The sequence below is a fragment of the Pristiophorus japonicus genome, chromosome 21 (genome assembly GCF_044704955.1).
Source record: "Pristiophorus japonicus isolate sPriJap1 chromosome 21, sPriJap1.hap1, whole genome shotgun sequence".
Lineage (NCBI taxonomy): Eukaryota > Metazoa > Chordata > Chondrichthyes > Pristiophoridae > Pristiophorus > Pristiophorus japonicus.
Window position 1 is genome coordinate 34,567,057 of NC_091997.1, and position 121,896 is coordinate 34,688,952.

Here is a 121,896-nt window from a genome sequence, read left to right on the forward strand (position 1 = left end):
GGGCACATGAGGGAGGGAATGGTGCAGGTAGTTGAGACACTGTCAGGGCACATGAAGGAGGGAATGTCGGAGTTAGCTGCTGCAATAAGGGAACGCGCCCAGACCCCGCACCCATTGACAGAATCAACTGCCACTCCCACTCCAATCCCCAGACCAACCTCTGAAGAGGCCCAAGCCGGGCTTTCCATATTACTGGCTGCCGCCCCCCCCCCCCCATTTAAGAAGTGTGCATTACCCGAGATGTTCGGAAGAATAAGCTTGGTACCAATCCGAGAAACGCTGCACCACCGCCTGCGGGCAGGGGTGGAGTCAACAAGACCAAGCGCAGCGGGCGGTCTTGGAATAAAGTGAAAGAGAGATAGGTGCAGCCTTTCTTTGCTGCTGCTGTTATTATTATTATTATTATTATTGTTGTTACTATTGTAACTGTTCTCAAATTCAATATTTTTGTAACTTATGTAAATTAACAAGTTTAAATGTTTGTAAGTGACCTTAACTGAAAATTTTAAAGTTTGACACAAGAATATTTTTATTAAAGTTAAGTAAAGTACAAACAAATGTTTGTTAAACTTTTGAATAAAACATATTTTAAATTATAACTGAATTATTTCCTTTATTTGTTCCATTATTAACACAACCTTTTGAAGTAAAGAAGAATCATTTCCATTATTTGTTCCATTAACACAACACAACATTACGGAACAAGTCCAAACAGTAAACATGGTCCATGTGGAATAGTTGCCGCTGAGCCTTCAGGCAGCAAAGCGTTCACGGATGAGCTGCTGGAGCAATCGTTAAAGGGGCACATCGGCCCTCCTTCCTCCGTGCTCTGGGTTCAGGTAGTTGCATGGCTTCCTCGTCCTCATCCTCCTCCTCCTCCTCGTCATCTGCACCTTCCTCCTCATGATCAGCCACTCTCACCTCAGTTGGGTCTTCTACTACCAGCTGCTGCTGCCTCATGATGGCTAAGTTATGCAGCATGCAGCAGACAACAGTGAACTGATCGACAATCTCCGGGGAGTACAGCAAGTAGCCTCCGGAATGGTCCAGGTATTCAAGATGCCAATGGCCCTCTCTATGATGCTGCGCGTTGCAATGTGCGACATGTTGTATTCCCGGTCAGCTTCCGTCCGGGTTACGCATAGGGGCATCATGAGCCAGGTGGTGAGGCCGTACCCTTTGTCTCCCAGTAGCCAGCTCTGCCCTTCTGGCTGCTGCTGAAATATGGCAGATATAACGCTCTCACATAGGATGAACAAATCATGGGTGCTGCCAGGGTATCTCGCATCAACCAACATGATCACACACGAGTTGCACATTAACGGAGTGGAAGCCTTTTCTGTTCCTGTACATCTCGGAATCCTTCAAAGGTGCTTGCAAGACGATGTGGGTACAATCAATGCAGCCCTGTACCTTTGGGAAACCAGCAATCCTGGAGAAGCCCACAGCCCTTTCACGCATTGCCTGGGCGGTCATGGGGAACTTTATGTAGTCATTCCTCCAGGCATATAGTGCAGCAGTCACCTACCGAATGCAGATATGTGTTGCATGTTGAGAAATGAACCACACTTCTCCAGTTGTGGCCTGGAACGATCCAGATGCATAGAATGAAAGTGCAGCTGTAACCTTCACTTCAACTGACAAAGCAGTCCTCCTGGCGCTCATAGGTTGCAGGTCTGCTTTTACTAACACACAGCTCTCAGTTACAACTGCTTTGTGGAAACGCAGTCTTCTGACACAGTCTGCATCACTCAGGTGCAGGTAACAACGCCTGACTCGATATATCCGACTTGAGTAAGTCCTCCTGCCCCTCATCCTACATGGTCTGAGGTTCCTCATGCCATGCCTCCTCCGCAGCACCATCATGCAGAAGGCTTGCACGAGGTATGGCATTGTCAGTATTACCCCCATGATTAAATTGTACCTTTGCAAGAAGCTCAAAACGGCAGGCAGGACAAGCTTCTTTGTTGTCTCTGTCCCCAAGGTCGACGCCCTAGTATGGACCACACCCAGGTCTGAGCATGCACAATAGGCACAACGGGAACTCCCTGCCTAAACCTCTCTGACTCTCCGCCTCTCTTTCCTCTTTCAAGGCGCTCCTTAAAACCTACCTCTTTGACCAAGCTTTTGGTCACCTGCGCTAATTTCTACTTATGTGGTTCGGTGTCAAATTTCATATCTCGTAATACTCCTGTGCAGCACCTTGTGACGTTTCACTGTGTTAAAGGCGCTATATAAATACAAGTTGTTGTTGTTGTAACCTAGAAGACTACGGACCAAGAACTGGAAAGTGGGATTAGGCTCGATAGCTCTTTGTCGGTCGGCACAGACAGAATGGGCCGAATGGTCTCCTTCCATGCTGTAAATTCCTACAATTCTATGAGAAGAAGCCATATTGGCTCTGAATCCATAGCCCGCTGTGACCCTTGTGCTTGAAAGCAGGATTACATCTCCCCTCTCAGGTGGACGTACAAGATCCCACGGCAATATTCCAAAGAAGAGCAGGGGAGTTCTCCCCTTGGTGTCCTGGCCAATATTTAGTCTTCAAGCAACATCACTAAAAAACAGATTACCGAATCATTTCTCTCATTGCTATTTGTGTATATTGGCTGCCGCATTTCCCACATTACAACAGTGATTCCACTTCAAAAAGTACTTCATTGGCTGTGAAGCGCTTCGGATAGCCTGAGGTTGTGAAAGGCACTTTAGAAATGCAAGTCTTTGTTTTTATCGCACCTATAGCAGGGAGTTGTGCAGATGTTGCCTCCTGTCCTCTATTGTGGAGTAGGAAAAAAACCTCAAAAATATTATTTAAACAATAGAAACATAGAAACATAGAAAATAGGTGCAGGAGTAGGCCAGTCGGCCCTTTGAGCCTGCACCACCATTCAATAAGATCATGGCTGATCATTCCCTCAGTATCCCTTTCCTGCTTTCTCTCCATACCTCTTGATCCCCTTAGCCATAAGGGCCATATCTAACTCTCTCTTGAATATATCCAATGAACTGGCATCAACAACTCTCTGCGGTAGAGAATTCCATAGGTTAACAACTCTCTGAGTGAAGAAGTTTCTCCTCATCTCAGTCCTAAATGGCCAACCCCTTATCCTAAGACTATGTCCCCTGGTTCTGGACTTCCCCAACATTGGGAGCATTCTTCCCGCATCTAACCTGTCCAGTCCCGTCAGAATCTTATACGTTTCTATGAGATCCCATCCTTCTAAACTCCAGTGAATAAAGGCCCAGTTGATCCAGTCTCTCCTCATATGTCAGTCCTGCCATCCTGGGAATCAGTCTGGTGAACCTTCGCTGCACTCCCTCAATAGCAAGAACGTCCTTCCTCAGATTAGGAGACCAAAACTGTACACAATATTCCAGGTGAGGCCTCACTAAGGCCCTGAACAACTGCAGTAAGACCTCCCTGCTCCTATACTCAAATCCCCTATAATAATAATATACTTATTTTAGCGATGAGGAAAGATTGGATAGGCTGAGGTTGTTTTCTTTGGAACAGAGGAGTCTGAGGAAAGATATAATTGAGGTGTATAAAATTATGAGGATAGGAAGGACCTATTTCCCTTTAGCAGAGAGGTCAATAAGCAGGGACCATAGATTGAAAGTAATTGGTAGAAGGTTTAGAGGGGAGTAGAGGAGAAGTTTCTTCACCCAGAGGGTGGTGGAACTCACTGCCTGAAAGGGTGGTAGAGGCAGAAACCCTCACTACATTTAAAAAGTACTTGAATGTGCACTTGAAGTGCCGTAATCTACAGGGCTACGGACCGAGAGCTGGAAAGTGGGATTAGGCTGGGTAGCTCTTTGTCGGCCGGCGTGGACACGATGGGCCAAATGGCCTCCTTCCGTGCCGTAAATTTCTATGATTCATCTATGATTCCATAACAGTCCTGGGTAGCTGGAGTACACAGTGCTCTACTGTCCTGTCCTGATTCATACAGGTGATTGTGGAATATGATGTCGGCTCATTTCAATGGTTATTCTATTGTAAGCGGTTCATTATAGAGGAATGAGATAGCTACTGCTGCCTTTGAAAGCAGAGTTTCGCTTCATTGTATCTCATTATATGTGGGTTTCTTTTGGTACTGTAGCTTTCCAAATCTGAAGGGACCAGTCTAACCTGTCCCGTTCAGCTGTGTTCCACCTGTAAGTGCTGGCATTGGTCCAGGACCGAGCCAGACTCAGGCACACCCGTGTCCTTCAGGCACACGTTGGGCTTTTTTTTTCTTCCTCTTATAAAAGGTTTGGCGGAGCACCAGGCCAGTATTTATACCTCAACCCACATCAATAAAACCGATTATCTGCTCCTTTATCTCATTGCTGTTTGTGGGATCTTGCTCTGCGCAAAATTGGCTGCCACATTTGCCTACGTTACAAGGGTGACAGGAAACTTTATCTTTTAATCATATTTGTGGCTACCTGCTCCCCAATGACAGCGTCCCATCCGCCCGCCCCTCACACCCACCTCGTTGCCCCATCTCCCCATCCCCACTCCCCATCTCCCCAAACCCCCTCTCCCACACCCCAACACCTCCCCCCTCCTCCCCAAACCACCTCTCCCCCACCCCACTCACACCTCCCCACTCCCCAAACCCCCTCTCCCCCCCCCACTCACACCTCCCCCCCTCCCCAAATCCCCACTCCCTATCTTCCCAAATCCCGTCTCCCCCATCTCACCCCCACTCCCCATCTCCGCAAACCCCCTCTCCCCACCCCACCCACACCTCCCCACTCCCTAAACCTCCACTCCCTCACCCCACCAATCCCTCACCCCACCCACACCTCCCCCTCCCCAAACCCCCTCTTCCCCACCCATACCTCCCCCCACTCCCCATCTCCTCAAACCCCCTCTACCCCACCCACACCTCCCCATTCCCCAAAACCTTTCTCTCCCACCCACACCTCCCCCACCCCACCGCCCGCTCCCCTCCCCCCAACAGATGGCAGGCCCAGCAGGAACCCATCGCAAATAACTAAATGAAGCTGTGGCCCGACATTCCGGGGGGGGACGGGGTCAGTGTATGGCTGGACATTCTCGGGAGGGGGGGAGGTGGTCAGTGTATGGACAGACATTCCCTGGGGGGCAGTGCCGGGTCAGTGAGTGGACGGAATGCTTGCCCTGTTGATGCCCGCCTGTGGGCAGGGATTGGCTAGAGCTGGGGGCACGGGCACTCGTGCTGAACGAGCGAGACCTATTCAACCAGTCACGAGTCCGAGGCTGGTGGAGAGAAGGGTAGGAACTCGGTGCGGGGTGGGGGATCTGAGTCGAGTGTCGCACCAATCTTTGGAACAATCAACCCTTTCTCGTACCTGCCTGGTTTCAATGGCCTGGAGCGGGGAAATGGGAACAAAGGAGCTAAAATCTGAAAGCTCCACCTCATCACAAGTTCCTGGTGCTTATTATAACCTTTTATTTTACTAAGACTGACAGGTGAAGACTGGAGTAAAAGAATGGAGTGAAGCCTGACACTGATACTGGCGGTGAAACTGGTTGACTGGTTTCTGGTTGCACACAGTCCCGCAGTCAGTGACAGGCAGAGAAAAGTTGCAAAAAAGCACAGGCTTTTAGTTAACCCCTGCTGCTCCAACTGTGGCCAAATGCTTTTTTTATTCATTCCTGGGATGCGGGCATCACTGGCGAGGCCAGCATTTATAAGAACATAAGGAATAGGAGCAGGAGCCGGCCATTCGGACCCTCGAGCCTGCTCCGCCATTCAGTAAGATCACGGCTGATCTGACCTTCGCCTCAACTCCACTTTCCTGCCCGCTCCCCATAACCCTTGACTCCCCTGTACTTCAAAAATCTGCCTGTCTCTGCCTTGACTATATTCAATGACCCAGCCTCCACAGCTCTCTGGCGTAGAGAATTCCAAAGATTCACGACCCTCTGGGAGAAGAAATTCCTCCTCATCACCGTTTTAAATGGGTGACCCCTTAGTCTGAAACTCTGCCCCCTAGTTCTAGATTCCCCAACGAGGGAAAACATCCTCTCTGCATCTACCCTGTCAAGCCTATTGCCTATCCCTAATTGCCCCTTGAGAAGGTGGTGGTGAGCCACCTTCTTGAACCGCTGCAGTCCGTGTGGTGAAGGTGCTCCCACAGTGCTGTTAGGGAGGGAGTTTCAGGATTGTGACCCAGCGACGATGAAGGAACAGCCGATATATTTCCAAGTCAGGATGGTGTGTGACTCGGAGATGATGGTGGCGATGACACCAAATATCCAGCGGCAATCCCGTCTTGGCAAGCTCCCTATCTCGGCCCAGCTGAGCAGAGTCCAGGGGCTGTCCGGGGTCGGGGGGGGGGGGGGGGGGTAGGGCAGTGAAAGGCGGGGTGACTCGGTTCCAGTATGAGACAGGCAGAGGCCTAGGTATCAGGTTACACTGGAAACCAGACTCTGTGGGCTGGTGATGCTCACAGGATGACAAGGCAAAGGTAACCAGGCAACTGTCACAAACAAACACAGCAGAGACAGGACGATCCGAATATTACCCAGCAACAGGTGAACCAAAGAATATTTATTCATTGCTGTACAAAAAGGTCAATGTGCGCAGATTAACCCTTAATTATATCAGCCGATCTGCTGCTCATTATTTCTGGGGAGAGTTAATTCACCGACATATTTAGTGTATATCAAGGACAAAGATATCGCAGAATCATAGAAAGTTACAGGACGGAAGGAGGCCATTTCAGCCCCTCGTGTCCACGCCGGCCGACCAAGAGCTATCCAGCCTAATCCTACTTTCCAACTCTTGGTCTGTAGCCCTGTAGGTTACAGCACTTCAAGTGCACATCCCAATATCCGTGTTTGGAAAATGGAATACGTTTTCTGCTTCCTTCTTTCATTCTCAGGTACAGCACGGGTTAGATACAGAGTAAAGCTCCCTCTACACTGTCCCATCAAACACTCCCAGGGCAGGTACAGCACGGGGTTAGATACAGAGTAAAGCTCCCTCTACACTGTCCCATCAAACACTCCCAGGGCAGGTATAGTACGGGTTACATACAGAGTAAAGCTCCCTCTACACTGTCCCATCAAACACTCCCAGGGCAGGTACAGCACGGGGTTAGATACAGAGTAAAGCTCTCTCTACACTGTCCCATCAAACACTCCCAGGGCAGGTACAGCATGGGGTTAGATACAGAGTAAAGCTCCCTCTACACTGTACCATCAAACACTCCCAGGGCCGATACCGCATGGGTTAGATACAGAGTAAAGCTCCCTCTACAAAGTCCCAATAAACACTCTCAGGGTCGGTACAAGTCAATAGGACAACAAATAGCGAACTTAGGTATTAGTTGTACACCTGTGGGATGCCAATGGGCTTTCATCTGCTGTGCATGATAAATTTCTCAGGAGTCAGGTTTCCAGGTGTGCTAAGGTTCGGTGCCAATCAATAACCATCAACAAAGAACACAGCCTCCGTTAACATGACTAATCCAAGCAATCCTAATTTTATTGAGAACGGGTGGCATGTTTAGCAAAATACCTTCTTGCTGACTCACCTGACAAATGTTTGTATTGTTGTGAAGGTCAATACACGCTCGCACTGATCTGGGTGGCACCCGGCACAGCTTCACTATCCAAATACAATGCTTGCCCACAATCAGAGTACAAGTACCATGTGGATATCAAACTAATGCCCCATCTCCAACCTCCCTTTCCTCTTCAAAGTCCTTGAATTTGTTGTCGCCTCCCAAAACTGCCCATCTTTCCTGCAACTCCATTTATGAATCCCTCCAATTACGTTTCTGCCCCTGCCACAGCACCGAAACAGCCCATATCAAAGTCACAAATTATATTCTATGTGATTGTGCCCGGGGTAAACTATCCCTCCTCGTCCTTCTCGATGCACCTGCAGCCTTTAACACGGTTGACTCCTCCAACACCTCTCCACCATTGTCCAGCTAGGTGGGACTGCACTCGCCTGGTTCCATTCCTCTCTATCTTCTCTTCCTGTCCCCGCATCATTACCTCTGGTGTCCCCCAAGGATCTATCCTTGGTCCTATTTCTCATCTACATGCTGCCCCTCAACGACATCATCCAGAAACAGCGTCAGTTTCCACATGTATGCTGACAATACCCAGCTCTACCTCACCACCACTTCTTTCGACCCCTCCACTGTCTCTAAATTGTCAGACTGCTTGTCCGACATCCAGTTCAGGATGAGCAGAAATTTCCTCCAACTAAATATTGGGAAGACACAAGCCTCTGTCTTTGGATGCTGTCACAAACTCCGTTCCACAGCCACCAGACCGTGCGCAATCTTGGCGTCCAATTTGACCCTGAGTTAAGCTGCTGACCACATATCCGCTCCATCACTAAGACCGCTTACTTCCACCTCCATAACATCGCTCGTTTTCTCTCTTGTCTCAGCTCATCTGCTGCTGAAAAACTCATCCATACCTTTGTTACCACTAGACCTGACTGTTCCAACGCTCTCCTGGCCGGCCTCCCATCTTCCATCCTCCAAAACTCTGTTGTCCCATGACCTAACTTGCACCAAGTCCTGCTCACCCATCACCCCTGTACTCGCTGACCTACATTGGCTCCCAGTCCGGCAACACCTCGATTTTAAAATTCTCATCCTTGTTTTCAAATCCCTCCATGGCCTCGCCCCTCCCTATCTCTATAATCTCCTGCAGCCCTACATCCTTCGGAGATCTCTGCGCTCCTCTAATTCTCTTGAGCATCCCTGATTTTAATCACTCCACCATTGGTGGCCGTGCCTTCAGCTGCCTGGGCCCCAAGCTCTGGAATTCCCTTCCTAAACCTCTCTGCCTCTCTGCCTCTCTTTCCTCCTTTAAGGCTCCTTGAAACCTACCTGTCACATTTCCTAATATCTCCTTATGTGGTTCATTGTCAAATATTGTTTGATAATGCTCTTGTGAAACACCTTGGGACTTTTTACTACATTAAAGGCGCTATATAAATACAAGTTGTTGTATTGCATATTTTATAATAATACTGTATACATTTTATAATCGTAGGGTACAGCACTGTCTATCAGGCACAATGTAGGGCATAAATTGCATATACATGCAATGTAGCAGGTATAGTACATCTGGCTCTGTACAAGTTAAGGACGAAGTTTGGGAATTCATTCAAACTTGGGTGTTCTGAATCCAAATTTTCTCAGGAAAATGACTGAAAAAATGACCCCAGAACATCCAGGTCCCATGCCCCAGGTGTCCATCGCAGCACAGGTTACAACCTTGACTGGAATCCCTCCTCTCAGTTAATTAGAACCCCATTATAACTACTGACAGAGAAAGTTAGTTCTCCTGAGTGTGTAAACTTTCCCAGTGTTGCTAAGCAACAGGTGATAGGACACCTTTCCCTCAGCCTCTGCTCTACCAGCTCAGGACATTGCAGTCTGTACAGGTGCTTCCTGCTTCATCGTAGTCTCATGGACATTCCTCACTCAGCCGGAATCTGGCACTTGCTCCTTTACACACTGCTCCTGTGGGTCCCTCTGACCTGTGCGCAGACAACAACATCAACTAGCATTTATATCGCGCCTTTAACATAGTAAAACATCCCAATGCTCTTCACAGGAGCGTTATCAGACAATAATTTGACACCGAGCCGCATAATTGCAGCAGATGACCAAAAGCATAGTCAAAGAGATAGGTTTTAAGGAGCGTTTTAAAGAAGGAAAGAGAGGCGGAGAGGTTTAGAGAGGGAGTTTCAGAGTTTAGGTCCTAGTCAGGTGAAGGCATGGCCGCTGATGGTTCAGCAATTATAATCTGGAATGCCCAAGGGTGCGGAATTTGAGGAGCGCAGACATCTCGGGGCAATTGTGAAGGGAGAACTCCCCTGCTCTTCTTCAAAATAGTGCAATGGGATCTTTTATGTCCAGAGAGAGCAGATGGGACCTCGGTTTAACGTCTCATGCGAAAGACGGCACCTCCGACAGTGCAGCGCTCCCTCAGTACTGCCGCTCCGACAGTACAGCGCTCCCTCAGTACCGCCGCTCTGACAATGCAGCGCTCCCTCAGTACCGCCACTCCGACAGTGCAGCACTCCCTCAGTACCGTGCCTCCGACAGTGCAGCGCGCCCTCAGTACTGCCCCTCCAACAGTGCTACACTCCCTCAGTACCGCGCCTCCTACAGTGCAGCGCTCCCTCAGTACTGCCCCTCCGACAGTGCAGCGCTCCCTCAGTACCGCCGCTCCGACAGTGCAGCGCTCCCTCAGTACTGCTCCTCCAACAGTGCAGCGCTCCCTCAGTACTGCCCCTCCGACAGTGCAGCGCTCCCTCAGTACTGCCCCTCCGACAGTGCAGCGCTCCCTCAGTACTGCCACTCCGATAGTGCAGCGCTCCCTCAGTACTGCCCCTCCGACAGTGCAGCGCTCCCTCAGTACTGCCCCTCCGACAGTGCGGTGCTCCCTCAGTACTGCCCCTCAGACAGTGCAGCGCTCCCTCAGTACTGCCGCTCTGACAGTGCGGCATTCCCTCAGTACTGCCCCTCCGATAGTGCAGTGCTCCATCAGTCTTACCCCTCCGACAGTGCAGCAATCCCTCAGTACTGCCCCTCCGACAGTGCAGCACTCCCTCAGTACTACTCCTCCGACTGCAGCACTCCCTCAGTACGACCTCTCCGTCAGTGCTACACTCCCTCAGTACTGCCCCTCTGACAGTGCAGCACTCCCTCAGTACTGCCCCTCCGACAGTGCAGCGCTCCCTCAGTGCTGCACTGGAGTGTCAGCCTGGATTTTTGTGCTCAAATATAGCGCCTTTAATGTAGGAAAATGTCCCAGAGTGCTTCACTGGGGCAAAATCAGACAACATAATTGACACCAAGCCAAAGAGGGAGACATTAGGACAGGTGCCTACAGTCGTCTATCTGGACATTTGTTCCACCTGTTCACCACTCTTGGTATGAAGAAGGATTTCCTGATATCTGTCCTGAAATTACCCTTTCTTAGTTTTGACCTGTGTCTCCTGATTCTACTCCCGCAGTTTAATTTAAAGTAATATTCTGAGTTAACTTTCTCCGTACCCTTCACAGTCTGATATCCCTCTATCAGATCGTCTGCTTTTCAGGCTGAAAATCCCCAGTCTCGCCCCATACTTCTGACCCCTGACCCTGGTGATGCGCCTCGAGGCTCCTCTCCGCTCTGCCTCCAGTGCTCGAATATCTTGGCGACCACAACTGGACACAGTGCTCAAGGTGAGTCTGACCAGAATGGGACACAGTGCTCAAGGTGGGTCCGACCAGAACTGGAGACAGTGCTCAAGGAGGGTCTGACCAGAGCTTTGCAGAGTTTAATCACTGCCTCCTCTGACGTACTCTGTTGGCCATGTTATTGGCTTTGTCGATTGCTGCTAGTTGGACAAGTTGAGCGTTGAGTCCATTAAGATTCCTGGATCACGCTCGGCTTCATTCTGAACTGTATCACCACCATTCATAGAGTACATGTGTCCTCTAACTTTCCTTCTGCGAACTACGCCTGTCTGTATTAAACTTTATCTGCCATTATTCTGCCTACTTGCATGTTTGTTCCAATTCATTCTGTAATTTCTGAGCGGACTTCACTGCTGCTCCTAGCTTGGGAACATCCAAAACTTTGCCGTGAGTTTCTGAATCCAGGTCATTGATGTAACTTAGCAATGGCCATGGTCCCAGCACCAAGCCTGGGACCCCCCCCACCCACCCACTCCGACATAACTCCACTAACCAGGGCTCCATCATTCCTACCCTTCAGACACTTTCTTATCCATTCCCAGGGTTTACCCTGAAACCCACAGCTTTGAGTTTAATTAATAGTCTTTCATGTGGAACTTTATCAAAAACCTTTTGGAAGTCGAGTTACCATTTTATTGGGCTTCCCTCTGGGGTTATCATTTCCTCAAAGTTGTCGAGGAGATTGGTCAGACAGGATCCTCCCCGTCTCACTCTGTGCCGACTGCTGTTACCCAGGGTATTGTTGTACCGGCAAACCTCCCGGTTACTCCTGATAATCCGCTCCTTGATTGTCCATGGAATGGAGGGAAGACGAATGAGTCTATCGTTGCCGCTGTCTGTTTTGTCCCCTTTTTAATTCTGGGCAATGCATCAGCCTTTTTCCAATCTACTGGCACCTCCCCAGTTCCCAATGGTTCCCTCATGGAGACTGTCAGTGCCTCACAAATCTCCCCGCTCTCTCCCCGCTCTCTGCGATAAATACCATTTAATCTCATTCAGAGATTCTATACCAATCCGGAAAGAAACTTCCCACTGGTGAGCTCTTCGGAGGCTGAAGCCAAGGTGGGACCTCAGGGCATCCTAAAGGACTTTACATCCAATGAAAGTGTTTCAGATGTTGTCAATTAAGTGTAGAACTGAAGCCAGCCAGAGTCAGCACCATCAGGGGAGGAGAGGGATGGGAACCATTGTGTGTATTTCTGAACCCAGCCAGAAGAGATGATGAAAACTGGGAGTGGAGGAGAAACAGTCTAGAGACGTGCGATGGGTTTGGATTTCAGCACAGCAGGAGGGACAATGTGTGGGACAGGGATTTACAGCTTTGGATGAATAAGAGAGGAAATAATGTTCCATGGAAACTAGATTTGTCCATTCTGAATTTCTGTCTTGTACTGACAGTGTTGAGTTTTGTTATTTCCTTTTACCAAATATCGTGGCGGAGGTGCGGCGGATAAGGGTACAGGGCGCAGAAGAGCAGAGGGCCCAGGGGCAGCACGGGCCAGCCCACACTGCGATATGTGTGTGCACTAGGTCCGTGCAGCAGAACAGGTCTCCAGTCATCCTGGTTAACCCTTGCCACTGGATAAAGGCCGAGCTCTGTCGAGCCCGTGTGGTGGCTGATGTGCAACGGTCACCACTTGTTAAAAAAATCCACGCACAGGCATCTTCCACTCCCTCAACTGGAGTTCAGGACTGGAACATCGGGTCCTTCATTGAAACATTTGTGAACTCTCGTGGAAGCAAGTCATCCTCATTCGAGGGAGCACCTATGATTCAGATTTTGTCATTTAGGAAATGCGGCAGCCAAATTGTACCCTGTGAGATAATGACCAGATCATCTGTTTTAGTGATATTGGTTTAAGGAATAAATATTGACCCCTGCTCTTCTTAGAAATAGTGGGATCTTTTACATCCACCTGAGAGAGCAGACGGGGGTCCAGGTTTAACGTCGCATCTGAAAGACGGCACCTCCGACAGTGCAGCACTCCCTCAGCACTGCTGTGAGCTGTCAGACTGAAATATGGGCTCAAGTCTTATAGAATGGGACTTGAACCCACAACCTTCTGACTCAGAGGAGCATGTGCTACACACTGAGCCAGAGCGGACATCTAAAAACTTTGCTCTTTTAGCCCGTGCTGTCAGTCACTGGCATGGAAGTGGTTGACCCGGGCATTGGAGGCAGTGCCAGACAGGCACAAAAGTCCATCAAGTATGTAGAACTGAGTCATTTTCCCTGCTGGAGTCAACCCAGGACAGTCAGGCAACTTGAATCCCACTGACATTCGATAAGCAGTTCGTGGGTAATCAAGTCGCCTACTCAAGCATATGGCCAACCAGCTCTGCCTTTGTTCCCGGAAACATTCTGATCTCATTAAGTTGCACGAGATACTTTGCAGCACAGATGAGTGAAGATCATCATCACAGGTAGTCCCTCGAAATCGAGGAAGACTTGCTTCCACTCTAAAAGTGAGTTCTCAGGTGACTGAACAGTTCAATACGGAAATTACAGTCTCTGGCACAGGTGGGACAGACAGTGGTTGAAGGAAAGGGTGGGTGGGGAGTCTGGTTTGCCGCACGCGCCTTCCGCCTGCTTTCTGCATGCTCTGGGTGCCGAGACTCGAGGTGCTCAGCGCCCTCCCGGATGCTCTTCCTCCACTTAGGGTGGTCTTTGGCCAGAAACTCCCAGGTGTCGGTGGGGATGTTGCACTTTATCAAGGAGGCTTTGAGGGTGGCCTTGAAATGTTTCCTCTGCCTACTTGGGGCTCGCTTGTCGTGTAGGAGTTCTGAGTAAAGTGCCTGCTCTGGGAGTCTTGTGTCGGGCATGCAGACAATGTGGTCCGCCCAATGGAGCTGGTCGAGTGTGGTCAGTGCTTCGATGCTGTGGATGCGAGAACACTGACGTTGGTGCATCTATCCTCCTCGGGGATTTGCAGGTCCACGGCGCGGCCTTGGACAACGTGGACCACTTTCCATACCTTGGGAGCCTACTATCAGCAAGGGCAGACATCGACGACGAGATCCAACACTGTCTCCAGTGCGCCAGCACAGCCTTCAGTCACCTGAGGAAGAGAGCGTTTGAATATCAGGCCCTCAAATCTGGCACCAAGCTCATGGTCTACAGGGCTGTATGATACCCACCCTCCTGTATGAGTGAAGAAGGTTTGCATCGGCAGCCTGATATGCTGCCTTCTTGCACTGCGTACCTCTACAGTTTATTATTTCAGTGTTGGCGGCACAGTGCTCCACGGCGGGTGCTAAGCTTTGTTGGAATGTTGGTTCAACCTGCCAACTGGTTTCTGCTAGAATCATTGAAGTTTACAGCACAGAAGGAGGCCATTCAGCCCATCGTGTCCATGCCAGACGACAAAGAGCTACCCAGCCTAATCCCACTTTCCAGCCCTTGGTCCATAGCCCTGTAGGTTACGGCTTGTCAAGTGCATATCCAAATACTTTTTAAATGTGGTGAGGGTTTCTGCTTCTACCACCCTTTCAGGCACACTGGTTGCAGTTTAACACGGCAAACAAATTTGTGTTAAATAATAATGATACCAATTAGGCCTGACAGGGCACGAGAAGGAAATCACAGTATCTTGATTAGAAAGAGATCTGCGGAACAATGCTGATAGGGACGTGAGAATATCAAGAGAGGTTAAGGGCCCTGCTGAAGATTAAAGAAATGGGCACTGATCTTTAACCTGCCACTGAGGTAATTACAACATGTGGAAGGTTATTTGTATAGAACATAAATACGTCAATGGTTTCTGAAGTGCTACATTCCCATCGGATTGTCTCACTGTCAGCAATGCAGAGCATTAGAGAATGCTGTGGTCATGAAGCTAAGGTTGTGCTGGAGAGAGGAACACTTTCCATTTCTGGTACCCAGTGTCAACATCAAACGCTCCTGGGGCAGGTACAGCATGGGTTCGATACAGTGTAAAGCTCCATTTACACTGTCCCATCAAACACTTCCAGGGCAGGTACAACATGGGGTTAGATACAGAGTAAAGCTCCCTCTATACTGTCCCATCATAAATCCCAGGGCAAGTACAGCATGGGGTTAGATACAGAGTAAAGCTCCCTCTACACTGTCCCATCACACACTCCCAGGGCAGGTACAGCACGAGTTAGATACAGAGTAAAGCTCCCTCTACACTGTCCCATCAAACACTCCCAGGGCAGGTACAGCACGAGTTAGATACAGAGTAAAGCTCCCTCTACAGTGTCCCATCAAACATTCTCAAACTGTCAGTTTGACTCAGTTTGTAAGTCTCTCTCCTCTGTCTGTGGGCTCAAGCCCTAATGCAGGAATTAAACCCATAATTTAGACTAACACTTAAGTGAAGTATTGAGGGAGTGCTGCACTGTCACACATTCTGTGTTTCAAGTGAATGTTAAAAATCCCATGGCACTATTTGATAAAGAGCAGGGATTGTCCTGGTATCTTGGCCAAACTTCCTCCCTTTATCAAGAGATTATTCATTTGATTTGCTGTTTGTGTACAAACTGTGCATTTACTTAAATAACAATGACTGGACTTCACAAATAACTCCTTGGACATAGTATGCTACAGCACTGAAGGAGGCCATTCGGCCCATCGTGCCTGTGCCGGCAGTCCCACTCCCCCTGCTTTCCCCCGAGCCCTCATGTCGGCTGTGACTCAATTGGCAACATTTTTGCCTCAGAAGGTTGTGGGTTCAAGTCCCATTCCAGAGACAAAAATCCAGGCTGACAATCTCGTGCAGTGCTGAGGGATTGCCGCAATTTTAAAGTAATTGGTGGTAGGGTTTAGAGGGGATTTGAGGGGACATTTTTTCACCCAGAGGGTGGTGGGGGCTGGAACTCACGGCCTGAAAGGGTGGTAGAGGCAGAAACCCTCACCACATTTAAAAAGTACTTAGCTATGCACTTGAAGTGCCTTAACCTACAGGGCTACAGACCTAGAGCTGGAAAGTGGGATTAGGCTGGGTAGCTTTTTGTCGGCCGGCGCGGACACGATGGGTTGAATGGCCTCCTTCTGTGCTGTAAATTTCTATGATTCTATGGCGGAGGTGCCATGTTTCGGATGAGATGTAAAACCAAGGCCCTGTCTGCTCTCTCAGGTGGACGCAAAAGATCCCATGGCGTTATTTCGAAGAAGAGCAGGGAAGTTATCCCCTTGTCCTGGTCAATATTTATCCCTCAATCAACATCACTAAAACAGATTATCTGGTTATCGCATTGCTGTTTCTGGGAGCTTGCTATGCACCTGGCTGCTGCGATTCCCACATTACAACAGGGACTACAATTCATAAGTACTTTATTGGCTGTAAAGTGCTTTGGGACGTCCGGTGGCCGTGAAAGTGCTATAGAAATGCAAGTCTTTTTAGCCCGTTGGGACACAGGGGCCGAAATGGCCCTCCCAGCGCTTGGCCCTGGGGTATTCTGCACCCACAGCACCCAGAGGGTCCCCCTCTTTCATTTCACATCGACTCTCAGGGTTACAGCGGAGTTTTGCAAAATTACTGACGGAGTTTGGCACTCCCAAATATGTAAAGTGCTCCAGACTCGCCCAATCATTGGAGCCCGGCCCTCAGCCACGTGACAAGGAGAGATTCATTGAAACATTGACAGGTGAGGGAGTTACCTACACCTGCTGGCGAGAGAGAGAGAGACTGGGACACAGACTGAGAGCAGAGAGAGAGAGACTGGGACACAGACTGAGAGCAGAGAGAGAGAGAGAGACTGGGACAGGGACAGGGACAGAGCCACAGCCACAGGCAACCAGCAGAGGAGCCCTGGGCCAGGAGAACCTGGAATCGGAGAGCGAGAACTGGGAAAGGCTGCAATAGGAGCCTTGGGGAGCAGTTGGTGGACCGAGCGATCTCCGAGAGGCAGCTCTCTATCACACCCCCCATACCTGGGCTTTGTGTCCTGCAGCAACTCTTGCCCACACCCCGGAGACATAACCTGAGCCAGCAGCTCCGGGAGCCGGTGCTTGGAGCCCCCGTGTGATCCCCATCCTCTCCCTCCCCGGGGATCAGCTGCTCCAGGCTCTCTCTGTTTAACGGGGCTGGCCCGGGGGTGCTGGAGCCATGGGCGAAGGGGTCACCCAGAGCTGGTGGAAGTTCACCTTCCTGCGCAAGAAGAAGAACAGCCCCAAGGTGCTGTACGAGCTCCCGGTAGACCGGAGCAATACCGACAGCAAGGAGTGCGGGGACAGGGAGAGGGAGAGCAGGGCGGACTCGGAGCTGGAAGCCAAGCTGGAGAAGATCGTGGACAAAAGCACCAAAGGCCGGCACGTCAGAGTCTCCAACTCGGGCCGCTTCAAGGAAAAGAAGAAGGTGAGGTCGAGTCTGTCGGAAAATCCCGACTTCTTTAACGATTCCGAGAACGGGGGCGGCCCGGAGCCCTGAACATGCCCCAGGACCTCGCTTCGACCAAAGGACTGCCCCAGACCACTGTGCAGGAGACTGAGCGCCAGCGGTTCCCGAAAGGGTTAACCAGAACCTCCATTCATGGGTCAACAAGAAACCTACTTGGTTAACTCCAGCAATCCGGTTAAAGGGTTAATTTCCCCAATCCAATATAAAGACGAACATTTGGAATCCGTTTAAATTCAGACGACAGTTTTCCGCTGTGATATTTCATCTTCCAACAGTCGTTTTTTTAAGAGACATGATCGTCTATTTTCATTTTTTTAAAGTTTGGCTTACACTTAATTGAAGCCAGAAAGCCAGAAAGTGACTGGTCTCTGAATGCGAAATGAATATTCCTTGGATGATTTCTGGAGGGACTAAAAGTGAAGACTTGTTAAGGAGGAATGGGAGCGTGTGAAAGAGCGGAGGGGAGGGCTTTCTGCCCGACTTACGTGGCCCTGTTATCCCCATCGTGACTGAACATTGTGTGTGTGTGTGAGTGGGTGAGTGTGCGAATCACAGGGATAGTGAGCGAGTGAATCACAGGGTTAGTGAGTGAGTGTGCGAATCACAGGGATAGTGAGTGAGTGTGCGAATCACAGGGTTAGTGAGTGAGTGAGCGAATCACAGAGATAGTGAGTGAGTGAATCACAGGGATAGTGAGTGAGTGTGCGAATCGCGCAAATTAAGGCAACGGTATAATTCACTGTAAAGATGATGCTTTAGGTAAAAAAAAACGACATTGAATTGTGTTGAGTGCATTTTATGTTTAGCCAACAATATGGTTTTGGGTCACAGAGAACTGGGTTTTGGGTGTGCACCACCTGAGTGTACAGTGTAATCAAGGGCACTGGTTTTAATGGGAAACACAAGGATTATCGCAGTGTGATTGGCAAAGGGTGCTAAAGGTTCCTTAATTAAGATAATTTAATTCAAATCAAAATTTGACTAAGTGGTTCGATGTCAGATTTTTTGGTAACGCAATATAAATGCAAGTTGTTATTCAGTCGTAAACTGTTGGCCCTGACGATAGGGAGCCAGGTTTGGGTGCTGTGAGAGAGAGAGAGAGACATGGTGTAACTGCAACTGTGTGACGCTAACTTTTAATAAAGTTTAAAAAGGTTCCCGGATCGTTTACTGCACTAGCTTTACAAACTGCAAAACATCTTCTCCGACATCGGTTAACAACACTGGGAGTGTCTTAAATATTCATCTTTAAGTATATGTGTGCAGGGCATCAGGAGTTTTTTTTCTGCTGGTATCTGTTTATTATGAGTCCTGTGTCGGGCAGTAGCTGCTGTAGAAACGCTGAATAACCAGTGTATTCTGCAATTTGGAGATAGTTATTACTGGCCTCCATTCAGTTTGTACCGACTTCATACTTTGAGTAATTGAGGCCACCAGTGTCTTATTCGTGATGAGGTCTGGTTTTGTACTGAGAAGCTGGGATGGCGTTGGAGGGACGAGGCAGTACCGCAGTTTTACCCCCTGTCACCAAGGTGCTGCATGGCAGACAAGTTTTTAAAAATTAATTCCTGGGATGTGAGCATTGCTGGCAGGGCTGGCATTTACTGCCCATCCCTAATTTTTCTTGAGAAGGTGGTGGTGAGCCGCCTTGAACCGCTGCAGTCTGTGGGGTGAAGGTGCTCCCACAGTGCTGTTAGGGAGGGAGTTCCAGGATTGTGACCCAGCTACGATGAAGGAACAGCCGATATATTTCCAAGTCAAGATGGTATGTGACTTGATGGTGGTGGTCCCATGCACCTGCTGCCCTTGTCCTTCGAGGTGGTAGAGGTTGCGGGTTTGGGAGTTGCTGCCGAAGTGTTGTTTGATGTGTTAGCCACATGTGGCTAATTAGGAATCCAGATGCAGCTAATTGTATTTCTTAGCAAATTAAAAAGTGAGTAATAGACAGAGTTGTTGGTTACGTGATGTCAATACTTCTATTTGGACCGCGGTCTGCATGTGAACTTTAACCCTTCCGTGGGTTTGTTAGTAAAATGGTAAGACAAAAATCTGAGTGTGCGAGTGTTTTCTGTTCGTTGTGTGTTTTATTTCCTTGGTTACTGGATGCTGAAGGAAGGTAGGAAGACTGGCACTTGTGTAAAGCCTTTCATCACCGTGCTGCTTTGCAGCCAATTAAGTCCTTTTGGAGTGTAGTCACCGTTGTAATGTAGGAAACGCGGCAGCCAATTTGTGCACAGCAAGCTCCCACAAACTGCAATGTGATAATGACCAGATAATCAATTTTTGTTATGTTGATTGACGGATAAATATTTGCCCAGGATACCGAGATGAGCTCCCCTGCTCTTCTGCGAAATAGTGCTATGGGATCTTTTACATCCACCAGAGAGGGTACACGGGCCGTTGTTTAACGCCTCATTCGAAAGGCGGCATCTCTAACAGTGCAGTGTTCCCTCAGTACTGACCCTCCAATGGAGCAAGGCTCCCTCTGTACTGACCCTCCAACGGAGCAAGGCTCCCTCGGTACTGACCCTCCAACAGAGCAAGGCTCCCTCGGTGCTGCCCCTCCGACAGTGCGGCGCTCCCTCGGTACTGCCCTTCCAAAAGTGCAAGGCTCCCTCAGTGCTGCCCCTCCAACAGTGCAGCTCTCCCTCAGTACTGCACCTCCGACAGTGCGGTACTCCCTCAGTACTGCCCCTCCGACAGTGCGGCGCTTCCTCGGTACTGCCCCTCCGACAGTGCAGCATTCCCTTAATACTGCACTGGAGCATCAGCCTAGACCACAGGACATCCCAACATGCTTTTCAGTCAATGACTGTTTCAGTGGAGCATTGTGAGGTTCCTCTCAATTATTAATATTTTTAGAGGTAATTATTACAGCGATGTAAAGGGTTAAAGAACCGAATCTTCAGTAAGTGGAGTAACCTAACCCGTGCACACTACATTACAAAAGAACATACAAAATAGGATGAGGAGGCTGCCATACGGCCCCTCGAGCCTGCTCCGCCATTTAATAAGATCATGGCTGATCATCGACCTCAACTCCACTTTCCCGCCCGATCCCCATATCCAAAGAGTCCAAAAATCTATCGATCTCAGCCTTGAATAGACTCATCGATTGAGCATCCTCAGCTCTCTGGGGCAGAGAATTCCAAAAATTCACCACCCCCTGAGTGAAGAAATTCCTCCTCATCTCAGTCTTGAATGGTCGACCCCTTATCCTGAGACTGACCCCTGGTGCTCGACTCCTATGCCAGGGGGAACAAATTCTCAGCATTCCACATCTCCTGTCTTTAAAATGGGTTAATGACTGCTGATAAACGGTGTATATGGAAATGTACTGTGAGCACACTGAGGTTTGTAGGAACTCCCTGGTTGGAGATTATACCCTTCAATATCTGAGGTTGTCTGGGTTAGGGGAAGGTAATAGTGGTGAGTCGCAGTGTGGGAGGGAGTGACCTTGCAAGGGTAGTAGGTTGGAGACAGGTGTCCAACACTGTAGCCTTGATATTCCAAACCAAGTTCACAGAAAGTATAGATCCACACTTGGAGCATAAGGTAAAGGAGCCACGCCTAGTATCTTATAAATATTATACACTTATTTTATCATGCTTGCCTGCAATTCTTTATTGGAGAATGTGCGGCAGGGCCTGAGTGTTGTCTGGTGGATGCTGAATTAACCGATGGCAATTGTGGTGCCCAGCAGACAGAGTTCCTGCCCCTGTCAGTGTGCCTTCTTGGGTACGGCCAATGCCAGGCTCGATTTTGTAAAGTTGACTACAGCCAAATGACTAACCGCTACTCTACCCACGCTGTTTCCACTGCCTCATCACTCTTCCTCAAATTATTTCTTTCCACTCCTGTAATTGTGTCTTTCGTCAATTTTAAGAACATAAGAATTAGGAGCAGGAGTCGGCCATTCGGCCCCTCGAACCTGCTCCGCCATTCAGTGAGATCATGGCTGATCTTCGACCTCAACTCCACTTTCCCGCCTGATTCCCATATACCTCGATTTCTCCTCGACTCCAAAAATCTATCGATCTCAGCCTTCAATATACTCATCGACTGAACATCCACAGCCCCCTGGGGTTCCCCCTCTCTCTAAACTCCAATTCCCTCCCATGCTCTCTCTCTCTCTTTCTCTCTCCGTGACCCCATTACCCTCTACTTGACTTCCATTTTCCCTCTTTCTCTGACCCCCAGTCACCCCTCCAATCCCATTCTCTAGTCTTCCTCTATTGCTATTGCAAATAATATTATAAATAATGATAATAAATATTGCTACTTCACGCGCCCTCTGCCCCGACCAATCTTTCCCAATTTCCCTGTCCTTTCTAAAGATCCTATAGCCTGGATAAGTTATCTCCCTGTCCAGTCATGCTCAGGTTATAGCCAGGTCTCTGTCATCAAATCCTTTGAGCTGAATGTGGGTGCCTAACTCACTGGTTTTGATTATCTTACACTATGTCCATCTGGGTGCAGAAGCCTTATCTGGGTAGTTGCCAACACCTTGCCCATATGCCCTGATAATCCTTCTCTTGCACTGTTTAATGTGCAGTATGGATTTAGCCCTCCCAACGCCCCTAATTAGTTTAAACCTCCCCACATTACCCGACCTGCCCTATCCACGAGGATAAGGCCACCCTCACTGTCCCTTGCCTCATTTGTTGCCTGTGGTCGAGGGGAGATCTGATCCCGGCCTGTAAATAATAAAAGGTTCCGATGAGGTATTGTTTATCCTGTAAATTAAGCACAGGTTTGGAGGATGTGGATGCAACATTTCCGTCTCGCTGACCTACACTGGTTCCCGGTTAAGCAACGCCTCGATTTCAAAATTCCCATTCTTGTTTACAAATCCCTCCATGGCCCTCACCCCTCCCTATCTCTGTAATCTCCTCCAGCCCCACAACCCCGCCCCCCCCCACCGAGATCTCTGCGCTCCTCTAATTCTGCCCTCCTGAGCATCCCTGATTATAATCGTTCAACCATTGGCAGCCGCGCCTTCTGTTGCCTAGGCATTTTTTGAGGATGTAACTAGTAGAGTGGACAAGGGAGAACCAGTGGATGTGGTGTATTTGGACTTTCAAAAGTCTTTTGACAAGGTCCCACACAAGAGTTTGGTGTGCAAAATCAAAGTACATGATATTGGGGGTAATATACTGACGTGGATAGAAAACTGGTTGGCAGGCAGGAAGCAGAGAGTCGGGATAAACGGGTCTTTTTCAGAATGGCAGGCAGTGATTAGTGGAGTGCCGCAGGGCACAGTGCTGGGACCCCAGCTCTTTACAATATACATCAATGATTTGGATGAAGGAATTGAGTGTAATATCTCCAAGTTTGCAGATGACACTAAACTGGGTGGCGGTGTGAGCTGTGAGGGGGACGCTAGGAGGCTGCAGGGTGATTTGGACAGGTTAGGTGAGTGGGCAAATGCATGGCAGATGCAGTATAATGTGGATAAATGTAAGGTTATCCACTTTGGGGGCAAAAACCGAAGACAGAATATTATCTGAATGGCGGCAGATTAGGAAAAGAGGAGGTGCAACGAGACCTGGGTATCATGGTTCATCAGTCATTGAAAGTTGGCATGCAGGTACAGCAGGCGGTAAAGAAGGCAAATGGTATGTTGGCCTTCATAGCTAGGCGATTTGAGTATAGAAGCAGGGAGGTCTTACTGCAGTTGTACAGGGCCTTGGTGAGGCCTCATCTGGAATATTGTGTTCAGTTTTGGTCTCCTAATCTAAGGAAGGACATTCTTGCTATTGAGGGAGTGCAGCGAAGGTTCACCAGACTGATTCCTGGGATGGCAGGACTGACATATGAGGAGAGACTGGATCAATGGGCCTTTATATATTGGAGTTTAGAAGGATGAGAGGGGATCTCATAGAAACATATAAGATTCTGACAGGACGGGACAGGTTAGATGCGGGTAGAATGTTCCCGATGTTGGGGAAGTCCAGAACCAGGGGACACAGTCTTAGGATAAGGGGTTGGCCATTTAGGACCGAGATGAGGAGAAACTTCTTCACTCTGAGAGTTGTTAACCTGTGGAATTCCCTGTCGCAGAGAGTTGTTGATGCCAGTTCATTGGATATATTCAAGAAGGAGTTAGATATGGCCCTTATGGCTAAGGGGATCAAGGGGTATGGAGAGAAAGCAGGAAAGGGGTACTGAGGGAATGATCAGCCATGATCTTATTGAATGGCGGTGGAGGCTCAAAGGGCCGAATGGCCTACTCCTGCATCTATTTTCTATGTTTCTATGTTTCAAGCTCTGGAACTCCCTGCCTAAACCTCTCCGCCTCTCTCCCTCTCTTTCCTCCTTTTAAGACACTCCTTAAAACTTACCTCTTTGACCAAGCTTTTGGTCACCTGCCGTAATTTCTTCTTATGTGGCTCGGTGTTAGATTTATTTGTTTTGTATTATAACTCCTGTGAAGCGCCTTGAGATGTTTTACTACGTTGTCATCATAGGCAGGCAGTCCCTCGAAATCGAGGAAGACTTGCCTCCACTCTAAAAGTGAGTTCTTAGGTGACTGAACAGTCCAATACGGGAATTACAGTCTCTGTCTCACCTGTGACAGACAGTGGTTGAGGGAAAGGGACTGATTTGCTGCACGTTCCTTCTGCTGCCTGCACTTGCTTTCTGCATGCTCTCGGCGACAAGACTCAAGGTGCTCAGCGCCCTCCCGGACGCACTTCCTCCACTTAGGGTGGTCTTTGACCAGGGACTCCCAGGTGTCAGTGGGGATGTTGCATTTTATCAAGGAGGCTTTGAGGGTGTCCTTGAAACATTTCCTCTGTCCACCTTGGGCCCGCTTGCCGTGAAGGAGTGCCGAGTAGAGCGCTTGCTTTGGGAGTCTTGTTACTACGTTAAAGGCACTATATAAGTACAAGTTGTTGTTGTTGTCTAACTTTGCCTCAAGCAAGTTTGTAGTGATTAAGAAAACCTGTTCTCCCCACAGGATAGTGAAGATCTGGAACTAGACGCCCAGAGACGGGAGATGATGAGAATCAATAGGTATTTTTAATGGGACCCAGGACAATTATCTGTTGAGATACGGGTTTGCAGATTAGATACGGATTAACAGTCATGCTGATTATGATTCAGGAGATTTGGGGAAAGTACATAAATGTTCGAAGTAGAGGATCAACGGGCAGGGCCTGTGGGAGTGTTCATTATCTGATTATTCGAGCATGGTCTCTTTCTTACTTTGATAGCCATCAACAGTCAGATCATTTGAATTTAAAGCAGATTAAAAATAGGATTTACTTATATATGTAAATTTTAATTGCTCCACCATTGGCGAACGCGTCTTCAGCTGCCTGGGCCCCAAGCTCTGGAATTCTCTCCCTAAACCTCTCCGTCTCTCTCGCTCCTTCTTTAAAACGCTCCATTAAACCAAGCTCTTTGACCAAGCTTTTGGTCACCTGTCCTGGTATCTCCTTATGTGGCTCGTTATCAAATGTTGTTCGATAACCTTCCTGACAAGCAGCTTGGGATGTTTTACTCCATTAAAGTACCAGTTGTTGTTCAGTTAACTCTTTGCTAAAAAAACTTTTACAATAAATCATTCACAATATTAATTATTGCGTTCACTCTTACTTTGATGGACATTGAGGGTCACCGCCCAATATTCTGTGAAAATATTTTATCGCAGGGGCAATCATCGCGAGAGACAGTGAGAGATACAGACATAGAGAAAGTGTGTGAGACAGAGAGAGAAAGTGTATGGAACATCGGAACAGGAATAGGCCGTTTAGCCCCTCGAGCCTGTTCTGCCATTCAATGAGATGATGGCTGATCTGTGACCTAACTCCATATACCCGCCTTTGCCCCATATCCCTTAATACCTTTGGTTAACAAAAATCTGTTAATCTCAGATTTAAAATTAACAACTGATCTAACATTGATTGCTGTTTGCGGAAGAGAGTTCCAAACTTCTACCACCCTTTGTGGGTAGAAGTGTTTCCTAATTTCACTCCTGAAAGGTCTGGCTCTAATTTTTAGACTTTGACCTCTAGCCCTAGACTTCCCAACCAGCGGGAATAGTTTCTCTCTATCAACCCTATCTGTTCCTCTTAATATCTTAAACTTCGATTAGATCACCCCTTAACCTGTTAAATTCTGGGGAATACAATCTCACCTTGTAATTTAACCCCTGGAGTCCAGGCATAATGCTAGTAAACCCACACTGCACTCCCTCCAAGGCCAATATATCCTGCCTTAGGTGTGGTGCCTAGAACTGCTCACAGTGCTCCAGGTGTGGTCTAACCAGGGCTTTGTACAGCTGCAGCATAACTTCTCCCCCCTTGTATTCTAGTCCTCTGGATATAAAGGCCAGTATTCCATTTGTCGTTTTGATTATCTGTACCTGTTCATGACATTTTAATGATCAATGTACCTGGACCAAGTCTCTTTGGCCATCCAGTGTGTTTAGCCTTTCACCATTTAGAAAGTGCCCTGTTCTATCCTGTTTAGGTCCAACGTTGATAACCTCACATTTGCTGATATTGAAATCCATTTGCCATAATTTTGACCATTCACTGAATCTATCAATAGCTCTTTGTAATTTTATGCTTTAATCTGCACTGCCTACAGTGTCTTCGTGTCATCAGCAAATTTGAATATGTGACTTTCTATCCCATCATCTAAGTCATTAATAAATACAGTGAATAGTTGAGGCCACAACACCGATCTCTGAGGGACACCACTAGTCACATCTGGCCAATTAGAGTAGAATCATAGAATGGTCACAGCACAGAAGGAGGCCATTCGGCCCGTCGAGCCCCTGCCAGCTTTCTGTAAGAGCACTTTCCCGTCAACAGATGTTAGGCTAACTGGTCTATATTCCCTAATTTTCCCCCTCACCTTTCTTAAAAAGTGCAATGACATACAGAGAAAGTGTGAGAGATGAGAGAGAGAGAGAGAGAGAAAGGGATACAAAAAGAATTAAAGAAGACAAGTAGAGATTACAGAAAGAGAATATACTTAAAAAAATGTGTCTGAGCAATGCAACAGGAATTTGTTTGAGCTGTTTTATTGCTGTAATATTAGTGTTTGTTTCAGTGTCACAGTGCATGGGCAGCAAACAGACAAATGGGGTCAGCCCGATTGGTGAGGACAAGGGGAGCGGGTTGAGGCGCTTTCCCCACACTAGCTGGCAGTTTAAAGGTTATGAGTTTAGTCATATTAATCCTTGACCCCCATTTCTTGCACCAGAAGTGAAGGTGGCATCAAATACTTCGTCATGTCCCGGCCAGTGTGTGAATAAAGGAAGCAATGTTCCAGATTCTGTCTTTAATCTCGACTCGAGCACAAAAGTCGAGGCTGAGGGAGCGCTGCACTGTCAGAGGTGCCATCTTTCAGATGAGACGTTAAACCGAGGCCCTATCTGCTCTCTCAGTTGGATGTAAAAGATCCCATGGCACTATTTCGAATAAGAGCAGGGGAGTTATCCCCGGTGTCCTGGGGCCAATATTTATCCCTCAATCAACATAACAAAAACAGATTATCTGGTCATTATCACATTACTGTTTGTGGGAGCTTGCTGTGCGCAAAAAAGCTGGCGTGTTTCCCACATTACAACAGTGACTACACTTCATTGGCTGTAAAGCACTTTGGGACGCCCGGTGGTCGTGAAAGGCGCGATATAAATGAAAATCTTTCTCTCTCTTATTACTTTCCTTCCCCTTCACCATGTGTCAGCTCCCAACCGAGTAACTCGGTACCAAATCTCTGGCATTGCTGCACTTGAACTTGTCATTGTGGAGACCCCATTAGCCTCCTCCCCCACCCCAAATCTGCTTGATAACCTTTTTCAAATAAGGCGATTGCAAGATTAATGTTTCAGCAACAACGTTGTGCTATAAAGGTTCAACCCTTGTTACCTGAGATTCTTCATGCTCTCAGTAACCCTAGACTGTTGGGTAAGAGGGTAAAATGATACAAGCCATTTACATCATGGAGCGGGTTGCAGATATATGAATAGAGCTTAATACCTCCATCTCTCATCGGGAATAGGTAATCAGAGACTTCTGTGATACAGGCACACGCTCTAACTCACTGAGCCATGGTAGTGGGTTCCTCAAAAATTTCATCTCTAACACTGCGGAAAGAATTGTTTAGCTGCTCATGAAACTCGTGTGGGCTGTAAACGGTTCCATTCTCCAACTGCAGCCTTTGCCTGATGGCATGCATCAGCTCCTTACTTGGACATCATCGAATCGTAGAAATTTACATTACAGAAGGAGGTCATTCGTCCCATCATGTCCGCGCCGGCTGACAAAGAGCTACCCAGCCTAATCCCACTTTCCAGCTCTTGGTCCGTAGCCTTGTAGGTTACGAGACTTCAAGTGCACATCTAAGTTCTTTTAAAATGTGGTGAAGGTTTCTGCCTCTACCACCCTTACAGGCAGTGGGTTCCAGACCCTCACCGGCCTCTGGGTGAAAATATTTCCCCTCAAATCCCCTCTAAACTCCAATCTCCAATGCAATCACATCCTTCCTGTAATGCGGTGACCAGAATTGCACACAGTACTCCTGCTGTGGCCTAACCAGTGTTTTATACAGTTCAAGCATAACCTCCCTGCTCTTGTATTCTATGCCTTGGCTAATAAAGGCAAGTATTCTATATGCCTTCTTAACCACCTTATCAACCTGTCCTGCTACCTTCAGGGTATGTGGACATGTTCTCCAAGGTCCCTCTATTCTTCGACACTTCTCAGTGTCCTACTATTTAATGTATATTTCCTTGCCTTGTTAGCCCTCTCCAAATGCATTACCTCACACTTCTCCGGAATGAATTCCATTTGCCACTGTTCTGCCCACCTGACCAGTTGATTGATATCTTCCTGCAGTCCGCAGCTTTCTTCTTCATTATCCACCACACGGCTAATCTTTGCATCATCTGCAAACTTCTTAATCACACCTCCTACATTCAAGTCTAAATCATTGATATATACCACATAAAGCAAGGGACCTAGTACTGAGCCATGCAGAACTCCACTGGAAACAGTCTTCCAGTCATAAAAATACCCATCAACCATTACCCTTTGCTTCCTGTCTCTGAGCCAATTTTGGATCCAACTTGCCACTTTGCCCTGGATCCCATGGGCTTTTACTTTTGTGACCAGTCTGCCTTATGTGGGATCTTAGCAAAAGCCTTGCTAAAATCCATACACACTACCCTCATCAACCCTCCTTGTTTCCTCCTCAAAAAATTCAATCAAGTTAGTCAGGCACAACCTTCCCTTAACAAATCCATGCTGAATTCCCTTGATTAATCCGTATCTTTCTAGATGAAGATTTATCCTGTCCCTCAGGATTTTTTCCAATAATTTTCCCACCAGTAAGGTTAGGCTGACTGGCCTGTAATTACTTGGTCTATCCCTTTCTCCCTTTTTAAACAATGGTACAACATTAGCAGTCTTCCAATCCTCCGACACCACACCTGTAGCCAGAGAGGATTGGAAAATGATGGTCAGAGCCTCTACTATTTCCTCTCGTGCTTCTTTTGACATGTATCAATCTTTCCTTCATTGTCGCTGGGTCAAAATCCTAGAACACCCTTCCTAACAGCACTGTGGGAGTACCTTCACCACACCATGTTGTCACGGTTTGATACCACTGAGTGGCCTTCTGGACAGTTAAGAGTCAACCACATTGCTGTGGGTCTGGAGTCACATGAAAGGATGGTATATTTCCTTCCCTAAAGGACATTAGTGAGGCAGATGCGTTTTTACGACAATCCGGTAGTTTCATGGTCACCATTACTGATACTAGAATTAACTGAATTTAAATTCCCCAGCTGCCGTGGTGCGATTTGAACTCATGTCCTCAGATAATTAGTCCAGGCCTTTGGATTACTAGTAATATAACCACTATGCTACCATTCCCGCTAAGTGTCCATGGCACCTTATATTCCATGGACCAGCGCCTCCCAAACCCATGACCACTACCCCCTAGAAGGACAAGGGCAGTAGGCGCATGGGAACACCACCACCTCCACGTTCCCCTCCACACACCAACCTGACTTGGAAATATATCGGCTGTTCCTTCATCGTCGCTGGGTCACAATCCTGGAACTTCCTCCCTAACAGCACTGTGGGAGCACCTTCACCACACGGACTGCAGCGGTTCAAGAAGGCAGCTCACCACCACCTTCTCAAGGGCAATTAGGGATGGGTAATAAATGCCGGTCTTGCCAGTGACACCCACGTCCCACAAATGAATAAAAAATAAACCGGCAATGTTTTCCCTCTGACTCTGATGTTACGACACAGAATCACCTGAACAGTGAGATACTGGTCGGTAAGTCACTGGCTGATAGGGGTGCTCAGGTATCTATGATCAGGAATCTACTCAAACTCACTTTCACAGCCACATCTCTTTCCTCAGCAACTGTCACTGGCTCCGATTTACTCCACGTGGATTGCAACTGAAATTCCACCCTTCATGTTTCGGATCCACCCAGGATTACAGATATCTCCAAGATATTCAGCGTTCCTCCAACCACTGCTCTTGCCGCATCCTGGGATCCACACTTAACGCTATGCACCACCACATGCACGCTCTCGACCTCTCTCTTCAGCAGGACCGACTCACTCTGTCTCAGAGCTGTCCTGGCCCGCAGTTCCATTTCATCCTTCGCCTCGTCCAGCGCTTCAATATACAATTTTTATTCTTCCTTTCAAGTATCAAGGATCGCAAGCTCCAACAACGTTTGGACACCAACGTCCCTCCGGAACTTTCTTCCCCCACACTCCCCTCTGATCTCATTCCTTCTTCCAATCTCACCCCCTGCCGTGTTTTCACGATCCCCTCTGACCTTCCCCTCTCTGACCCCGAACGATCAGTCCTCAGCAAAGGTCTGAGCTTCATCCCCTTACGCCCCCACCTCAATGAATTTCGAGCTCGGCACGATGCTCAGCTCTTTTTCTGCCGCCTTCGCCTCTGTGCCCACGTCTTCGGCCAGGAGTCTTCCCCCCACACAGCTGACCCTTTCTCCCGTTTTCAGAATTCTCGTTCTACCTGGACCCCTCCCTCTGGCCCCCTACGCTCTCTAGATCTTTTCATTGCAAACTGCCGACGGGACATCGGCCGTCTCAATTTCTCTGCTCCCCTCACTCACTCCAACCTCCCTCCCTCTGAACTTGCAGCACTCCGCTCGCTCACATCCAACCCCAACCTTGTCATCAAACCTGCTGACCAGGGTGGCGCTGTTGTTATTTGGCAAACCGACCTCTACCTTGCAAAGACTCATCACCAACTCTCTGACACCTCCTCCTACCTCCCCCTGGACCATGACCCCACCACCAAACATCAAGCCATCCTTTCCCAGACCGTCACTGACCTCATCTCCTCTGGAGATCTTCCCTCCACAGCCACCAACCTCATAATTCCCCAACCCCACACAGCCCACTTGTTCTCAAGATCCACAAACAGGACTGTCCCGATCGACCCATCGTTTCAGCCTGTTCTTGCCCCACAGAACTTATTGCTTCATAACTTGACTATTTTTTCTCCCCTTGTCCACTCTCTTCCCACCTACATCCGTGACCCCTCCGTCACTTTAACAGTTTCCAGTTTCCTGGCCCCAACCATCTCCTTTTCACCATGGACGTCCAATCTCTCTACACTTCCATCCCCCTCCAGGATGGCTTGAGGGCGCTCCACTTCTTCCTCGAGCAGAGGCCCAACCTGTCCCCATCCCCCACCCTCCTCCGCCTGGCTGAACTTGTTCTCACATTGAACAACTTCTCCTTTAACTCCACTCACTTCCTCCAAATTAAAGGTGTTGCTATGGGAACCCGCATGGATCCGAGCTATGCCTGCCTTTTTGTGGGATATGTGGAACGTTCTTTGTTCCAGTCCGACTTGGGTTCCCTCCCTCACCTCTTTTTCCGGTACGTTGATGACTGTATCGGTGCCGTTTCCTGCTCTCACCTGAACTAGAAAATTTCATTCACTTTGCTTCCAATTTCCACCCTTCCCTCACCTTCACACAGTCGATCTCTGACTCTTCCCTTCCCTTCCTTGACTTCTCCGTCTCCATCTCTGGGGATAGACTTTCGACCAGTATCCACTATAAGCCCACTGACTCCCACAGCTACCTGGACTACACTTCCTCCCACCCCACATCCTGTAAGGACTCCATTCCATTCTCCCAGTTTCTCCATCTCCGTCGCATCTGCTCTGACGTCGCCACCTTTCACACTCGTGCCTCTGGCTAGTCTTCCTTTTTCCTTAACCGAAAATTCGCCTCCGCCATGGTTAACATGGCCCTCGATCGTGTTCGTTTCATATCCCGCACCTCTGCTCTCATCCCATCCCCTCCCTCCCAGAACCACGACAGGGTTCCCCTTGTCCTCACCGTTCACCCCACCAACCTGCATGTTCAACAGATCATCCTCCTCCATTTCCACCACCTCCAGCGTGATCCCACCACCAATCACATCTTCTCCTCCCCTCCCCTCTCAGCATTCCGAAGGGACCGCTCCCTCCGCGACACCCTGGTCCATTCCGCAGTCACCCCCAGCACCCCTTCCCCTTCCCACAGCACCTTCCTGTGCAAGTGCAGGAGATGCAACCCCTGCCCTTTTACCCCCTCCCTTCCCACTGTCCAGGGCCCCAAACACTCCTTCCAGGTGAAACAGCGATTTACTTGTACTTCTTGCAATTTAGTATACTGTGTTCGCTGCTCACGATGTGTTCTCCTCTACATTGGGGAGATCAAGCGTAGTTTGGGTGACCACTTTGCAGAACACCTCCGTTCAGTCCGTAAGCGTGACCCCGAGCTTCCGGTCGCCTGTCACTTTAATTCTCCGCTCCACTCACTCTTTGACCTCTCCGTCCTCGGCCCCCTACACTGTTCCAATGAAGCTCAACGTAAGCTCGAGGAACAGCACCTCATCTTTCGCTTAGGCACTTTACAGCCTTCTGGACTCAACATCGAGTTCAACAAATTCAGACCAGAACCTCAGCCCCTATTTTTTCATATGGCAGCTGCTGATGATTCTGCCATTCCCATTCACACCTCCTCTAGACCCATCTTTTGTTTCTTAACTTGCCCCATTGCCATCTCCTTTTGCTTTGTACAATCATCCATTTTGTCTTTTAATCACTCCTGCATTAAACCGAGGCCCCGTCTGCTCTCTCAGGTGGATGTAAAAGATCCCACAGCACTATTTCAAAGAAGAGCAGGGGAGTTATCCCCAAGTATTTTGCTTTTGTGTTTGAGTTATCCCCGGTGTCCTTGGGCCAATATTTATCCCTCAATCAACATTACAAAAAAAAAGATGATCTGGTCATTATCACATTGCTGTGTGGGAGCTTGCTGTGCGCAAATTGGCTGCTGTGTTTCCCACATTACAACAGTGACTACACTCCAAAAAAGTACTTCATTGGCTGTAAGGCGCTTCGAGATGTCCAGTGGTCGTGAAAGGCGCTATATAAATGCAAGTCTTTCTTTCCTCCCCCTCCCCTTTTCCCTGCCCCTACACTTGATTAAAACCTGTTACATCTCTAACCTTTTCCGTTTCTGACGAAGGGTCATCAACCTGAAACGTGAACTCTGTTTCTCTCTCCACAGATGCTGCCTGACCCGCTGAGTATTTCCAGCGTTTTCTGGTTTTATTTCCGATTTCCAGCATCCGCATTGTTTAGCTTTTGTGTTTATTGTGCTAGGGATGCTCATTCTGTAATAGAATGTCACAGTGAGCCGGGGCTCTGGGCACAGCAGCAGCTCTCTGGGTAAAGTCCACACCTGGCTCGACAGATTTGAATACCATGCAAACTGGGTATCGTGGCAGCACCGTCAGTTTTGCTGCATACGGGCAAGGCATCTATAAACATGCATCTCAGATCACTTACAGACTGGCATCTGTATTTCCCACATTACAACAGTGACTTCACTCCAAAAGTACTTCATTGGCTGTAAAGCGCTTTGAGACATCCGGTGGTCGTGAAAGGCGCTATATAAATGCAAGTCTTTATTTAGGATAACACGTGGGCTGCGGTATATATATGTATATATATAGGGTAATGTAGACTGGGATCTGTAGATATATATCATACATGGACTGGAATCTATATTCTTTACCCAGAGAGCGGTGAGAACGTGGAACTCGCTAAAACATGGAATAGTTGAAGGATGTCATGTATGTAACCACAATGTAACACCACTGTATTACTGTATACACTCAACCTAGATGCACACCTTGAACACAAGGGGGGAAACTTGTGGGAGACACTCCTTACCTGATCACACAGGTATAAAAAGGGAGGTCCCACGCAGGGTCATTGTCTTTGGAGTCCTGTGAATAAAGAGTTAAGGTCACAGAGTGACCTTGTCCCCAGAATGTGCCTCGTGTGGTTTCATACTGTAGAGTAAGGACTTTATATTGGCGACGAGAAACGGGAACTCACGACCCACGAGAATGGTCACTGGTAGCACAGAGGAACGGTACTGTGTTGGGGAGGACTGGGATGATTTTGTCGAGAGGCTTCAGCAAAGCTTTGTTATGAAAGAATGGCTGGGGGATGCAGCGGCCGACAGGCAAAGGGCTCATCTCTTGACCAGCTGCGGACCAAAGACTTACGCGCTCATGAAGGACTTACTAGCTCCCGAAAAGCCGGCGGACAAAATCTTGGAAGAACTTCGCAAATTGATCGGGGAGCACCTCAAACCGGCGAGTAGCATACATATGGCCCGACACAGATTCTACACCCACCAACGTCGTGAAGGACAGAGCATACCGGACTTCGTAGTGGACCTCCTGCATTTGGCCAGCCTCTGTAAGTTCACAGACGCCTGCAAGGGGGAGATGCTAAGGGACTTTTTTGTCAAGGGCATCGGTCATGCGAGAATTTTCCGCAAATTAATTGAAACCAAGGATTTGACCTTGGAAGCGGCGGCGTTGATAGCTCAAACATTCATGGCGGGGGAGGAGGAGACGAAAATAATATACGTGCGCAATTCTGCCTTTAACGCGGCGATGGATCAGGGAGTCAACAAGATCTATGCGACTCAGAACCCCGCAGGCAGGCAGGGGCAGTCCGACACTCCACAGGCAGCAATAGACCCCAGAGTAGGACTTCAACAGAGACAATGACAGGCTGAACGGACATTCACACCATCACAGTGGACAATGCTGGGATGGGGCCATTGACACCCACTAATAGGGTATTTAAGACCAGTCAAAGGAACAGTCAGCGCGGAATGCCTGGCCATAGTCCCTTTGTTCCCAACAATGGAAACTTTAACTCATGCTGGAGGTGTGGGGGAAAACACTCAGCTAGATCTTGCAGATTTCAACAGTTTGTCTGCAGGAACTGCAATCTCAGTGGCCACTTAGCTCGAATGTGCATGACGTCTGCAACCAGACTAATATATGAGGCAGATGGACCAGAAGAGAGTTCTTTGAGGCAGGATGACTTTTGGGGCAAATCGATGGACACCGAGGTTCAGCGGGTCCATGTGGCGAATATTTACAGTTCATACACCAAAACGCCACCAATGATGATGGTTTTATTAAACGGTATCCCAGTACGCATGGAGCTGGACATTGGGGCCAGCCAGTCACTCATGGGTGTTCAGCAATTTGAGAAGCTATGGCCACTTAAAGCCAGTAGACCCAAATTAGCACGTATTGAGACACAATTACGGACTTACACAAAATAAATCATTCCGGTGCTAGGCAGTGCAATGTTGGCAGTCACACACAATGGGTTAGTGAATCGGCTGCCGCTCTGGATTGTCCCGGACAATGGTCCCGCACTGTTGGGGAGGAGCTGGTTAGCCGAGATGAACTGGAAATGTGGGGATGTTCACGCAATGTCATCTGTGGAGCGAAGTTCGTGCTGACAAGTCCTACAACAATTCGATTCACTATTCCAACCTGGCATCGGGACTTTCAAAGGCACTAAAGTAGTGATACACATCACCCCGGACGCCAGGCCAGTGCACCACAAAGCCAGAGCGGTGCCATATGTGATGCGGGAAAAGATCGAGAGCGAATTGGATCGACGGCTGAGAGAGGGCATCATCTCGCCTGTTGAATTCAGTGACTGGGCGAGCCCCATCGTTCCCATCCTAAAAGCGGATGGCTCTGTCAGGATCTGTGGCGACCTCAATTGGGTGTCCCCACAAGATCAATACTTGCTCCTGAGAGCGTAGGACCTCTTCGCCACGCTGGCAGGCGGCAAGCTGTTCACCAAGTTGGACCTCACTTCAGCCTATATGACCCAGGAACTGGCCGACGAATCTAAACTACTGACCACCATCACCACGCACAAGGGACTGTTCGTTTATAACAGGTGCCCGTTTGGCATTCAATCAGCGGCCGCGATTTTTCAACGAAACATGGAAAGCCTGCTTAAATCCATTCCTGGAACGATTGTATTCCAAGACGACATCCTTATCACGGGTCGAGACACCGAGGAACACCTCCACAACCTGGAGGAGGTGCTACGCCGACTGGACCGGGTAGGCCTGCGACTCAAGAAGTCTAAATGTGTGTTCTTAGCTCCTGAGGTTGAGTTTCTGGGCAGGAAGGTTACTGCAGATAGGATTCTGCTCACCGAATCCAAAACGGAGGCAATTCGATGTGCACCCAGGCCCTGCAACACATTGGAGTTGTGTTCATTCCTGAGACTGTTGAATGATTTCGGGAACTTTCTGCTGAACTTGAGCACGTTGTTGGAGCCGCTACACATGCTCCTGCGTAAGGGTTGCGATTGGTTTTGGGGGGACTGTCAGGAACGGGTTTTTGATCGGGCGTGAAACCTACTTTGTTCAAACAAGTTGTTGACCCTGTACGACCCCTGTAAAAAATTGGTTCTGACATGTGATGCATCGTCCTATGGGGTTGGGTGCGTGTTGCAGCAGGGCAATGCTGAGGGTCAACTACAAACTGTGGCTTATGCCTCCAGGTCACTTTTTCAAGCAAAATGGGGATATGGGATCGTCGAGAAGGAACGCTTGCATGTGTCTATGGTGTAAAAAAAAATGCATCAGTACCTCTTTGGTAGGAAGTTTGAATTAGAGATGGACCACAAGCCATTAACATCCCTGTTGTCAGACAGCAAGGCTATCAATGCCAACACATCAACTTGCATACAGCGATGGGCTCTCACGCTGGCTGCTTATGACTACTCCATCTGGCACCGGCCCGGCACTGAAAATTGCGCTGACGCGCTCATCAGGCTTCCACTGGCCACCACTGAGGGGGCAGTGGAGCAAAGCGCCAAGCTGGTCATGGCTGTTGATGCCTTTGACAGCGCAGGCTCCCCCATCACAGCCCGCCAGATCAAAATCTGGACAAGCAGAGGTCCCCTCCTATCCCTGATTAAGAAATGTGTCCTGACTGGGGATTGGGTGCCCGCACACGGAGCATGCCCTGAGCAGGTCAAACCGTTCCACAGACGGGATGGATGAGCTCTCCATGCAAGCCGACTATCTAAATGGGGCAGCCATATAGTTATGCTCCAGAAGGGCAGGGAGGCATTCATCAGGGAACTCCACAGCGAGCACCCAGGCATTGTGCTGATGAAAGCCATTGCCCGGTCACATGTTTGATGGCCTGGAATTGATTCAGACCTGGAACACTGTGTTCGCAGGTGCACGACGTGTGCCCAGCTGGGTAATGCCCCCAGGGAGGTCCCGCTCAGCCCGTGGCCCTGGCCCACCAGGCCATGGTCACGCATTCATGTTGACTACACGGGCCCGTTCATGGGTAAGATGTTCCTTATTGTGGTAGACACGTACTCAAAATGGATCGAGTGCATAATTCTGAATTCATGCACGTCATCCACCACCGTGGAAAGCCTACGTGCGATCTTTGCAACCCATGGCTTGCCGGACATCCTGGTTAGTGATAATGGCTCATGATTCACAAGCTACGAGAGTTTATGTCGGGCAATGGCATCAACCATGTCAGGACTGCGCCGTTCAAGCGGAACGTGCAGTCCAAATCATTTAGCAAGGTATGCTCAGGATTCAAGGACCCTCCCTACAATGCCGCCTATCGCGTCTCCTGCTGGCCTATAGATCCCGACCGCACTCGCTCACGGGGGTCCCACTCACAGAGCTACTAATGAAAAAGACACTCAAAACTCGGTTGTCCCTCATTCACCCAGTCCTGACCGACATAGTTGAGGGCAAGCGCAAGTCACAAAACGAGTACCATGACCGTAATTCGAGGGGGAGATGTATAGAAATAAATGAACCTGTATTCGTCCTCAATCACGCCATGGGGCCCAAATGGCTTGAGGGCACTGTAATTGACAAAGAGGGGAATAGGGTCATCGTGGTAAAACTCAACAATGGTCAGATATGCCATAAGCATCTGGACCAAGTAAAAAAAAGGTTCAGCATGGACACGGAGGAACCTGAAGATGACCATGAGATGGAGCTCACACCACCGCCAGTGAACGAGCAACAAGAGCAATCAGAAGAATGCACAGTCCCTGCGGTCAACCCGGACAGGCCGGAATCACCACAGGTGACAGACACTCACGTCAGTGTCCAACAACCAGAACCCCAACTGCAGCGCTCCACGAGGGAGCGTAGACCACTAAACCTATGATCCCAATAAGACTTTGGGGGGGGGGGGAGGTGATGTCATGTATATAACCACAATGTAACACCACTGTATTACTGTATACACTCAACCTAGATGCACACCTTGACCACAAGGGGTGAACTTGTCGGAGACACTCCTTACCTGATCACACAGGTATAAAAAGGGAGGTCCCACGCAGGGTGATCGTCTTTGGAGTCCTGTGAATAAAGAGTTAAGGTCACAGAGTGACCTTGTCTCCAGAATGTGCCTTGTGTGGTTTCATACTGTAGAGTAAGGACTTTACAAAGGGGAATAGCTCAGATATATTTAAGATACATTTCTCATTCTTGTTTACAAATCCCTCCATGGCCCACGCCCCTCCCTATCTCTGTAACCTCCTCCAGCCCCACAACCCCCCCCCCCCCCCAAGATGTCTGCGCTCCTCTAATTCTGTCCTCCTGAGCATCCCTGATTATAATCACTCCACCATTGGTGGCCATGCCTTCTGTTGCCTGGGCCCCAAGCTCTGGAACTGCCTCCCTAAACCTCTCCGCCTCTCTTTCCTCCTTCAAGACGCTTCTTAAAACCTACCTCTTTGACCAAGCTTTTGGTCACCTGCCCTAATTTCTCCTTATGTGGCTTGGTGTCAAATTTTTTGTCTCATAATACTCCTGTGAAGCGCCTTGGGATGTTTCACTACGTTAAAGGCGCTATATAAATACAGGTTGTTGTTGTTGAAGCGAGATAAATATATAAGACAGAAAGGAAGAGGATATGTCGATACAGTGAGATGAAGAGGGGTGGGAGGAGGCTCGTGTAGAGCAGAAAACCGGCATGGATCTAACGGGCCAAATGGCCTGATGCTGTGCCCTGCATTCTGTGTAATTCCATGTTACGAATAGCAGCCATGGCCATTTCAACCCCAAAAGTCTCGCTAACATTATTTGACTGGGAAAGGATGAGAATTGTCCATTTGCCACAAGACAGTGTGAGTTTAGGAGGCGGGGCAAGGGGTTGGAATGTTGCTCATGCTGGTGTGCGTGTTTGGTTTACGGGGCGCCGCCCAGAATCAGTGTCTAAGGAGCGGTAAACCAACCAGTCAATCAAGAAGGGCTCGTCGTACAGGAAGCAGCTCAGACACAGGCCCCTTTCGTTCCTTCAACAATAAAGAAACTGGGCCCCAGTTTCTCACCTAGCTTCTACATTGGTTTCTGTGTGACGATTGCAAAATCGGGCTGCATTGGAGAGCGTCAACATACAGCTGCGGCGAAGCTTCCGCTCACAAAATGGCCCCAGAAATGGAGCAGATGGGTGCATCAACATGGGTCGCACTCTCACCTCGGGGTCATGAAGGTTGTGAAGTGCAACATCCCCATCGCCACCTGGGAAATCCTGGCCAAAGACCGCCCTCAGTGGAGGAAGAGCATTCGGGAGGGCGCTGAGCACTTTGTGTCTCGTCGCCAACAGCATGCAGAAATCAAGCACCGACAGCAGATAGAGCGTGCAGCAAACCAGTCACACCCACCCTTTCCCTCAACGACTACTTGTCCCACCTGTGACAGAGGCTGTGGTTCTCGTATTGGACTGTACAGCCACCTAAGAACTCATGTTAAGAGTGGAAGCAAGTCTTCCTCGATTCCGAGGGACTGCCTATGATGATGGGGTTCAAGACCCACTCCGGAGAACTGAGCACAAAAGGCTAGGCTCCCAGCGCAGTATTGAGGGAGTGCCGCATTGTCGGAGGGGCAGTACTGAGGGAGCGCCGCACTGTCGGAGGGGCAGTACTGAGGGAGTGCCGCACTGTCGGAGGGGCAGTACTGAGGGAGTGCCGCACTGTCGGAGGGGCAGTACTGAGGGACGCCGCACTGTCGGAGGGGCATTACTGAGGGACGCTGCACTGTCGGAGGGACATTACTGAGGGACGCTGCACTGTTGGAGGGGCAGTACTGAGGGACGCCGCACTGTCAGAGTGGCAGTACTGAGGGACGCCGCACTGTCGGAGGGGCATTACTGAGGGACGCTGCACTGTCGGAGGGACATTACTGAGGGACGCTGCACTGTTGGAGGGGCAGTACTGAGGGAGTGCCGCACTGTCAGAGTGGCAGTACTGAGGGACGCCGCACTGTCGGAGGAGCAGTACTGAGGGACGGCGCACTGTCGGAGGGGCAGTACTGAGGGAGTGCCGCACTGTCGGAGGGGCAGTACTGAGGGAGTGTGGCACTGTCGAAGGGGCAGTACTGAGGGAGCACCGCACTGTCGGAGGGGCAGTACTGAGGGAGTGTGGCACTGTCGAAGGGGCAGTACTGAGGGACGCCGCACTGTCGGAGGGGCAGTACTGAGGGACGGCGCACTGTCAGAGGGGCAGTACTGAAGGACGCCGCACTGTTGGAGGGGCAGTACTGAGGGAGTGCCGCACTGTCAGAGTGGCAGTACTGAGGGACGCCGCACTGTCGGAGGAGCAGTACTGAAGGACGCCGCACTGTCGGAGGGGCAGTACTGAGGGACGCCGCACTGTTGGAGGGGCAGTACTGAGGGAGTGCCGCACTGTCGAAGGGGCAGTACTGAAGGACGCCGCACTGTCGGAGGGGCAGTACTGAGGGACGGCGCACTGTCGGAGGTGCCTACTTTCGGATGAGACGTTAAATCAAACCCTACCTGCCCTCTCAGAGTAGATGTAAAAGATCCCACGGCCACTATTTCAAGGAAGAGCGGAGGGGGTTGGCGGGGGGGGGTGGGGAGCGTTGGTGGTCCAGGGTATTTACTGGGAGAATCACACCGTCCTGGGGTCCAGCAATGATCGGAGTTCCCCATCCATGGTCTGTGTTTATTGTCCCTTGCTGCAGTGGGACAGAGAGTAAATTCCCGGAGAATCTGCGATCCTGCATCGGGTTGAAGTAGAAGGCAGGAAGAACCTCTGATGAGATCACAGTCTTTTATTATCAGTGGTTACAAGGTACAACAGTAATTACACAATATAAATCATTGGATGTGAAACACTTGGCACTGTTTCTGAATGGCAGGGTTTAATATGAGCATAAAGGTACAATTTTACAGTATCACAGTGGTCACCACAAAATTTCAGTGGAAGGTCACATCACGGTATCCAGCCAACAAATAAAAGCAAAATACTGCGGAAATCTGACATAAAAACAGAAAATGCTGAAAACATTCAGGCAGCATCTGGGGCGAGAGAAACAGAGTTAACGTTTCGGGTCGATGACCTTTCGTCAGAGTGTGTCTCCAGCAGTTTCTGTTTTTATTTCACAACAGGAACAGCCTCTCCTTTCACATGTTTGAATTTTTCTTTTCTCAGGAGTGGGATTTGAACTGATGTTCTCACTGGGATTAATTAGACCAGGCCGCTGGATTACTAGTCCAGCAAAATAAACACCACACAACACTCCCTGTACCCCTGTTTAACTCGAATCGTCCTGAGATGGGCAATCTCAATGGGGCAACAAAAACCCAAACAAAGAAAGTAAGATGGGAGATTAAGAAAGGCAGATTGACCAGGGGACCTGGATAGGGAACTCACGGGCAGGAATGGAAAACCCCTGCATCCTACAACACGGGTGGCCGGACCACTCACTCACAATGATTCTCACAAACCTTTTACAATTTCCCAAATTAAACTATTTTTTGAACATTTTGTGAATAGAAAAAAAAAATTCAATCTTCATAATAAAATGAATAGGGCAGATACACGGAGGGCATGTCGTGCTAGATAACGGGAACAGACCCTCACAGGGGGCAGTTATTGTATGTGGGACATAGTTAGTGAGGTGACGCAGGGCAGGTGGGGTAACCAATAGAACCCGCCCCCAATCGCAACCCCCACCTCCCGACACCCAGGGGGAGACTGTTCCACACGGGGCAGGCAGTAGGTTGTCCCCGAGGCCGAATGGTCTTTTTTCCACGTTAGACAGCGAGTGGGGCAGGTGGTCCGATATCGGGAGGCCTGGAACTCGAATCTGACCAGTTCCATATCCGCGCAGTTCCCAGAGAGGGGAAGGCGCCGACTGGACAAGGAGCCAGGAACCCCGCCCAGTACCCCCCCCCCGCCAACCTCGGGTTCCCAACTCTGGCTGGACACATTCCTCATCATCATAGGCAGTTCCTCGGAATCGAGGAAGACTTTCTTCCACTCCCAAAGTGAGTTCTTTTGGTGGCTGAACAGTCTAATATGAAAGCCACAGACCCTGTTACAGGTGGGACAGACATTCGTCGGGAGAAGGGGTGGGTGGGGCTGGCTTGCCGCGCGCTCCTTCCGCTGTCTACACTTGACCTCGTCACGCTCTTTACGTTGGGACCCGAAGAGCTCAACGCCCTCCAGGATGCACTTTCTCCATCTCGGTCTTCGGCCAGGGTCTCCCAGGTTCCATCAGTTAGAGGTGGGCGGTCATGTAATGAAACCTCCACATTCCTGGAGATTTCATCACATGACCGCCCACCTCTAACTGCCCTGCCCCCACCTCTCCCACCATTGGTCGCCTGACATGCCCTTTCTCGCGGTGCCCTGCTTCCCCACAGCCAATCAGAACGGGAATAGACTCTTCGTTACCTGATTTGATGATTCCTGGCTGTCAGTCAAACAATCTTTATCCCCCAATCTCAAATATTTTATTATAACTAATAAACAAAACCGTTCAAAGAAAACACTATTTTTTTGAAAGGCCCTCTCTATGATGTTTCTCCCGGGTTTGCTGCCAGCAGTGTGCGCTGGAGATTGATCGTCAATTCCTCGGGACTCCAGGTCAATCCTGCAGGGTTGGTGACCCCCACTCTGAACCAAAAGGCAGTGAGGCTCCTTTTCAGAATGGCAGGCAGTGACAAGTGGGGGTACCACAGGGCTCAGTGCTGGGACCCCAGCTATTTACAATATATGTCAATGATTTAGATGAAGGAATTGAGTGTAATATCTCCAAATTTGGAGATGGCACTAAGCTGGGTGGCAGTGTGAGCTGTGAGGAGGAAGCTAAGAGGCTGCAGGGTGACTTGGACAGGTTAGGTGAGTGGGCAAATGCATGGCAGATGCAGTATAATGAAGATAAATATGAAGTTATCCACTTTGGTGGCAAAAACAGGAAAGCAGAATATTATCTGAATGGTGACAGATTAGGAAAAGGGGAGGTGCAATGAGACCTGGGTGTCATGGTACTTCCGTCATTGAAGGTTGGCATGCAGGTACAGCAGGTGGTGAAGAAGGCAAATGGCATGTTGGCATTTATAGCGAGAGGATTTGAGTATAAGAGCAGGGAGGTCTTACTGCAGTTGTACAGGGCCTTGGTGAGGCCACACCTTGAATATTGTGTACAGTTTTGGTCTCCTAATCTGAGGAAGGACATTCTTGCTATTGAGGGAGTGCAGCGAAGATTCACCAGACTGAATCCCGGGATGGCAGGACTGACATATGAAGAAAGACTGGATCGACTAGGCTTATATTCACTGGAATTTAGAAGAATAAGAGGGGATTTCATAGAAACATAAAATTCTGATGGGATTGGACAGATTAGATGAATGTTCCCGATGTTGGGGAAGTCCAGAACCAGGGGTTACAGTCTAAGGATAAGGGGTAAGCCATTTAGGACCAAGATGAGGAGAAACTTCTACACTCAGAGAATTGTGAACCTGTGGAATTCTCTACCACAGAAAGTTGTTGAGGCCAGTTCGTTACATATATTCAAAAGGGAGTTAGATGTGGTCCTTACAACTAAAGGGATCAAGGGGTATGGAGAGAAAGCAGGAATGGGATATTGAAGTTGCATGATCAGCCATGATCATATTGAATGGTGGTGCAAGCTCGAAGGGCCGAATGGCCTACTCCTGCACCTATTTTCTATGTTTCTATGTTTCTAATTTGGAACCTCCTGTCGCCCGGATGTGATCCACAAACCGGGGCGAGGGAACCAGGAGGCTTCCTAATCTCTACGACTCACCGCCCAAACCAGCCATCAGTCGAGCTCTCTCTTGTAAGAAAATCTAACTTCCTCCCCCTCCCCCTTAATCACTAAACAGACCCTCCATCCCAAACAAAAAGGTTGTGGGGGTTGAAGATTTGGCCAAGTGCCGAAGAGGAGGGGTGAAGCCAAACGTGCTGGGGATTCATGGCCGAGGTCCGACTCCTCGAACGCCTGGTCCTTGAGCATCCCCCGATTTGAACCGCTCCACCATTGGCGGCCGTGCCTTCAGCTGCCTGGGCCCCAAGCTCTGGAATTCCCTCCTGTAATGTAAGCACCTGTGAGGATGCTCACAGGTTTGAAGAGCTGTTGCCATCATTTGAAGGGGCTGCTCCTCAAATTCTGGTTGGACTTCAGTCCCACGCTCCTGATCTTTGGGCATCCTGTGCGAAGGGGAGCGGGCAGGTCGGAAGGCCTCTTCGTGGGCCTGCTCCTGGGCATGGCCAAGGTGGCTATTAACTGGTCCAGGCAGTGGGCGGTCAAGGTGGTCGATCAGCCTGACTGCCTGCCTCTCTTCCGCGGTTACATCCAAGCCATGGTGGCCCTGGAGATGGAGCATGCAGTGTCCACCGGTACGCTCATGGCCTTCCGCGAGAGGTGGGCGCCGGAGGGACTGGAGTGCATCATCACCCCCGGCAACCGAATTTTAATTTGATCTGTTAGTGTCTAAAGTTTAATTTGTTCATTTGTTGGTTTTGGTGCCCCTTTAATAAGGGGGAATTTGATTTACAGGTTCAACTAAAATAATTGTAGAGCTGTTGCATTGTGAGTGGCTTAGCCAGTCACGTGATGTTCTCAAGACTCAATAAAACCCCAGTCAGTTGGGTCTAGGTCATCCACGATGAGGTATGCAGTTGTGAGCCTGTTGGATGTAGTGTGATTGTTAAACCTTTCTTAACAAACCAACTAGTTCTTAATAGCAATGTGTTGCTATGAATTTTTAAGCAAAGAACCCATGAAGCAAACACATTACACCTCCCTAAACCTCTTCGCATTTAAGTCGTTCCTTAAAATGTAAATATTTTCTTTATGAGGCTCGGTGTTAAATTTCTGTCTGATAATCTCTTCCTGTGAAGCGCCTTGGGACCATTTTAACTATGTTAAAGGCGCTATATAAATGCATGTTGTAGTTGGACCACCATAGAGCCCTCATTGATTGTATCGGATAAGAACATAAGAACATGAGTAGGCCATCTAGCCCCTCGAGCCTGCTCCGCCATTCAAAAAGATCATGGCTGATCTGGCCGTGGACTCAGCTCCACTTACCCGCCCGCTCCCCATAACCCTTAATTCCCTTATTGGTTAAAAATCTATCGATCTGTGATTTGAATACATTCAATGAGCTAGCCTCAACTGCTTCCTTGGACAGAGAATTCCACAGATTCACAACCCTCTGGGAGAAGAAATTCCTTCTCAACTCGGTTTTAATTTGGCTCCCCCGTATTTTGAGGCTGTGCCCCCTAGTTCTAGTCTCCCCTACCAGTGGAAACAACCTCTCTGCCTCTATCTTGTCTATCCCTTTCATTATTTTTAATGTTTCTATAAGATCACCCCTCATCCTTCTGAACTCCAACGAGTAAAGATCCAGTCTACTCAATCTATCATCATAAGGTAACCCCCTCATCTCCGGAATCAGCCTAGTGAATCGTCTCTGTACCCCCTCCAAGGCTAGTATACCCTTCCTTAAGTAAGGTGACCAAAACTGCACGCAGTACTCCAGGTGCGGCCTCACCAATACCCTGTACAGTTGCAGCAGGACCTCCCTGCTTTTGTACTCCATCCCTCTCGCAATGAAGGCCAACATTCCATTCGCCTTCCTGATTACCTGCTGCACCTGCAAACTAACTTTTTGGGATTCATGCACAAGGACCCTAAAAGAGTTTCATGCACAAGGACCCCCAGGTCCCTCTGCACCGCAGCATGTTGTAATTTCTCCCCATTCAAATAATATTCCCTTTTACTGTTTTTTTTCCCAAGGTGAATGACCTCACATTTTCCGACATTGTATTCCATCTGCCAAACCTTAGCCCATTCGCTTAACCTATCTAAATCTCTTTGCAGCCTCTCGGTGTCCTCTACACAACCCGCTTTCCCACTAATCTTTGTGTCATCTGCAAATTTTGTAACACTACACTCTGTCCCCTCTTCCAGGTCATCTATGTATATTGTAAACAGTTGTGGTATCAGCACCGATCCCTGTGGCACACCACTAACCACCGATTTCCAACCCGAAAAGGACCCATTTATCCCCACTCTCTGCTTTCTGTTAGCCAGCCAATTCTCGATAAATGCTAATACATTTCCTCTGACTCCGCGTACCTTTATCTTCTGCAGTAACCTTTTGTGTGGCACCTTATCGAATGCCTTTTGGAAATCTAAATACACCACATCCATCGGTACACCTCTATCCACCATGCTCGTTATATCCTCAAAGAATTCCAGTAAATTAGTTAAACATGATTTCCCCTTCATGAATCCATGTGAATAAGAAGATAGTTGCCCGGGATAGCCTGCATTATCCGCCATAACGGAGGGCCCTCCCCCGCACTCGAATAATCGAGTATCGAAATGGTCCAGCAACAGATGAAGTGATGTCATCTTTCTCGGAGCAAGGCTGGTGTTGGTCAGTCAGGCGGTGGTTGCTGGATTGTGTAACTGGGCTGCGTCTACCAAAATTCCCCGGGCCCCTCGGGAAGGTGGATAACTATTGTGCGGGTCCAAGGACCGAAGATTAAAAATGCAAGCGATTGTCCAGGGATGGGGTGGGCTGGAAGGTCTGTTCCTATCGCGTCACCTTATTCCAACAGACAATTTAATGTGAAACGTGTCAGTGCTTGAAGAATTTGAAAGAGAAATCCATTATTCTCTGACTGGAATGAGTAGTTTGAAGACTGAGTTTCGATGGCAGTGACAGTTGTCACGGTGATAGTCTCTTATACACCCAATCACCTTCAGCCTTGTGAATCATGGAAGGTTCTCGATCTTGCCCCTCCTGCAAACGCTGGAACAGGATTCGGTCGTGCAGACGGTTGGTCTGTCCTTGCCAGAACTCAATAGTGTTGGGCTCCAGGAGGTAACCGCCCCTTCAAAACAACAGCATACGTAGAATTACATCGCGTGTACAGCCCAGAAACAGGCCATTCGGCCCCCACGGGTCCGTGCCGGGGTTTATGCTCCACACCAGCCCCCTTCCACCCCTCTCCATCTCACCCTATCACCATATCCCTCTATTCCTTTCTCCCTCGTGTGTTTATCTAGCCTCCCCTTAAATACATCTCTGTTATTCATCTCAACCCCTCCCTGAGGCAGCAAGTTCCACATTCATAGAAGAATAGAATCATAGAAATTTACAGCACGGAAGGAGGCCATTCGGCCCATCGTGTCCGCGCCGGCCGACAAAGAGCCATCCAGCCTAATCCTACTTTCCAGTTCTTGGTCCGTAGCCCTGCAGGTTACAGCACTTCAAGTGCACATCCAAATACTTTTTAAATGTGGTGAGGGTTTCTGCCTCTACCACCCTTTCAGGCAGTGAGTTCCAGACCCCCACCACCCTCTGTGTGAAAAAAACTCCTCTCTGACCACTCTCTAGGTAAAGACGTTTCTCCTGAATTCTTGATTGGATTTATTAGTGACGTCCATGTCTAAATGCACTGGCGTATGCGAAAAAATTCTGCTCGAACGTTAGAGGTCAAAGTTCAGGCTCATGACCCCTCCCTATCTCTGTAACATGGGACCAGACTGGGTAAGGACGGCAGATTTCCTTCCCTAGAGGGACATTGGTCAACCAGTTGGGCTTTTATGACACCCCAACAGCTTCATGGTCACTTTTACTGGCTTATAGTTCCAGATTTATATTAGCTGAATTCTCAGACTGCCGTGGTCATGTTCTCTAGGTTTACCAGTCCAGTAATATAATCACTACACTGACCGTGCCCCCAGAAGGGAAGGGCTTGCTCGGTCAGCTCTCAGTCATCACTCACCAGTACTCAGGCATCGGTACCTCCCTCTCTTTGTACAGCTCCTCTAGTTGGGCGTTCTTCTTCCTTAGAAACTGGGAAGAGGACAGCAATAAGTGGATGTCACACTGGGGGAACCGTAAAGCTTGGGCCAGACGCCGTCCGGAGTAACCGTGTCCAGTTCTGAGCCCCACCCCTCAGGGAGGATATATTCACCAGAATGGTACTGGGGCTGAAAGGGTTAAATTCTGAAAGCAGATTACACAGAGTAGTTCCTCGAGTGTAGAAGATTAAGAGGGCGATCTAATTGAAGTGTTTAAAATGATTAAAGAATTCGATAGGGTAGAGAGAGAAACTATTCCCTCTGATGGGGAGAGTCCAGAACAAGGGGGCATCACCTTAAAATTAGAGCCAGGCCATTCAGGGTGATGTCAGGAAGCGTTTCTTCACACAAAGGGCAGTGGGAATCTGAAACTCTCCCCCCAAAAAAGTTGTTGAGGCTCGGGGGGTCAATTGAAAATTGCAAATCTGAGATTGATAGATTTTTGTTGGGCGAGGGTATTAAGGGTCACGGAACCAAGGCGGGTAGATGGAGTTAAGGTACAGATCAGCCGTGATCTGATTGAATGGCGGAACAGGCTCGAAGAGCCGAATGGCCTCCTCCTGTTCCGATCTTCACTTGCTGCCTTGTTGTGGTGAGAGGATGGGGGAACGCTCCGCAGATTTAGTTTGAAAGATTCCCCTGTGTCTTGGACATGGTGTGCCCAGCAATGTCGAACCACGCGAGGCATCACGACTGCCCCTGAGCCCGTTCTTACCCCATGTCACTCATGCACTTTCCCGGGGGAGGGCTGGGGTTGAACTCAACCAGGAATACTGGCTAACTTTTCCTGCTCCACACTCAGGTGCTGAGGCCAATTGTAGCGCCCCCTGCTGCTGCTCAGCTAACACTACAGACCGGGGACCTTCCTCGTCAAGGCTCGTTATGACACTGGGTGGGGCATTTACCAACCGAGTCATCATGGTTGGGGGGGGGAGGGGGGAGGTGAATAAGGTGGGGACACACTAATATAATTGGCCTATACACAGTAAATCACATGAAAATCAAACAGCCCCATCAAAACCACAAATCACTGCCCAACCCTCCCTCAGGGAAATTATTTAATAACTAGTTAAGCTATCATCAGCTACACGACAAGAACACGATACAGAGACACGCAAGGGGTGGGGGAATTGATCAGGGTTGCTGCTTCTGATTGCTGTCCAGTGACTCTTGATGCAGAGCACATGTGTGCGTGCATGACTGTGTGTGTGTGTGTGTGAGAGCTGGCGAGCGTGTTACAGCGTGAGTCCGTGTGCACGTGAGTGGAAGAGCATAATTACGTGCAAGTGTGTGTGAGTGTGTGCATGTGTGATGGCAGGAGAGGCCAGGTCAGCTTTGGTTGTGATGCACCCTGCAGTGGGATAGCCCGATGACAATCACTGTCTTGGCTTCTACAGGAAAGCCGGTCCGAGGGGGAGGGTCTGCGGGGGGTGGGGGGTGGCATCTGTCAGCTCCAGGGGAAGAGAGGGAAAAACAGAGACTTTTTTGGGGAAATGACAATAAGTGACTGAATTTATAGAATACTCAGCTCGGTTATTCATTAAGCTCACATTCTTCCTGCACAGGGCCCTAGGCTGGTAAAATATAAGCCGTCTCCTTGGCAACGGCACATTCCCACTCTTGCAAAAAGTGCAAGATGCGAGGGAGATGACGGGAAAGGTTTCTGCACAGTGACTGTGGCCACTGAGCTGGGAGCTCGGCACGGGCTGGAGTGAAGAAATGATCCACAGGCCATGATCGGGCGGGTGGTGCGAGGGGCCGATGAGATGGGTGGGGGGGGGGACTCGATGGGTGACTGTGGAGCAACAGACCCGGGGTGAATGGTTGAGCTGTGAGGGTGCTGAAAATTCTGAGGTTTTGCTCCATTCCCTTTGGCAATCAGGAACCGTTTATACAAAACTTCAACCCAGGAGATGCAATGGGATTTGGGCTGTGGGAGGAGATTCAATGGGTGGGTGGGTGGAGTCAGTGATAGGGGAGTGTGTCCATGGGCTGTGGGAGGAGATTCAATGAGTGGGTGGGTGGAGTCAGTGATAGGGGAGAGTGTCCATGGGCTGTGGGAGGGATTGGTTGTATGGCCTTTACTAGCTCCATGCTTTCCTCTGTTACACCCACCGTAACCGAGGCCCATGCGGTTCTGTGCACACACCTCTCTGTCCGGGATCACCGTGCTCTGACGGCTAATCGCGGCACCAATCTGGCTGCTCTTGGGCCGGGAATGGAAGTACTCCTCGGAATCCTTGTCTGGTAATCTTGCCACACGCCCTTCTATACGCACCTAAGGAGAGTGAGTATTCGTGGTCAGTCTCTCTGCCCAATTGACGTACCGGCAAGTGGAACAGGACCACAGAGGCAGCAACATGCTCAACATATTATAAACAGGATACAGAGGCACTGGAGAGGGTGCAGAGAAGATTTACAAAGATGATACCAGGAATGCGAGGGTATACATATTAGGAAAGGGTGAACAGGCTAGGTCTCTTTCCCTTCAAAAGAGAAGGCTGAGGGATGACCTAATAGAGGTCTTTAAAATGCTGAAAGGTTTTGATAGAGTGGATACAGAGAGAATGTTTCCACTTGTGGGGAAGAGCAAAACTAGAGGCCATCAATATAAGATAGTCACCAAGCAATCCAATGGGGAATTCAGGAGAAACCTCTTTACCCAGAGAGTGGTGAGAATGTGGAACTTACTGCCACAGGGAGTGGTTGAGGCGAATAGTATCGATGGATTTAAGGAGAGGCTGGACAAGCATATGGGGGAGAAGGGAATAGAGGGTTATGCTGATAGAGTTAGATGAGGAAAGACGGGAGGAGGCTCGAGTGGAGCATAAATGTCGGCATGGACTGGTTGGGCCGAATGGCCTGTTTCTGTTCCGTATCCTGTGTAAATTAAAAAGAAAACATCACACTGAGCATGCTCCGTGGGGTCCAGGATCCAGCTCGGGTGGGGGGAGCAGCGGATGGTTGACTGGATAGACATCAGGACCAGGATCCTTGGCTGATTTTGTTCCCTGCTCTAACACAGTGGGGCGGTTGTAGCGCCTCCTACTGGTGTGAGCAGCTAGGGTGTCAGCATTGACTCGGTGGGCAGCACTCTCGCCTTTGTGTCAGAAGGTCGTGGGTTCAAGCCCCACTCCAGTACTTAGGTATATAATTGGTTCCGATGTGTTTTGGGGCGCCTTGAGGAAATGAAAGGCATTATATCAATGCACGTTCATTCTGTCAGACACAATTAGTGAGAATTAAATGCGGGAGTGAAAGAAAGGTACATTTAAAAAATGAATAAATATGTAAATGAGAACGTACTTGCCTATTAAGGGCCTCCCAGTAAAAGACGATTGCTGCAACTGGATTGGTTTCCTGGAGAAAGACAGCAATATTAGCATGTTGTGCAGTCCTGGCCTAAATTAACTGTGATTGATGATGAATAAATGATGGTGAGGTGTGACTGAGTGTTATACTGAGGGCGAGGTTTAAGAAAGAAAGACTTGCAAAGCTTTTCACGACCACCAGATGTCCCAAAGCGCTTCACAGCCAATGAAATGCCCCAGCAGGCCACTCAGTCACCACACGGACTGCAGCGGTTCAAGAAGGCGGCTCACCACCACCTTCTCAAGAGGCAATTAGGGATGGGCAATAAATACCAGCCTTGCCAGCAACGCCCACATCCCAGGATGAATTTTAAAAAATGACTTTTTGAATTGTAGAACCTGTTGTAATATGGGAAATGCGTCAGCCAATCTGCGCACAGCAAGCTCCCACAAACAACAATGAGATAAATGTGTTATAACGAGGTGAGGTTTAGAGAGTTGAGAATGAGGCTTGCGATTTGCAATTGGTACACAGCTGACCAATTGAGCACCTACTCACCAGCTCCTTGCCCTTCCTGCTCTCATAGTTTGTGTAGAATCTGAAGCCATCGGGCCCAAACCCTTTCAGAAGCAGCATTCGAGCAGACGGCCTTCCGTCCCTAGAAAAGACACAGAAACAGAGAACCTGAAATAACTAAAACCCGCTTTGAAATCCCATCGTGAATTCTATCCCTTCTCCAACTAATTACAACGTCGGTTTCTCAGTCAATCGAACAACACGTGGCTGAGGATTCACACCATCGTGCTATAATTGTGTTTGGCTTTGCCCTATCATCAAACTCCCACTGATCAAACGGTAAACCCATCACGGCTCATTAGCGGTTAATATGGTACGGTAGCAGAGTGGTTACATTACTGGGCCAGTAATCCTGAGGCCTGCACTAGTGATCTGAGACAAGAGTTCAAATTCCACCATGGCAGCTGGGGAATTTAAATTCAGTTAATTAAATAAATCTGGAATAAAAAGCTGGAGTCAGTAATGGTGACTAATGTCCTTCAGGGAAGGAAATCTGCCGGCCTTATCTGGTCTGGGCCTATATGTGACTCCAGACCCACAATGTGGTTGACTCTTAACTGCCCTCAGAAATGGCGGCTCACCACCACCTTCTTGAGGGCAATTAAAGACAGGCAATAAATAACTGAGTTGTTACAGAGTATTCACAGGCCATTCGGCCCCCACAGGTCCGTGCCGGGGTTTATGCTCCACACCAGCCCCCCTCCCACCCCTCTCCATCTCACCCCATCACCATACCCTTCTATTCCTTTCTCCCCCATGTGTTTATCCAGCCTCCCCTTAAATCGATACTATTCGCCTCAACCCCTCCCTGTGGCAGCGAGTTCCACATTCTCACCACTCTCTGGGGAAAGAAGTTTCTCCTGAATTCCCCTTTGGATTTATCAGTGACTATCTTATATTGATGACCCCGAGTTCTGGTCTCCCCCACAACTGGAAACATCGTCTCTACGTCCACCCTATCGAACCTCTTCATAATTTTAAAGACCTGGATCAGGTCGCCCCTCAGCCTTCTCTGATCTAGAGAAAAGAGCCCCAGCCGGTTCAGCCTTTCCTGGAATCATCCTTGTAAATCTTTTTCCCGCTCTCCTCTATATCCTTTTTTATAATATGGAGACCAGAGCTGTGCACAGTACTCCAAGTGTGGTCTAACTAAGGTTCACATAACCTCTATAGCACAGAAATAGGGCATTCGGGCCAGCTGGTCTATGCCTGTGTTTATGCTCCATACAACCTCCTCCCACCTTGCCCCACTGCCGTATCCCCCTACTTCCCCTGAGAGAATCAAAGGATATGGGGATCACACGGGAAAGTGGGGTTGAGGTAAAGATCGGCCATGGTCTTATTGAATGGCGGAGCAGGCTCAAAGGGCCGAATGGCCCATTCCTGCTCCTAATTCATGTTCTAATGTCCTCTGTTAGTAATGGACCCCATTATTGCACAGGTTTGACATTTCTCTTTGACCCATATTTTAATGTTAACCTCAATGAATTTAACTAGCGGACAAGGAGCTTTCTCATCAACACTGTAACACCGTGCCACTATACCGTCTTTCGGTAGGGTGGGGGACCCATGCACTTTCCAACGTTAATTCTACTTCAGGCCTTTTGGTGAATGTTTGTCGACACTGCCTTAGTTCCAGCGAGGAGATTGGCGCAAGAGGTTACCTGGCACGGGTGATTACCTGCCGCTCATGGTTACTTGGCGCTCGTGGTTACCTGTCGCGGGTGGTTACCTGCCGCTCATGGTTACCTGGCGCGGGAGGTTACCTGGCGCGGGAGGTTACCTGGCGTGGGAGGTTACCTGGCACGGGAGGTTACCTGGCGTGGGAGATTACCTGGCGTGGGAGGTTACCTGGTTCGGGAGATTACCTGGCTCAGGAGGTTACCTGACTCGGGAGGTTACCTGGTGCGGGAGGTTACCTGGCGTGGGAGGTTACCTGGTGCGGGAGGTTACCTGGTGTGGGAGATTACCTGGTGCGGGTGGTTACCTGGCTCAGAAGGTTACCTGAATCGGGAGGTTACCTGGTGCGGGAGGTTACCTGGCGTGGGAGGTTACCTGGTGCTGGAGGTTACCTGGTGCGGGAGGTTACCTGGTGCAAGAGGTTACCTGGTGTGGGAGGTTACCTGGTGTGGGAGGTTACCTGGTGCAAGAGGTTACCTGGTGTGGGAGGTTACCTGGCGTGGGAGGTTACCTGGTGCGGGAGGTTATCTGGTGCGGGAGGTTACCTGGCGTGGGAGGTTACCTGGTGTGGGAGGTTACCTGGTGCTGGAGGTTACCTGGTGTGGGAGGTTACCTGGTGCTGGAGGTTACCTGGCTCGGGAGGTTACCTGGTGCGGGTGGTTACCTGGCTCGGGAGGTTACCTGGTGCGGGAGGTTACCTGGTGCTGGAGGTTACCTGGTGTGGGAGGTTACCTGGTGCTGGAGGTTACCTGGTGCTGGAGGTTACCTGGTGCTGGAGGTTACCTGGTGCTGGAGGTTACCTGGTGTGGGAGGTTACCTGGTGCGGGAGGTTACCTGGTGTGGGAGGTTACCTGGTGCTGGAGGTTACCTGGTGTGGGAGGTTACCTGGTGTGGGAGGTTACCTGGTGCGGGAGGTTACCTGGTGCTGGAGGTTACCTGGCTCGGGAGGTTACCTGACTCGGGAGGTTATCTGGTGTGGGAGGTTACCTGGTGCGGGAGGTTACCTGGTGCTGGAGGTTACCTGGCTCGGGAGGTTACCTGGTGCGGGTGGTTACCTGGCTCGGGAGGTTACCTGACTCGGGAGGTTACCTGGTGTGGGAGGTTACCTGGTGCGGGAGGTTACCTGGTGCTGGAGGTTACCTGACTCGGGAGGTTACCTGGTGCGAGAGGTTACCTGGTGTGGGAGGTTACCTGGTGCTGGAGGTTACCTGGCTCGGGAGGTTACCTGGTGCGGATGGTTACCTGGCTCGGGAGGTTACCTGACTCGGGAGGTTACCTGGTGTGGGAGGTTACCTGGTGCGGGAGGTTACCTGGTGCTGGAGGTTACCTGGTGTGGGAGGTTACCTGGTGCTGGAGGTTACCTGGTGCGAGAGGTTACCTGGTGCTGGAGGTTACCTGGTTCTGGAAGTTATCTGGTGCTGGAGGTTACATAGAAACATAGAAAATAGATGCAGGAGTAGGCCATTCAGCACTTCGAGCCTGCACCACCATTCAATAAGATCGTGTCTGATCATTCCCTCAGTACCCCTTTCCTGCTTTCTCTCCATACCCCTTGATCCCTTTAGCTGTGAGGGCCATATCTAACTCCCTCTTAAATATATCCAATAATATATGGCGCTCGTGGTTACTTGCCGCTTGTGGTTACCTGGCGCTTGTGGTTACCTGGTGCTTGTGGTTACCTGGCGCGGGAGGTTACCTGGTGCTGGTGGCGAGGCACATGGCATTAGCCTCCCGGATAGACGGGCATGTCGTGGCCGCTTCGAACCAGTCAGCAAACTGCTTCATGGGGTCCAGAGAAACCAGCTGATTCTCTTCAAAAGCCTGGCAACAAAGACAGAGAGGAATATAAACACACAGACACACCGAGGCAGCAGCAGGTGTACTTTGCAAAGGTTTATTTGGTGCGGGTTGTGGGTGACCTTGGTGAGGTTACTCTTACTGGCAGTCCCTGAGAAGGTGGCGATGGGGCAGCTCCTATCTCCGGGCGTACGCGCATGTACATACTTGCAAACTCTGCAGAGACAAGTCATTTATCACTATTGCCATGTAATTATATAGATTTTTCGACAGCACCTCACAAACCCGCGACCTCTAGAAGGACAAGGGCAGCAGGTGCCTGGGAACACCACCACCTCCACGTTCCCCTCCAAGACTTTGATATCATAATGTATTTGCTTCATGGGTTCTTTGCTTAAGAATTCATCGCAACACATTGCTATTAAGAACTTGTTGGTTTATTAGCAAAGATTTAACAATCACACTACACATTACCAGTTCATTCACCAGGCTCACAACCACCTGCCTCATCGTGGATCCCCCGAACCCAACTGGCTGGGGTTTTATTGAGTTTTGTGAACATCGCATGATTGGCTAAGCCACTCACAACGCAACAGCGCTACACACCTGTGAGCATACTCACCGGTGCGTACATTACAGACATACATCGGCCGTTCCTTCATTGTCGCTGGGCCAACATGCTGGAAGCATAGAAACATAGAAACATAGAAAATAGATGCAGGAGTAGGCCATTCGGCCCTTCGAGCCTGCACCGCCATTCGTTAAGATCATGGCTGATATTTCCTTCAGTACCCCTTTCCTGCTTTCTCTCCATACCGCTTGATCCCCTTAACCGTAAGGGCCATATCTAACTCCCTCTTGAATATATCCAATGAACTGGCATCAACAACTCTCTGGGGCAAGGAATTCCACAGGTTAACAACTCTCTGAGTGAAGATGTTTCTCCTCATCTCAGTCCTAAACGGCCTGCCCCTTATCCTAAGACTGTGTCCCCTGGTTCTGGACTTCCCCAACATCAGGAACATTCTTCCCACATCTAGCCTGTCCAGTCCAGTCAGAATCTTATATGTTTCTATGAGATCCCCTCTCATCCTTCTAAACTCCAGTGAATAAAGGCCCAGCCTCCCTTACGGCACTGTGGGAGCATCTTCACCACTGGGGTTGCCATCTCGGGCTGGATGCATCCCTGGAGGTTTCATCCCATTACCGCCTGCTCCTAACCCCAATCTCCCGCCCCCGCTACAGTTCACCCAACATGTCCAACCTCGCCACACAAGACCTTCCCGCGTCAATTGGAAAGTGACAGACTGCCAGTAAAACAAATTATTTCCCAGCTTCAATATTTTTGTAGCTAATAAACAAAATTGTTCAGAGAAAGTTAAGAACAACACCATTTCTTTTTTGCTGGCAGTGTCCTGCAGATTAATCTTTAACTCCCAGAGACTCCGGGCCAGTCCTGGAGGGTTGGCGGCCCTGTTCACCACACGGGCTGCAGCGGTTCAAGAGATGGCCCACCACCAAGTCCTCAAGGGCAACTGGAGGACGGGCAATAAATGCCGGCCTTGCCAGGACGTCTACGTCCCCAGAATGAATATTAACAAAAGACCAATTCGAATTTTTTTTAATGACACACCAGCTCCCCCTAATGGCTCGTTTAGGAAGTGCCTGGATAGGTGTTGTACTGAGCCATTCCAGACAGTAAGGAGCAAAGAAAGAACTTGCCTTTAATCCCTTTCGGGATGTCACAAAGTGCTTCATGTTAAGGGAACAAGAGCTAGTAAAGGAATACATTTTGTATTAAAGAAAGACTTGCATTTATATAGCGCCTTTCACAAAGCACTTTGCAGCCAATTAAATACTTTTGAAGTGCAGTCACTGTTGTAATGTGGGAAACACAGCAGCCAATTTGCACACAGCAAGCTCCCACAAACAGCAATGTGATAATGACCAGATAATCTGTTTTAGTGATGTTGATTGAGGGGTAAATATTTGGCCCCAGGGATAACTCCCCTGCTCTTTTTCGAAATTGTGCCATGGGATCTTATACATCCACCCAAGAATGCAAACAGGACCTTAGTTTAACATCTTATCCGAAAGACGGCACCTCTGACAGTGCAGCACTCCCTCAGTACTACCCCTCTGACAGTGCAGCACTCCCTCAGTACTGCCCCTCCAACAGTGCAGCACTCCCTCAGTACTACCCCTCCCTCAGTACTGCCCCTCCAACAGTGCAGCACTCCCTCAGTACTGCCCCTCCAACAGTGCAGCACTCCCTCAGCACTGCACTGGGAGTGTCAGCCTAGATTTTGTGCTTAAGTTCCTGGAGTGGGACTTGAACCCACAACCTTCTGACTTCAAGGCAAGGATGCTGCCCACTGAGCCGCGACTTAAGGTTAAAGGCCTACAGCTCTAGCTGACAGCTCACTTTACATAGGTCACAAACAGCCCGATCAAGAAGTCACGTTACATATTAATTACATTTAGATCTGGACTTTATCAATGTTTTTGCACAAATCGGAACACAGGAACAGGAGGAGGCCATTCAGCCCCTCAAGGCTGTTCCGACAGTCAGTGAGATCACAGCTGATCTGTTTCTTAAATCCATACGTCCACCTTGGTTCCATATTCTTTAATATTCTTACCCAACAAAAATCTATCAATCTCAGTTTTGACCTTTACAAATGGCCCTAAGCCACAATAAATATCGGGGCGATTAAGTTCCAGATTCCCACTGCCCTTTGTGTGAAGAAGTGCTTCCTGACATCACCCCTGAACGGCCTGCCTCTAATTTTAAGGTGACACCCCCTTGTTCTGGGTTGAAACATACTTGTCTGTAGGTGAGACAAGTTACTGCCTTCTCCACCTTGCTAACCCTAAACACCAGCTAGTTGTACTGGCCTTTGGGACCACCAATGTCAGATTAACAGTCTGGAACTTCTGGGTGAGAGCTGGTGTCAATTGCATCAAGATCGTGTGAAGCAATGTAGGTAGAATTATATTAAAATGGCAAAATTGTAACATGAGGTTAGGAGATTAAGCAGAAGGAAGGGATCTAGAAAGCTGACCTCAGCGACTGTAATGTGATCTTCTACAGCACTGAATCACCGGGCCAGTAACCGGTGGTTCTGTGTCAGCCGTGGCTCAGTGGGTTGCCTCTGAGTCAGAAAGTCGTGGGTTCAAGTCCCACTCCAGAGACTTGAGCAAAAAATCTAGGCTGAAGCCCTCAACGCCAATATAGAGGTGCTGTCTTTTGGATGAGACATTAAACTGAGGCACCTTGTTGCCTGCCTCAGCCCAAGTGCTGCTGAAACCCTCATCCATGCCTTTGTAACTTCCAGAGTATTCCAATGCTCTCCTGGCCAGTCTCCATAAACTTGAGTCCATCCAAAACTCTGCTGCCTGTATTCTAACACCCGCTGACCCATCACCCCTGCGCTCGCTGACCTACATTGGCTCCTGGTCAGGCAACGCCACAATTTAAAAATTCTCAACCTGGTTTTCAAATCCCTCCATGACCTCGCCCCTCCCTATCTTTGTAATCTCCTCCAGCCCCACAATCCCCCGAGATGTCTGCGCTCCTCCAATTCTGGCCCCTTGCGCATCCCCCACTTTTTTTGCTCCATTGGTGGCCGTGCCTTCAGTTGCCTGGCCCCCAAGCTCTGGAACTCCTAAACCTGTCCACCTCTCTCTTCTCCTTCAAAACACTTGTTAAAACCTACCTCTTCGACCAAGCTTTTGGTCACCTGTCCTAATATCTCCTTCTGTGGCTCGATGTCAAATTCTGTCTGCTAACACTCCCGTGAAGTGCTTTGGGGTGTTTTAATACGTTAAAAAAAGATTTACAAGAATGATTCCAGGGATGAGGGACTTCAGTTATGGGGATAGACTGGAGAAGCTGGGGCTGTTCTCCTTGGAGCAGAGAAGATTGGGAGGAGATTTGATCGAGGTGTTCAAAATCATGAGGGGTCTGGACAGAGTAGATACAGAGAGACTGTTCCCATTGGTGGAAGGGTCGAGAACCAGAGGACACAGATTTAAGGCAGAAGAACCAAAGGCGACATGAGGAAAAACTTTTTTACGCAGCGAGTGGTTAGGATCTGGAATGCGCTGCCTGAGAGGGTGGTGGAGGCAGACTCAATCGTGGCTTTCAAAAGGGAATTGGATAAGTACCTGAAGGAAAAAAAATTGCAGGTCTACGGGGAAAGGGCGGGGGAGTGGGACTGGCTGAAGTGCTCTTGCAGAGAGCCGCCATGGGCTCGATGGGCTGAATGGCCTCCTCCTATGCTGTGACCGTTCTTATATAAAGGCGCTATATAAATGCAAGTTGTAGTGAGGTGCGGAGGGATTTGTAAATGCGGGCAAGGAGTTTGAAATCGGTGCTTACTGTACAGCCAACAACAATAAGATACAAAGTCAAAGTCATTGCAAGGACTCGCTCTGTATTCATTCATACAGTTGCCTGGGCAGAGGCCTAGAGTGAGTCAGCACTGCCTTCCCCAAACACATAAAACCATTGCAAGCCTGGTTTTAATCGAAGGAATGAAGATAAAATCATATCTGTATCAATTTTACAAACGAAAATGGAGCCCGGGTCAGAATTGCCGCCGTTACACAAGGTGCGGGTAAAGGGGATTTCCAGGAGGAGGCGCTTTCTGTTATTGTTAAAAAGGTGAAACATGATCTAAAACGCAAATATTCCACGTCGTGAGCCCGGCCGATACATTTCACCGGATGGATACATCGCGGCTCAGCCATGGCTACATCGGAGTTGTTACATTTTGCTACTCACTTCCTGGTCGCATTTGTAGCTCTGCCTCATGGCGGCCACGTCGGCAGCAGGGCTGGAGCTGGAGCAGGAGGACATGCTGCAGGGTCTGCGACCTGAGCACGGTCTGTCCCCGCCGATCCACGGGTGCCCGGAACCTCTGATGAAACTGACAGGGAAACTGATCCTTAGGGTGTCAGTTACACGCAACCACATGGCACTCCCAGGCTGGAACTCCGACTGGCTGTGTGTCTCTCTCTCTCACTGCACACACACTGAATCCTCTGCTATAAAATAGTTTCCGATACACTTAGATAAACACCCGCTGTTAAATAACTTATCGCTTGTCAGACTTCAACAATCATCAGTTTTCAGACAATTATTAATATTAATCAGTGAGTGGGATATGGCTGGGTGTGTGGCTCTCAGGCTGCAGGTAATCGATGTGTTACTGTCGCTTGGATGATACACATTCTCGGAGATGTCAATGTGGGGAAGGGCTGGAGGTTTGAACAAGGAAAGGGCGGTCAGAAGGCAGCATTAATCTCGAGCATGCCAGCAAATCTCTGAGTGACTGTTACAAACGGAAATCCTCCCTCGAAAGAAAGACTTGCATTTCTATAGCGTCTTTCAATACCTCAGGAGTTCAGCGCTTTCCAGCCAATGAAGCACTTTTTGAAGTGCAGTCGCTGTTGTAATGTGGGAAACGCAGCAGCCAATTTGCGTACAGCAAGCTCCCACAAACAGCAATGTGATAATGACCAGACAATCTGTTTTAGTGATGTTGGTTGAAGGATAAATATTGGCCCCAGGACACTGGGGAGAACTCCCCTGCTCTTCTTCGAAATAGTGCCATGGGATCTCTTACATACAGACGGGCCTCGGTTTAACGTCTCATCCGAAATACGGCACCTCCAACAGTGCAGCACCGCACTGGAGTGTCAGCCCAGATTTTGCGCTCAAGGCTGGCACTCCAGTACAGTGCTTCGATCCAATATGTTACCAGTCGGTGAGTGGGGAATGGACTGCAGGGAGGAGAAACATTTAATCCCCCCCTGCAGCTGATCAGATTAATTCTCTCCATGTACATAAATCTTTGAAGGCAGCAGGATAAGTTGAGAAGGCTATTAAAAAGCATAGAGGAAAAGCGTTCAAAGGCAAGGAAGTTACGCTAATCCTCTATAAACACTGGTTAGACCTCAGCTGGAATATTGTGTCCAATTCTGGGCACCTCACTTTAGGGATGATGTCAAGGCCTTGGCGAGGATGCTGAGGAGATTTACGAGAATGGTTCCAGGGATGAGGGACTTCAGTTTTGCAGAGAGATTGGAACAGAGAAGATTAAGGGATAGCAGTGTTCAAAATCATGAGGAGGTTTTGATAGAGTGGCAGAAGAGTCGAGAACCAGAGGACACAGATTTAAAGCTTGGCAAATGAACCAAAGGCGACATGAGGAAACACGTGTGAGATCTGGAACGCGCTGCTTAAAAGGGCGGTGGGAGCAGATTCAATAGTAACATTTAAAAGGGCTTTGGGGAAAGAGCGGGGGAGTGGGACCAATCGGATATCTCTACCAAGGAGCTGGCACAGATATGATGGGCCGAATGGTCTCCTTCTGAGCTGTGTGATTCTAGGATTTCTATTTTTAAAAGGAAACTCCAGCTATGTCCACCCCCTCAACCACCTCAGTGTCTCCATCTCCTGAAGGTGTTGACATTTGTTGGGTCCAGTTCTACGGGGGGGTGGGGGGGGGGGAGCTGCCCTTGAGTGCCCCAGCCAAGTGGCCAACCTCTCTGTGTGAGCCGACACAATGAGTGTCATTAGGCTGTTCGACCACAGGAAGCATCACATATTTGCCTCCGAGGTATCTAAAGAACTATTAGGACAGGTGACCCAACGCCTGGCCAAAGCGGTAGGTTTTAAGGAGCATCATAAAAGTGGAGAGGTTTAGAGAGGGAAATCCAGAGACAAAACAGGATACCTTAATCTCTCTTTCCACTTTTCAAACGCTGACAGACATAGAACCATTCGCCTATCATGGCTATGCTGGCTCTCTGAAAGCTGTCCAATTACCCCACTCGCCCGCTCTTGCCCCACAGCCCTGCAATTTTTCCCTCCATGTATTTATCTAATTCCCTTTTGCTAGTTATAATTGAATCTGCTTCCACCGTCCTTTCAGATATAGGTTGTGTATTTTCTGTACCTAGTTATTTTCTTTGTACCAAAAACATAGAAACATGGAAAATAGGTGCAGGAGTAGGCCATTCGGCCCTTCGAGCCTGCACCACTATTCAATAAAATCTATTGATATAATAAATCTTGCATTTATCTAGCACCTGATCCCGTTAAAACCTTTGCAAAAGGTTGTGTGGGGGCGAGGGGTTTAATTTTGATTGACAGCTAAGCGACCAATTAGAGGTGAGAAAGCATTCGCCTCTGCGCCAATGGGAGGTGGGCACCAAGTTCATTGACAAGAGCTTGAACCGCCGAGCTTCGGTCCTGATGATTGGCAGTTGTTGGAACCAATCAAAATGAAGATTGACAAACGGGCCACGCTCCCTTGCTTTGGTAGCCTGTGTCATTGCGGAGTGGGCGGGACTTCCTGCCTGGTGTTGTGACAGCCAGTCTGGCTCTGGACTGGAGCTGGGGCTGGAAGTTGGACAGGACTCTGTGTCCAACCTGAGTCTGAGCTTAAGCTGCATGGCTGACACTATGCTGACAGTCACTGAGCCCGTCTATACTGAGCTGGCAACACTGACAGAGGGACAGCAGCAGCAGCAGGGCTGTGGGGGAGAGGAGGAAGAGGATGATGATGAAGAGGAGGAGAAGAAGAAGGAGGAGGAGAAAGACTTCCCCAGGAGTGGAGAGGTCAGCAGGGAGCTCGGCTTCTCCAAACCCCCAGCCTGGTACCAGAACAGTGAGCGAGCTTTCACCTGCAGAACGCAGAGCTCTGGGTCTCAGCAAGATGCTCACAGGTAAGAGGAAAGACCAGCTGGGGTCACACCTGTCACTGGGTTTATAAACTGTAAATGAGGGAGAAGGTTTGATCAATGGCTAAATAATTTTGGAATCAGTGGATTCAGTTGTACAGAGCCTCGGTCAGACCCCATGCGCAGTAACTGCGTTCAGTCCTGGGCCCTGCCCCTCAGGGAGGGTATATCAGCCTCGGGGGGGGGGGGAAGCGCAGATTCACCAGAATGATACCGGGGCTAAAGGGGTTAAATACGAGGATAGGTTGCACAGACTGGGCTTGTATTCCCTCGAGTGTCGACGATTGGGGCTGATCTAATCGAGGTGTTTAAGATGATTGATGGGGTAGATAGAGAGAAACTGTTTCCTCTGGTGGGGAAGTTCAGAACAAGGCGGCGTCACCTTAAAATTAGAGCCAGGCCATTCAGGGGTGATGTCAGGAAGCGCTTCTTCACACAAAGGGCAGTGGGAATCTGGAACTCTCTCCCCCAAAAAGCTGTGGATGCTTTCAAGCCTGAGATCGATAGATTTTTGGGGTAAGGGTATCAAGGGATACAGAGCAAAGACAGGTAAATGGGTTTGAGGTACAGATCAACCGTGGTCTATGGCGGAACAGGCTGAGGGGGCTGAATGGCCTCCTCCTGTTCCTGTGCGCTTGTGGATCAGGAGTGAAGTTCCGTGATGTTACAAGGAATGAGGGACCTTGTGAATCCAGTTATTTTTCTGGCCTATTTCCTTGCCTTGTCTCCTAAAGGGACTGGCTCTGGTTGCCGTACGGTTCCACAAGGTGACAGTAATCAAGCCAGATGCACCGGGGCCGATGTACTCGACCGCTGCCTGTTTTGAGATGAGCTGAGCCCAGGCCAGGGATCCACACTGCAGCGAGCTGGATCGAGAGGCAGGAAACTACAATTGCTGTGGCTCAGTGGGCAGCACTCTCGCCTCTGAGTCAAAAGGTCGTGGGTTCAAGTCCCACTCCAGGGACTTGAGCACATATTCTATGCTGACACTCCCAGTGCAGTACTGAGGGAGTGCCGCACTGTCGGAGGGGCAATACTGAAGGAGCGCCGCACTGTCGGAGGGGCAGTACTGAGGGAGCGCCGCACTGTCGGAGGGGCAGTACTGAGGGAGCGCTGCACTGTCGGAGGGGCAGTACTGAGGGAGCGCTGCACTGTCGGAGGGGCAGCACTGAGGGAGTGCTGCACTGTCGGAGGGGCAGTACTGAGGGAGAATCGCATTGTCGGAGGGGCAGTACTGAGGGAGTGCTGCACTGTCGGAGGGGCAGTACTGAGGGAGCATCGGAGGGGCTGTACTGAGGAAGCATTGGAGAGGCAGTACTGAGGGAGTGCCGCACTGTCAGAGGGACAGCACTGAGGGAGCGCCGCACTGTCGGAGAGACAGTACTGAGGGAGCGCTGCACTGTCAGAGGGACAGTACTGAGGGAGCGCCGCACTGTCGGAGAGACAGTACTGAGGGAGCGCTGCACTGTCGGAGGGTCAGTACTGAGGGAGCAGCTACCCTTTACAATGAAGGGTGGGGGTGCTACTCGCTCCCATACCCCGCTTGACGTCCACCCAGTATTCCAAGCCAATCTCCACTCCCCATGGGGGCCGGTCAGGAGTGGGGCTCAAACCCAATCCTTCTGATGGAGTCAGTGGTCGATCCAATACGGGGACAATATTTACGCCTGTTTCAGTTGGAGTAATGTATTAGGAGAGAAATTAGGAAACGCTTCTTCCCGCAAAAGGTGGTGGGAGTGTGGAACTCTCTCCCACAATGAGCAGCAGATGCCGGCTCAATTAATCATTTTAAATCTGAGATCGATAGATTTTTGTTAGAATCGGGTATTCTTGGACATGGAGCCAAGGCGGGTGGATGGTGTTAGGATACAGATCGGCCGTGATCTCATCGAATGCTCGAGGGGCTGGGTGGCCTGCTCATGTGTGTTTGCGGCTGAGTGGGTGAGTCCTGTCTCTGTGTTGGGCCCTGAGCTGCTGTCTAAGACCCCCCTCCTTTACTGTGCTCAGGCAGGTGAACGGCCGCTCCGAGGACGCAGTGACCGGTCGCAGTTGGTCACCCTCCCGACCCACCGAGCATCGCAGGCCTGGGCCACAGCTGCAGGACACCGAGGAGGAGGACTACAAGCAGAGCAAGAAGCAGAGATGTTCGAGCTCCCTGCTGTCCGGCCATGGCTTCGACCCGGCCTCGGGCAGGAGGCCGCCACACCACGGAGACCCGTCCAGACCCAGCGCGCGGCGCCAACCCTCGCCCTTTCCCGTGGCGGCTTCGCCATGCCTGGCCCGCCTGGTGTCCCCGCAGCCCTGCTCGCCAGCCGGTATCCCGGCCAGGCCTCGTCGGAGGGACAGCTCCCCGGGTCCTCCTGCCTCTCCCGCGATGTCCGGCCTGCCTCCCGCCGTGGACAGCGGGCGCACCCTGAGGGTGATGGGACTGTACGCGGACCTGGTGCAGGAGCTCCAGGTTCAGCTGGCGGAGCTGCAGCGGCGAGGTCGGGTGGAGGCGGAGCTGGGCTCGGCGCGGGAGCGGCACATCGAGGCGCTGGAGGCGGAGAACCGGAGGCTGAAGGACCAGTTGCAGAAACTGGAGGAGGAGAACGACTTCCTGTCCAGCGGCAATGAGCGGGGCAACACCATGAGGGGTCTGCAAGCGGGAGCACTGGGTAAATTTTTTCACATTCTTAGACGCATAGACATTCGAATTCTCGAATGAAACAGCACAGGAGAAGGCCACTCGGCCCATCGTGTCGACTCTGTGAAAGAGCGATCCAATTAGTCCCACTCCCCCTGCTCTGCTAATTTCTCCTTTTCAAGTATTTATCCAGGGCAGATGCAGCACGTGTTAAATACAGATTTAATCTGGTCTGCCTAACCTCAGAAGAGTGCCCCCTACAGGACGAGTTTAGTGGCATTCTGCCGTCCTGCTGCCTTTGCTTTGTGAGACTGGCAACTTAAAGCCAAATTCTGGGTAAGTTTGTGAAGTACATTCAGATCCAGCAACGAGACTGCCCCAAACTGCTATCTGGTAACCAGAACTGTACCATCCTGCACCAAACCCCACTCACACATCACCCCTGTGCTCGCTGACCTACACTGCCTCCCGTCTGGCGACGCCTTGATTTTAAACTTCTCATCTTTGTGTTCAAATCCCTTCATGGTCTTAACCCCTCCCTATCTCTGTAACCTCCTCCAGCCCTACAACCCTCCCAAGATCTCTGCGCTCCTCCAATTCTGGCCTCTTGTGCATCCCCGATTTTAATTGTTCCACCATTGGCGGCCGTGCCTGGGTCCTAAGCTCTGGAATTCCCTCATTAAAACTCTCTATCTACTTCTTTAAGGCCCTTCTTAAAACCCATCTCTAGGATCAAGCTGTTACTCGCCTTCTGTTCCTCCTTCTGTTAATCAGCCTGCATTTTTGACTGACTACACCTCCTGTTAATCATGCTGGGATGTTAAAGGCGCTATAGAGATGCAAGTTGCAACCGAGTGCTGTCTAACAGTGTCAGGGGTTTAATGGAAGGGTTCTGAGGTTGCAATGCTGCAGTACTGGACCTTTGCCAGCAGAGACCACTAGTGAGCTGGGTAGATTGTGCTTCCCCCCTGTGTCCAGGTGCAGTACTGCAGTGTTCACAACAGGTTCAATCACAGAGCTGTCATAGAAGGAGGCCATTCAGCCCATCGTGTCTGGGCCAGCTCTTTACTAGAGCAATCCAAAACTAATCCCACTGCGCTCTCCCCATAGTCCTGCATCTTCCTCTGCTTAAAAAAATTATCCAATTTCTTGTTTATCAAATATCAAATAAAACTATTTGTATATAATATACATGCATTGCTTGCTATTTCTTTTTATTTATTTTAGGTCAGCAGTGGTTCAGTGAGCAGCACTCTTGCCTCTGAGTCCCATTCCAGAGATTTGAGCACAAAATCCAGTCTGACACTCCCACTGTCGGAGGGGTGGTAGTGCGGCGCTCCCTCAGTATCAGAGGGGCAGTACTGAGGGAGCGCTGCACTGTCGGAGGGGCAGTACTGAGGGAGCGCTGCACTGTCAGAGGGGCAGTACTGAGGGAGGGGCGGTACTGAGGGAGCGCTGCACTGTCGGAGGGGCAGTACTGAGGGAGCGCTGCACTATCAGAGGGGCAGTACTGAGGGAGCGCCACACTGTCGGAGGGGCAGTACTGAGGGAGCGCCGCACTGTCGGAGGGGCAGTACTGAGGGAGCGCCGCACTGTCGGAGGGGCAGTACTGAGGGAGCGCCGCACTATCAGAGGGGCAGTGCTGAGGGAGCGCAGTACTGAGGGAGCGCCGCACTGTCTGAGGGGCAGTACTGGGGGAGCGTTGCACTGTTGGAGGTGCCGTCTTTTGGATGAGAAGTTAAACCGAGGCCCCGTCTGCCCTCCCAAGTGGATGTAAAAGATCACATGGCACTATTTTGAAGAAGAGCAGGGGAGTTCCCCCCCACCCCCCCAGTGTCCTGGCCGATATTTATTTCTCAATCAACTTCACTAAAAAAGAGATGATCTGATCATTATCACAATGCTGTTTGTGGGAGATTACTGTGCGTAAATTGAATGCTTCCCACATTACAACACTGACTACACTTCAAAAGGTACTTCATTGGCTGTAAAGCGCTTTGGGACGTCCGGAGGTTGTGAAAGATGTTATAGAAATGCAAGTCTTTGTTTTCTGTCTTTATTTATCCAGATGCATCCAAAAAGAACATAACATTCCTGAAGGACCTTGTTGAATTGCTCGAATCGAATATGGACGTCCAGGTCAGTGTTGATGCTTCTAAACTGAGTCTGAGGAACAGGAGGCAGCCATTCAGCCCCTCGAGCCTATTCCACCATTCAGTGAGATCACGGCTGATCTGTATCTTAACTCCATCCACCCGCCCTGGTTCTATACCCTTGCCGAGCAAAAATCTCTTAATCTCAGATTAAGAATGATGAATTGAGCCCCCTGGGGTATTTAGGACCACCCACAGCCATCTCTTTACTCGTGCCTTGTTTGTTGTCTCAGGACCCGCCGTCTGACAGTAAGTTGCCGCTGGTTCCATTGAGTCTGCCGTCCTTTCTGGTTGCCGAGGAGACTCTTGGCCCCGTCGAGCTGTACAGGGAGGTCAGTGACTGCCCCGGGGTCATCGCTACATGGAACAGGCTGGAGGAGAGTGCAGCCAGCCCCCTGCGGTATCCAGACATCCGGGGCCTGGCCTTCTGGGACACTGCCATCAAAGACACCCTGCCGGATGGCTCACTGGTGTGGGCCTGCCCTGTCGAGGTAGGGTCAGTTCCACCCCCCTTTAATGTGAAAGAAAACGATGGGTAAAGGCCACCCCTGATCACGATATCTCTTATTTGCTCCAAAACTCTGCTGCCTGTATCCTAAAGAAAGAAAGACTTACATTTATACAGCACCTTTCACGACCCCCCGATGTCCCAAAGCACATTTCAGCCAATGAAGTACTTTTGGAGTATAGTCACTGCTGTAATGTAGGAAACGCGGCAGCCAATTTGCACACAGAAAGCTCCCACAAACAGCAATGTGATAATGATCAGATTATCTGTTTTAGTTATGTTGGTTGCGGGATAAATATTGGCCAGGACACCGGGGATAACTCCCCTTCTCTTCTTCAAAATAGAGCCATAAGATCTTTTGCGTCCACCTGAGAGGGCAGACGGGGCCTCGGTTTAACGTTCCATCCGAAAGACGACCCCTCCGACAGTGCGGCGCTCCCTCAGTACAGCCCCTCCGACAGTGCGGCGCTCCATCAGTACTGCCCCTCCGACCGTGCGGCACTCCCTCAGTACGGCCCCTCTGACAGTGTAGCGCTCCCTCAGTACTGCCCCTCTGACAGTGTAGCGCTCCCTCAGTACTGCCCCTCTGACAGTGTAGTGCTCCCTCAGTACTGCCCCTCCGACAGTGCTCGCTGACCTACATTGGCTCCTGGTCCGGCAACACCTCGATTTCAAAATTCTCATCCTTGTTTTCAACTTCCTGCACGGCCTCACTCCTCCCTATCTCTATAACCTCCTCCAGCCCTACAACCCCCCCTGAGATCTCTGTGCTCCTCCAGTTCTGACCTCTTGAGCATCCCGATTTTCATCGCTCCACCATCGATGGCCGTGCCTTCAGCTGCCTGGGCCCTAAGCTCTGGAATTCCCTCCCTAAACCTCTCTACCTCTGTTTAAGACGCTCCTTAAAATTTACCTCTGACCAAACTTTTGGCCACCTGTCCTAATATCTCTCAAGCGGCTCGGTGTCAGATTGTGTCGGATTACGCTCCTGTGAAGCGCCTTGGGATGTTTTACTACATTGAAGGTGCTATATTAATGCACATCGTTGTTGTTGTTGTTAACCAGGCAAATGGGAGACCGAAGGCAGAGCTGATACCTGGCTCAGGTGTGTACCTCACCAACCGGGAGGTGGACGAACTCTCGCAGGTCTCCCGAGATAAGCCCAAGCTGATGACTCGGAAGCTCCTGGGGTATTTCTTTTCGCATCAGACATTGGCGCGGTCGTCAGCCCGGGGTGAGCGCATCGCCCACAACAAGACCACCTTGGAGAAGCCCATCTGCTTACCTACTGCTGTCACAGACACCATCAAAGGTGAGGGGGGTTGGGGGGTGAGGGTTGGGGGTGAGGGGTGGGGTTGGGGGGGTGAGGGTTGGTGGGGTGAGGGGTGGGGATGAGAGTTAGGGGGGGTGAGGGTTGGGGTTGGGGGTTGGGTTTGGGGTGAGGGTTGAGGATGAGGGGGGGTGGGGGTTGTGGTTGAGGGTGAGAATTGGGGTGGGGGTGAGGGTTGGGGTGGGGGGTGAGGGTTGCGATTGGATGGTGAGTGTTGGGGGGATGAGGATTGGGGGTGGGGGTTGGGGGGTGAGGGGTTGGAGGTGAGGGTTGGGCATGAGAGGTGAGGGGTTGGGGTGAGGGGTGGGGGTTGGTGGGGTGAGGGGTTGGGGTGTGAGGGATTGGAGGTGTGTGGGTGGGGGTTGGGGTTGGGGTGGGGTTGAGGAGGAGCAAGGCTGCAGTTTCACCGCTCTCCTGCTGGTGGAGCTGCTGAGAACACCATCCAACAGCTCCCCCGACGGATACATGTGGTACTGCAGCAAGGTGTCAAACCCATTATTATTCAAAAGTATAAATTCTTTGTACCACCACATACAGACCGATCACCAGCAACCCAGGGGAGGCCATATTGACTGTCTGGGGCATTAATTCAGGAGAGAACATTTGTTGACCCTGGCCCACCCCCTGACCATGACCTGCCCCCTGACCCTGGCCCACCCCCGACCCTAACCTGCCCCATGAACCTGACACGACCCCTGGGTTCTTGGTTCCATTCATGTTTACTGCAACAGTTCCTGCCACTCTCATGGTCTTCTCTGATGTCACCCGATGATGTTATCAGACGATGCCATGACATAATCCCTGAAACAATCCATGGGGAGGGGGGCAGGGAAAAGAGCGAAACTGATGGAAACAGAATGTGAATCTGCACCGTCTGCACTTTAAGCTCTCTGAGCATTGCTAACAGTGATCAGAGGCCGGTTGTTGTGGGATTTCAGTTTGTTGTCAGTAATTTTAGTGACCACAGATTCCAGATGAAGACCCTTGTCCGGTCACTCTGGGGCTGGGTCACCATGCACCATCTTCAATTTAATGTCAATCTGCTCTTTCTGATCTTTGGTCAGTAAAATGAGCTTTTCTTTTAGAAAATATTTACAACAATTGGGTGTTACAAAATCACAATTAGTGTCAATGCCACTGGGTTGGAGAGAGGAGAAATCAGCCAGGGTTCCTGCTCCTGATCACTGCCCAGGGTCCCCAGAGGTGAAGTGTGTGTGCGTGCACAGGATCAGGTCTGGTTATGATGCCCCCATTGTTGAATAACCCATTGACACGGTGAATGGGGGAGGGGCTGGTGCCTGCAGAGGCCTCAGGACACAAGATAGGGAAAGGTGGAGATGAATTCTGAGTTTTGAACAATAAATGGTTTGTTTCTCTTTTAACTCTGTTGCAGATTACGTGACGTTTGTGTGTGGGCGGGGATGTGACTTTAACGCTGTGATTAACAGCAAGTGTGCCACTTCCAGGAGGACAGTGCGGAAACTGACAGAGAAGATGAAGTGAAACAAATCGGCTGTTGCACAGAAAGAAAGACTTGCATTTATATAGCACCATTCGTGACCACCGGACTTTTCAAAGCGCTTTACAGCCAATGAAGTATAGTCACTGTTGTAATGTGGGAAACGCGGCAGCCAATTTGCACACAGCAAGCTCCCACAAACAGCAATGTGATAATGATCAGATAATCTGTTTTTGTTATGTTGACTGAAGGATAAATAACTCCCCTGGTTGTCTTCGAAATAATGCCGTGGGATCTTTTATGTCTACCTGAGAGGGCAGACGGGGCCTTGGTTTAACGTCTCATCAGAAAGACGGTACCTCCAACAGTGCAGCACTCCCTCAGTACTGCCCCTCCGACAGTGCAGCACTCCCTCAGTACTGCTCCTCTGACAGTGCAGCACTCCCTCAGTACTGCTCCTCCGACAGTGCAGCACTCCCTCAGTACTGCCCCTCTAGGAGTGTCAGCCTAGATTTTTGTGCTCAAGTCTCTGAAGTGGGACTTGAACCCACAACCTTCTGACTTTGAGGTGAGTGTGCTCCCACTGAGCCACAGCTGACACTGAGAAGGAGGGGAGCGCGCAGCGAAGTCTATCAAGATCCTTTCTCTTCAAGCTGCCTTGGACAACCTTTCACCTCTTTATTCTCCCAGAAGCCAACGACTTTAACCCAACGAACTTGTTGCTGCTTTGCCGGAAGGGAAGGAAAGTTTGTTTTAAATCTGCAGGGACATTATTAACCACAGCAATAAGCCGCCTGACTAGACGTGGATGGGGAATCGGAGGAGAGAGCCTGCACGCGGTTTGCAGGAGCATTGGGCCATTTTAAAAGGAAACGGGAGTGGGGAGCAAAAATAGTGTGAATTTGATATCTTGATCTCAGAGTTTTGCGCACTGCTGTATTACTGTTAGCTTCACTGTACGAACATCTTGTAATTAAACATTTCCTACTTTATGTTTCTTTGTCACTGAATTCAGCTTCAGGGAGAAGACTCTGGAGGGGGAAAGATATTTCAATCCAAATTTTAAAATGATGCCAAATACTCTCCCTGTTCTCTTCGCAACTTTTTATAAATCTTTATAAGTATTTGTCACTTCTCCCCCTTCCCTAAAGATGCTGCTGCTTAGTTATTTATCCCAGATATTAGCAGCTCTCTGCATTTCCACAGGGCCTTTCATCACCTCAGGGCCTCCCAAAGCGCTTTACAGCCAATGAAGTACTTTTGGAGTGTAGTCACTGTTGTAATGTGGGAAACGCGGCAGCCAATTTGCACACAGCAAGCTCCCACAAACAACAATGTGATAATGACCAGATAATCTGTTTTAGTGATGTTGATTAAGGGATAAATATTGGCCCAGGACACTGGGGATAACTCCCCTGCTCTTCTTCAAAATAGTGCCATTGGATCTTTTATGTCCACCTGAGAGGGCAGACGGGGCCTCGGTTTAACCTCTCATCCGACAGTGCAGCAGTCTGACAGTGCAGCACTCCCTCAGTACTGCCCCTCCAATAGTGCGGCGTTCCCTCAGTATGCCCCTCCGACAGTGCGTTGTTCCCTCAGTACTGCCCCTCCGACAGTGCGGCACTCCCTCAGTACTGCCCCTCCGACAGTGCGGCGTTCCCTCAGTACTGCCCCTCTGACAGTGCGGCGCTCCCTCAGTACTGCTCCTCCGACAGTGCAGCGCTCCCTCAGTACTGCCCCTCCGAGCGTGCGGCGCTCCCTCAGTACTGCCCCTCCGACCATGCGGCGCTCCCTCAGCACTGCACTGGGAGTGTCAGCCTAGATTTTTGTGCTCAAGTCTCAGGAGTGGGACTTAAACCCACGATCTTCTGACTCAGAGGCGAGGGTGCTGCCCACTGAGCCACAGCTGACACAACTTATAATATGGGGGGAGGGGTATAAATCACGTGACCCTCTGGAATCGAGTTGTTTCTAAGGTGACACACTTGCAGATGGAAGATTGGACCCGAGTCAAAGCTCTGTGGCAGGATCAGTATTCTGGTTCAAAGTCAGCCTGCTCTGCAGTCGAGGTGTATGTGTCCCCATCGCATCAACATTCAGATCCAGAATACTTATCTTCAGATGCTTCTCTGCACCTGTTACATCCCAGCTCTGCAATATTCAGGTGTAGCTCTCACTACTGAGTGAGAAGGTTTTGGGTTGACCTTGGGATGTTTTACTGCATTAAAGGCGCTATTTAAATGCAAGTTGTTGTTGTTCAAAGTCCCACTCGAGAGACTTGAGTGCATAATCTAGACCGACACTCCCAGTGCAGTACGGAAGGAGTGCTGCATTGTCGGAGGGGCAGTACTGAGGGGGTGTTGTACTGTCGGAGGGGCGGTACTGAAGGGGTGCTGCACTGTTGGAGGGGCAGTACTGAGGGAGCGCCGCACTGTTGGAGGGGCAGTACTGAGGGAGTGCCGCACTGTCGGAGGGGCAGTACTGAGGGAGCGCTGCACTGTCGGAGGGGCAGTACTGAGGGAGCGCCACACTGTCGGAGGGGCAGTACTGAGGGAGCGCCGCACTGTCGGAGGGGCAGTACTGAGGGAGCGCCGCACTGTCGGAGGGGCAGTACTGAGGGAGCGCCGCACTGTCGGAGGGGCAGTACTGAGGGAGCGCCGCACTGTCGGAGGGGCAGTACTGAGGGAGCGCCGCACTGTCGGAGGGGCAGTACTGAGGGAGTGCCGCACTGTCGGAGGGGCAGTACTGAGAGAGTGCCGCACTGTCGGAGGGGCAGTACTGAGGGAGCGCCGCACTGTCGGAGGGGCAGTACTGAGGGTGTGCCGCACTGTTGGAGGGGCAGTACTGAGGGAGTGCCGCACTGTTGGAGGGGCAGTACTGAGGGAGTGTGCACTGTCGAAGGGACAATACTGAGGGAGTGCTGCACTGTTGGAGGGGCAATACTGAGGGAGCACTGCACTGTTGGAGGGGCAGTACTGAGGGTGTGCCGCACTGTTGGAGAGGCAGTACTGAGGGAGCGCCGCACTGTCGGAGGGGCAGTCTTTCAACTATTTTAGTTGTGCACTTTAAACAAATATCCCCTGGAAGGGGGGGGTCACACGCCAAAATACATTTTTTTCCAGTGGCCCTTTTTATTGGGGGGGGGGGTAGTTTAGGGAACTAAAAAGATAAATTATACAAATACCCCCTGGCTAAAAGGGGGGGAGGGCACTAAAACTGGCAAATTAAACAAATTAAACTTTAGACATAAAATCAAATTAAAATTTGGTTGCCGGGGGTGATGATGCACGCCAGTCCCTCCGGCAGCTGAAATGGGAAAGTTCAGTGTGGTCATCGGAGCAAGGACAGGGTCAAGCTTGGCTGTGCTGCTCTCGTGGTGGAATAGCCTGCTCCTCACACATGGTCATCAGGATTTGGGTGATGGGAAGACTTTGGAGACGGTTCAGAGGAAAGCAACAGGAGTGATCTGCAGTGTGGGAGAGACGATCTGTAGTAACGACGTGTTAAACCAGAAACCTTCAACTTTGATAAGATGCTGTTATCCCAGTAAATATTAACGAGATAGTGAATGTGAACCCTTCAGAGTCACCAGGGCAGTGGGGCAATGGGCACAGGGCCAGAGTGTGAAGGGCTAGTTCAGGACTGAAATCAGTGAGTGTTTGTTTACACAGAGAAAGAAAAATACTTGCATTTATGTAGCGCCTTTCACAACCACTGGACGACCCAAAGTGCTTTACAGCCCAAGAATTGCTTTAAAAAAAAAATGTATGGTCACTGTTGTAGGAAACACGGCAGCCAATTTGCGCACAGCAAGATCCCACATACAGCAAAGTGATAATGACCAGATAATCTGATTTAAATGATGTAGGTTGAGAGATAAATATTGGTCCCAGGACAACCACGCTCTTCTTTGAAATAGCGCCATGGGATCTTTTACGGGCGATTAACAACTGGAACAGGTTTGCCAGTGACAATGATTTAACAAAGAACGCTGGCTTGGTGCAATGGGGAGATGTTGGGTCGATATTCTGGGAACTCTTTCACCTGAAACGATCTGGCAAAGTATCGGAAGGTGTCTGAGAACAGGAGCCAGTGCCTCAGGACAGGGAAGTAAAGAATTGGGGGATGGGATGGGGGTGAGTGATAAGATTCTGAGGGGGCTTGACAGGATAGATGCTGAGAGTATGTTTCCCCTTGAGGGAGAATCTCGAACTAGGGTGCATAGTTTCAGAATAAGGGCTCACCCATTTAAGACGGAGATGTGGAGGAATTTCTTCTCTCAGAGGGTTGTAAATCTGTACCCCAGAGAGCTGTGGAGGCTGGGTCATTGAATATATTTAAGGTAGAGATAGACAGATTTTTGAATGATAAGGGAGTCACGGGTTATGGGGAACGGGCAGGGAAGTGGAGTTGAGGCCAATATCAGATCAGCCATGATCTTATTGAATCCTGAGTTTGAATTACTGACCCTTCCCTCTGCCCTCAACTCTCCCTGATTCAGCGCACTCCCCTAACTCTGCTCACTCCCCCTGACTCGGCTCACTCCCCCGACTCTGCTCATTCCCCCTAACTCTGCTAACTCCCCCTGACTCTGCTCACTCCCCACCACCTCAGACTTTGCATTACTGCTTTACTCCTGTTTCCTTTGCTCAATGCTGAAATACTATCACCCTTACAAGTGTGATGGGCTGAATGTCCTCCTCCTGTGCTGTAGTTTATATAACTCGTGCCTGAGTCAGTAGCTTGGGGGTTTAACTCTCATTTGAAGAATACAGCGAATTCTGCCAGTGTCTGGGCCAAAACCTCTCGCTCAACCAACACCACCCGAAACATGCATTGATATATTTGTTCTTGGGATGGGGGAACACTAGCCAGACAGCATTTATTGCTCTTCCCTCATCACCACAAGGACATTAAGAATCACCCACATCGTGTGATACGGAATAAAAATAATGGCTTGCATTTACATAGCGCCTTTCACAACCACCGGACGTTCCAAAGCGCTTTACAACCAATGAAGTACTTTTATTAAAGCACAGTCACTGTTGTAATGTGGGAAACGCGACAGCCAATTGCGCACAGCAAGCTCCCACAAACAGCAATGTGATAATGACCAGATCATCTCTTTTTTTTTAAGAGATGTAGATTGAGGGATAAATATGGGTCCCAGGACACCGAGGAGAACTCCCTGCTCTTCATCAAAATAGTGCCATGGGATCTTTTACATCCACCTGCGAGAGCAGACTCAGTTTAATGTCTCATCCGAAAGACAGCACTGCACTGGAGCATCAGTCTGGATTTTTGTGCTCAAGTCTCTGGAGTGGGATTTTAACCCACAACCTTCTGACTCAGAGGCGAGAGTGCTGCCCACTGAGCCACAGCTGACAGCTCTGTCACAACTCTTTTGGGGGGGGGGGGGGAAACAAAATAAACATTAGATCAAGTGCCCCCCGATCTGGGGGACACTCCAGACACTTAACTGCCCCTTTTTCTATTAAATGTTTTTTTTTGTTTTTTTAATGTTTTTTTTGTGATTTTTTTGGGGGGGCATTAAAACCATATATTTTACAAGTGCCCCCTATAAAAGAGGAGGGGGGCAGGGGGGCAGCTCTGTCACACCTCTTTTGGGGGGAACAAAATAAACATTAGATCAAGTGCCCCCCGATCTGGGGAACACTCCAGACACTTAACTGCCCCTTTTTCTAATAAATGTTTTTTTTTTTGTGTGGGTTTCAACAGCTCCACAACTCTTTTAGAGTAAACAAATCAACATTAGATCGAGTGCCCCCCGATCTGGGGGACACTCCAGACACTCATAACAGCCCTCTTTTTTTTTGTTATTTTTAGGTTTTTTTTGTGTTTTTTTAGGGCATTAAAATTCAATATTTTACAAGTGCCCCCTATAAAAGTGGAGGGGGACAGCTCTGTCACATCTAGGCCACACGGACTGCAGGTGACTCACCACCACCTTCTCAAGTGCAATTAGGGATGGGCAATAAATGCTGGCCTAGCCAGCAACACCCACAGAGCTGGGTTTAAATGCCGGTCTTAATAACGAAGACCATATCCCAAACAGAGCTTTAAAAAGGCCAGGTTGGGTCGGAGTGTCAGGTGGTAATGCACCAGTTGGGTTTTGTAAACAATCCTGCAGTTTTCATAGCCATTTTTTCTCATGCCAGCCCAGAAATGACCTGATTTATTCAATATCACAACCTGCTACAGGTAGTTGAATACATGACCACTGTGTTGCTTGTCCATTCATCATCATCATAGGCGGTCCCTCGTATCGAGGATGACTTGCTTCCACGCCAAAAAGGGATGAGTTCACAGGTGTTTCAATAAAGGATCTAATATTCCAGATCCCGTACTACATGTTGAAGGGTGGAAGATGCCTGTGCATGGATTTTTTTAACGTGGGGTGGCCGTTGCACACCAGCCACCACACGGGCTTGACAGAGCTAGGTCTTGGTCCAGTGACAAGGGTTAACCAAGACGACTGGAGACCAGCTCTGCTGCATGGACCTAGTGCGCACACATATCGCAGTGTGGGCTGTCCCGTGCTGCTCCTGGGCCCTCCCGAACTCACGCCTCTCCTGGGCCCTGAACATCCTTCTATGAACTCTTGTCCATTATTAAGCCACAGTGGGTAGCACTTCCACCTCTGATTCAGCAGGTTGTGGGTTCAAGTCCCACAACAGAGAATTAAGCACAAAAATCTAGGCTGACACTCCAGTGCAGTGTTGAGGGAGTGCTGCTCTGTTGGAGGTGCCGTCTTTCGGACGAGATGTTAAACCGAGACCCTGTCTGCTCTCTCAGGTGGATGTAAAAGATCCCGTGGCACTATTTCGAAGAGCAGGAGAGTTCCCCCTGGTGTCCTGAACCAATATTTATTCTCAAGCCAACATTACTGAAACAGATTGTCTGTTTGTGGGACCTTGCTGTGTGCAGATTGGCTGCTGCCTTTGCGCTTACAGGAGTCACTGCTCTTGAATAATTTTCTACATAAGTTCAGGTCTGCATGTTCCTGAATGTAATGCCAATGCATTTGATTGCGCACAATGTGTTGCGCAGGTATGAAAGACATGTTGGATATTACCCACCGTAAGAGAAAAGCCAAAGTTTTATTTTACAGTAAAAATTTGAAACCTGGTAAACTTTTTGTTTGTAAAAAAGCAAGATGTGTGTTTTTCTTGCAACATGCAAAACCCTTTTCAGGCTGGAATTGGGCTTTTGCAACGTTTAAAATATTTTAAATTAAAAGTGTATTTTTGAATTGAGTGATTTTTGTATTGTGCTGGGGGAGGTTCCGGGTTTGCAGCCACTTTAACTCCTTTCCCCTTTGCCTGAACATGGCTGCCCGGGCGGCTTTGCATCTTTTGCAGCTACGCAGCGGATCCCCAGATCCACCTGTCAATCATCTCAGAATCACGTGAGCGCCACCGACCACCCCCGCTTCGACCAATCAGCGGTCTGGACCACCCCCTGGCAACGCCTCCTTGGCGACCCGAATCCCTATTGGCTTGAACAGCCGCCCGTCAGGTTTCTGACCAATCCGCGGACGCGTCCTTTACGTCCTCGCTTCCCTTTGTAGAAAAAAACCCACCTTCACTGGGCTGTCAATTAAAACTGAGGGGGCGGAGCGGCGTCGGCCAATCGGCGTTTGGATCGGGGCCGATGTCCCGCCTCCCGCGACCTGGCGTCAAGCTCTCGACGCCCGGATGCGGCGCGCCGATTGGACGGGCCCGACGTCAATCAGGCGGGACGGCGCAGCCGATTGGCCGGCGGCGGCGCGCTCCACTTTGACCCTCTTAAAGTGAATAAAACATCATGAGCGGTAGGTCGCTTTTTAATTTTTACAAAATGAGTAGTTTTGGTGGCGGGGGGCGGGGGTGTGTGTGAGAATGGCGGCGGGAAGTCCCGGGGTCGGGGTGACAGGCGGCCGGCCGGCCGAGGGGGCGGCTGGGCTGGGGCGAGCCCGGGGCCGGGCCGCTCGCTCCCGGGCTCCGGCGGCCGCCGCCGCCGCGCTTTTTATTTCCTCCCCCCCGATATTTAAAGGCGCACCGAGGGTGGGCAGCACACAATTAATGCAATGCACCCTAATAAAGCGTATTTCATCGCACCATTTTCCATTGCAAACTCTTGTACTGTAAACGATTTATTTTATATACAGCGATGTAATGTCATTTTAATATTTTTGTTTTCTGCATGCGCCTGTTTTGGATTGGGGATGTCAAGATGCCCATGCAATGCCAGGAGACAGTGAAGGCACACCACGAAGGGAGGGTGGGCAAAATACAGTTAATGCCATGCACCTTAATAAAGGATATTTTATTGCAACAGTTTGCATTGCAAACAATTTAATAATTCCTTTTTAATTTAAATTTTTAAATATTTTTGTTTTCCACATGCAAACATTTGTTTTGCATTGGGGAATGTCAAGATGCCCATCCAGTGCTAGGAGAGGGAGAGAGGGTGGGCAACACACAATTAATGCAAAGCATCTTAATGAAGGATATTTTATTGCAACATTTTGTATTGCAAACAATTTAATTTGTTTTATATTTAATTTTTTTAATGCTAAAATGAAATGTCATTTAATATTGTTTTCTGCATGCAAACATTGGTTTTCCATTGGGAATGTCAAGATCCCCATCCAATGCTAGGAGACAGTAACACCCCCATTGTAACGAGCCATATTTTCGTGGGAGGGAGGACGGGGGGGCGTGTGTGTGTGGGGAGGAGGTCTTGCAGCATTAATGCAGCAATGTGGACACTCAATAATCCCCCCTCCATCTCACCCGCTCTTCGTCACAATAGCTCCGGGCGATCTGATACAACATTGGTTTAGGTTTAGTATTTAAAAACATGATCTGGGTTAACTGGTGAGCACCTGCTCTAACCTTATAGGTTGGTAATTCTATGATGTACACAATGTTTGTAAATGTTACAGGTTGCTATTGTACAATACTGCTGTGGTGTGAGTGATCATTATCATATAACACTGATCATGGTGGTGTTCTAGTGGTCACTGCCCTTCAGCACTGAAGCACTAATCACTATGCACAATGCTGTAATGTACTGTACAATGGTATTCAGTACTGTATCACAGTGTGCAATGCTGTAATATTGATATGTTGGGAAGAGCAAAACTAGAGACCATCAATATAAGGTCGTCACCAAGAAATCCAAGAGAGTGGTGAGAATGTGGATCTCGCTGCCACAGGGAGTAGTTGAGGCAAATAGTATCGATGCATTTAAGAAGAGGCTGGATAAGCCTATGAGGGAGAAAGGAATAGAGGGATATGCTGATAGAGTTAGATGAGGAAGAATGGGAGGAGGCTCGAGTGGAGCATAACCGCTGGCAAGAACAGATTGGGCCGAATGGCCTGTTTCTGTGCTGTATTCTATGTAATTTTATGTAACCTATGCTGTATCACAGTGCTCAATGCTGTAATATACTGTAAGACAATGTTCAGTGATGGGATACAGTGTAAAGCGTTCAATGCAGGTCTCGGCAGTATCGTGTTCAGTGAGTGTGTTGGTGTTTGCTAATTACTATAATATACTGTTCCATGGTGTTCATCAGACTAACGGCAGTGACTATTGTGAAAAGTAATGCATTGTATGTAAACATTCTGGGTGCAATGTGCTGTAGTGAACAAAAATCAAAATGCTGCAGGAGCTGGAAATCTGAAACAAAAACAGAAACCAGCGGAGAGAGGAGACAAGTTAACGTTTTATTGGAACTGGGTAGTGAAGGTGACCGGGGCTCGAATCCCATCAAATGTGACTGTGGGGGATGGAGGGGAGGAGGTGGGGCGGGGAGGGGAGGTGGTCGGGGGGTACGGTCGGTGGCGGGGGAGGGGAGAAGGTGGGAGGGTGGAGGTGGGGGGGGAATGGGCGGGTGGGGGGGAGGTTTCCACTCCCCTACCTGGATAGCATTCCAGGTATGAAACGCCTGTGGACTGAGGGGCTTCCAGGCATCAGTCCTAATCTTGCCTTTTCCCATTTTGTCGCTTTGTCCTGCAGTTGATGTTTAACATGAACTAGGAAAGAAAGAACATGCATTTATATAGCGCTTTCCTTGACCACTGGACGGCCCAAAGCACTTTATGTGAATGAAGTACTTTTGGAATGTAGTCACTGTTGTAATGTAAGACACACGCCAGCCAACTTACGCACAGCAAGCTCCCACAAACAGCAATATGATAATGACCAGATAATCTGTTTAGTGATGTTGGTTGGGGGATAAATACTGGCCCCAGAACACCGGGGAGAACGTCCCTGCTCTTCTTCAAATAATTTTTTACATCCACCTGAGAATGCAGACGGGGCCTTGGTTTAACATCTAATCTGAAAGAAGGCGCCTTGACAGTGCGGCACTCCCTCAGTGCTGCCCCTTCGACAGTGCGACACTCCCTCAGTACTGCACCTCCGACAGTGCAGCACTCCCTCAGTACTGCCTCTCCAACCGTGCGGCGCTCCCTCAGTACTGCCCCTCCGACAGTGCGACACTCCCTCAGTACTGCCCCTCCGACAGTGCGACACTCCCTCAGTACTGCTCCTCCGACAGTGCGGCGCTCCCTCAGTACTGCCCCTCCGACAGTGCGGCACTCCCTCAGTACTGCTCTTCCGACAGTGCGGCACTCCCTCAGTACTGCCCCTCCGACAGTGCAGCACTCCCTCAGTACTGCCTCTCCGACTGTGCGGCGCTCCCTCAGTACTGCCCCTCCAACAGTGCGGCACTCCCTCAGTACTGCCCCTCCGACAGTGCGACACTCCCTCAGTACTGCCCCTCCGACAGTGCGGCGCTCCCTCAGTACTGCCCCTCCGACAGTGCGACGCTCCCTCAGTACTGCCCCTCCGACAGTGCGGCACTCCCTCAGTACTGCCCCTCCGACAGTGCAGCACTCCCTCAGTACTGCCTCTCCGACCGTGCGGCGCTCCCTCAGTACTGCCCCTCCGACAGTGCGACACTCCCTCAGCGCTGATCCTCCGACAGTGCGGCGCTCCCTCAGTACTGCCCCTCCGACAGTGCGGCACTCCCTCAGTACTGCACAGGGAGTGTCAGCCTGGATCTGGTACTCAAGTCTTTGGAGTGGGACTTGAACCATGACGTTCTGACTCAGAAAAGTGTGGAGGTATATCTAAAAGTTCGGGCTCAGCCCTGTTGTGCTTCTCGTTGCAGCCGAACAACTTGTGGGTTCGATGTCGATGCTCATGCCTGTGAAGGGGTTGAGGGCGGCTGGGAACTGTTGAAACCAAATCCCACCGTGGGTGTGTATCTTCAGTTGGGGGGGGTGGGAGGAATAGGAAGAATAAGTAAACAAAGAGGGGTGAGGTGAGAGGTGACATGAGCCACTCAGGGCTCAGGAAAAGGATTCCTTTCCACCTGCCGTTTACAAATAATCGCTGCATTTTCTCTTTCAGACCAGCAGGACAATATGGCTGCCACCTCCACGATTAGTCCCAGTGAATACCTCCAACCAGCAGCGTCGACAGTGACAGAGGTAAGGGAGGCATTTCTCTATTGTACCACCTGCCCTCAAACAATGGCACGGCTCCAGGAGCCCGTAACCCCCTCCACCGACCGCGCCCCCCACTGACCCCCCCCCCCCCACATCCTTCCCTCCCCCCCACACCCCACCGACCATCACCCCCTCCGCCCACCCCCCCTCCAGGCACCTTCTGCTCTCCCGATGCGCTGGGCGAGCGGGGTGCTGGTACCTGAGTAACGGGCACACCAGCCGAGCGTCACTTTCACATTCCCTGCCTCGCTTTGGGGGTGGGGGAGGGGAGTGCTGCGACTTCACCCCGATTGCTTCCGTTCCCCCCACTCTTTTTAAAAAATGTTTCTCCGCCTCTTCTCTCCCCCCCTGTAATGTATTTGCTTCGTGGGTTCTTTGCTTAAGAATTCACAGCAACACATTGTGATTAAGAACTATTTGGTTTATTAGCAAAGGTTTAACAATCACACTACAAATTATCGGTTCATCCACCAGGCTCACAACCACCTGCCTCATCGTGGATCCCCGAACTCAACTGGCTGGGGTTTTATTAACTCTTATGAACATCACATGACTGGCTAAGCCACTCACAATGCAACAGCTCTACAAACCCATGAGCATACTCACAGGGGCGTACATTACACCCACTCTCCCAATTTGTTCCCCTCATCTGCCAGCACCTGGTGTTGCCAGGATCCAGGTTCAGTGTCCGTCGACTGCCGTCTGGTAACTTGCCCGTTCTTGATGTACGAAAAGCCTGGACGCTGTCAGCGGGCAATTCAGCTGTGAAGGCCATCGCAACCAAATCATCCACGACCCGCCTCTTTCCAGCAGGGGTCGCTGGACAATGATCGGGGGCACGAACCCTGGCTGATTCTTCCCTTCCCCAGCAAAGAGAGGCAGGGCCCAGTTCTATGGACCCGATTGCCATCTCAGTTGGGGATCGGGGATCGAACCGGGGACTGCGTAGGGCTGTGGATTTACCTCCCAAGTCCTCAGACGACACCCATAAATCTTCAAATTACATTCCGTCTCTATGTACATGGAGACATTCCAGGCGATTTGATAAATCAGCGCAATCGGTAAGCAGCCTCAAAAGCCAGCAGGATATTTTGGGGAATTCCCGACAGCGTGCCCACGCATTGCGCCTGAATATAGTTAGAAACGACACAGGCAAGCAGTCGGAGAGAAGAGGCGAGCTGTGGCTCAGTGGGAAACACTCTCGCCTCCGAGTCAGAAGGTCCTGGGTTCAAGCCCCACATCAGCACATAATCCAGGCTGATACTTCCAGTGCAGGACTGAGGGAGTGCTGCACCGTCGGAGGGGCAGTACTGAGGGAGCGCCGCACTGTCGGAGTGGCAGTACTGAGGGAGCGCTGCACTGTTGGAGGGGCAGTACTGAGGGAACGCTGCACTGTCGGAGGGGCAGTACTGAGGGAGCGCTGCACTGTCGGAGGGGCAGTACTGAGGGAGCGCTGCACTGTCGGAGTGGCAGTACTGAGGGAGCGCTGCACTGTCGGAGGGGCAGTACTGAGGGAGCGCTGCACTGTCGGAGGGGCAGTACTGAGGGAGCGCTGCACTGTCGGAGGGGCAGTACTAAGGAACGCTGCACTTTCGGATGAGATGTTAAACCGAAGCCCTCATCTGCTCTCTCAGGTAGACATAAGCAGATAAGCAGATGAGCAGAAGAGTTCTCCCTGGTGTTCTGGCCAATATTTATCCCTCAACCAACATCACTAAAACAACAGATTATCTCAGTGCTGCATGTGGGATCTTGCTGTGCACAATTTGGCTGCCATGTTCCCCACATTTACAACATTGACCGTGCTTCAAAGAAGTACTGCATTGGCTGTAAAGCACATTGTGACAGGCGCTGTATAAATGCAAGTTCTCGCTAAGGTTTCTAAGTTCTCCCCCTTTCTTTCCCTGACTGTTGCTGCAGGATTCTCAGCCGTCCCCTCTGGCCCTCCTGGCAGCGACGTGCAGCAAGATTGGTCCCCCGGCTGCAGAATCCGGCTCCTCTCCCTCCCCGGTGGCCATGCAGGTGGTCACCAAGAAGCTGCCGCTGCTGAAGCCGGCGCCGGCACCCAATGGGCAAAGTGGCAGCAACTTCAGCTTCATCGCCGCCAACGGGAAAGTCTTCCAGATCCAGGGGTCGCAGGTCGGCGGCGCAGCCGTCAGCTCCTCCGGCGCGGGGCAGCTGGTGCTGGCCATCCAGAACCAAGCGGTGGTCAGCAAAGGCTCGCGGCCGAACATTCAGTACCAGGTGATCCCCCAGGTCCAGACCCTGGGGGGGCAGTCCCTCCAGATCGCCAGCATGCCGCAAAACATGGCGGGCCAGATCCAGATCATTCCGGGCACCAACCAGGCCTTTGTCACCACCACCGCACCGGTGACCAGTGCGCAGAAGATCTCCCCCCAGACCATGCACATCAAGCCCGCCGTCTCCCTCCCCGTCCAGGTGCAGAAGATTGGCGGCACCACCCTGCAAGCCCAGGGCAACATCATCAAACTGGCAGGCGGTGGAAACGTCGCGCTGTCCATGCCTGTCAGTAACTTGGTTGGCGCCGGTGATGGGACCGCCATACAGCTGACCGGCGAGGCACTCTGTGGCGGTGGCCACGGCACGACGAAGCTCAGCAAGAGGTTGAGGAGGAAGTCGGCAAACCCCGCCACGGTGACGGAAACGGTGACGCTGGTGGAGACCTCGTCGGGAAATGTCATCCATCCGGGGACCAACGTGCTGCTGGTGCAGAGCCCCGGTTCCGGCGTCCTGCAGCAGGTGCAGGTGGTGAAGCAGGAGCCGGCGATGCAGAGCATCCCCCAGCAGGCCATCCGGGTGGTGCAGGCGGCCTCCATGAGTGGCCACACCCTTCCCACCGTCCCGCAGAAGTCCCCGCAGAACCTCCAGGTCCAGGCCGGCGAGCACAACTCCACACCGGTCATCATCCGGGCGCATTCCGTCTCCTCCCCCACGGGACAGGTCAACTGGCAGACCCTGCCGGTGAAGAACGCCTCGGCATCTCAGCAAGGCTCGAGCCCCTCCGCGGTGAGCAGCCTGCCCCGCATTGTCCCAGCCGGAGGGGGGAAGAGATCCACCACGGGCTCCATGATCCGGAAGGGGAACGCCTTGCCGAGGATTGCACCGGCAGGGGGCACCATAAACCTAAACACTGCACAGTTTGCCGCTGGCCATGCCATACAGACCATCAGCATCAACGGGCTGCAAGTACCAGGAGTTCCCGTAACCGTCACCAATGCTGCAGGTGAGAAGCCATTTGCCAAAAAGCTTCATTCCATCAAATTTTATGCAGCGAGTTGTTGTAAGAACATAAGAAATAGGAGCAGGAGTCGGCCATTCGGCCCCTTGAGCCTGCTCCGCCATTCAATAAAATCATGGCTGATGTGATCTTGGCCTCAACGCCACTTCCCCGCCTGCTCCCCATAACCCTTGACTCCCTTATCATTCAAAAATCTGTCTATCTCCGCCTTAAATATATTCAATGACCCAGCCTCCACAGTTCTCTGGACAAAGAATTCTACAGATTCACGACCCTCTGAGAGAAGAAATTCCTCCTCCGTTTTAAATGGGCAATCCCTTATTCTGAAACTATGCCCCCTAGCTCTGGATTCCTCCACGAGGGGAAACATCCTCTCTGCTTCTTATACGCTTCAATAAGATCACCTCTCATTCTTCTAAACTCCAATGAGTATAGGCCCAACCTGCTCAACCTTTCTTCATGACAAACCCTTCATCTCAGGAATCAACCTCTTGAACCTTCTCTGAACTGCCTCCAATGCAAGTATATCCCTCTTTAAATAAGGGGACCAAAACTGCTATGATCTGGAACTGCCTGAAAGGGTGGTGGAAGCAGATTCAATAGTAACTTACAAAAGGGCAATTGGATAAACACTTGAAGAGAAAAAATATGCCGTGCTATGGGGAAAGAGCGGGGGAGTGGCATTAGTTGGATAGCTCCTTCATAGAGCCAGGCACAATGGGCCAAATGGCTGTCTGTGCAGTATCGTTCTACGATTCATAGATAGACCTTGTGCAAGAGAAAGGAATTTATTCCAACAAAGTAACGGGTAAAATAATGGAGAGGAGATCCAGTCAGCCCCTTGAGCCTGTTCTACCATTTATTTAGATTATGGATCATAGAATTGTACAGCACAGGAGGCCATTCAGCCCATCTAGCCAATACATCCCTTTTCCCTGCTCTTCCCCCACAGCCCCGCAACTCTTTCTTTTTCAAGTATTTACCCAATTCCCTTTTGAAAGTTACGATTGAATCTGCTCCGACTGCCCTTTCAGGCGGCGCATTCCAGATCACAACTCGCTGCATAAAGCAAATTCTCCTCTTCCCTCTAGTTCTTTTGGCAATTACCTTAAATCTGTGTCCTCTGGTTACCAACCCTCCTACCAGTGGAAACAATTTCATTTAATATTTTTAAAATTTTAATGGATAGTGTAGAGAGAGAGAAACTGTGCCACAGCTCCTTACACCTGCCTTTGCTCATTATTCCATGATACTGTTACCCAGCAATAATCTATCAGTGCAATACGTTGGCTGCACTGAGGGTTGGATGGTGCAGTGCTGTCTGTGACCTCTGTATCTTTAATACAAAAGCTAAATACTGCGGAAGCTGGAAATCTTAAATAAAAACAGGAAATGCTGGAAATACGCGGCAGGTCAGGCAGCCCCTGTGGAGAGAGAAACAGAGTTAATGTTTCAGGGCGATGACTTGTCTCCACAGATGCTAAGTATTTCCAGCATTTTCTGTCTCCTCTCATGTTGGCTGTAAGCATTGAAGTGTCAGCTTGGCTCGGTGGGCAGCCCTCTCGCCTCTCAGTTAGAAGGTCGTGCGTTGAAGTCCCACTCCAGAGACTTGAGCACAAAATCTAGGCTGACACTCCCAGTGCAGTGCTGAGATAGTGCAACAGTGCCATCTTTTAGATTAGGTAAGTGGGCAAATGTATGGCAAATGCAGTATAATGTAAATAAATGTGAGGTTATTCACTTTGGTGGCAAAAACAGGAAGGCAGAATATTATCTGAATGGTGACAGATTAGGAAAAGGGGAGGTGAAACGAGACCTGGGTGTCATGGTACATCAGTCATTGAAAGTTGGCATACAGGTACAGCAGGTGGTGAAGAATGCAAATGGCATGTTGGCCTTCATAGCGAGAGGAATTGAGTATAGGAGCAGGGAGGTCTTACTACAGTTGTACAGGGCCTTGGTGAGGCCACAACTTGAATATTGTGTACAGTTTTGGTCTCCTAATCTGAGGAAGGACATTCTTGCTATTGAGGGAGTGCAGCGAAGGTTCACCAGACTGATTCCCGGGATGGCAGGACTGACATATGAAGAAAGACTGGATTGATTGGCTTATATTCACTGAAATTTAGAAGAATGAGAGGGAATCTCATAGAAACATATAAAATTCTGACGGGATTGGACAGGTTAGATGCAGGAAGAATGTTCCCGATGTTGGAGAAGTCCAGAACCAGGGGTCACAGTCTTAAGGATAAGGGGTAAGCCATTTAGGACCGAGATGAGGAGAAACTTCTTCACTCAGAGAATTGTGAACCTGTGGAATTCTCTACCACAGAGAATTGTTGAGGCCAGTTCGTTAGATATATTCAAAAGGGAGTTAGATATGGCCCTCACAGCTAAAGGGATCAAGGGGCATGGAGAGAAAGCAGGAAGGGGGTACTGAAGTTGTATGATCAGCCATGATCATATTGAATGGTGGTATAGGCTCGAAGGGCCGAATGGCCTACTTCTGCACCTATTTTCTATGTTTCTATGAGACGTTAAAACCGAGCCAACAATTGTCCCTCAATCAACACCGCAGAAAAATAGATTAACTGTCATTTATCTCACTGCTCTTTGTGAGATCTTGTGCATTTTCTTACAACTGTGATGACCCATCAACATAATTCACTGGCTGTGAAACATTTCTGAATGCCCTGAAGATGTGAAAGGTGATATATGAATGCAAATTCATTCTTCATACATCCCTGCTAGACCTATCTTTTGTTTCTTTCCTTGTCCCATTACATAAGAACATAAGAAATAGGAACAGAAATCGGCTTGCTCCGCCATTCAATGAGATCATGGCTAATCTACCTTAACTTCACTTTCCTGCACTGTCCCCATATCCCTTTATTCCCTTAATATCCAAAAATCTATCGATCTCTGATTTGAATATACTCAACAGCTAAGCCTCCACAGCCCTCTGGGACAGAGAATTCCAAAGATTCACCACCCTCTGAGTGAAGAAATTTCTCCTCATCTCAGTCCTAAATGGCTGACCCCTTATCCTGAGACCATGACCCCTGGTTCTAGACTCCCCAGCCAGGGAAAACATCCTCTCTGCATCTACCCTGTCAAGCCCTGTAAGAATGTTGTATGTTTCAATGAGATCACCTCTCATTCTTCTAAACTCCAGAGAATATAGGCCTAGTCTACTCAATCTCTCCTCATAGGACAATCCCCCCATCCCAGGAATCAGTCTGGTGAACCAGCGTTGCACTCCCCCTATGGCATGTATATCCTTCCTTAAGTAAGGAGACCAAAACTGTGCACAATACTCCAGTTGTGGTCTCACTAGGGCCCTATATAATTGCAGTAAGACGTCTTTACTCTTATACTCAAATCCTCTTGTAATAAAGGTCAACATTCCATTTGCTTTCTTAATTGCTTACTGTACCTGCATGTTAACTTTCAGTGATTGGTGTACAAGGACACACAGGTCCCTCTGAACAGCAACATTTCCCAATCTCTCACCATTTAAAAAACTTTTCTATTTTTCCTACCAAAGTGGATAACTTCACATTTCTCCACATTATATTCCATTTGCCATGTTCTTGCCCACTCACTTAGCCTGTCTATATCCCTTTGAAGTCTCTTTGCATCCTTCTTGCAACTTACATTCCCACTTAGCTTTGTATCATCAGCAAACATGGATATATTACATTTGGTCCCCTCATCCAAATCATTGATATAGATTGTGAATAGCTGGGGCCCAAGCACTGATCCCTGCGGTACCCCACTAGTTACAGCCTGTCAACCCGAAAATGACCCGTTTATTCCAACTCTCTGTTTTCTGTCCGTTAACCAATCTCAATCCACGCTAGTATATTACCCCCAAACCCATGAGCCCTCATTTTGTTCAATAACTTCTTGTATGGCATCTCATTGAATGGCTTCTGAAAATTCAAATACACCATATCCACTGGTTCCTCCCTTATCTATTCTGCTAGTTACAGCCTAAAAAACTCAACAGATTTGTCAAACATGATTTCCCTTCCATAAATCTGTGTTAACTCTGCCCAATCTTCACAGGGCAATTTTCTAAGTGCCCTGTTACCATATCCTCAATAATAGATTCTAGCATTTTCCCTACTACTGATGTTAGGCTATCTAGTCTGAAGCTCCCCCTTTTCTCTCTCCCTACTTTCTTAAACAGCGGGGTTACATTAGCTACCTTCCAATCTGCGGGAACTGTTCTATGGAATCTATGGAATTTTGGAAGATGACAACCAATACATCCACTATGTCTAAAGCAACCTCTTTCAAAACCCGAGGAAGTAGGCCTCAGGTCCAGGGGATTTATTGGCTTTCAGTCCCATTAATTTACACAGGACTATTTTTTTACGAATACTAATTTCTTTCAGTTCCTCATTCTCGCTAGACCCCTGATACTCCACTATTTCCAGGAGGTTTTTCGTGTCTACCTCCGTGAAAGCACACAAAGTATTTATTTAATTTCTCTGCCATTTCCTTATTCTCCATTATAATTTCTCCTGGTCTAACCTTGTAGGGGACCCACATTTACTTTGATTGATCTTTTCATTTTTACATATCTATAGAAGCTTTTATAGTCTGTTTTTATGTCTCTCGCTAGTTTACTCTCATACTCTATTTTCCCTTTATTAATTTCTTACTTGCTTAAAAGCTGTTACATCTCTTAACTTTTTCCAGTTCTGATGAAAGGTCGTCGACTGAAACGTTAATTCTGTTTCTCGCTCGTTGATGCTGCGTGACTGCTGTCTATTTCCAGTATTTTCGGGTTTTATTTCAAATTCTTTCTTATGTGGAATAAGTCTGGTTAGTCTCCATTTCCTGGGGGCCAGGAGTGCTGCTAATTCTGCAGCAATTTGACACTAAATTGGTGATCATATTCATATAGGAACAGGAGGAGGCCATTGAGCCCCTCAAGCCTTCAATGCGATCATGGCTGATCTGCGACCTAACTCCATATACCCGCCTTTGGCCCATATCAATTAATACCTTTGGTTAACAAAAATCTATCATTCTCAGATTTAAAATTAACAATTGATACAGCATCAGTTGCTGTTTGGGGAAGAGCGTTCCAAGTTTCTACCACCCTTTTTGTGTAGAAGTGTTTCCTGAAAGGTCTGGCTCTAATTTTTAGACTGTTTTAATGCTCTCCTAGCCAGCCTCCCATCTTCCATCCTCCGTAAACTTGAGCTCATCCAAAACGCAGCTGCCCTTATCCTAACTCGCACCAAGTCCCGTTCACCCATCAACCCCTGTGCTCGCTGACCTACATTGGCTCCCGGTCCGGCAACGCCTCAATTTAAAAATTCTCATCCTTGTTTTCAAATCTCTCCATGGTCTCACCCCCTCCCTCTGTAATCTCCTCCAGCCCCACAACCCACCGAGATCTCTGCGCTCCTCCAATTCTGACCTCTTGCGCATCCCTGATTTCCATCACTCCACTGTTAGCGGCCGTGCCTTCAGCTGCCTGGGCCCTAAGCTCTGGAATTCCCTCCCTAAACCTCCCTGCCTCTCTCTCCTTTAAGACGCTCCTTAAAACCTATCACTTTAACCAAGCACGTGCCCTAATATCTATCTGCTTATGTGGCTTGGTGTCTGATAACGCTCCTGTAAAGCACCCTGGGACATTGTCACCGTGTTAAAGCTGCTATATAAATGTAAGTTGCTGTTGTCGTTTTCTCAAATGCAGCAGCCAATGATTCCATTTACAGTTCGACAGGTGAATATAGAGATTGTGCTCCTAGAAAGAGAATGAGGAGAGAGAGGCAAGGAGCATTTCATTGGCTGGGCTTTTAAAGGTGGGGTTGCAAAATGAATGTAGAATTTTGATTTATTATTTCATGTTTGTGCAGTTCCCTCCCGTCCCCCAAAAAATGAGTTCCTGATTCCAACCCCCAGATGTTTAGGTGAATAGGTCAATAACCAGAGGTCATAGATTTAAAATCATTGGCATAAGATCCAGAGTTGAGATGAAGAGAAATGTTTTCACTCAGAGAGTTGTGGAGATCTGGACCGCTCGGCCTGAACAGGTGTTGGACAGGTGCTGGAGGGTGAGGAACTTCCAGGGTTACAGACACACAGCGAGGGGGTGTGGGACTAAGCACGACTGCTTTTTCAAAGAGCCACCACATGCACGACGGGCCGATAGGCCTCTTTCTGTGCTGCAAGTTTCTTTGATGCTATGAAGGTGCCCAGCGCAGGGATGATGCTTTTCCAGAGAGAAAGAAAAAAGACTCGCATTTATATAGCGCCTTTCACGACATTCGGACATCTCAAAGTACTTTACAGCCAATGAAGTACTTTTGGAGTATAGTCGCTGCTGTAATGTGGGAAACGCAGCAGCCAATTTGCGCACAGCAAGCTCCCACAAGCAACAATGTGATAATGACCAGATAATCTGTTTTTTTGTTATGTTGATTGAAGGATAAATATTGGCCCCAGGACACCAGGGATAACTCTCCTGCTCTTCCTCAAAATAGTGCCATGGGATCGTTTACGTCTACCCGAGCGAGCAGACGGCGCCTCGGTTTAACGTCTCATCCGAAAGTTGGCACCTCCGACAGTGCAGCACTCCCTCAGTACTGCACTGGATGTCAGCCTAGATACTTGTGCTCAAGTCTCTGGAGCGGGACTTGAACCCACAACCTTCTGAGGCAAGGGTGCTACCACTGAGCCATGGCTGACACAAATGAACAATATTGAAGAAGAGCAGGAGTGCAGGGTGGGATGTAGGATGAAGAATATTGCAGAAGTGGGATTGAACGAGGCTTTGCAGCGATTTGAACATGAGTAGTTGAAATGCTGGGTGACCGAGCCAGTGGAAGTCAGTGATGAAGAGACGGTGAATGTACAGAATGGGTTACGGGGCAATAGGAATTCTGGAAGTCTGCATTTTAATATTTTGGGATTCAATTCCCGTCTGATAAGAAAAAAAATCTTTTAAAATAGTACGCCCAGATATTGATACTTGTTAGATCTCTTAATTCCCAATGAAATACGAACTCCGGTTGTAGTTTTAATGTAATTTTATTCTGGCAGCAGTAACAAGCTCTTGGCTTTAAGCCAGGCCTTTGTCCTTCTGAGACCACATGGCCAAAATGGCTGTTTTTATACCTGGTTCAATTTACAGAAAAGAACTCGCCTTCTTTGACTTGGGACCTGTGAATTTTCACAGTCTGTCTGAATGCAGCCTGTTTGAATTCTCTATCAATCCCCCCTTTGATTCTTTCACAAACTGAATCATAAAACATCAGCTATCACTGGTTAAACATTCTACAAAATAATTTCATACATGTTAATAGAGTTTCCTTCCAAAATTTGTTGATATGTTTCACCACATGTCCGGACTAGTAGCTTCCACACAAATTTGCACCAACCCGAGTTCCATCGTGGCCACAATGGAAGTCTGGTTTTAGTAGGTTAATTAACCTTATTCCAATTTAATCCAAATCAATATCTTAATTCAACCAGTAAACAACCTTCCCTTAAGCATAACATACCCCTGTGCCACGTACAGACGGTCTGCTGGGACCTGCAAGGTGTCTCACATTCGGGACAGCAGCTACAGCCGCCTGGTTGCAACAACATTTAATCAACATAAACAAACAATATAAAAGTAAAATAATTACAACGAATAGAATTAAACCTTCCACCAATGAAGTTCCTATTGAACCTAGCCATTCAGTGGCTCCACTCCACAAAGTGAATGATGGGGGTTGCTTAAGTTTTTCTACCTCCTTTTGGATATGCTCCGCTAAGTGGGTAATTTCTTCGGAGCTATCTGGGATATATGTGCAACACTCAGTTCCGAGTAGGGCGCAAGTACCTCCCTTTTCAGCCAGGATGTAATCAAGGGCCAGTCTATTCTGTAGGGCTACTGTGCGGATTGCTACCATTTCTGCATTGATTTTAACTAGGGCCTCTGAGATATCATTGGCTACTCGTTCCACAACGGATGCCATGTTAATGGATTCCCTTGCCAGTCTGGCGGTCCCATACTTGGGGATCAGAATGGCAAAGAACCTCTCTGTTTCTGTGATAGCTCTCTTAGGACGGAATAAATGTTCCGACAGTGACTTTATATGATACATATAAGGCACAATGTAGGCGAAATAGCAGGATCCCATCCAATTCTGGGGCAGCCAAGGGAGGCCTTGTGGCCACACACCCAATAGGTGCCATTATATGCAATGAATGTTAACTGTTTCTTTGTCAGCAACACTCGGGACCTGTCCAGGCTTTTCCATCTGTTTTATTCAGAATCCCCGTTTCGTTAAAAATTCCCACATTGGCCCAGTTTGGACGGTTCCGTGGCTTGATTATATTATAATTCCGGGAGCAGTTACTATACCCCATATTTTGGCCTCCTTTGATGTTTCTAATCAGACAGACCGATTCCCCCGGTCTTCCTATTCCCGTTGTATTAGTGATAACAAAAAATGGGGGCCGTTTGGAATTATTGTAGCATGGTTGGTATTCCCCCTTCAAAGGTAGTCAGATTGTAACCTGCTGACTTCCATTTACGTGCCCAGTTTTCCGTATCCTGAAACGCCTTGCCTGTTTTGTTTTGATTAATTATCCACTCAGCCATTTCCGAGATATTCAAGGGAACTGGCCTCAAGGGAATCCCTCCCTTTGAGTGAATATGAATATGCGCACATACCCAACAACTAGAAATGTTACCTTGTTTGGCATAAATGTATGACATATATAAAAAGGTATTTACATGTAATTCCCTTGCTACCCTACTATTTCCCTTTGGTGCAGAGGGTTGGCTAGTAAGAAGTAGGCCTATGCCTAGAATACCTACAGTCAGTAATGCAGTAAATTTATACATTTTGGCAAAAAGTAATTGTCCTTATTAGATTTCAGCTTCAGTTACGGATGCTCGTTTAACGTGTGAAGCGTGGATCCAGGCTTTCTTTCCTTGGACTTTAACAGCTGCCTGGGTGGTCAATAACACTTGATAAGGTCCCTCCCACTTGGCACCCAAAGGTTCTTTATGCAACTTTTTCACATACACCCAGACTCCCGGGATGATGTCGTGTCCTCCTTCGGGTGGATTACCCCAAGCTGCTGATACCTGTCGGGAAACAGAACCAATAGCATTGGTTAGGTTCTCACAGTATGATAACAAAGTGTCACTCATTAAGTGAACATTAGCTTTCCGTAAATCAATAGTTCCTGGCAGCGACATGGGTCTTCCTGTTATAATTTCAAATGGGCTTAGACCTGTAGCTTTGTTCGGGGTTGCCCTAATGCTACATAGCACTATTGGTAGTGCCTGGGGCCATGGTGTTCCTTCTTGGTGATATTTGGCAAGCTGTTGTTTCAGAGTTCGATTCATTCGCTCTACTTGTCCTGATGATTGTGGATGATAAGGACAATGTAAATCCCACGTAATGTTCAGTAACCTACAGACTTCTTGGCAGACAGCACCTGTGAAGTGTGTTCCCTGATCTGAGTCAATGCTACTCGGGACTCCCCATCGGGGAATGTAATCCTTACACAAGACCTTTGCAGTGTGATTGGCTGTGGCTCTTTTAGTTGGGACAGCTTCTACCAAGCTAGAGAATCTGTCGACCATGACAAGAATGTTAGTGTATCTTTGGCATGAAAGAAGAGATATATAATCAACCTGCAGATGCTGGAATGGTCCGACAGGGACAGGGGGCCTCAGTTGGGGCATTACCGTGATGGGTCCAGAATTATTTTTCTGGCAGACCACACAGCGGTCTGTTACCAGCTGGGCATGTTTTTTTAAATCCCCGACCCCACCAGCTTTTCTGGAACCGTGCCGTCATCTGTTGTGAGGCCAAGTGTCCCCATGAGTGGATCTGTTGGGCTAAAAAAGGCATAAGCACTTGTGGCGCGACTGGCTTGTCGGTAACTCTTTGTCTCCAGACACCATCTTCGCATAGCTTAATTCCTGCCTCAATCCACGTCCATTTTTCCTCTCGGGAACACTCGCCTTGCATTGTTTGAAGGTCTCGTGTCAGAGTCCTGAGTGCTTTCAATCTGCACATCTGTGTTGGTTCTTCTGGAGGAACGCCCTGTGAGGCGGCATCTTTAGCTGCCTGGTCGGCTAGGGCATTTCCCTGTGCTTCCGTGGTATTTTCCTTGGTATGGGACTTACACTTCAGGATGGACACTTCCTGAGGTAATTGTATGGCCTCTAGTAAGTCTCGGACTTCTTTTCCATTTTGGATAGGTGTACCAGCAGCAGTGAGGAATCCTCTTTTCCGCCATAACATACCAAAGCCGTGAACGACTCCAAAAGCATAACGCGAATCTGTGTAGACATTAGCTGTCTGTCCTTCTGCTATTCGACATGCTTCTGACAGGGCCCGTAACTCGGCCTGTTGTGCTGACGTTCCTGAGGATAAACATCCTTTTGCCACTACCTCATATAAGGTTGTAACTGCCCATCCTGCTTTTCTGGTACCATTGTCAACAAAGGAGGAACCATCTGTAAACAGGATGAGGTCTGGGTTGTGCAGAGGTTCCTCTGCTGCTAAGGCTGCTTCTTCTGTTTCTTTTAAAATCTCCACGCAGTCATGCTCTTCACATTCTCCCCCCTCTTGCTCCCTCGATTCTGACATCGGAAGCATAGTTGCGGGATTAACCGGGCTGGCCCGGACAATATGGAGATTAGGAGCTTCCAAAACTGCTGTCCAGCGGGTCCATCTACCTGCCGTCACCTGAGACATTCTATTCATAGACAGCAAAGCGTGTACAGTGTGGGGACACTTGACAATCAGCTTTTGGTCGAGGACTAGACTCGCAGTGATCATTACCGCTCGACATGTAGCTTCCATGGCCCTTAGGCAACTTCCCCATCCGAGGGCTAGCGCATCCAGTTTTGCCGAATAATAGCCAATTGCCGATCCCCATGTTCTTGTGTCAGTATAGCTGTCATGTATCCTTCTTTCTCATGGACAAACGGTAAATGGCTTACCACTGTCGGGAATTCTCAGAGCCGGTGCCGAACACAAAGCCTTTTTCGAACTCAGGAAGGCCTCTTGCTGTTCCTTAGTGAGGGTGATGGCTTCTTTAGAGGCACGTTTCCCCTTTAAGATATCATTGAATGGCTGAACAAGCTGTGTGAAGGAGTCAATCCAATTTCTGTTAAAGTTACGCAATCCCAAAAAAGACCTTAGTTCCTGAATAGTTTTTTAGCAGCCTGAATGGCTGTAGTTCTATCCTGGGTAAGTTCTCTTCTTTCCTTGTGAAATCTTTTGTCCCAGGTATATAACCTCTTCTTGGGATATTTGTGCTTTGTCGATGCTGGCTTTATGTCCTTTCAGCCAAAGGTGGTCCAGCAAAGCTCGTAAATCTTGTTCATGTTGTTCTTTCGTGTTTGAAGCTAGCAGGATATCGTCTACATATTGGATGACTGTGGATGACAGGGGAGGTAATTCTCGCAAATGGCTTTGTAAAGCCATGTGGAATACCGTAGGGCTGTTGTGGAAACCCTGCGGTAACCGGGTCCAAGTATACTGTTGTCCTTGGACCGTGAAAGCAAACCACTGTCGAACCTCCGGTGCCAGAGGCACCGACCAAAATCCGTTGTCCATATCTATAACCGAGAAATATTTATGTTCAGGTTTGAGGGCATTAAAAATGGTGGAGGGATCTGTGACCAAAGGAGCTTTTTGATCAATACACTGGTTAGCTTTCCTATAATCAACAGTCAAACGCCAAGTCTCATTAGATTTCTGTACCGGCCACACGGGGCTATTGGAGAAGCTATGCGTTTTAATAAGCACCCCTTGTTTCTCCAATTGCTGAATAACCGGTAAGATTCCCGCGATGGCAGTTGGACTAATGGGATACTGTTTAGTGCATGGAGGCTTGGTCCCTGTAAATGACGCAGGCTCCATCTGGAGTAGGCCACAATCGTTCTTATCTTTAGCCCATATCGGGTGTTCCTTCAATTCTTCTTTCTTCAAAGTTCTAATTAACGATGTCACCCGACCATTCTCGAAATGCAATGATGAATCTACTTGGATTAGAACGTCCATTCCCAAAAGGGGTTGATCTACTGGGCCTATCCAGACCGGCGTGGTTAGTTCATGTGGACCTAGCCCTATAAGTACCGGTGTTGTCCTTTTAATTTCCATTTTATGGCCCCAACTCCATAGGCTGTACGTGCCCTACCATCCAACGGCAAAAAGTCTCCATATTGTAGGGGTAAGCATGTTAATTCCGCCCCTCTGTCTAAAAGACAGTCCACATCCTTATCGCCCACCCTCACAGTTATATATAGCCCATCTCCCCTTTGTTGCATTAGTGCGAGGAGGGGGGCCAGGGTGGACTCTAATCGTTTTTTGCTATCCCAAGTAACTCCTTCTGTTGTTGTATTGTCAGTCGCTTAAATGCTTTTATGAGGTCGGTATCTTGTGACAAGCCTGGTTTGTTGGCTGAATTGTATCCCTGGCTTCCCCGGCCGCGACCTTGCTGTTTTGCCCTGCACGTCTTGGCCCAGTGACCTTCTTTCCCACAATAATGACATTTTCCAGGTAATTTTCCCAATAACTGTTTATCGGAATCCTGGGATTTCCATCCCATAGCCTATACAGCTCGGACTTTAGCTCCCATATCCCTGTCTAATTGGTTACATCGATCCACCAATGCTGCAAAGGTAGTTCCTCTACCTTCCCAGTCCGGCAACCCTACCTTAAGCATTTTGGACAGTTCTGGCTTTAGACCTGCCACGAAAGCTGCTTTCAGGGGTCCAAACACTTGTTCATCCATTTCCTCATCCATATTATTCATACCTGAATGTTCTAGCCACGTGCATCTAAACCGCTCGTCATACTCCAGGACCTCCTCTGTTCCTTTCTGTTGGCAGGCTGCAATTTTTCCCCAGTCTGTCTTAGCTGGACTGAAGGCTTGCAGCCAATGTTTAATCGCCTCCCATCCTGCATCTAATTCTTGCTCATCCTGCCCCAAAGCTTCTTCTACCTTGTCGTGCAATTTTTTTCCTTGTGTTTTTGGCACCATTATGGTCAAAATTTGCACTCCGTCCCAGGGATGAAGTTGATATATATTTCTTAAGCGGTCCAATTGGTCCCACGTTTTTACTCCCCCTTTCTTTGGATTGGGCAATTCCTTGGACCATTTATCAATTTTCTCTGGGTCTGCCGGATCATGAACTAAGAATGCTGCATACACCCTTTTCCTCGTTTTTTTGGTTCCACCCTCATCCGCAGTCTCTTCTGATTTGACTACAACTCGTCTTTTATTAAATGAGGCAAAGCGCACCCCTAATTCTTCATCATCCTCCGACCCTGTATCGTCGGAGGATTCAGAATCCATATCTATTCCTTGGTCGTGTCCTCGGGTTTGCGCTTTTAATTTATCCAAACATGGGTACCCTGGGAATTGACCGATACATTTTCCTTTTCCTATTACTGTCTTTTGACCTAATGATTTTTTTTCCATTCTTTAATTTCACCTTTAAGATCTTTAACTTCCGCTTCCGATTTTTCAAGTTCAAGTTTTTTCTGTCGCAGCTGTGCACAAACAGCTTGCAATTGGTCCTTTGTACTGGTCAGTTCTCGATCATGTTGGGAACGCATTATAATTTCATTCCACTTTCGGATCTGTCCCATAACCGCTAGGGACCATCTAGTTCGCTCTTTATTTTTCATACGGGTCGTTTTTCCCCAGACCCTTTTAATCTCGTCCAAGGACCATTGTCCTTTGGAGGTACCGTATTTTTGTTCGATCTCAATACAGGTTTTAGATAAGTTGAATTGTTGCTCTATGTATTCTTTCAAATGTTGGAGGATTTCATCTATCAAAACCTCAGGTGGTGCCTGCCCACCTTTTACAGTTGTAGGCAATTCTTTGCTCTTATCTCCTGCTGCCATAATACTGATTTCTTTACTGGGGTCTCGAGTCATAGGCTTTCCAGCCGATAAGTGGGTCGGTGATTAATTAACTAACACACCGCCGAAGTTAGGCGTCTATGGGATCTCGAGCCGACTACCAACCGGAGGGTTCGCAAACCGGAGCTTTCGGAATCACGTAGAAGGAGAGGCGAATTTAGACTTTTGACCGAGGACTTTTATAAAGAGGAGTCCTTACCTCAGTATGTAGGTCCGATGTCCAAAATTCAGTTTCTTCCCTCAGTGATCCTGTTCGTGACGCCAACATTGTTAGATCTCTTAATTCCCAATGAATTACGAACTCCGGTTGTAGTTTTAATGTAATTTTATTCTGGCAGCAGCAACAAGCTCTTGGCTTTAAGCCAGGCCTTTGTCCTTCTGAGACCACATGGCCAAAATGGCTGTTTTTATACCTGGTTCAATTTACAGAAAAGAACTCGCCTTCTTTGACCTTATTGGCTCAATTGATAGTCTGTTAACCTTTTAATTGGCTCGCTACCCAAAGGTCCTAAAATGTCAAGTTGATTGATGAATTAATGCAACATGCTGAGTTGCACGTAGCAGCTTTGACTTGGGGTCTGTGAATTTTCACAGTCTGACTGAATGCAGCCTGTTTGAATTCTCTAACAATGCTTTACTTTAGGAACAATGTCAAGGCCGTGGAGCGGGTGAAGACGAGATTGGTTAAGATAATACCAGGGATAAGAGGCTTTCGTTATTTGGAGAGACAAGAGAAGCTGCGATTTTCCATTAGAATACAGAAAGTCGAAGAGACCTGATAGAAGTATTCAAAATTATAAGACTTTTTGAAAAATTAAATCCGGAAAGCTAATTTCTACTGGTTACCGAGTCAGTAACACGAGGGCATAATTTAACATCATACCTAAAAGGCGGACTTCTTTATCCAAAGGGTTGTGAGGACATGGAATGGCCGACCAGAAATAGTGGTGAAAGCAATACATGGTGAACCTCCCTTATCCGGAACCCTCGGGACCTGGCCTGTTCTGGATAAGGGATTTTTCCGGATGAGGGGTGGTTACATTAAATTGGATGGGACAGATACTGAGCAAGGGGCTATTGGGGCTGGCTGGCTTGGGACTGGGACTGGGACTGCGGCAGAGATCATGGGGGGCGTGGAACGCAGGGTCAGGCCAGCGATTGCAGGAGTCGGCAGCGAGGAAGGACTTCAATTTGTTCATGTGGGAGTTCTGCGCATGCACCACCCAGTGGCCGTGAATGGTTCTGAACGAGGGGTGGTTCCGGATAAGGGAGTTCTGGATAAGGGAGGTTCAACCTGTATTGGCTTTTAAAAGGGAAATGGATAATTATTTGAAATAGAAAAATGTAGTCATGATAGGAGAGGGATGGGCAACAGAATCGGGCTAAATGTGCAGCTCTTTCAGAGAGCCAGCATAGGCGCAACGGGCTGAATGACCTCCTCCTGTGCTGCAAACAGTGATTCGTTAATTAATAATGCTGTTTTATTCTTGACAGGACAGCAACAGTTAAGTGTGCAGACGGGGGTTATGTCCCCAGTTTCCGCCAACAATATCACCATCACCGCACTGAGTCCGAGCCAAATCAGCCAGCTCCAGATGGAGCCAGCCTTGCCGGCTGACGAGATGGCGGGGCAACACAACAAGAAGATGAAACGGATGGCCTGCACGTGTCCAAACTGCAAGGACGGCGAGAAAAGGTACTGCCGGCTTTTCATTCCCGTCTCTTGTTCTCTCATTGGGTTCCTCTGTTCTCCCATTCATTCTCGGGACCCGGGCAATGCTGGCATGGCCGGCATTTGTTGCCTCATCTCCCTACTTGCCATTTGGAAAAGGTGGTGAGCCGCCATCTTGAACCGCTGCAGTCCCGTGTGGTGAAGGTGCTCCCACAGTGCTGTTACGACGGGAGTTCCCAGGTTTTGACCTGGCGACAAATTTTCTGCCAAAGGGTACACAGCCAGATAGTAAATGGGTGACCAACAGGAAGAGCAGTGGAAGGAAGGTAGTGCAGGGGTCCCCTGCGGTCATCCCCCTGCAAAACAGATACACCGCTTTGGGTACTGTTGAGGGGGATGACTCATCAGGGGAGGGCAGCAGCAGCCAAGTTCATGGCACCTTGGGTGGCTCTGCTGCACAGGAGGGCAGGAAAAAGAGTGGGAGATCTATAGTGATAGGGGATTCAATGGTAAGGGGAATAGATAGGCGTTTCTGCGGCTGCAACCGAGACTCCAGGATGGTATGTTGCCTCCCTGGTGCAAGGGTCAAGGATGTCTCGGAGCGGGTGCAGGACATTCTGAAAAGGGAGGGTGAACAGTCAGTTGTCATGGTGCACATAGGTACCAACGATATAGGTAAAAAACGGGATGAGGACCTACGAGACTAATTTAGGGAGCTAGGAGCTAAATTAAAAAGTAGGACCTCAAAAGTAGTAATCTCAGGATTGCTACCAGTGCCACGTGCTAGTTAGAATAGGAATCGCAGGATAGCTCAGATGAATACGTGGCTTGAGGAGTGGTGCAAAAGGGAGGGATTCAAATTCCTGGGACATTGGAAACGGTTCTGGGGGAGGTGGGACCAGTACAAACCGGACGGTCTGCACCTGGGCAGGACCAGAACCAATATCCTAGGGGGAGTGTTTGCTTGTGCTGTTGGGGAGGAGTTAAACTAACATGGCAGGGGGATGGGAACCTATGCAGGGAGACAGAGGGAAATAAAATAGAGGCAGAAGCAAAAGACAGAAAGGAGATGAGTAAAAGTGGAGGGCAGAGAAACCCAAGGCAAAAAACAAAAAGGGCCACATTACAGCAAAATTCTAAAGGGGCAAAGTGTGTTAAAAAGACAAGTCTGAAGGCTCTGTGCCTCAATGCGAGGAGTATTCGGAGTAAGGTAGACGAATTAACTGCGCAGACAGCAGTTAACGGATATAATGTAATTGGCATCACGGAGACATGGCTCCAGGGTGACCAAGGCTGGGAACTCAACATCCAGGGGTATTCAACATTTAGGAAGGATAGGCAGAGAGGAAAACGAGGCGGGGTGGCGTTGCTGGTTAAAGAGGAAATTAATGCAATGGTAAGGAGGGACATTATCCTGGATGATGTGGAATCGGTATAGGTGGAGCTGCGGAATACCAAAGGGCAGAAAACGCTAGTGGGAGTTGTGTACAGACCACCAAACAGTAGTAGTGAGGTTGGGGACAGCATCAAACAAGAAATAAGGGATGCGTGCAATAAAGGTACAGCAGTTATCATGAGCGACTTTAATCGACATATTGATTGGGCTAACCAAACTGGTAATAATGCAATGGAGGAGGATTTCCTGGAGTGTACTAGGGATGGTTTTCTCGACCAATATGTCGAGGAACCAACTATAGAGCTGGCCATCCTAGACTGGGTGATGTGTAATGAGAAGGGACTAATTAGCAATCTTGTTGTGCGAGGCCCCTTGGGGAAGAGTGACTATAATATGGTAGAATTCTTTATTAAGATGGGGAGTGACACAGTTAATTCGGAAACTAGGGTTCTGAACTTAAGGAAAGGTAACTTCGACGGTATGAGGCGTGAATTGGCTAGAATAGACTGGCAAAGGATACTTAAAGGGTTGACGGTGGATAAGCAATGGCAAACATTTAAAGATCACATGGATGAACTTCAGCAATTGTACATCCCTGCCTGGAGTAAAAATAAAATGGGGAAGGTGGCTCAACCGTGGCTAACAAGAGAAATTAAGGATAGTGTTAAAACCAAGGAAGAGGGATATTAATTGGCTAGAAAAAGTAACAAACCTGAGGACTGGGAGAAATTTAGAATTCAGCAGATGAGGACTAAGGGTTTAATTAAGAGGGGGAAAATAGAGTACGAGAGGAAGCTTGCAGGGAACATAAAAACTGACTGCAAAAGCTTCTATAAATATATGAAGAGAAAAAGATTAGTGAAGACAAATGTAGGTCCTTTGCAGTCGGATTCAGGTGAATTTATAATGGGGAACAAAGAAATGGCAGACCAATTGAACAAATAATTTGGTTCTGTCTTCACGAAGGAAGACACGAATAACCTTCCGAATGTACTTAGGGACAGTAGTTCCAGTGAGAAGGAGGAACTGAGGGATATCCTTATTAGGATGGAAATTGTGTTAGGGAAATTGATGAGATTGAAGGCTGATAAATCCCCGGGGCCTGATAGTCTGCATCCCAGAGTACTTAAGGAAGTGGCCCTAGAAATAGTGGATGCATTGGTGATCATTTTCCAACAGTCGATCGACTCTGGATCAGTTCCTATGGACTGGAGGGTAGTTAATGTAACACCACTTTTTAACAAAGGAGGGAGAGAGAAAATGGGTAATTATAGACCGGTTAGCCTGACATCAGTAGTGGGGAAAATGTTGGAATCAATCATTAAGGATGAAATAGCAGTGCATTTGGAAAGCAGTGACAGGATCGGACCAAGTCAGCATGGATTTATGAAAGAGAAATCATGCTTGACAAATCTTCTGGAATTTTTTGAGGATGTAACTAGCAGAGTGGCCAAGGGAGAACCAGTGGATGTGGTGTATTTGGACTTTCAAAAGGCTTTTGACAAGGTCCCGCACAAGAGATTGTTGTGCAAAGTCAAAGCGCATGGTATTGGGGTAATGTACTGACGTGGATAGAGAACTGGTTGGCAGACAGGAAGCAGAGAGTCGGGATAAACGGGTCCTTTTCAGAATGGCAGGCAGTGACTAGTGGAGTGCCGCAGGGCTCAGTGCTGGGACCCCACTCTTTACAATATACATTAACGATTTGGATGAAGGAATTGAGTGTAATATCTCCAAGTTTGCAGATGACACTAAACTGGGTGGCGGTGTGAGCGGTGAGGGGGACGCTAAGAGGCTGCAGGGTGACTTGGACAGGTTAGGTGAGTGGGCAAATGTATGGCAGATGCAGTATAATGTGGATAAATGTGAGGTTATCCATTTTGGGGGCAAAAACACGAAGGCAGAATATTATCTGAATGGCGGCAGATTAGGAAAAGGGGAGGTGCAACGAGACCTGGGTGTCATGGTTCATCAGTCATTGATGGTTGGCATGCAGGTACAACAGGCAGTGAAGAAGGCAAATGGTATGTTGGCCTTCATAACTAGGGGATTTGAGTATAGGAGCAGAGAGGTCTTACTACAGTTGTACAGGGCCTTAGTAAGGCCTCACCTGGAATATTATGTTCAGTTTTGGTCTCCTAATCTGAGGAAGGACGTTCTTGCTATTGAGGGAGTGTAGCGAAGGTTCACCAGACTAATTCCAGGGAAGGCTGGACTGTCATATGAGGAGAGACTGGATCAACTGGTCCTTTATTCACTGGAGTTTAGAAGGACGAGAGGGGATCTCATAGAAACGTATGAGATTCTGACGGGACTGGACAGGCTAGATGCGGGAAGAATGTTCCCGATATTGGGGAGGTCCAGAACCAGGGGACATAGTCTAGGATAAGGGGTAGGCCATTTCGGAATGAGATGAGGAGAAACTTATTCACTCAGAAAGTTGTTAACCTATGGAATTCCCTACCGCAGAGAGTTGTTGATGCCAGTTCATTGAATATATTCAAGAGGGAGTTAGATATGGCCCTTACGGCTAAGGGGATCAAGGGGTATGGAGAGAAAGCAGGAAAGGGCTACTGAGGGAATGATCAGCCATGATCTTATTGAATGGCGGTGCAGGCTCAAAGGGCCGAATGGCCTACTCCTACACCTATTTTCTATGTTTCTATGTTCGCTTTCCTGTTCAGTGAAATGTTCCTGCAGAAGATCTCGAAAGAGCCCACCTGCGCCTCGAAACAGCACTTGTGTCCTGGGGCAGGTGCTCCCCTATGATTCACCCTGATTGGTGCTGGGGTCAGAGTCAGAAGGTTGTGGGGTCAAGTCCCACTCCAGGGACTTGAGCACAAAAATCTAGGCTGACACTCCAGTGCAGTGCAGGTTGAACCTCTCAAATCCGGCACTCTTTGGTCCGGCACCCTCCCTGGTCCGACATCATTCCCGGCGAGGGGTCACAACCCGTGCTGTGTCATGTGTTCATCAAGTTGAGTCATTTTTAAGAGTATGTAGAGTATAGAGTAAGAAAGCCGACAGGGAAAGGGCGATTGCTGTCTTTACACACAGATCCCTATACGCGATAAAGCACTTGGGTGCCCACAAAAGTCGATTCCTCCAAACGATGCAGACATCAACCAAAGCAAAACAGGCTGAAAGCTGCCACAGATCTGGGGCACAAACGCCGGTGAGCGGGCAGGGTGGGCGGCCCTCGGGCCCAGTGACATCGTTGTTGCCCACCCGTCGACAACACCCCCTGCCCCCAGCTGCCGCTCGCTCACCTTTTTGATGTTGAACTTGGAGGCCGGATGGAAATCCTTTCTATACATGAAATTGGCGAATGATTTTCCCATGTCGACGGGAACTGCATCACAGCCGTCACGCCTGACAATGGGATTGGGATCAGGACGTAGCGAGGCACTACAGAGCGGGCAGGAGCATTGCCGGGTCAGAGAGGAGGTGAGGGGATCTTAGTGTTTATTTAAACCGGGTACTGCTGACCACGCTGCTGACAACGACCCGGGCAGGTCGTTGTCAGCAGCGTTGCCAGACCTCTGTGATGGAATCAGCTACCTCCAGTACCAAAACTCAGAAAACAAATGCTGATATACGGCGCCCGGAGAAGCCACCATATTCTACAAAGCCCGGATTGTGATGGCTATCCAGAGCTCTCCCACCAAGCGGCTGACTCTCAGCCAGATCTACCAGTTCCTCCAGAGCCGCATCCTCTTTTTCCGAGACTCCTGCCAAGGCTGGAAGAACTCCGTGCGTCACAACCTCTCCTTGAACGAGTGCTTCACCAAACTGCCCAAGGGCCTGGGCAGACCTGGCAACGGCCATTACTGGACCATTGACCCGGCCAGCGAGTTCATGTTTGAGGAGGGCTCCTTCAGGCACAGACCAAGGGACTTTTGCAGGAAATGCCAAGCCCTTAAGCCCATGTACAGCATGATGAACGGATTGGGGTTCAACCACATCGCAGGGACCTAGAACTTTCAAGGTTCAAGAGGGCCCATCTCCTGCTCCCCCAATGACCTTTCATTAGATAGCATCAGCATGATGAATTGACATTTGCCCAACAACGCTAACAAATGGGTTTACCAGGACATTCTGTCTCTCACCTCTCACCTCTCGGCCAACAATGGTAACTATATGGGAAGCCGTGCAGGATCTTTGGTCGAAGACCAACCCAACCACACAGACAGCTCATTGCCCGCGTCTCCCTCGGTGACCAGTGGTGGGGTGATGGAACCTCACTCTATGTACACAACCTCGGCTTCAGCATGGGCTCCTTCAGCCTCCACGCTCAATAATGGGGCTTCTTACATCAAACAGCAGCCCCTCTCCCCGTGCAACCCATCGGCGAATCTCATGTCCAACCCACAAGCACACTCCCTAGATCAGTCCTATTTACATCAAAATAGCTATAACACGGCCGATATACAAGGTACGGAGCCCATGGTACTAGTTACAGATTAGCAAAAATAGCTTTTGTAAGAAGCAATTCTAAAACTTTACTGACAGTGGGGTTTTAAGCCTTGGGTCGACGTGACCTCCCGTGGTCCGGAAAATTCTCTGGTCCGGCACAGGCCAGGTCCCAAGGGTGCTGGATTAGAGAGGTTCAATCTGTACTGAGGGAGCGCTGCACTGTCGAAGGGACAGTACTGACGGAGTGCTGCACTGTCGGAGGGACAGTACTGATGGAGTGCTGCACTGTCAGAGGGGCACTACTGAGGAGTGCTGCATTGTTGGCGAGGCACTACTGAGGGAGTGCTGCACTGTCGGAGGGACAGTATTGTCGGAGGGGCACTACTGAGGAATGCTGCATTGTCGGAGGGACAGTACTGATGGAGTGCTGCACTGTTGGAGATGCCTTTTTTCAGATGCGACGTTAAGCCGAGGCCCGGTCTGCCCTCTCACGTGAACGTAAAAGATCCCATAGCACTATTTCAAAGAAAAGCAGGGGAGTTATCCCCAGTGTCCTGGCCAATATTTATCCCTCAATCAACATAACAAAAATACAGATTATATGGTCATTATTACATTGTTGTTTGTGGGAGCTTGCTTGTTTGCAAATTGGCTGCCGCATTTCCTACATTACAACAGTGACTACACTCCAAAAGTACTTAATTGTAAAACGCTTTGAGACGTCTGGTGATCGTGAAAGGAGCCATATAAATCCAAGTCATTCTTTCTCGGGCAGGTAGGAGCGAGTCCCTCTCACAGCACTTCTGAGAATTCTGTGACTGTGGGAGAAAGATGAAATGCAAAACTACTATTTAAACAAATACTGAATGTGCATGGGTAGGGGTTGGGAGGGGGGGGAGCAGATAGAAGATAAACTAAGATTAAAAATGTCATTGGGACTGAGGATGGATTATATCTGAAATGTAAAGCTGTTTTTATTCTTTTAGATCTGACTCATCTGCTTTGTATTTTCAGCATTTCATATTGTTATTTGGTATACCGTGAACAAGGCCACTAATTTTTTTTATTAGTGGGATTTTTTTATTGCTGTTGGAACATGGATTCTACAATTCTGTTTGTTTATACTTAGAATCATAGAATCATGGACTGATACAGAATTACAGAAATTTACAGCACAGAAGGAGGCCATGTTGGCCCATCGTGTCTGCGCCGGCCGACCAAGAGCTATCCAGCCTAATCCCACTTTCCAGCTCTTGCTCCGTAGCCCTGCAGGTTACGGCACTTCAAGTGCACATCCAAGTATTTCTTAAATGTGATGAGGGTTTCTGCCTCTACCACCCTTTCAGGCAGTGAGTTCCAGACTCCTGGGCGAATAAAGTTGCCCTCATATCTCCTCTAAACCCCCCCCTCAATGACTTTAAATCTATGGCCCCTGGTTGTTGACCCTCCTGCCAAGAGAAACAGGTCCTTCCTATCCACTCTATCCAGGCCCTTCATAATTTTATACAGCTCAATCGGGTCTCCCCTCAGCCTCCTCTCTACAGCATAGAAGGAGGCCATTCCGCCCATCGTGCCTGTGCCAGCTCTTTGAAAGAGCGATGCAATTAGTCCCACTCCCCACTCTTTCCCCAGAGTCCTGCAAATTTTTACCCTTCAAGTATTTATCCAATTCCTCATTTGAAAGTTACTATTGAATCTGCTCCACCGCCCTTTTGGGCAGCGCGTTCCAAATCACAACAACTCGCTGCGTATAAAAATGTTTCCCCATGACACCTCTGGTTCTTTTGCCAAGTATCTTAAATCTGTGTCCTCTGGTTATCGATCCTTCTACCATTGGAAACAGTTTCTCCTTATTTACTCTATCAAAACACTTCATGATTTTCAACAGCTCTATCAAGTCTCCTCTTAATCTTGTCTGCTCCAAGGATCTAGTCTGGCTAAACCGGAATCAAAGATTGACGGCGAAACTGTAATGGGCTGCCTTTAAAGAGGAAATAGTTTGGGTACAGTCGAGGTACCACTAGGGGGAAAGGTAAGGCAACTAAAGTCAGAGCTCCCTGGATGACAAAAGCAGAAAAAGAGTGCCTGCAATTCTCCAGTCCTCTGGCACCACCCCCATATCTAAGGCGCATTGGAAGATTATGGCCGGTACCTCCGCGATTTCTTCCTTCACTTCCCTCAGCGTCCTAGGATGCAGCCTACCCAGTTCTGGTGACTTATCTGCTTTAATTACAGCCAGCCTTTCTAGTACCTCGTCTTTATCAATTCTTATCCTGACAGATGTCAGGTCGAGAATAAATCTGAGAATCAGGCTAAATATAGAAAGTTCAGAGCAGAAGTGAAACAGAAAATAAGAGGGGCAAAGAGAGGGTATGATAATAGAATGGCAGCCAACATAAAATATAATCCAAAAGTCTTCTATAGGCATATAAATAGTAAACGGGTAGTAAGAGGGTGGGGTGGGGCCAATTAGGGACCAAAAAGGAGACATACACATTGAGGCAGAGGGCATGGCTGAGGTACTAAATGAGTACTTTGCATCTGTCTTCACCAAGGAAGAAGATGCTGCCATAGACATAAATAAAGGAGATAGTGGAGATACTGGATGGGGTAAGAATTGATAAAGACGAGGTACTAGAAAGGCTGGCTGTACTTAAAGTAGATAAGTCACCAGGACCGGGTGGGTTGCACCCTAGGAGGCTGAGGGAAGGGAAGGAAGAAATCGCGGAGGAACTGGCCATAATCTTCCAATCCTCCTTAGATACGGGGGTGGTGCCAGAGGACTGGAGAATTGCAAATGTTACACCCTTGTTCAAAAAAGGCTGTAAAGATAAACCCAGCAACTACAGTTTAACCTCGGTAGTGGGGAAGCTTTTAGAAACAATAATCAGGGACAAAATTAACAGCCACTTGGGCAAGTGTGGATTAATTAAGGAAAGCTAGCACGGATTTGTTAAAAGTAAATCGTATTTAACCAACTTGATTGACTTTTTTGATGAGGTAGCAGAGGGTTGATGAGGGCAATGCGGTTGATGTGATGTACTTGGATTTCCAAAAGGCGTTCGATAAAATGTCACATAATAGGCTTGCCAGCAAAGTTGAAGCCCATGAAATAAAAGGGACAGTGGCAGCATGGATAAGAAATTGGCTGAATGACATTAACCAGAGACCAGAGAGTACTGGTGAACTGGAGGAAGGTATACAGTGGTATTCCCCAGGGGTCGGTACTGCTTTTCTTGATATATATTAATAATTTGTATGTGGGTGTACAGGGCACAACTTCAAAATTTGCAGATGACACAAAACTTGGAAGTATAGTGAACATTGAGGTGGATAGTGATAGACTTCAAGAGGACATAGGCTGGTAGAATGGGCGGACACGTGACAGATGACATTTAACACAGAAAAGTGTGAAGTGATACATTTTGGTAGAAAGAATGAAGAGAGGCAATATAGACTAAAAGGGTACAATCCTAAAGGAAGTGCATGAACAGAGAGACCTGGGGGTATATGTGCACAAATCGTTGAAGGGGACAGGGCAGGTTGAGAAAGCGGTTAAAAAAAGCATACGGGATCCTGGGCTTCATAAATAGAGGCACAGAGTACAAAAGCAAGGAAGTTATGATAAAACTGTATAAAACACTGGTTCGGCCTCAACTGGAGTATTGTGTCCAATTCTGGGCACCGCACTTTAGGAAGGATGTGAAGGCCTTAGAGACGGTGCAGAAAAGATTTACTAGAATGGTTCCAGGGATGGGGGACTTCAATTATGTGGATAGACTGGAGAAGCTGGGGTTGTTCTCCTTGGAGCAGAGAAGATTGAGAGGAGATATGATAGAAATGTTCAAAATCATGAGTCTGGACAGAGTAGGTAGAGAGAACGAGAACCAGAGGACACAGATGTAAGGCGACTGGCAGAAGAACCAAAGGCGACACGAGGAAAAACTTGTTTACACAGCGAGTGGTTAGGATCTGGAATGCGCTGCCTGAAAGAGTGGAGGTGGCTTTCAAAAGGGAATTGGATAAGTACCTGATTTGGTCATAATACTCCAGCTGAAACCGAACCAGTGATTTATAAAGGTTTAACATAACTGATGCCCATTGTTTTCTCAAATCCTGTTTTATTGGACGGAATAATGAAATCCTCCCCCCCCCCCCGGTGGTCAAATCCCAAACCTGCATATCCGGCGAAAATGAGTCTGGGATGGATTTCCGGACTGACTGGCTCACTGCACTTAGAAACATAGAAACATAGAAAATAGGTGCAGGAGCAGGCCATTCAGCCCTTCTAGCCTGCACCGCCATTCAATGAGTTCATGGCTGAACATGAAACTTCAGTACCCACTTCCTGCTTTCACGCCATACCCCTTGATCCCCCGAGTAGTAAGGACTTCATCTAACTCCCTTTTGAATATATTTAGTGAATTGGCCTCAACTACTTCCTGTGGTAGAGAATTCCACAGGTTCACCACTCTCTGGGTGAAGAAGTTTCTCCTCATCTCGGTCCTAAATGGCTTACCCCTTATCCTTAGACTGTGACCCCTGGTTCTGGACTTCCCCAACATTGGGAACATTCTTCCTGCATCCAACCTGTCCAAACCCGTCAGAATTTTAAACGTTTCTATGAGGTCCCCTCTCACTCTTCTGAACTCCAGTGAATACAAGCCCAGTTGATCCAGTCTTTCTTGATAGGTCAGTCCCACCATCCCGGGAATCAGTCTGGTGAATCTTTGCTGCACTCCCTCAATAGCAAGAATGTCCTTCCTCAAGTTAGGAGACCAAAACTGTACACAATACTCCAGGTGTGGCCTCACCAAGGCCCTGTACAACTGTAGCAACACCTCCCTGCCCCTGTACTCAAATCCCCTCGCTATGAAGGCCAACATGCCATTTGCTTTCTTAACCGCCTGCTGTACCTGCATGCCAACCTTCAATGACTGATGTACCATGACACCCAGGTCTCGTTGCACCTTCCCTTTTCCTAATCTGTCACCATTCAGATAATAGTCTGTCTCTCTGTTTTAACCACCAAAGTGGATAACCTCACATTTATCCACATTATACTTCATCTGCCACGCATTTGCCCACTCACCTAACCTATCCAAGTCACTCTGTAGCCTCATAGCATCCTCCTCGCAGCTCACACTGCCACCCAACTTAGTGTCATCCGCAAATTTGGAGATACTACATTTAATCCCCTCGTCTAAATCATTAATGTACAATGTAAACAGCTGGGGCCCCAGCACAGAACCCTGCGGTACCCCACTAGTCACTGCCTGCCATTCCGAAAAGTACCCATTTACTCCTACTCTTTGCTTCCTGTCTGACAACCAGTTCTCAATCCACGTCAGCACACTACCCCCAATCCCATGTGCTTTAACTTTGCACATTAATCTCCTGTGTGGGACCTTGTCGAAAGCCTTCTGAAAGTCCAAATATACCACATCAACTGGTACTCCTTTGTCCACTTTATTGGAAAAATCCTCAAAAAATTCCAGAAGATTTGTCAAGCATGATCTCCCTTTCACAAATCCATGCTGACTTGGACCTATCATGTCACCATTTTCCAAATGCGCTGCTATGACATCCTTAATAATTGATTCCATCATTTTACCCACTACTGAGGTCAGGCTGACCGGTCTATAATTCCCTGCTTTCTCTCTCCCTCCTTTTTTAAAAAGTGGGGTTACATTGGCTACCCTCCACTCGATAGGAACTGATCCAGAGTCAATGGAATGTTGGAAAATGACTGTCAATGCATCCGCTATTTCCAAGGCCACCTCCTTAAGTACTCTGGGATGCAATCCATCAGGCCCTGGGGATTTATCGGCCTTCAATCCCATCAATTTCCCCAACACAATTTCCCGACTAATAAAGATTTCCCTCAGTTCCTCCTCCTTAATAGACCCTCTGACCACTTTTATATCCGGAAGGTTGTTTGTGTCCTCCTTAGTGAATACTGAACCAAAGTACTTGTTCAATTGGTCTGCCATTTCTTTGTTCCCCGTTATGACTTCCCCTGATTCTGACTGCAGGGGACCTACGTTTGTCTTTACTAACCTTTTTCTCTTTACATACCTATAGAAACTTTTGCAATCCGCCTTAATGTTCCCTGCAAGCTTCTTCTCGTACTCCATTTTCCCTGCCCTAATCAAACCCTTTGTCCTCCTCTGCTGAGTTCTAAATTTCTCCCAGTCCCCAGGTTCGCTGCTATTTCTGGCCAATTTGTATGCCATTTCCTTGGCTTTAATACTATCCCTGATTTCCCTAGATAGCCACGGTTGAGCCACCTTCCCTTTTTTATTTTTACGCCAGACAGGAATGTACAATTGTTGTAATTCATCCATGCGGTCTCTAAATGTCTGCCATTGCCCATCCACAGTCAACCCCTTAAGTATCATTAGCCAATCTATCTTAGCCAATTCATGCCTCATACCTTCAAAGTTACCCTTCTTTAAGTTCTGGACCATGGTCTCTGAATTAACTGTTTCATTCTCCATCCTAATGCAGAATTCCACCATATTATGGTCACTCTTCCCCAAGGGGCCTCGCACAATGAGATTGCTAATTAATCCTCTCTCATTACACAACACCCAGTCTAAGATGGCCTCCCCCCTAGTTGGTTCCTCGACATATTGGTCTAGAAAACCATCCCTTATGCATTCCAGGAAATCCTCCTCCACCGTATTGCTTCCAGTTTGGCTAACCCAATCTATGTGCATATTAAAGTCACCCATTATAACTGCTGCACCTTTATTGCATGCACTCCTAATTTCCTGTTTGATGCCCTCCCCAACATCACTACTACTGTTTGGAGGTCTGTACACAACTCCCACTAACGATTTTTGCCCTTTAGTGTTCTGCAGCTCTACCCATATAGATTCCACATCATCCAAGCTAATGTCTTTCCTAACTATTGCATTAATCTCCTCTTTAACCAGCAATGCTACCCCACCTCCTTTTCCTTTTATTCTATCCTTCCTGAATGTTGAATACCCCTGGATGTTGAGTTCCCAGCCCTGATCATCCTGGAGCCACGTCTCCGTAATCCCAATCACATCATATTTGTTAACATCTATTTGCACAGTTAATTCATCCACCTTATTGCGGATACTCCTTGCATTAAGACACAAAGCCTTCAGGCTTGCTTTTTTAACACCCTTTGTCCTTCTAGAATTTTGCTGTACAGTGGCCCTTTTTGTTCTTTGCCTTGGGTTTCTCTGCCCTCCACTTTTCCTCATCTCCTTTCTGTCTTTTGCTTTTGCCTCATTTTTGTCTCCCTCTGTCTCCCTGTATAGGTTCCCATCCCCCTGCAATATTAGTTTAACTCCTCCCCAACAGCACTAGCAAACACTCCCCCTAGGACATTGGTTCCGGACCTGCCCAGGTGCAGACCGTCCGGTTTGTACTGGTCCCACCTCCCCCAGAACCGGTTCCAATGCCCCAAGAATTTGAATCCCTCCCTGCTGCACCACTGCTCAAGCCATGTATTCATCTGCGCTATCCTGCGATTCCTACTCTGACTAGCACGTGGCACTGGTAGCAATCCCGAGATTACTACTTTTGAGGTCCTACTTTTTAATTTAGCTCCTAGCTCCTTAAATTCTTTTCGTAGGACCTCATCCCTTTTTTTACCCATGTCGTTGGTACCAATGTGCACCACGACAACTGGCTGTTCTCCCTCCCATTTCAGAATGTCCTGCAGCCGCTCCGAGACATCCTTGACCCTTGCACCAGGGAGGCAACATACCATCCTGGAGTCTCGGTTGCGTCCGCAGAAACGCCTATCTATTCCCCTCACCTTCGAATCCCCTATCACTATCGCGCTCCCACTCTTTTTCCTGCCCTCCTTTGCAGCAGAGCCACCTACGGTGCCATGAACTTGGCTGCTGCTGCCCTCCCCTGATGAGTCATCCTCCCCAACAGTACTCAAAGCAGTGTATCTGTTTTGCAGGGGGATGACCACAGGGGACCCCTGCACTATCTTTCTTGCACTGCTCTTCCTGCTGGTCTTCCATTCCCTATCTGGCTGTGGACCCTTCTCCTGCGGTAAGACCAACTCACTACACGTGATACTCACGTCATTCTCAGCATCGTAGATGCTCCAGAGTGAATCCACCCTCAGCTCCAATTCCGCAACGCGGACCGTCAAGAGCTCGAGGCGGATACACTTCCCACACACGTAGCGCCCAGGGACACCGGAAGTGTCCCCGAGTTCCCACATGGTACAGGAGGAGCATATCACATGGCCGAGCTCTCCTGCCATGTCTTAACCTTAGATACCCTTAAATTGGTAATAACAATAAAAAGAAAAGAAAAGCTACTCACCAATCACCAGCCAATCACTTACCACATTGGCTGTGACGTCACTTTTTGATTACTTTCTACTTCTATTTTGCTTTCTCTCCCGCTGTAGCTGCACCGGTATGCTTTTGACAGGTCGCTCCCCTCTCACCAACTGCCGCTGGCTCTCGATCTCCCGCTGGGCTTTTGACAGGTCGCTCCCCTCTCACCAACTGCCGCTGGCTCTCGATCTCCTGCTGGGCTTTTGACAGGTCGCTCCCCTCTCACCAACTGCCGCTGGCTCTCGATCTCCCGCTGGGCTTTTGACAGGTCGCTCCCCTCTCACCAACTGCTGCTGGCTCTCGATCTCCCGCTGGGCTTTTGACAGGTCGCTCCCCTCTCACCAACTGCTGCTGGCTCTCGATCTCCCGCTGGGCTTTTGACAGGTCGCTCCCCTCACCAACTGCCGCTGGCTCTCGATCTCCCGCTGGGCTTTTGATAGGTCGCTCCCCTCTCACCAACTGCCGCTGGCTCTCGATCTCCCGCTGGGCTTTTGACAGGTCGCTCCCCTCTCACCAACTCCCGCTAAACCGTCGGCTGCTTAACACTGGTATTAACATGACTTTGCCTTAAATCTAGGAGCGGAGAAGTAGGGAAGAAGAAGCACATTTGCCACATTCCAGGTTGTGAGAAGGTATTCCGGAAAACGTCCTTGCTCCGAGCACACGTCCGCTTGCACACAGGGGAGCGGCCGTTTGCCTGCAGTTGGGTCTTCTGTGGAAAAAGGTTCACTCGCAGCGACGAGCTACAGAGGCACGCCCGAACTCACACAGGTCAGCGCTGCACATGCAAAGCATTCTCCTTCATAATGGGCAGTAGAGTAATCATCTTTAACCCAATTAGTGATAAGCAGTAAATATGCCGAGTTATTGCAGTGTCGCAGGAACTTTCATTGTGGCTGGCATATTAATTCCAGGCGCCTTCTGTAAAAGCCTCACATGTGGCACTTTATCAAATGCCTTCTGGAATCACATGCACTGAATAGCTCATCTTTACTGACACTGTTACATCCTTAATGAATTCCAGTATATTTGTGAGGCATAGCCGATTGCTCTTAAGACTATGCTGATGAGCCCTTAGGACTTACAAGCTTGTTAGCACGTCAATTTCCCTGTCTTTGCTAATTTCAGCAAAAATGCAGACGCAAGTAAACTGTGTATTTATACTCACACCCAGCTTTTCACTAAACTCAGCAAAGGCAGGAAGTTCAACTGGACAGCGACACCATCCCATCAAATCGAAAGAATTTGCATTTATATAGCGCCTTTCACAACCTCAAGACGTCCCAAAGCACTTTACAGCCAGTGAATTACTTTTTGAACTGTAGTCACTGTTGTAACGTCGGAAACGTGGCGGCCTATTTGCACACAGCAAACTTCCACAAACAGCAATGAGATAAGTGACCTTAGTGATTGGTTGAGGGATAAATATTGACCGGGACAGCAGGAAAAACTCCCCTGCTCTTCTCTGAAATAGTGGCCGTGGGATCTTTTACATCCAGCTGTGATAGCAGATGGGGCCTCGTTTAACGTCACATCAGAAAGACGGATCTCCGACAGTGCAGCGCTCCCTCAGTACTGCATTGGCGTGTCAGCCTGGATCCTGTGCTCAAGTGTCTGGAGTGGGACTTGAACCCACTGACTCCGCGGCGAGAGTGCTACCCACTGAGTATTAGGTTAACTGGTGTCTAATTCTAGTATTGGTAGCCCACATTTCTGTGTAATGCTGTTCAGAAAGGATATGGATTGAGTACTTCCAGTAATATTTGGCAGATGGAGTATAATATGGGAAAATGTGAGGTTATCCACTTTGTAGGAAGAATAGAAAAGAATATTATTTAACGGAGTAACTATTTGTACTGAGTCTCCCATCTGTGCATGCGTCTCCTGACACATACGCAGAAGCGAGAGTTGGACAAATATCACCGACTCCGTCCCCCCCAACGCCTCTGATCCATCCAGAGGCAGCCCCGAGGCCTGAGCAGCCAAACGCATCCTCCGAGTCGCCCGCAGCCCTGAGCCTCCAACCGGGCCCCAAGCCACCCGCAGTGCCGCAAGTCCTGAGCGAGTTGTGGGCCCCGAGCTACTCGGGGAAGAGAGAGCCTGGGGGGGGGGGCGAGGAGGAGAGAGACACGGGGAGAGAGAGCCTGGGGAGGTTGGAGAGAGAGAGCTGCACAGGTGGCAGGGGGGTGCGGGGGGGGGGGGGGGGGAGGATCGGCGGGGAGAGAGGGAACTCATGGAAGATGGCTCACATTTTTCCAACCCCCTGGTGCGTGCAAGCTCACTGCATGTGTTACAAGGGACATTGTTGGGGTGGATGATATCCAGAAGTCACGACACTGTCACTATTCATTTCATACCCAATAAACCTGTTAACAATCCGCATACAGTGGGTAAGGTCATGCATTTGCGCTGGGGTAAGGGACTTCGGCTGGAACTTAGTGGCTTTTGGGGAGATCTATCCTCTGTGGCTTGTGAAGTCAAAATTAATCGAATTACAAATTGGAAAGTCAGTCAGAACTTGGGATGGGCGGTTCCAGTTACACATTCCAAGGGAACTTCAGGGTGTGGCTTATCCTCCAAGGGGACCAATTAGGAATAGATCATGTGATAATGGAGTGCCAATCAGAAACCGCAGCCTTTCAGTTAGTTACAAATAAACGTATCCATTATTTAAATGGAGAGAGACTACAGAATGCTGTGGTACAGAAGGATCTGCAAGTCCTCGTACATGAAACACAAAAAGTTAGGTACAGCAAGTAATTAGAAAGGCAAATGGAATGTTGGCCTTTATTGCAAGGGGGATAGACTATAAAAGTAGGGAAGTCCTGCTACAACTGTACAGGTTATTGGCGAGGCCACACCTGGAGTACTGCATTCAGTTTTGGGCTCCTTATTTAACGAGGGATATACTTGCATTTGAGGCAGTTCAGAGAATATTCACTAGGTTGATTCCTGAGATGAAAGGTTTGTCATATGAAGAAAGGTTGAGCAGATTGGGCCTATACTCATTGGAGTCTAAAAGAATGAGAGATGATCTTATTGAAACATAAGATTCTGAGGGGGCTTGACAGGATAGGTGCAGAGAGGATGTTTCCCCTCGTGGGGGAATCTCGAACTAGGGGGCATAGTCTCAGAATAAGAGGTCGCCCATTTAAAATGGAGACGAGGAGGAATTTCTTCTCTCAGAGGGTCGTAGATCTTTGGAATTCTCTACCCCAGAGAGCTGTGGAGGCTGAGTCTTTGAATAGCCAGATAGACAGAGGCTGAGATAGACAGATCCTTGAACTACAGGAGAGTCAAGGGTTATGAGGAGCAGGCAGGGAAGTGGAGTTGAGGCCAAGATCAGATCAGCCATGGTCTTATTGAATGGCGGAGCAGGCTCGAGGGGCTGAATGGCCAACTCCTGCCCTAATTTATGTTCTTATTATCAGCAGTGCGCTATATGGCCAGAGGAAGAGTGTGAGGTGATCGGTGAGCTCTGGAGTGACAGGTGCAATTTACTGCAGAGCAATGGTGGAAAAAGCAGAGCTGTTGCCGAATGATGGGCATCTATTGGGCAAGGGAGCAGATTGGAGTGCGAGGGAGAAGATCGGAGTGCGATTGCATTTAATGAAAGTACCCAGTCATTTCAAGTTCCCCACCTTGAAAGGGGACATTGGTGTAGTGGAGAGGATTTGGAGAAGAGCATTGGGTTGGAGGGTAATTCTGAGATGTAGTTGGGAATTTGCAGGAATGACGTGTAATGTTTCACTGTTGGTGTAAATTTAAACCTGCCGTGCTAATTGTGTGTTGCAGGTGACAAACGTTTCGAGTGTGGACAGTGTCACAAGCGTTTCATGAGGAGTGACCACCTGACCAAACATTACAAAACGCACTTAAACACAAAGAACTTGGTGTAGAGACTGCGGCGCCACTCGGGAGACACGGTCTCCGTAGCAACAGAAGTCAAACATTTAACATTTTTTTTTTGTTTTTGCATTTTTAAAGAAGGAAAAAAAAACAAAAAATGTTTTCCCGAAAGGATGGAGGGAGGGAGGGAAGGGTTGTGTTTGGTCTATACTTCCCCCTTCCCCCCCCCACGCCCTCCTCCCTACGCTACAAATGCAGCTGGACACGTCGTTACCGTGGTAACCAGCATTACCGGAGCGATGGTGTGGCATGGAGAGTGCAGTGGATTGGCGGTACGAGGGAGGCTCCATGTGCAGAGAGAGACACACACACACAGAGACAAGATAAGCAAGCCTGATGCCATCCTGGGCTGTTCTGTCCATTCCTCCCTGTATAACACAGGCGTAGCTTTGCCGATGTTTTGTTTTCTAATGATAAGATGCCTTAGATTTTGTCACATATAATAATGAGAGCATTGTACTGTGATTGAGTGGAGGCTTTTCAATTAGTCAGTTTGCAATGTTTTTTATTTTACAATAAGATAAGTTTTTTTCTTTCCATGTGCGATTCTGACACAGGATCATGAGGCGATTTATGTCCTAATGACGTCATCTTTGGACACAAGTAGAAGGAAAAAGAAAATAATTCTTTTTTTAAAAAAGAAATGGTTTTTTTAAATGAACTACTGGGATTGTAGTATCCTGTAAAGTTTAATAGATTGACAAGCATAGTGTTTACAATTGCTTCAGAGAAATATTGGTTGTATTTTTGAGCTTTGATTGGAATGAAATCCGACTTTATTTTAGTATGTAAGTTTTGGATGGTCTTAGATGACTGGTAATAAATTTCTTACTTGAAAGTAAATGCAATGTAGGGAGGGAGGGGGCAATGGTGAGACAGCAATCGATGCCCACTTCATCCTGTACAACAGCCCGGGTCTCCGCTTCAGCCTGGCTCATGTGTCCTGTTCCGTTTTCTCCCAGATTCTCCGTATCATGGGTCAAAACAATACGGGAAGATTTCCCATGTGTTCAGAGTTGCACACTTGCACTCATGATTTCACTGCAAGCAGCCCACAGGAAATCTCTCTCCCCTCCCCACCCACTCTGTTAACACGCCATAGATCAAAGGAATTAGAATATTGAATAAAATGGCTCCATATTCCTAAATGTGGCAGAGTGGGGGATTTCCCACAATTTTCTCCCCTCCGCTCCTTGAAGGCGATGAATCTTGCACGGACGATGGTTCCGTGGCTTCCACCTGCCCTTCAGTACATCGCTCAAATGTCCATTCTTTGCATACAAGCCCAGGCGGTGAGTTTCTGCGGGCTAATCGAACACGAGGGAGCAGCGCAGCCGAGCCCCATACTATGCACGTCTAGCATTCAAAAGCACGTGCTATCCAGCGCATGGCTTCAGGCTGTGGACCAGGGAGGCGGGGGTGACTGGGGCAGCGATTATGGTGTTCCACGCCAGTGACTTGAGGTGTGGGGAGAGCTACACCAAGCTTTGCCCCGCCCCTCCCCCCATGTGTGTGATTCCACGATCTTTAATTCATAACATTTTGGACTAAGGGCCAGTTCCATTGATTGCAGTCTTCATCCTGATGAACCAGCCAATTAAACCACTTTGTGACGTCATGGGGAAGTGATGTCAGAGCACTTCCTGCGACATCACGAGGACGTTTCCACCGTGGAATGTGCACTATTTCCTGACCGTGATGTAATTTCCTGTGTGTTTTTATTTTCTTTAAAAAAAATAACTAAAATAAAAGGAATAATTTTGTGCTTTGGTTTACATGGGAGGAGACACATCAAGTCATTTGTTTCTTTAAAGGTTTCTCAAATGGAACCCCAGTTACCCAGTGAGGTGACCTGGACTTGGGTGAAATGGATTCAGTTCCGTGTTCTCTCCCCAGCTCAGTTCCTCAGCTTACCTTGAGGGATTATTTGTGTTTTATCTTTTCACTTTCCAGATTACCTTATAGAATCATAGAATGATACAGCACTGAAGGAACCCATTCGGCCCATCGTGCCTGTGCTGGCTTGATTGCTCTTTGAAAGAGCTTTCTAATTAGTCCCACTCCCCAATCTCTTTCCCATGGCTCTATTTTTTCCTTTCAAGCAATTAT

The 121,896-nt window shown here is 48.9% G+C and overlaps 4 protein-coding genes and 1 pseudogene across 4 annotated transcripts; 4 read left to right on the forward strand and 1 right to left on the reverse strand.

Annotated features, from left to right (window-relative positions):
* The first annotated feature begins 17,241 nt into the window (after positions 1-17,241).
* Positions 17,242-17,677, forward strand: LOC139233641 (proline-rich protein 15-like protein). Its single transcript, XM_070864052.1, has one exon. The coding sequence runs from the start codon at positions 17,274-17,276 to the stop codon at positions 17,592-17,594; it is 321 nt and encodes a 106-aa protein (XP_070720153.1). The 5' UTR covers positions 17,242-17,273; the 3' UTR covers positions 17,595-17,677.
* A 24,914-nt stretch (positions 17,678-42,591) lies between these two features.
* pnpo (pyridoxamine 5'-phosphate oxidase) lies at positions 42,592-60,487 on the reverse strand. The gene is made up of 7 exons (XM_070864589.1): positions 60,296-60,487; positions 55,406-55,530; positions 52,012-52,111; positions 51,448-51,501; positions 50,291-50,419; positions 48,063-48,133; positions 42,592-47,165 (listed from the first exon to the last, which is right to left on the reverse strand). The coding sequence occupies exons 1-7, from the start codon at positions 60,485-60,487 to the stop codon at positions 47,000-47,002; spliced, it is 837 nt and encodes a 278-aa protein (XP_070720690.1). The 3' UTR covers positions 42,592-46,999.
* A 1,594-nt stretch (positions 60,488-62,081) lies between these two features.
* On the forward strand, positions 62,082-72,329 carry LOC139233511 (uncharacterized). Its single transcript, XM_070863913.1, has 7 exons — positions 62,082-62,183; positions 62,897-63,246; positions 65,269-65,918; positions 67,956-68,026; positions 68,274-68,531; positions 69,614-69,860; positions 71,272-72,329. Exons 1-7 carry the CDS (start codon positions 62,082-62,084, stop codon positions 71,379-71,381), a joined length of 1,788 nt encoding a protein of 595 aa, XP_070720014.1. The 3' UTR covers positions 71,382-72,329.
* Positions 72,330-79,097: 6,768 nt separating this feature from the next.
* On the forward strand, positions 79,098-121,560 carry sp2 (sp2 transcription factor). The gene is made up of 6 exons (XM_070864590.1): positions 79,098-79,171; positions 82,768-82,847; positions 84,786-86,109; positions 101,544-101,745; positions 116,456-116,649; positions 119,674-121,560. Exons 1-6 carry the CDS (start codon positions 79,165-79,167, stop codon positions 119,775-119,777), a joined length of 1,911 nt encoding a protein of 636 aa, XP_070720691.1. The 5' UTR covers positions 79,098-79,164; the 3' UTR covers positions 119,778-121,560.
* On the forward strand, positions 106,572-108,312 carry LOC139233923 (forkhead box protein F1 pseudogene; annotated as a pseudogene).
* Positions 121,561-121,896: the final 336 nt, after the last annotated feature.

What these genes read in the sequence shown, in the direction of transcription:
- pnpo (XM_070864589.1), bottom strand. Translation starts at nt 60,487, where the DNA reads ATGTGGTTGCGTGTAACTGACACCCTAAGGATCAGTTTCCCTGTCAGT. An exon ending in TGCCTCGCCACCAGCACCAG is followed by an intron (nt 52,112 to 55,405) that starts GTAACCTCCCGC and finishes TGTCTTTTCTAG; the next exon opens with GGACGGAAGGCCGTCTGCTC. An exon ending in CGGTGATCCCGGACAGAGAG is followed by an intron (nt 48,134 to 50,290) that starts GTGTGTGCACAG and finishes TCCTCTTCCCAG; the next exon opens with TTTCTAAGGAAGAAGAACGC.
- sp2 (XM_070864590.1), top strand. An exon ending in CAGCGTCGACAGTGACAGAG is followed by an intron (nt 82,848 to 84,785) that starts GTAAGGGAGGCA and finishes CTGTTGCTGCAG; the next exon opens with GATTCTCAGCCGTCCCCTCT. An exon ending in GCACGCCCGAACTCACACAG is followed by an intron (nt 116,650 to 119,673) that starts GTCAGCGCTGCA and finishes TGTGTGTTGCAG; the next exon opens with GTGACAAACGTTTCGAGTGT.
- LOC139233511 (XM_070863913.1), top strand. Translation starts at nt 62,082, where the DNA reads ATGAGTGTCATTAGGCTGTTCGACCACAGGAAGCATCACATATTTGCC. An exon ending in TCTCAGCAAGATGCTCACAG is followed by an intron (nt 63,247 to 65,268) that starts GTAAGAGGAAAG and finishes TACTGTGCTCAG; the next exon opens with GCAGGTGAACGGCCGCTCCG. An exon ending in TGTGGGCCTGCCCTGTCGAG is followed by an intron (nt 68,532 to 69,613) that starts GTAGGGTCAGTT and finishes GTTGTTAACCAG; the next exon opens with GCAAATGGGAGACCGAAGGC.
- LOC139233641 (XM_070864052.1), top strand. Translation starts at nt 17,274, where the DNA reads ATGGGCGAAGGGGTCACCCAGAGCTGGTGGAAGTTCACCTTCCTGCGC.